The sequence below is a fragment of the Carettochelys insculpta genome, chromosome 15 (assembly GCF_033958435.1).
Source record: "Carettochelys insculpta isolate YL-2023 chromosome 15, ASM3395843v1, whole genome shotgun sequence".
NCBI lineage: Eukaryota > Metazoa > Chordata > Testudines > Carettochelyidae > Carettochelys > Carettochelys insculpta.
Window position 1 is genome coordinate 31,940,361 of NC_134151.1, and position 141,773 is coordinate 32,082,133.

General features: G+C 52.5%; 2 protein-coding genes across 4 annotated transcripts; one reads left to right on the top strand and one right to left on the bottom strand.

The window, feature by feature from the left end:
- Positions 1 to 10,319: 10,319 nt before the first annotated feature.
- Positions 10,320 to 76,318, bottom strand: PDGFRB (platelet derived growth factor receptor beta). 3 transcript variants are annotated; one of them, XM_075009344.1, is made up of 23 exons: positions 76,149 to 76,318; positions 50,545 to 50,618; positions 47,786 to 48,082; positions 47,016 to 47,282; positions 45,943 to 46,070; positions 44,377 to 44,551; positions 43,984 to 44,176; positions 43,569 to 43,684; positions 42,238 to 42,364; positions 37,083 to 37,294; positions 35,155 to 35,252; positions 34,713 to 34,845; positions 33,012 to 33,116; positions 32,388 to 32,498; positions 30,481 to 30,634; positions 27,871 to 28,037; positions 27,464 to 27,582; positions 26,214 to 26,336; positions 20,596 to 20,707; positions 20,154 to 20,253; positions 19,924 to 20,029; positions 17,306 to 17,529; positions 10,320 to 16,725 (listed from the first exon to the last, which is right to left on the bottom strand). In XM_075009344.1, exons 2-23 carry the CDS (start codon positions 50,615 to 50,617, stop codon positions 16,575 to 16,577), a joined length of 3,291 nt encoding a protein of 1,096 aa, XP_074865445.1. In that variant the 5' UTR covers position 50,618; positions 76,149 to 76,318; the 3' UTR covers positions 10,320 to 16,574. The 3 variants fall into 3 exon arrangements, with proteins under 3 accessions (XP_074865445.1, XP_074865442.1, XP_074865444.1); XM_075009341.1 differs by having other exon boundaries at positions 35,149 to 35,252; XM_075009343.1 differs by lacking the exon at positions 76,149 to 76,318 and adding an exon at positions 56,292 to 56,357 and having other exon boundaries at positions 35,149 to 35,252.
- A 22,418-nt stretch (positions 76,319 to 98,736) lies between these two features.
- Positions 98,737 to 127,177, top strand: CDX1 (caudal type homeobox 1). The gene is made up of 3 exons (XM_075009754.1): positions 98,737 to 99,163; positions 126,224 to 126,369; positions 126,974 to 127,177. The coding sequence occupies exons 1-3, from the start codon at positions 98,737 to 98,739 to the stop codon at positions 127,175 to 127,177; spliced, it is 777 nt and encodes a 258-aa protein (XP_074865855.1).
- The last annotated feature ends 14,596 nt before the right edge of the window (positions 127,178 to 141,773 follow it).

A 141,773-nucleotide genomic window follows, 5' to 3' on the forward strand; every position in this document is an offset into this window, starting at 1 on the left:
GGAGCTGGCACATAGAGTCAAACCCTCCGGGTCTTTATCTGTGCAGCCTAGTGAAATCAGAAGAAGTCAGATCCAAGCAAGGACCGAGCAAAGGCAAAAGTCTCAGAATGCGGTTAGTAGAAGCCAGGTTTTACCTGAGGTCGTTATTCCAGACGGGCATCTAATGGAGGGGAGGAGTGTTACTCCCTTGTTTTACATATGCACACGGTCCCCACTAGCGCCAGCAGTAGGACAGTGCAGTAAGCCACATGCAAAAAAATTACCCGCAAGCATTAGCAGAGCTGTGGCTACTTCTCACTCCACCGAGAGTGTTGTAAACAAGAGCCCAAGGCCATGTGTGCTAAAGCAGCAGTTCTGCGCTGAACCTTGGAGTGAGGCAGCTTTATGTGGCCACGTGCAGTCAGTGGGCCAGGGACTTGGTGTAAATCAGGGTTGTTGCAGCGAATGGGGGTCATGCCAGTTTACACCAGTGGGTGCCTGATGCATGGTACATTCTGCAGATAGCACCAGCTGCCTTCACTGTGTTTTTCCTTAGTGCTTTGCAGCTTGTAAATGCTAAAAGAAATCCTTGTGCTGGTGCTTCTGTAAATTGTCAGTGGGGCCTCAAAACAGCAACGCTCCTTGCATGCATCTATTTCCTCCCCAGGAGCTAGAACAGGCATGCTTGCAAAACTTCCATCAGTTACTTGGTGCCTTGATCCACCTAGCAGGGGAGACAGTTTACCTTAAACATTGAAATTGTCTCAGAGGGGCAGCTGTGTTAGTCTGTAGCTTAACAAAAAACAAGCAGTCCTGTAGCAGCTGAAAGACTAACACTTTTATTTATAAGGTAATGGGCTTTTGGAGGTTTTACCCACAAAAGCCCTTTTTACCTAACAAATAAAATTGTTAGTCTTTCAGCTGCTACAGGACTGCTTGCTTTTCATAAACATTGTGGTACTCTAGCCTCACTTCCGCAGCTCTGACCTTATTTTCTGGTATGGAAGCAGCTCAGGAAAGGAGTTAGGCTTTTCCCCATATATTTTTAGATGCTCTGAGGCAACTTTCTGAAAAAATACGTGGGCCTTCTTGCCATCTCTCTGAAAATAATGAGACATGCTCAGAGCAGGTGAATGGAACATGGAGTCAGGAATATTCTGCGTGAGCTGTACCACCAGATCCTCCCAGATCACTCTGTCAGCTGCCAGAATCCGGCAAATGGGTGTAGTTAAATGTCTCAGCCAGGCACCACGGCCAGTTACGTGATTGCAGCTCTCCTTCTCTGGTCAGGCCAAAGAATGGGGTGGGGTGGAGAAGTGTTAGACATGAGCTCAGTCCTTAGTGATTCATTATTTCCTCCATGCCTGCCTCTGACGCCCATGAGCAGCAATGGAGAATCCATGTGTGCTGGTGAGCTAGAACGTGCTTCTCCGTTCTGTGCAGGAAGCCTGGGCTCTACATTTCTTGAAGGGGCTTCAGTGCTTGTGGTGAGACAGGCCTGAAAGCTGATATCCTCTATTGCTGGAGTTGATGAAGCACAGAGAGTGGCAATGCCAGCTTTGCCCATCCTGCACTGCCAAGGTAGCATGTCATACTAGATCAGGTCCAGGGCCCAGTCTGCTCTGTGCTCCTGCGAGTGACCAGTGCCAGCAATCAAAGGAAGGCTCAAGAAAGTCTTTAGCAAGTAACTATGGACTAAGGTCCCCATAGGAAAAGATTCGCCTGACCCTGCTGTGCTTCAGCCGGGAACTGGAGATATCACTCTCATGAGTGGTCTGCGATGTGGCTCACACCTTGTTCAGTCCTTGGCCCCTTAGCTGATGCTGCCAAGAATGGAGTCAATGAAAGCTCAGGTTGATGTGGGAACTTGTCTACTGGGCACACAGCTGAGCCCACCTGATTGTTGCACACTGGCCATCACCGAGTGTCCAATATCTTTTATCATAACCAATCTGGGCTTGTCAGCGCAAACTTTATGGGTTCACCTGAATCTGTTGCCACTAAATGTTTACGCAAGCAGGAGACTCCAAGGAGTCTTTTCTCTCTGTGGTGTGCAACCTGTGCACATCCATCAATTGCTTCCTGTTATTTGTTGGATGAGCTCGTAGCTCTTGATCTCTTTGTGGAAGCGGTCCTCTTCTTACATAACAGTTGCCTTTCCAGACAAATAAAGTTCAAAGCCAGAAAAGAAAACTGAAAGCAATTAAAGCGAACATCTCAGTGCATTACATGAACATAGCAGGAAACATGCTGCATGCAAATACCAAAGCATAAAACCAAATGGAGGCTGATTGGACCTTGTCCATGGCTGAGGGAGAGGTTGATTTAAGTACAAGAACAAAGGTGAAGATTTATCTGCTCACTCAATGTGTGCGTCTGGCAGGGAAAAAACAGCAGGGGAGGGAAGACAAAACAGAAATGGCATAACTGTGGTCTGGCACTAAATCGTCAGACTTTCTAGCAAGGGCCCGGAGAAGGTGTGCCACAGAAATGCCATGCAGTAGCATAGATGTAATGTCTCTCTCAGGATCTGAGTGCGTTCCAAGATTTGGATCAGAATTGTCTAGCCGCAAAGGCTATGAAGAAAGTCCAGGCAGTTTTAAGGAAACAGCAACATTTGGAAGGAAACTCTTTCCTTTCAGCAGTTTTTCCTGGCTTAGTCACAGAAGGGAGAGATTCCACTAGGCTTTGCAGTGCAGGTCAGAGAGGAGGGTTCTGTCTCAAGTAACAGTTGTTTTCCAGAGCCGAGTGTTTGCTGGTTTGAAGCATGGTGCAGATTGGCTGCTTAAAAGTGCAGGAGACGTTTGGGCTAATTCTCTCTCTTTTTGCGTTTTAGGCCAGAGGGGATTTTTAAAGGCTGTTTCTCCCTCCTCTTTTTTTTTTCTCTTTTCCAGGAACAAAATGCCAACTCAGAGGGAACTGACTCAATCAGAAGGAACAAATGCTAAACCAGCCCAGCTTATTTGCAGAGACAAGGAACAAGTTCTCAAAGAGTTCACCCATTACTTCTTCCCCCTGGACAGTCCCATGGCAGAATGTGCAAAATGCCAGCAAAACCCAGCAGTGAAATCCACAGGTAACCAACCATAGCGCCACTGTGGCACTTGGGACTGCCTGAGATGTGATAGTCTAGAGGAGTGTATGATCACTCACAACGGGGATGGTGGGAGTGGAGGTGACCCTGTGGTAGCAAGAGAGGGAAAAGGAAAGGCTAGTGTAGATTCAGCTTCTGTCATAGGACCTGTGCTTTTGCTACTGCAGACCCCAGGTTCCTCCTCTCTGGTGACCTTTGTCCATGGTCTTGGGCTCTTTTGGGAAGAAGATGCTGAAGTTCAAACAGTAAATGCCAGAGCTCAGCTGCTTTATGAAGGCTGCAGAGGAAGCAGATGGCTGCAGCAAATCTCTGGCTCACGTGCGTGATTGGTCGTGGATCTTCTCTTAAGACAAGTGTTCATTCTCCTAAGACAAGATGGTTGATACTCCTTTCCCATAGCAATGCCAGGGCCCCCTCACCTCTACAAACCATATACAATACTGCAACAGAATTACCCAGCCTCAGCGCAGGCTGGCACCATGTGTCTGTTCATCTGAATCCCTCTTCACCAGATGCCAGGCCTTACTGCACAGGTGACTGACACCAAAGAGCCAGAGAGCAAAAGTGAGGCCAACAGATGTCATGAGGCTCCCTAAGCATCTCCAGTAAAGTACCCCTGCTGTCGCTCAGAAGAATAACATGATACAGCTACCAGGTTGAGGGGAGCTGAGAGCCAAGGTCCCTTGGGATATGTGCTCAGACACCATGGCAACACGGGCCAGGTAGGTACCTAGTCTGCAGTGTGAGGATGACTACTCAGCACATACTGGATCTTCCACATCCAATGCATTTTTACTGTGGGTACCAAATCCTGCTCAGTGTTCCTGGGAGCCAATTAAATATGTAGAGGCGTGATACTCCGACTACATCCCTTTACTGTATCCCCTTCTGACTCCTGGCAGCACATGACATTACAACACCGTGCCATTTAATTATTGGCCAAGCTAAGTTTGTAACCAATCAGGTTGCTTTTATGGTGTTATTAACCAGCGGAGAAGTTTGTTGTCAGCCCTTTTGCTGTGAGAATAATGCAACTACATGTAAAAATAGTCACTGAAACAATGAATTCACCCTGCTGTGGCGCTTTCCAGTAATGGTGACTGCTAATTTGGTTCCTGAACCACTATGCTGAGCGTCACAGTCCCCTGGCCTCTGCCCTTAGGCCATATTTGGCCATATTTGGTTGCGAATGATAACAGAAGGCCTGTGTTTTCTTCTGGTTGCCAACAGGGCTGTCTCTGCACAAGGGGCTTTAATTCCATCCAGGAAAAGCAAACAGACCCTTAGGTTTTCCTCAGTGAATCATGGAACATTAGCTCAGGTTGTGGGCCCCATGAAGAGGTTTTCTGAAGTGGGTCCCCTCCAGGTTCTTATGTATTCCTCAGCAGCAGCCTTCCCTGTAAGCTGAGTGCTTGGGCGGCTGCCCAGGAAGGATTCAAGTGCTGTCCAGCTGATTAGCAGAGCACCCACAGCCACCCGCAGCCAGCAGTATATATTTCTATTGGTGGTGCATGTCTGCACATGCCTGGGGGCACATAACCAAATTTAATCCATCCATGGATGGAAAATATTCGAGGGATCCATCATCTGGTGTGAAAAACAAAATCTGTGTGCACCATCTGATCAGCGGGTTCTTCTGTTTAGTAGCATCCATAGACAGAGCAGCCCTCTGCAAATATCTCAGTGCAGATGTACTGGCCCACAGAGAAAAACGAGAAGGAGAACTGGTACCTGGCCAGATTTTATTTCTAGGCCCATCATGAGCAGTGAGGCAGAGATGGCCCCTCTGCTGCCATCAGCAATGACTGAACTGGCCCTTCCTGCACTGCAGGAAGAGAGCAACTTTTCCCGACCATCCCACCGAGCAAAAGGTCCCATGCTAGTAGATCACACATCCCCCTTGATGGACGTTGGAGCCCCAGGGACTGATTTCCAGAGGTGCTGAGCACCTGCCATTCTCGCTGATTTCAAATAGCATGACGGGTGCGTAGCATTTCTGCAAATCAAACCCTTGACCAGGAAGGTGGCCATTGATCTCATCTCTGCAAGGCGTGCATAAGGGGACACTCCTCCATGGGCTGAATGTACCCAAGGGGCAAAGGCCATAAAAATCCATGTGAACTCAAAGGAGCCACTGCTGCATGTCCACAAGGAGAAGCCAGTGCTTCAGAGCTGCCTACAGACTCCGGAGGCAGCAGAGCATTTGAAAAGGAACCTTTTGTGCACTGAAACAACTGTCTGATTCACCTCCCAGAGGCAGAATGAACTCTGTCCTCCTGCTCCAGGCAGGCACAGATGGCTTGCAGGGCATTTCCACGAGCCCCAACTGGAAGGCCATGGCCATTGTCAATCACCTCCAGCTGCTCGCCAGAGATCATAGTGAAGCTGCACATTGAGAAATGCAGATGACATGGGTGTGGCTGCCCCACTTCAGAGCATCAGTGTCTGGAGAACATATGCCATTCTGTCACAGGAAACCACGTGGGCAAGGGCAGACGTGGGGCTGGAAGAACCACTCTACACTGAGAACTGAGAAGTTGGCTGCAGCCAGTAAGGTTTTAAAAATAAGTAAAAGCTCCTCAATTAGTGTCTCCCAAAGGAGGCGAGGCATGTGCAGTTTTCCTAGTGGTAATGCGCTGGAGGAAACCACATGTCCGCTAACTCTAAAGCTAAATTACTGGAGTCGGAGGGAAACGTGAAATCTTGGAACTTAATTTTACAATGCTGAGGGCAGGAAGACTAAGTCAGGTCACCTCCACAAGATTTAGGATGAACTGTTTGCTAGAAGAGGGCTGGGGAGACTCTTTGGAAAGCTGGTCTTCCATGCACACTGAAACACAGACGAGCAGCGCCAGAGGATTCACATCGTACACACTAGCTGCACTGTATTACACAGCAGAGCTGGGCTGACAGTATTAAAATGACTTAGCAAAGGAGCAAGTAGGACTAACAAACCACAGCTTAGGTCACAGCAGTAGCCAAACTGGTGTTACTTACCAGGCTCAGGATTAACACGTAACCTAGTTCCGAGGAAGGTTTTATACCTGTGCCGACTGGCTGCGCTGTTAGCTCACACACTCAGCGAACTCTCAAAGGCTCTGCCCTTTCCTAGTTGGAGGTAACCTTGGGCCCCAGCAAATCTCCAAGAGGATATCACGGAGGGTCTTTTACCAAGTAAACAGCTTTCAGTGTTGATGTCCTCATCAGGATGGACCCCAGGTCTGGAATCATGCCTGGCAGGAGTTTAGTGCCTCAAACAAAATCTCTGCAATCAAGAGTTTCACAGATTGCATCCAAGAAGGGACCCGGCCAGGTCAGCTCTTTTCACTGTCTATGCACGAATGACGGTAAGTGGTTTCCATAGTCCAATCCCTGTCTGAATCATGCTAAGAGGAAGAGGTGAATGAATCTGAGCTGTCACCTTAGTTACAGCTACTTGCCCTTTCTAGTGAATGGGATTTTTAAGGCAAAGACATTACAGATGAGGCCTTCTTGCAGCCAGTGCTTTGAGAGAACTGGAAAACACTTCAGATTTCACATTGTCCTCTGCTTCTAAGGTCCCCTCCCCTTTCAGCACCAGTCGTCAGGGGAGCCAGGTTAGGTGCCAGGGCTGGTGCAATTAGTGCCAGGGCTCAAACACTTCTTTTTTATCTTTATAACTAATGTGGTGAGCTGAGAGGTGTCACCAGGGCTATGAATGGCCAAACCTAGAGGGGCCAGGGCTCAGCCCTAGCAAACCCTGGCACAAATTGAGTACCATCTATCTCACAAAGACTCACCTGATGGAGACCTTTCCCCAGCACCAGCAGGCTCAATGGGGAGCTCCCAGCTGAGTCCTCTGCTACCATTGCAAGCATCCTCCAGGAAGCCTCTCTCGCTAATCAGAATAACACTCTCACAATGCCCCTGCTGGCCTATGCACAATCCTTCTCTCAGTGGATCATTGTTTCCCTTCCTGGTTTGGTCAAGGCCATGAAGGTTGCTGGGATGGCAGCAGGCCCAAGCACATCCAACAGGGAGAGCACGACTGTTACCACTAAACTGCGTTAGCGCCACTTTTATATCAATCACAAGAAGTCTCACACTTGAAGTGTAGACCTAGTAAAAACTGCAGATGGGCAGGATAATTAATGTGCAAACTAGTAACTTCAGATACCTAATTAATAATCAAATAGCCAGTCGGAACAGGAAAACAGCTTGCATTTGCCTTATTTTGAATAAATAATTATAGATGTTTTGCATAGACTGTAGACAGGAAATGCTGGGGGAGGAGGGCAGTTCCTGGTTATGCCCATGCTACTGGAGTAAGCTTCTGCTGAAATAATGAGAAGTGAGTAATGAACAATACGGACAATCACCCATCACTAGGCTTCAGCATTACTGCTCCATTAGAGTGATTGTTTCAGGTTCCCTCCAGACTAAGGAAGACACTCCATGGATTCACATTTGCAATGGGGCCTGGAGCCAAGTTCCAGCACCACTCGCTATGCTTCACTGCTGCCGCCACAGCACGGAGGGGGGAACCGGAGACGAGAATTCCTTCTCGCATCATGGTCAGGGGAAGCCTTACGCTAACAAGCCCCTAATCTGGCTCTCCTGATGACTGGTGCTTCTTTCCTTGGGCATAAGGGTGTTCACTGCAGTCCTAGCAGCTTCTCTTTAGTGCTTGTGGAAATGCAAAAGATCTGAAATCCAAGGAGGGGTACAGGAGTGAATGGACCTGGAGAGGAGGGGAAACAGGTTCCCACGCTACATCCCCCCTCCCTGTTTTCCATCTCTCTTCTCCCCAGGGGATTCAGGGCCTTGCTGCAGGCTTCACTGAGAAGGGGATTTTTTCCCCTCGCTGATTCAGCTCCCGCTGACGTGGTTTAGGGACAAAAGGTGCCCGCCTGCTAGTGACAGCTCAGCCTTGCCATGTGAATCAGAACAAACCCTCTGTCTTTGCTTTGGGAGAACCATCCTGAGCTACTCAGAAAATCCTCAGCCTCCTGTTCAGCAACCAACACTGCACGTCTAAGGCACGTATGTAGGACTAGCCAGCTAGCCAAGAGCAGGCACCTGCACTATAGCCTGCTGTAGTCTATGCCTGAGCTCTGGGCTCCATCAGTTTGGGCTAAACGAACAAGGTTCATTCGGAGCCTTCCTGTGTTCTGCTGTTCTCTGGTTCTAGGGGGCTGTAACATCCCTCCAGGGCCAGAGACGGAAAACCAGGATGGGATGGAAGGTGGTAGGGCACTTTAAGGGGGTTAGTATATAGGAATTAGGTAATGTCCCTTTAATAGGTTGGAAAACCTCCTGGAAAGGCATCTCAAGTGTCCTTCTTCTGGAGGGCTCCCAAACTACTTAAAGGGACACTACCTAATTGCTACATATTAAGGTGAGAACGATGGGTGAACCCAGGGGGGAGAGAGAGAGCTATCCAACCACACGCCGCGTAACCTCCACTCAGACACCCACACTAGTTCCCCTGCCTCCCACTCCTTTCCCCATGCTCACTCCTGTATTCCCCTGAGTGTGCTTTGCCTGGCCTCTCTGATATTACTCCTCGTATGTCAGGATTAAGAACATAAGAACATAAGAACGGCCATACTGGGTCAGACCAAAGGTCCATCAAGCCCAGCATCCCATCTGCCGACGGTGGCCAATGCCAGGTGCCCCAGAGAAGGAGAACAGAAGACAATGATCAAGTGATTTATCTCCTGCCATCCATCTCCTGCCCTTGTTCTGAAGGCTAGGGCACCATACTTTATCCCTGGCTAACAGCCATTTATGGACCTAACCTGCAAAAATTTATCAAGCTCTTTTTTAAACCCTAATAGAGTCCTGGCCTTCACAGCCTCCTCGGGCAAGGAGTTCCACAGGTTGACTGTGCGCTGTGTGAAGAAAAATTTCCTTTTATTAGTTTTGAACCTACTACCCATCAATTTCATTTGGTGTCCCCTAGTTCTTGTATTATGGGAAAAGGTAAATAATTTTTCTATATTCACTTTCTCCACACCATTCATGATTTTATATACCTCTATCATATCGCCCCTCAATCGCCTCTTTTCCAAACTGAAAAGTCCCAGTCTCTCTAGCCTCTCCCGGTATGGGACCCGTTCCAAGCCCCTAATCATCTTAGTCGCCCTTTTCTGAACCTTTTCTAATGCCAATATATCTTTTTTGAGGTGAGGAGACCACATCTGCACGCAGTACTCGAGATGTGGGCGTACCATAGTTTTATATAGGGGAAGTATGATATCTTTTGTCTTATTATCGATCCCTTTTTTAATAATTCCTAACATCCTATTTGCCTTACTAACTGCCGCTGCACACTGCATTAATGCCAGGCCTCAGGAGTTTGGGAGTAGGGTGAGGCATTAAGGGAGGGACGGGTTACTCCATATCGGCGACTGCTGGGTTCTTCCATCCAAAGCCCCTGGGCTGGAAGGAATCCCCAGTTCCTGGGTTCCTACTCTGACTCGGGGAGATCAGCTGTGACTGTGCTCCAGGACCCAAGAACCAGCACAACTCCCGGCCCAGGGCGTTGACTGCTGAGCCAATGCCCAGGGTGGGGATTTGGCTCTGCAGCCAATGAGGCAGCAGGCTTGTTTACATTCGTGCACCAGCTGGTTCATCCCTAGGCCAGTGCTGGGTGCCTCGCTTGCAGGCCACCCGGAGCTGGGAGTGCTGCAGAGACAATGTGCCCAGCCCTGGATGGGGTGGGCACAGAGCACCATCCCACTGCCCAAGAGCAGCTGGACTGTGCTGGGAAGGAGGCAGCCTCCATCAGGGGAACGAACGCTCTGTGTGACACGGCCTTTTGCAGGAAGGGAGGAGGTGGGTAGAGTCTTCAAGAGGGGCTCGTGGTCCACCCTGGGAGGTGTTACCAGAACCCGGCTCTTTGCACATCGCCCAGTACCAAATGTGTCATTCCAGTCACTCACCCGTTTCCATCCAACGCAATGCCTCCCCGTCTGTTCAATAGCTGAGGGGCTCAAAACAGCATGATCCACACCCGCAGCAGGTGCTTGGGCATAGTAGCTGGCTATATAGGCCATCTCTCCCTTCCTGGTACCATGGCTTAGCTTTTCCTAAGCCTGGAGAGTTATACACAGCATATTAACATTCTTCCCCCTTAACCGCCCCATGCTTAATCTGCATTCCCACTGAAACACAAATGCAACCAGACAAGAGATTATGGAAGAGAAACAGCCACCTCCTCCACAAAAGGCAAATAAATGAGGAACCCGAGAGAAACCAGTGGAAAAAGAAGAAACACCTTTAATTTTTAAAAAATCTTTCCTTAAAAACATGTATATAAAGTTTACAGCACAAAAATAATATCTCGCTGGTATAAATGTGGCTTAATAAGAACGCTACAAATACATTTGTAAACCTAGAGTAAGGTTAACTCTTTGGTACCGTGCCTTGCCCTCAGGATGGCTGAGAACAAGTTAATAGGCAAAATGCAAATGCAGCTGCTGCTTCTATTCTAAGATTCTAAACATGCTACAAAAAAGGTGCATTCTTAACAGTGTATCCATATTGTACCCTGGCAGTTGGGGGGCAGACACTGAAATCATCAAGCAAATTCATTATGCTTTGGAATGGATAGTGCAGACTCTAAAGGGGGCACCAGCAAACCCAAGGGTGAGACATAAATGCCCTCCCGCTGCTTAGCGCCTTAATTTAATTCATCCCCCAAGTCTAGAAGGAACAAGCCACATGTCTGGCCAAGCTCTTCTCAGGGTGAGCCTGGGTGAAATCTAGGACAGCTCCATGACTCTGCTGGGACACTCGAGATTCTCACTGGTGTGTCTGAGTGCATGGTTTGCCACTCCAAGGGAAACCAGGAATTCTGTTTAACTGGTCCAGTGGGGAGGTGCTGAGTCCTGGGTGCAGTTCCCTGCTCTGCCAGGGACTCCTTTTGTGACCTTGGACAAGTTACTTAGCCTCTCTGGGCATCAGTTCCATTCTGTACATTAGCTAGAGTAGCACTGCCCTGGCTCACAAGGTGCTAGGAGCACAAATACTGTCAGGAGTGCAGCTACTCCAGTAATGGGGCTCAGATAAGTACCAGAGCTAGAAATGTATAAGCTGGTCATCTGCTTGGCTGGCAGATCCCTCCCCAACAGCCCTTGTCTAGAAGGCATGGAGGTGACTGACTGTAAGGTTGTGCGTGGACATAAAGTTCATCTTTCAACCTGGCAATGCCAAGTGGCTCCAAGCGAAATATTTGAGACTCTTTCATTTAACTCTGCACCAGCCAACACAGCTCAGTATGACTTGCTTCCTAATCCACTGGTGCTTTGCTGCAGGGTGTTGTTGCCAGTGTTCCCTGTAAGCTGAGCGCTGGGGCAGCTGCTCATGAGAGATTCAGGTGCTGCCCAGCTAACCAGCAGAGCACCCACAACCAGCAGCCTGCATTTCTATTTGTGGTGCACATCTGCACACGCCTTGGTGCACATAACAACATTTATTTCACCTCTTGGATGTCAAAAATTGGAGGGAATGCTGGGTGTTCCCTTCTGTTCTTTCACTACCACTGGAAGCCCAGCACATGACCAACACTATCGCTATGGAGACAGCCTGTCTGAGGGCCTGCTTTGGTTCTGTGCCAGTACTTTACACTTTCGCCCCTACCTATTTACCTCTACCGCCTATCTTCAGGAACAAAGAAGGTCGAAACAAAAAAGTGAGAGGAACTCAAGATGCACTAGATGTGAAGTGGCTGCGAGCGGGAAGGAAACTACTGATTCTACAACGAGGCTGAAAGCGAGGGGAAGGAGCGACCAGGAGATGTGCTCCAGCGATGGGTGGCTCATTTCACCTCGGTCTGAGCTCACGGGGTAGAATTTCATTAACTTTCCTCTCCCAGTTTATTCCATTCCCAGCTACTGCAGTGTCACTGAGCCCAGCTGCCTTAGGCTTGTGTCAGTGGCCTGGCTGATGCAGTGCAGGTTTCTGATAGGCTTTACCTAACCAAATGGCCACACCGGTCTTGAAATCCAGGTGTGCAGCTGCTGGGTCCCATGGGCCATGTAGCAGTGTTGCCACCTGCAGCAATGTGATGTAAAAGCTGCAGGTCAGCTGCCCTTCTGCTGTCTGAATAGCAACACTGCAGACAAGCCCCCCCGTTGTACTTAGGGTTGCCAGCGCTCTAGGGCAGGGTCAGGAGCCAGCCCCTAAAGTGGGACAAGGAGAGCATTTCCCTAGTACTCTGCATATGTGGTGGGGGGGAGACGGGGGGCAGTTCTGTGAGCCTGGGCAGATGTTTTTAACTCCATTTGCAAACTTTCTGTAAGCTGTGCCAGGCAGCAAGCTTCCAAAGCTGGGACCTGTCTCAGTTGAGGTGGGGGAAGACAGGATGATGAAGGCTCTGTATCTTTAAGTTCTCTCCCCCTTTGTGGGTGGGGGAGGCAGGTGGCCGGTGACTCTTCGCTCCCCACCTGTTCTGGGACTGCCACCTGGGAGGTCTCTCACAGTGACAAAGGTCAAATTAAAACTAATCAGGAGCGGAAATCCTGTGGGGCACAAGCCTGTACTGCTTGGGAAGAGATGGACTAGAGGACATGTTAGCATAGGTGGAGGTTAGGTCCATCGAAGGCTATTAGCCAAGGGGTAGGAATGGTGCCCCGGCCTCTGTCAAAGGCTGGAGATGGATGGCAGGAGACAAGTCACTTGATCATTGTCTTTGGTCCACCTCCTCTGGGACACCTGGCACTGGCTCCTGTGCACAGACGGGATGCTGGACTAGATGGACCTTTGGTCTGACCCAGTAATGGCCGTTCTTATGTTCTTAGTTCTTTCTCTGATTTCTGTGCAGTGGACCAGGGAAGGGATCTTCTCATTTCCCATCACTTGAGTTGTGGTAACTGTCTCCCAAAAGGATACAGCTATGAGATGTCCCTTCCCTGCTTAGTCCAGTACTGTGTACTGACATGACATGGTACCAACTACCCTAAATATTTCCTGCCCACTGGAGCTGCTCCCCTAGCAAGTTGGCAATCCTAAGTCAGGTGGGTCCTTATTGCCAGTTTTGAACAACTCTCTCTCGCTTGCTCATTGTCGTTACACTTCTCACTCCCATCTCACTGCTCCAGCTCTGCCCAGGGCCTGCTGGTCCCCAAAGGAGTGAATAGAGGCAATTCAGTTACACGTGAAGTCCCCTGTCCTCTCGATTTTACAATGCAACAAAACCCACTGAACAAGACTCTTCTTACGTAAACAGAACCTGACAGAAAATGACAAATATTAACAAGTCATGTGTCAGTCTGAGAAGCACCTTAATCCCAGAGAGACACTGTAGTGTAGCAAGAGTCCCCTGGATACACATAGGCACCAAAGATATCACAACTGGCAGGAGGAACGTGCATATATTAGAGTGGAGAACTTTGTAATGACTGCAGCGTAACAAAGGAATTAAAATGCACCAAGGATGGGCCCAAACTGCAGATCTGGGTTTCCTTTGGGGGCGCTGGAAATCCCCACATATGGGATCCTTGGAAAAGGGGTTCATTTTGAACCCAACCCCCAACATTGAAAACAAAAATAGCAACATTATAAAATCAAAACCCCAGAGGACTCAGTTCCCTTCAGGAAATCACTGGACAAATTATGTCCACAAAATTGATGGCAATCGACGGTTTAAAACCCCCAGAAGTCTGATCCAGGCAGGAATTTTAGCAGCAGAGAGAGAGAGAGAGTGTGACCCTTAACTTCTGCCAAGCTTTGGCCAGGGAATTTCTTCAGACTACTGCAAGCGATAAGTGTACTTTGACCAATGAGCTACCACCATTGTATCCATTGGCTGGTGGGGAATTAAAAGGGTTTCCTTGCTTGGGGTTACCATGGCTACCCAGCTGGGCTCTTACCTTGCAGGAGGCTCACTTGGTCTGCACGGTCTGTCCTTATCCAAGTGTGTGTCTTGCTCAACACAAGGCAGCGAGTCACTGTGCCCTTGCACGAGGATGTGAAACCAAAAACACTCCAGCCCAGCGGAGTGGAAGGCAAATCAGACGGGACTAGCCATAGCCAGACAGTATTCACACTGGCTCACCTTTGCTAGGCGCCCCACTACCCCCAGATGCACAGGTCAGATTTGTAGTTACATTTTGCATAGGGCTGGATGCCGGCCTTAGCTAATGGGTTATTTAAATCACAGGCTCTATTGCAAGTACTATCATGGGGAATCTTAATAAAAGATATCTGCCATGGCAGCTAAAGGTTCTGACCATAGAGGGGATCTGTTCAATCCACTCATACTGAGAAGTCTGAGCCAGCTGGGACAAAAGCAGAACTCAAACTATTTGATAAGAGCAGTTTCCCTTCCAGGTGCGTTTTCAGCTGGCTGAACTTGCAGTGCATGTACTTTATAAAGAAGCTAAGAAAGCAAGGAAAGGTGGTGGCTAGCCCCGAAGATCTCATGTGTTCTTGCTTCCCTTTAGTTTGGGGCATTTCCTGAGTGTTGTCCATGGAACATGGATCTTCCACCAGAAACAGGGGAAAAGCATATAGGAAACTGGTTGCCATTCACAGAGTGCCTCCTGAGGATGACAGGTAGGAGACATCTGACCACACTTGCACGCCTGGCTGGCTACCACTAACAATAAACTACTTCTAGCTTTCACATGTTATGAAAAACATAACCCCCTACCCTGCCTTGTTTTCACTTTATAAATAAGTCATCACTAACCACGGGAGCTGGTTGGAAAACACACCAAGATTTTCACCATTTCACCATTCACCAGCAAACCTGGCCAGCAAACCACCACAAAGATCATCATTGAAACTTTGCACATTTCCAACCATCTCTGTTAATAATGGCACAGCCACTGTGTGAGAGTGAGTTAGGGAGGTGGATGAGCTCGAGGGAGCTGTGGGTGTGGAAAGGGGACCGTGCTTTTGGGTGCTATCCAAATGGGAGAAAAATGCTGCTTTTCAAGCTGAAAATGTGGCCATAACTTGGCAGGTTTTATGGCTTTTGAGCCACTGGGGTGGGGATTTCATGGTTTCCTCACCTTCCGACTGGTTTAACATTTCGAATGAGTGGCAACTCTGAGTGCTACAGGCCACAGCCCTGTCAATGGGGGTGGAGGAGGAGCTTGAAGCAAGATGAAGGTGACTCCAGCATTTCCGTCCTGCATCCCACTTTCTAAGAGAAAGTCCCTGTCTTGGGCCCGCTTCCCATCTGACAAGCTGATCCTTCCCCCTCTGCTTGGGTACCAAAACGTACCATCCTGCAAGGCTCCATGGATCCCGCCTGCATGAGAACGGCTGCTCTTGGCAAACACAGACATGGCTTGTTGTTTAAAACTGGCTTTGCCCAGGTATCTGTGCAGAGACTGTAAGTAGCAGGGCCATAAACCCCATGCAGTTCTCGATGACTTCACCACCTCTCTCTCTCTCTCTCCATGTCCCTGTACCTTCCCTGTGCTTGTGTTTATGCAGCCTGGTGACTCACTAGGGAAGGAGGGACCCAGACAACACTGAAAGGGAGACTCATATGAACCAAGTAACACCAACTTCATACCACTAAACACACACTCTGGAGCCAGCTATCCCAGCAGGTGACCTAGGTTCTATGGCCCTACAGGTTAATTAATAGCCATTTTTGTTCCTATACTGGCCCTGGCTAATGAATGAAGAGATATAATGTGTACCCTATAAATGTGCGATATGGAGACTATCTAGGTTTAGCATCCACGCAGAGGACGAAAACACTGGATTGCGCTGTGGCTGTCACAGCAGTCACTATCTGAGCCTCTCCAGTTCCTGGCTGGCCCTTAAGAGCCCAGGGCACTGCTGTGAGCAGACAGAGGGTTCAGCCTCTGGCATCTCCTGCTGGGAATACAGCATTGTAACCTAGTGCCACAGGTAACCTGTACCATAGTGCATATGGAGCCATGTCTGCCCCAGAACGCCAGAGAGGACAACAGGGAAGAAAGTCAGTGACTAAATGTCTCCATGGCTGGTTTCTCCTCAGCGGCCACAGTAGCTTTGCTGCGCTTGAGAGTGAATCCGCTCAGGATGATCCTGTTCTCTAGTGCCAGGGGCCTGGCTTACCAGCTCCCAGCACCCCGCCAGTGAGTGGCAGGGAACCTACATGTCCAGCCAGCCACCGATGGCAGCTGTACCCCAGCATGGCTGACACGCAGAACATCGAAGAGGCCAGACTGACCCAGGCAGACGCTGAATTTCAGGTGGGGTTGGAAAGAAACTGGAATCGCAACGAAGTGGCGTGAACAGCAGCATCTCCACAGGAGACCCACTGGGGTCCTGCCCCTCAGTCTGGGAGCACTGTGAAGAGACCCCTCCCCATCTCAGTAGTTTGACCAATGGGGTGGAGTGTGGCAGTAAGGCTGGGGGGCGGAGAAAGGTCCCTCTATAATCCATACTGTGCCGGGGATTAGACTGGAGGGTTGGATAAACAAGCACCCAATCCGGTTCTCCTCCAAGCGTGGTTGCCCCCCGAGCTGGCCTCACTGGTGGGCATGGGGTAGCATTGGCCCTGTCTCTTCTACAGAAAACTCTCTTCCGTGTCGTGGTGCCTCGGATTTGGCTCCTGGCTGCCTGACTTCAGTTCTGGTTCCTGTTCCCCTTCCGGCTGCAGGTCCAGGGGGCTGTCACAGGATACGGTGGATGCCGTGTTTGCTTCGTTCAGGGTAGAACTAAAGGGGGAGAAGAGAAAGGAGAGAAATGAATGTGCTGTCTGAAGTCTCTGGTGTCCCAAGCAAGGGCCTGCTTGCTAGGAAAGACATGGCTGGTTCTCTTGCGGCATGAAGCGTTACTACCTAGGCTCCAGAGTGGCCCAGTGACAACCTCCATCTTAAATAGGCTTCTACTGAGGCTACATCTCCCACAGAATGACTGACAAAATAGAACTTAAATTCATGCCCCTCATGTGCACACAGTGCAGCCGTCAATGCCCCATGGGGCTGTGCACACTGGAGGCGTTGTGTATCAATAACAACATGCTGTCCAGCCGCGCTCTGGGCCTAACCCAGCCTGGCGGGAGGACCCCAAATGCCAGCTGGCTGTGCAGACAGAAGCTGTGAAGGGAAAGGCCAGGCTGTGGGTAGGTTTCAGGATCCTGTGAGTGAAGGGAGCAGATCAGGGAGGTTGTTTTGCCACTCGTTGTCCCCCACCTTCTCCCTACGTTTTCTGGAGCATCTGTTGTTCAGATGCAGCAAGGTCAGTGGTGAGACAGATCAGGCTGAGGCAAAGCATGAAGAGGTCTGGGGATGCTACCTGGCGCGGCTGATGGAAGCCTCTTGAGGGGCGTCGTTGATTCCATCTGGCTTAGGATCAGGAAGGGGGATGATGTAATCATTGTCCCCCACATCTTGCTGCACATCTGTATAGAGGACACTTCCAGTGCCCGAGCTGGAGGCGACCCCTAGGAGCCTGGGCCGCGTGCGCAAAACAGCCGGGTGGTCACTCTTCAGGAATTCCTCCTCGACCTGCTTGTACCTCTGCTCCCGTGGGGCAGGTCACAAAAGAAATGAGTTAGGTAAGAATGGGTAGTGCTGGGGGGAGGGCGAGGGGGGTCAAGCCGACATCCTCAGGTGTACAGTGAGAAACTACAGAGCTTAGGCTGTGTTCCCACTGAGGCATGCCGCCTCGCACTGCTGAAGTGCCCCTTGTCACAGGATCACACAGTGCTTCCCAGGCAGGAGTTAAGGAAACCCTGCCGGCAGTGCTGGAGGAGGCTGATTTGCAAGCGTCCACCCAGTAGCTCAATTTTGGGGGGAGCTACTTGAGTTTGCACCATTTTGTGGAGTTACTCCCGCTTTATGGCCGTGTGAGTGAGAGATGAATCAGACCTTCTGCATCCAAAAATGGAGGCACATGCGCTGACTGCTAGAGCAAGTGGAATTTAGTGACCTAAGAACCATGGGGTTCTAAGAGTTAGAAGCAGAACTCAGATCGCCTGACTCCCATCTCTCTTGGGCCATCTCTTTTATGTGTTCAGGCTACTCTTGGTCTCACCAAACTGGCTGGCCAGCTGGGAAATGTCACTTTCCAAAAGGCGGCTGATTTTTTAAGCAATTTCAAGCTGATCTTTATAAACCATTGCTGGAAGCACTGCTGCTTTTAATTTGGTCTCTAAATGGACCAAGGAACACATTTCAAGCCGAGAGAATTTAACTGGAGCATTTCATCACTGCTGACCCTGATGGCCTCACACTGCTTTCCAAAACCACATGCAAGCACTACACAAGGAGCACTTTGCCTGCCACCAAAGTGCAGCCACCTCTGAGAAACGGCAACTGTTTAACGGCAGGCAGCAACGCTATGCAGCACTTGGGGCAGGAAGTGAAGAAGAATGCTGTGTCCAGTTTGACATGCAGGAGGGATTTAGGCAGCTAGAATGCAATTGCTTGAGTTGGAATAAGCCCTGGAGAATGGGATTTCTGTCCCTGTGCCTCCCCAAAGTACCTGGGGATGTTATAGATCAGGTATTGAATATTTTGGCTGTAAAATGGGGCTCATGTCTTAGGCAGACTATGTCTGCTTCATAGGTTGTATCTAATAGAGGCAAAGGAAGAAATGCCTGTGGTGTAGCTAAGGAGTGCACACTGCCACCATTACCATAGCATTAGAACACCTCAGTCTTTAATGTATTTATCCTCACAGCACTCCGACTTATAGGTGGGAAACTGAGGCATGGAGAGACTAATTGCCTAATGTCACACAAGAAGCCTTTCAGAGCAGGGACTTCCACCTCTCCCAAGCCTTAGGCCTCTATCCTAACCACTGGACCCACCTTCCTCTATAGCAAGGGTGGACAATAAAATGGTGGCAGTTTGCGGGCTGCTGCTGCTTTATTTACCTGAGCCTCTGCAGGTATGGATGATTCCAAAATACAAAATGGGAAGTGACTGTCTAGGAAGGAGTACTGTAGAAAAGGATCTAGGGGTCATAGTGGACCACAGGCTGCGTATAAGTCAATAGCATGAGGCTTGCCAAAAAAGCAAACATCACTCTGGGGTACATGAACAGGAGTGTTGTGAGCAAGATCTGAGAAGTGATCCTGCTCTACTCTGCACTGGTTAGGCCTCAGCTGGAGTACTGCATCCAGTTCTGGGCACCACGTTTTAGGAAGAATGTGGAGAAACTGGAGAGGGTCCAGAGAAGAGCAACTAAAATGATTAAAGGTCGAGAAAATATGACCTATGAGAGACAACTGAAAGGATTTGGGTTTCTTTTGTTTGGAAAAGCAAAGACTTAGAGGGGACATGATTGCAGCTTTCAAGTTCCTAAAAGGGTGTTACAAGGAGGAGAGAAAGAAACTTTCTCCTTGGCCTCTGAGGATAGGACAAGGAGCAATGAGCTTTACCTGCAGCAAGGGAAGTTTAGGCTGGATATTAGGAAACATTTCCTAACTCTCAGGGTGGTCAAACACTGGAGTAAGTTGCCTTGGGTGGCTGTAGAATCTACATCACTGAAGATATTTAAGAACAGGTTAGATAAATATCTAACAGGGATGGTCTAGACGGTGCTTGGTCCTGCTGTGAGGGCCAGGGACTGGACTCAACGACCTCTTGAGGTCCCTTCCAGTTTTACTGTTCTATGATTTCAGCTCCCATTGGCCGCAGATCACTCTTCCTGGCCAATGGGAGCTGAAGGAAGCTGCACAGACAGGGACAACACTTTCCGCAGCTCCCATTGGCTGATAACAGTGATCCACAGCCAACAGGAACTGCAAATGCCTGTACCTGTGGAGATGTAGGTAAATACAGCAGTGGCCCACCTGGGATTTACCCAGAGGAACTGGACCCAGCCTGTGGACTGGTATTTTCCTACCCTTGCTCTCTAGGGCAGCTTCTTCTCTGCACCCCTTACATAGCATTCCTGGCACATACCTTCTTGTATGCATCTGCCAGGAGGTTTCCCATCAGTACCACCAGCTGGGAGAAGGAAGGTCTTATCTCAAACTTCTCTTCCCAACATTTTTGCATGATGTCATAGCTGGGGAGACAAAGGAGAGCGGCGAAAACACCGCAAAGAATTAGATGGCGGAAGGGGTGACAGTGCAGGGATGCTTCTCTGGTTTGAGAGGTGGCCAGTGCAAACATGCATAGTGAACACTTACATCTCGTTGGAAGCATGGGTGGGCTTAGACATGCGGTAGCCACGTTTGATGGCATTGTAGAACTGTTCGTTCATGGGTAGCTCAGGGTACGGAGTCCCACCTAGGAGGAGAAAGAAGAGCTGAAAACCAGGCTAAAGAGGAGGCTCCACCGCTCTCACACTGCCAATGTTGTTACAAAACTAGCATCCCCCTCCCGTCTGTCCACCATTCGTACTCCACCTTCATCACCAGACCTCAGCAGGTCAGCACATGGTAGGACAAAGCTCTGCCACAGAGGCCTCTTCCTGGCATGGGGTGGGACTTGGCGAGACAGGCCCCGCCTAGTCTGGCCTGGAGAGAGATTCAGGGACAAGCCCAGCTGGACCTGCCTGGTGCAAAATGGAAGGAAACCTGGGAGGTGGGCTAAGTTCTGCTGACAGTGGGTGATTCTCAGGGCACTTACCCAGAGTGAATATCTCCCAGAGAAGGATCCCAAAAGACCACACGTCACTCAGCGTCGTGTAGAGATTGTTGAAGATGCTCTCGGGCGCCATCCATTTCAAAGGCAGGAAGGTCTGGAAGTAGGGGAGAGAACAGGGTTTTATGTGTGGCCTGTGAGGATTTTGTTTACTGTTGCCCAGGCACAAGGTGGCCAGATTCTGCTGGTTTCTCTCCTGGTCATTGTTTCCCTGCCGGTATCACTCAAGTGACACACACACCACATGAAGCAAGGACTTGTGAAGGGAGGTGTGTGCGGATTTCACACAACATTGGCTGTCAGAGCCGTGTGGTCCCTCTGCAGCCAATCAAGGTGCTGCTGTGGTTCATTCGGCACGCCTTGCAAATTCTAGGTGTGCGAGTGCACTGAGCCAAACTACCCTACCCTGGGGGGCCCTCTCGTGTACGACAATGTTGCGGCCCACTGAGACGGAGGAGGGCCACTCATGTGACCCACTCACTAGCCTAGGTTGCCCATCACTGGGGCAGGGCCAAGAGTCAGCCAACCCCCTGGGAACTGCTCAGCTCTGCACCATCAGGCAGGGGAGTTTGACACCTTCCCCGTGACTCTCCCTGGGGTCCAGTTTGCAAAGCTGAGGAGAGCCCCTCGGGGCGACTCTACCCCAGAGCACTCTGCATCAGCCCTTTCCCGTAGGGCCTTAACTCCCCTTGGCCAGAGCAGCTGCTACCCTGACCCTGGTCTGAGAGGACAGCAGAGCTGCCGCTCCCTTCCCAATGCCAGGCTGCACTGACACTTGCTGTCCACCTGCGGAGGCCTCCCCTCTCCCACCACCACAGAGCCACCTTCCTTCCAGAGCTGAGCTCTCCGGCCAGGCCATAGCCCTCGCCTGGCAAACAGCCTGTTGCCTTCTCAGACAGAGCTACTGCCACTGAACAGCATCAAAATGACAGCCCCTTGGCAGAACCGTCCCGTCCATGGGACGGCTCGGGGCGGTGGCCCTAGGTTTTGGGGGCTTTGCTGCAACTGCCCCGATCGTCCTGTGGACGGGACAGTCCCCCTGAGTGCATTTTGCCCACGGGGCCCAGGGCAGCAAGGATCCTCCCCCCACCCACTACACTTATCGTGGCAGCAGGAGCTGCAGGAAGTGGAGCGATGCGGCAGCATGCTCCCCTCTGCTACCTTCTCCCAGCTGGATCACTCTGTGGTGTCCTAGCGCAGGATTCGGAGCACACAGGCCCCAGCCCCTGTCTGCTCCCCTCCTCCAGGCAACACGGCTGGGGCTGGGGCACAGGAGGGCCACCCCCTGCTGCTGCCCAGAGCCAGGTCCCCCGGTAATCTCGTGGTCATGTCTCCTGAGGGAGGGGTGCAGTGGGGGTGGAGCTGAGACAAGAAGAGGCAGAGCTGGGCCTGGAACAGGGTGGGAGAGATGCCCCAGGTTCCACATCCCTCTAGGGCTGGCCCTGCCCCCAGGACAAGCACAGGACGGCGTAGCAGCAACACAGGCTCCCCTTGTTGGCTCTGGGACATGTCCCCTCTCCGGGCAGATGCTGCCTCCACAGGTCAGTCACCAGCTCAGCCTCTACATCCAGGCTCACCCCAGCCAACAAGCCAATGGGGGTGTGTGTGACATGGACGCCCAGCCTTTGACTGAGTCCACTGACTCATTCCGTCCAGGCCCCTGCAGTGCAGTCACTCGGTTCCTCTCCACCAAGCTCTGCCTCCGGCAGATGCCTGAAACCTGGCCAATGTGTGCACTATGAATGGCTCGGACAGAATGGGCCCTGACTGGAGATGTCAAAGAAGCCGGGAAGAGAGGACCAATATAGATATCCTAGTCCTCTTTCCGCCATGTTTCCTGTCTTGGGCCCAATCCAGAACAGCCTATGCAGCACCAAACCCTGCCTGGCTGCATCAGGTTGTGTGCGGCTTCGGGTGCACAGCACCCTGCACTGGATTCAGATTTCCTTGCGCAACTGGCGTCAAAAATATTCCCCAGGAAGGATTGCAAAGGGGCCTGGTTTCATTTCCTATTTTACCAGGAACAGCCACAGCAGCAAAGCTGGATTGGAAAGCCCCAGCACAGCTGCGGAGGGGGAAAGGGGGGAGGGGGGGGGTTGCCCCCTGCTCAGGAGCTGAGTGGCTGCTCACAGAATCACAGGGCTGGAAGGGACCTCAGGAGGTCATCTAGTCCAGCCCCCTGCTTCAAGCAGGATCAACCCCTACTAAGTCATCCCAGCCAGGACCTTGTCCAGCCGGGACTTCAAAACCTCAAGGGATGGAGAATCCACCAGCTCTCTAGGGCCATGTCTATACTAGCCAAAAACTTTGAAATGGCCATCTGCTCATAGGAATAAGGGGACTTCGAAGTAGGCAGGGTCCTTTCGAAAAGAAGCCCCATCTGGATGAGCTGCGTGGCGGCGAGCCATGTCAATTTCTAAGTGCCACAGCCGTCCGCATGCTAATGAGGCGCTGAATATGTATTTCAGTGCTTCATTAGTAAACTTCGAAATGGCCATTTGTATGGCTATTCCGCAGTTTTTGGCTAGTGTAGACACAGCCTAGGCAACGCATTCCAATGCTTCACCACCCGCCTGGTGAAGTAGTTTTTCCTAATATCTAACCTACACCTCTCCCTCTTCAACTTCAGGCCATTACTCCTTGTTCTACCATCTGACACCTCTGAGAACAGTTTCTCACCCTCCTTTTTAGAGCTCCCCTTTAGGAAGTTGAAAGCTGCTATTAAATCACCTCTAAGTCTTCTCTTCTGTAAACTAAACAAGCCCAAATCCCTCAGCCCATCCTCATAGGTCTTGTGCTCCAGACCCTTAATCATTTTTGTTGCCCTTTGCTGAACCTGCTCCAGCAAATCCACATCCTTTTTATACAGGGGGACCCAACACTGGACACAATATTCCAGATGTGGCCTCACCAGTGCCGAATAAAGAGGAATAACCACTTCTCTAGATCTGCTCGAAATGCTCCTCCTAATGCACCCCAGTATGCCGTTTGCCTTCTTGGCTACAAGGGCACACTGTTTACTCATATCCAGCCTTTCATCCACCATAATCCCTAGGTCCCTTTCCATCGTACTGCTGCTGAGCCAGTCGGTCCCCAGCCTGTAACAATGTTTGGGATTCTTCTGTCCCAGGTGGAGGACTCCACACTTCTCCTTATTGAACCACATCAGATTTCTTTTGGCTCAGTCCTCCAATTTATCCAGGTCCCTCTGGATTCTCTCTCTACCCTCCAACGTATCTACCTCTCCCCCAGTTTTGTGTCATCTGCAAACTTGCTGAGGGTGCAACCCAGTCCCTCATCCAGGTCATTAATAAAGATGTTGAATAACACCGGCCTCAGAACCGAGCCTTGCAGCACTCCACTTGAAACAGATCGCCATCCAGATATTGAGCCATTGACCACTACCTGTTGGGCCTGACCACCAAGCCAGCTTTCTATCCATCTTATAGTCCAAGGATCCAATCCATATTTCCTTAACTTATGGACAAGAATGTTGTGGCTCTTGTCTTGCAGTGGCTGCTTCTGGCTTCCAAGCGACTCATCTACAACCTGTCGAGCTCTCTGACTCCATCCTGCCTGCCCAGAAGTGATTCAGCAAGTGGAGCAGAAAGGAACAGACGACCCTGCCTCTATTCCAGTGTGATCTGGTAGCTCAACCCCTGCACAAACACGCAGGATCTAGTTTCTAGCCCCAGTTCTGCCACTGATCTGCTGGATGACCTTGGGCAAGTCCCTTTGTGTCTCTGTACCTATGTTTTCCTACCTGCAAGTGAGGTCACACCAATAATCTCCTTCCTAAAGCTTGCTGAGAGGTGCGGAGGTGAAGAGCTAGGGATTCTTGGTCTTTCCTCAACTCTGCCTGGCATATTGTAATTTAAAACAGAGAGCGCTTTGGAGGATGCTTGTTAGAACCAGGGGCACACTCCCACCTAGAAAGACCCAAATCGCTTTCCTTAAAAGCACTTGCACAGGAGCCTGCAGAAAAGCACTTCCTCTTTCAATGCGGTCTAGTGGTTAGAGCAGGGGCCCGGAAGTCGGAAGATCTGGATCTCATCACCAGCTGTGCAAGAGCCTCACAGTGACGCTCTGGTCACGCAGCTTGGCTTCTTTGAGTCCCAGCCTCTAAATCTGGAGGATGAGTCAGAGCTCCGAACTACACAGGCAGAGAGGGTGAGGTGGGACTGTGTCCCTGGGGTCCCAGATCAAACACCTCTGTCTTCGTGGGGAGCTATTAGTGCTGTTCTCTACGTCTCTGCAGAGGGCTCTAGAAAAAATGTTCATGTGGTTCCCCCAGATGTAAAGGCAGGAGCAAGTGTCACTAGGCCCTGAGCAATGTGTCTGGGGCATACAGCTATATACCCCCAGAAGGGGCAAGGCCTTGAGCAGAAGTGATGGTGCCTGGGGCAGCCACCCTGACTGCGCCACAAAGTTCTCTCTAGTTTTTTCAGTCCATGGGTAGAATCAATTTTGTTCTGTGCACTGAGGCCTGTGCTGAGGCGCACCACCATAGAAACACTGGCTGTGCTGTGCGTGCTCTGCCAATCAGCTGGGCAGCACCTGAATCTCTCCTGGGCGGCCGCGCAAGTGCTCAGCTTACTGGGAATACTGTGCCTGGGGCTCTGGTGGCAATTTAAGGGACCTGGAGCCCTAGATCCTTTAAAATTACCAGGTCCTGGGGCAACTGCCCCCTTTGTCCCTTGCACTGGCAGCCCTAGCCACGGTTTAAAGTAACGGGGAATAAGTGGGGGGGGGCAGAGAGATCTCCCCCTTGTCTCCCTGACTTGAGGGACCATTGCCACCACTTCTACCCCTCCTCCGCGGCTGGCAGAGAGAACTCCCCCCTTATCTAGTCTAACCACCGTGTAAAGCCATGAAGCAAAGCTCGCTGGGGTGTGGGCAGCAAACGGCACTAATAACCCCTAGTCCTGGTTTCCAGACAGGAGAACGTTTGTTGTCAGGCTAATGGACTCTCCACACTGTTGGCGGGATGTGAGGAACTGGGGGCGGGGAGTGGTCTTACTTCCCTGGTGAGGTTGCGTGTGTTTCCTAACGCCCTGCAGCAACCCAAGGTGTGTGCCTCAGTTTCCCTAGGCACAGCAGCAGGGAACAATTGGTGATGGGCGTTTCAGTGTGATGACTTCTCACGCGTAGGCCCGGCCCTTCCAGCTCTTTGTAACCTAGGCAACCAGAGGATACCTTTCTTCCATGGGAAACAAGACAGAGGAGGGGCCTGGCTGGCTGGAATTGGAGCTAGGCCGTCGAGAGGGGCAGTCTTGTCTGCCTGAAGGGGGAGGAAGGAGGGCCGGGACCCAGTGACCCCTCTGGGCCCCTCTCCCCAAGGTAGAGTGTGCTGACGGCTTCTGATTTCTGTGCTGACAAGTCTGTTCTACGCTGTGTCCCTGTTGCCTCATGAACCCTCTGTTCTCCCTGTCGAGTGACAGTGGCATCTGCCTGCGGCTGGGGTGCAGGGCCTGGGGACCCCACTCTCCGTGGCACGGGGTGCGAGGAATCAGGTAAGAGAGATCAGCACCCAGCAGAGTGAGAGGCGCATGCGCCTGGTGGAACAGGGCAGGAAAGGAAGGGGACCTGGGCCCCCGACTCACACTGCCTTTGGAGATGTAGTTGGAATCCCTCATGATATCTCTGGCCAGGCCGAAGTCACAGATCTTCACCAGCTTCCCCTCGCAGATGAGGACGTTCCTCGCTGCCAGGTCTCGGTGCACACACTAGGGGAGGGACAGGGAGACGTTACAAGGGGTGCCCGTCTCACCAGGGCACCATGGAGGTTGCTCTGGTACCTGCACAATGCCTCCCTCCCAGCAGCGAGACTCCGGCGGCTCCTCCGGCCGCACACCCTCACTGACACACGCAGTTGCTCTCTGCTTGAGAGCTGCTTGGCCAGGCTTGTCAAGAGGGCTGGGACATCTGCCTGTCTTGTGGGACCACCAGATATACCCTTTGGGGCTTCTCTCTGTGGCCACGCCCCAGGGATATATGGTTCCTAACCCCCCCTTAGCGCTTCGGTTACACTAACAAGTGGCCTGAGCCCAGCCAGTCGGACGACCCTCGCAGCCCCTGGGAGCTCTGCGTTCCTGGGCACTTCACTCCACGGAAGCATCTGTTTCCAGAGGCCCTAATGTTGCCCCATGAGCATGGCTGAAGCGAGCTCTGCCCCAGCCTAGGGAGAAAAGCGGCAAGTGTGCTCCTGTGGGTAGCTGGCCTGTTGGCACAGCGCTAGCCTGGGGTGAGCACCAGCGGGGATGACAGCCACTGCCAGCCCAGGGGCGAGGTGGGCCTGGCTTTGCGCCCCGCAGGGGGCAGGGCTTAGGACAGGCAGCCCTGCCCCCCGCCGCGCTCCCTCAGTGCCCCACATGGAGTGGGGACTCAGCAGTGCTGGGGCACTTCAGAGGGGCCCAGCTATTTTGGCAGTGACAGCTGACTGAGCTCTGGGCCCCTTTGAAATGCCAGGCTCTGGGGCAGCTGCCCTCTTTGCCCCCCACATCAGTGGGCCTGGCAAGGACACTCAGGCTGGCTCAGAGGAAAGGGCCCCAGGCAGCCCCAGGCCCACCAGGAGAGTGGTTTAAAGGGGCTGGCGGCTGGGATGGCTGTGCTTGGCCTGATCTGAGCCAGCCCTAGTTCAACCTGTCATATGGTCACACAGGCCTCAGGAGGCAGTGAGTAGCTATTCCCTGCACAGACCTGTTCTCTCAAGAGGGAGGCAGCACTGGAGCCTGACTGAAGGTTCAGCAAGTCAAGGGGCCAGGGGTTATGTTGCACACCAAGAAGGAACTTTGATTTCTTCCCCTCCAGAGCTGGCTCTCCTCAAACCCACCAGATGACCCGGCACACGTACGTTTTTGGATGCAAGGAACTCCATTCCATTGGCCACCTGGAAACTAAACCCAACCAGGTCTGTGTAGCTCAGGAGCGGGGACTCGTTTATCAGGGTCGTGCGGTCTGTCCTTTCCGGAGCTGGAGGGATGAAAAAGGCAGGACAGAGGGACACAAACAAGGGCTGTTACCAGGCTCCCACACAGATTTAAACAGGGGTTTGTGTTGGTGGCAACAGAAGTGGCATTTTTTCAGACTTCCACAAAACCTCAGTGAGGGAAAAACTGACAGTGCAGTTCTGGCTCAGCAAACCCTGCGAGGATCAGTTCCCTTCCCAGTCAGCTCCTCAAGCAACTGACACCAGTGACTCTGGCACAACCATCACCTCCCTCTCTTCCACTACGCTGCTGCTTCAGGAACTCCTGTTACCTGAGGGGGAATAGCTGTCCAGCTCATAGGCAGTGCCGTAGTTGGAGGACTCGATATCAGCATACTTGATCTCTCCCTTCATATCTGACATGGGAACATAATCCAGGGAGTCATCTTTGCTCATATCCATGTAACCCCCGTCGCTTTCGACAGAAAAGGAGGTGAGGCTGAAATGGAGAAGCAAAGAAACAGAGCGTGTAGGAGAAAAGTTGGCGTGGATTGCAGATTCAGAGAAGGGCGGCTTCTTCTCAGGGACTCCGGGGATAAAGGGCCAGACTTCCAATAGGCTGGGAGAACCGCACCTGTATCACTGCTCAGGCCTGAGCTGCAGGTGCAAATGCTGAGTCTGCCAGAAGCTCACCCTGACACTGGCATGGCCCCATGTGTCCCTTTTCCACATGCACCTTGGAAAGCTGTTGCTCATTTGAGGTGTGCATAATGGTAGGTACAAATCCGCACGTGCCAAAGGGCGGAAAGCTGACTGAATTTCTGTCTCTCTCTGCAGGAGAAGGGTCACCCCCCCGGGGAGCACTGGTGCATTGGGAAGCACCAGGAAGAGATGTTTCTGCAGACTGAGCTGCCCTCTTCTCTCAGAAGTGGCGGCAGGAGACACACTGAGTTTTTAAAAGCCTTGTCCTGTGATCCGTATGAAACAGTGTGCAAATTTGCCGGCTTACTCTTGTGTGCATGTGTGCAGGCAGGCAGCTGGGCTGTAGCAGAGCAGCCCTTGCCATGACTGCAGCTGCAGCCCACACACCTAGGGTGCTGCTCAGTGACCCATATGGCGGCATTTATACAACTTACAGAGAGACAGGCTGAGTCTTCTCCACAGCATTAGCTGAGTGTCTGCTGGCTTTTAGCTCAGACTCAAAAGGCTCATGCACTAAGCTCCTGAGGTTTCAGGTTTGAGTCCCCCTAGAGGTGGTTATGCAGCTTCAGTCTTTAAATGGTGAATACTAACCAAACTCAAGATTGTGCCTTCAAACCACTAACCATAAGAGATGACAGTTTAATTAGCATTTAATGGGAAGCCAAGCCATGAGCTGCCCTGCCCTATTATTCTGGGCTAGTAAAACCCTCCTCTTCTGTCCCTCTTTCACTCTGCACTACCCAGTACAGAAACAGGCAAGCCTTTTAAATTGGCCTGCTGGCTCCCTATTGGGTAATGTCTTCTCACAGCCCTTCTAGGCCTCTGGAGGACTAGTCTCCTTGATAGCCTGGCCCTGTGCAGGTTTTCCTTAAACAGAGGAGCCCAGAGCCTCAAAGAAATTTAGACTCCAAACTCCAGGGATTACCTTTGAAGACCTGGGCCAGCATGTCAGGAACCAGAGCCTCTAGCAGGTAGCAGAGCTGGCCTGACAGACCTCATCATAGTGTGTAAATACGGTGATGATGCAGATCTAATTAGCTGTTTGCATTTGCTCTAATGGTATCCTCAAACGCAAATAAAGGTGTACAACTGAATGCACAGAGACCTGAGATCTTCCTGTGGACCTACCTGTCTAAATAGTAACTCTCCATTTAGACAGCCCAAATGCAACCAGCATGCAGAACTCTGGGGTTTGGTGCCTGCCCCAACTCCCCTGCAAGAAGCTGTTGTATGCACAAAAGAGCCCACTGTGTTTTCAAAGCCAAGATTTGAAAACGGAGCCCAGATCACTGCTCTTTGTTCGACATTTATTATTGCCTCATCTGACTCGAAATGGAAACAGCAAGAACGTCTGTCAATGTACCGAACTCCTGTCTTGTTTCCCCATCGCTTCTGCATGCTGGGACAAAACACTACTTTGCAACGGCCCCCTGCGATGCCTCTCCCTGCATCTGCACAGACAGTCCCATGCCTCTTAGCAGCAACCAGGCCGTAAGAGGACTGTTTTCCAGCTGCGTTAAGTCTGCTCACTTCAACACAGAGTGCCGCAGCTCCTGCTTTGCAAATGCAGGGCCAAAAGCAGAACGTTCCCGCATCGGGCCCAAAGACCCAGATCCACAAAGGCATTTAGCTTCCTAACTTCCATTGAAAGCAAAGTACTGCAGCTCTGGCTCAGAGGTGAACCATCACCAGCCTTCCCCAGGGCGTGCAAGAGAACGTAATTTTGAGGGTTGTGTGCCGCAGAGAGGACTGGAACCTGCTGCGGCTGACTGGGGTGGCTGCATGTGTAAAGGGACTAGAAGGCAGGGGTGCCAGAAAGGGGGTGAGGGCAGAGACAGAAGGGGCTAGAGGGGGGGAGCGGGGGATGGGATTTTGGGGAGAAGCAGCTGCACAGGAATGGGGCCTTGCGGGGGAAGAGGCAGTGTAGAGGCAAAGCCAGTGTTCTCTGTAAGCTGAGCACTTGGGCGGCCGCCCAGAGAGATTCAGGTGCTGCCCAGCTGATTAGCAGAGTGCCCGCAGCTGGCAGCCTGCATTTCTATTGGTGGTGCACATCTGCACATGCTTCGGTGCACATAAAATTTATTCTACTCATGGATGGAAAAAATTAGAGGGAACCCTGAGCAGGGCCTTGAGGGAAGGGGCAGCAGTGGGGTGGGATGGTTTGAGCACAGTCCCCCCCGCCCCCCAACCCTTTTAGGGACCTTCCACCACTCTTGAGAGGAGTATTGCTTTCAAGGCACCTGTACACTTTGTCCTCTTCGGAAGCATTGCCGTACAGCTCCATCTCTCGCCTCGCCTTCTCCGTGTAGTACTGCAGGAAGGTGTGCTTGTTCCGGAGCAGATAGTCCACGAGGTCTCCGTAGCGGCAATACTCGGTTATGATGTAGATGGGGCCTGTGGGAGAGGTGAACATTTGATTCAGGTGCGGGCTTGGGGCAGCTTCACTGTTTCAAGGCCAGGCCTGCCCTTTTCTCAGCCACAACACCTGGCTGCCAAATGTGACGATTTTCAAGACAATGCAAACTCTTCCTGTCCTGAGTGAGGAAGAAAAGTCTAAAGCTTGAAAACGGTCAGGACCTGAAAGCCTCTCCAAAGTTTAGGTTCTGGGTCAGCTGAGACATTTCATTTCAATTTCAAGCATTTTTCTTTCTTTAATTGAAACCCTGTTTTGATTGACGACGCTGAGCTTAACTTTCAGGAAATCGGAATGTTTCACGGCGAAAATGGCAATAATTTCCACGCCGTTGGTTTCCTTAGCCTTCTTTTCAGTTGAAGACTTTGTCTGACTGGAATTCTTCCTGATAACAGGTTTGGTTTGACAGACTGGCATTCCTAGGACAACTCCTGACTGACTGGACTGCCAACCCCTTTGCTAAGAGGTCACTCGCTGCACGCTCCTACAACTGCTCGTAAGGGGACTCAGGAAGTCCCAGAGAGAGGCTTCTCTCTTCTGACTGTCCCAAGTCCGAGCAAAGCAGGAGAGCAGGCGGGAGCACTGGCTTTTGCATCTGGAGCTCTGCCTCAGCCTCTCTCTCCAGTCACACTACTGGAAGGTTATCAGCTGGTGATCATTTTCCTATGCCTGCTGCTGGAGCAGGGACAGACACACAAGGGGGCGGCGCGAATCTGGCAATTTGCACAGAGTTTTCTCCCATTTGGGCACCAGGTGACTGTATCCTGGCTAAACCCAACCTAGTGACAAGGCTAATGGTTGTGACCTCTAAGCAGGAGGTAATGTTGGGGGCAGCACGGGGAGGGGACAGATACGGTAAACCCTCGATTTAATGGACTAATGGGGGAAGAGGTGTCCGTTAGTGCTGCATGTCCATTAGATCCGAATGTCTATACTGTATGATGATGCACTGACCTTCCCAGCCCATCACTCACACCTGTCCTCTGCCCCGGCTCCTGCCCCATTCTTCCCCTCACAACCCCATCTCCCAATTACCAGGAGAGGAGCTGAGTGCCAGCCTGGCTCCTTCCACCTCCTGCAGCTCTCGGCGCTGCAGTTCCTCCAGCCCCCGGCTCCGAGCCACCCATGGGAAGTTAGAGCATGGCCATCCCCAGCCTGCCAGCGGGCAGCAGCCTCCGACACCATGGCTGCTGCTCAGCACTACTGCAGGCAGTGGTGGCTGGGTGCTGACATGCTCCATGCACATGGGGCTGGGGGAGGAGAGCTCCTGCACCCCGCTGCAGCCCCCACTCCCTCTGGTGTCTCTGGCCCCAGTGGCCCCAGCTGCTGCGGTGGCCCCTCCAGCCCTGGCAGTGCCAGCTGCTCCAGCCTCAGTGGTGATGGCTCTGGTGAGTCTCTGCCATTTATTTGGGGTGGGGAGGTGGCTGGCAGACAGCGTCCGTTATTTCCAAAGTCTGTTATTTCGGGGCCCGTTAAATCGAGGGTTTGCTTTATCAGCTGTGATGAAGGGGGATCATGCCCTGGGGAGGGGACCAGTGTTCCCAGTAAGCTAAGCACTTGGGCGGCCACCCAGGAGAGATTCAGGTGCCACCCGAGTGGTTAGCAGAGCGCCCACAGCCGGCAGCCTGTGTTTCTGCAGGTGGGGCGCACCAGCACATGCCTCGGTGCACACAACACAATTTATTCTGCACACAGATGTTAAAAATTAGAGGGAGGATTGGAGGGGACGGGTACCTCCTTTCGTGCAGGCTCCAAGCAAGTTGACAATGTTTAGGTGAGGCCCCAGGTGGCTCATGATCTTCAGCTCAGACATCAGGGCCTGCTTCTCACTGCTCCGGGCAGTAGCTGTGAAACAGACCCCTTAGTACATCGCAATAAGAACGCGGAGGCGTGAGAGAGGAGCGCACGACCCTGACACATCCCAGCTCTCAGAGAACTGGGGTAACTCAGAGCACCAGGCTGTTGGAGGGAAGTGTGCTCTGAGCATATGGCTGGGAGCTTGCAGCTCCACAGTTCTTATCCAGATGACAATACTGACATTAGTAACTGCCTCGATTTCTGCTTACCTAGTCCTCTGCCTTGTGGACAGACAGTGCTGCTCTGAAAGTAGATCTGTCTGTGCTGGGCAGGGGCCCCAGGGACCAACCCCTGCTAAAGTCCACTGGGAACAAGCAAACCTGAGCCCAGCCTGGGTCAGGCTTGGAGCGGGGAGACAGTGACTGTCCCAGCGGGGGTCTTTGCAGAGAGAGGGAATGTCTCCTGGCAAAGGGAATGAGCAAGGGGGTGAGGGCAGGAAACAGTGCAGGAGAGAATGACAGTGTGGCAGTGAGCGAAGGGGAGAGATGGCAGGAAACTCACACTTGAGCATTTTCACGGCTACTCTCATCATGGACTGCGAATGGCTCAGGCCGTGGGCCGTTGCCTCCACCACTCGGCCGAAGGCGCCAGAACCGAGAGTGCGACCTGCAGCGGAACATTGGGGAGATGCAGAGTTCAGCATCACAGCAGCCCTCCGAGGGCCAGGCAGGAGGAGCCCACGAGGCAGTGGCATGGAAAATGTGTGTCCCTGTGGTGCAAAAACAACAGCCCCCTATATCCCCATAGCAATCCCCTAGGGAAGGGAATGGCAGTAGCTGGTAGTTGTGATGTCTGGCCAGGCGCAGAGGGGCTCCCTTCCCAAGCAGAACTGCAGCTATCGCAGGGGTAGCACTGTTCGACAGCTCCATTCCCACAGAGGTATGTCCTCAGAGATGCTTTTTGCTGCTTGGTTTCCTCCTGACAGAGTTCACAATCATTTTCACAGAGGCCTGCACTCAACTGCCCTCAGACTTCTAATAGGCCCTAGCCCCAGCTCTCTGCTCTCCCAACCACCCCAGGACCTGGGCTACCAGCAGTTTGTGAGCCTGAGGCAAGTCCTGGGTGTTTCCACCCCACCTATGCCCCCTGTGCTCTGTCCCGGCCCTGCTCTCCCAGCTACCCAGGGCAGAGATTCCCGGTGAAGGGCTGGAAGACAATGGGGGATGCTCACATTGTTATTCCCGTAATGGAAGGGGTTCTTTGATACTCCCTGTCGGGTGAGTGCTCCCCGCCTCTGGGGCCCCCTTCTGTGCTGGGAACACTGCTCACATCACCTCCATGCTGCTGAGAGGCTTGTGCTGCAGTGAGGCCTCGGGGAGGAATTCCTGTCCCTGACCTGCACACCAGTGCCCAGGCACAGCGGGCATAGGAGCGTGGCCTGGAGGCAGGGCCACCAGATTGAACAGCCCTGTGGCATGTACCTCACAAGCCTCCCCCCTCACAAGCCACCCACTGAAATCCCCTGAGCGCTCCAAGAGGCACAGGCTCTGGGAGGGAGCTGGAGTTGCTTCCCATGTTGCATCTCTCAGGGCTAAGCATGGGGGTCTGAAACTCCTGGCCTGGGGCCCATCTGCAGCTGGAGCAATCTGGCCTGGGGATCCCAGCAGGACTGTCCGTTACCATTCCCCAAGCCACGCCCCTTCTCACCATTGCCCCTCCCTCTCCTCCCCAAGGTGCCCTGCCCCTGAGGATGTGGCTTCAGGGATTACTGGGGGCGGGGGGGCCCTGAGGTGGGTGGCAGCAGCGGTCGCCTCCCCGCACTTCCCATGGTGGCAGGAGCCGAGACCTCAGCAGGCACACTCGCTCCACCTCCCTGGGGCTCCTGCCACCACGGGAACTTGGGGGGCACTGCTGCACGACACTGCCCCTCCAGGGGTCCCTGAAGCTGTGTCCTGGGGACGTGGTGCCCTGGGGGGTGAGAAGGGGCAGGGCTTGGGGGACGGTAATGGACAGCCCCTCCTCCCAGCCCACTGAGACTCCCTGCCTGGATTGTGCAATTGCTCCAGCCAGCGACAGGCTAAGGGCCTCGCTGGCTGGTGACATACAGAGCCCATGAAAGCACATCTGTCACACACGTCTTGCATGGCTGTCCGGGCAGTCGGGTGCGTATGAGGCATGCGGGATTGGGCCCCATTCTTTCTACGCTTCCTGACCCATGGAGACTCCTGCTGAGCACACGGTTCCCCTGTCAGCTCCCCCTACCTAGCACCAGCTTGTCCCTGGAGAACTCCCAGCTGCAGTCATAGGGCAGCTGCATAGGATCCACGTAGATGTACTCGTGCCCGTCGGAGCTGACCGACTCGATCACCTTCCAGCGGATTTCGTAGCGCGGCTTCTGGAGAAGGGTGCGGAGGGGAGAAGAGAGATCTCAGAGCAGCCTGCAGAGACAGCTGAGCCAGGGACTGCGCTGGGAGCTGTCCCCTGCACCCTCTGCCTCCTACAGCCCTGCAGGGCGATGGCCCTGCTGTGCCTCACCCCGGGGAGGCTGGGTGGCTGTCTGAGCCCGCTGGGCTCCAGCGCAGCACAGCAGAGCTGGAAAAGGGGGAGCCCATGGCAGCACGGCCAGGCCCTTTCAGCACATGCAATCAAAGGAAGGAGACCGCCCCATCTCTGAGTCCCGGGGGGGTGTGGGGCTCACCCTGACCTTACGCCACATGACGATGAAGATCACCAGGACGATGACCATGAGCACCACCACCACAGCCAGGATGGCTAAGATGAGCACCACCTTAAAGGGCAAGGCTGCAACAAGAACCATGTGGGAAACAATCAGATCCCTCCAGCCCGACGCAGCCTGGGCAGCTCAGGGCACCCGCTCGGGGAAACTAGCCAAGACAGCCTGGTCTGAACCACCCCACGCCAAGAGCCCGCCCTGTCTGGTCCCATAAATACCGTCCTGCACGTCAGTTCTCATGGGCCTGGGGCACAGTTTGGTGCTTCTCATCCGGTCCTCAGAAACTGGCAGCAAACAACCCTCAGGCAGACCTGGATGGTGCCCCTGGCTGGCTTTACCAAACGTGTTCACTGACCCAGACCAGCCGGACTCTCCCTTCTCTGCTGGGCTCAGGGTAACCCTGGATGATGTTCCCAGCAGTGGAGCTGACAGCCACCATGGGCCTTGGAGCAAGAGGGGAGGGGACCCAGCACTGTGTCCTAGAAGGGGCGGGGCCAAGGGCAGAAGGACGGGGCCAAGGGCGGTCAGCCCTTAGTGTTGCTCACACCGGGGCGCTGTCCCGCCTCAGAGCCATGTGGAACAGCGGAGTACAGCTGCCACAGCATTTTAAGGAGCCCAGAGTGCCAGGCCCCCATGCAACTGCCCTGTGCCCCCCATCAGAGGGTCTGATTCTCAGAACCTAGAATCAATCCCCGAGGGGCGCGGGGGCAGGGAGGGCTCTCCATTGCACTGCGGGGGGGAAGGAATTAGTGGGGACACTCCAGCCCCTTTGCTGCAGGACAGGCTCCCTGGGGCCAGAGGCTTTTGGAGGCGATTTGACTCCTGGGTGAGAACAGAGCCGTGCGTAGTAGGAGACCATGAGCTCCCGCTCTGTGGGTGCTGGCCCAGCTGAGCCTTCAGCACAGGGTCTTCTGCAGTAGCCTAGGCTCAGCCCTGAGTGCGTGGCTCCCTCTAGTGCCTGCAGCCTGGATAACAAGGGCTAACATGAGTGCTGGGCAAATACACTAAGGGCAATTGTCTGCTTGTTATCTGCTCGCGCCCAACACCCTGCTCTCCTCTGCCCTGGATGCCAGGGGGTCTGGCGCTGGCATATCCACCCCCCACTCCCAGGTTCTACTGCTCAGTGTCGGGACAGAGGGTTGTGCGGAGCCAGGGGCATTTAAACTTTACCCTTCGGGGACAGACTCCAAAGCAGGAGGCAGGAGCCCCAGGAAGACCCGCCAGGAGAGGGAGGAACAGGGCTATTTTATCCAGACAGGCAAAGCATGTGCATACCAGACACTGAAGTTGCCTCATGCAGATGGCACAAGCTGTTGGCCACAGACAGGAACATCCTTAGGATTTCTGGGGCCCTATGCAGTATTATGAAACAGTGCCCCTCTGCCCAATGGCAGCCGGCAGAGGGGAGCAATTATTTTGAGATGAGCTTTTATAATCCTCAGGAACACATTAATGAAATATTTGAACATAAATTTTAAATGAAGCTCCTGTTGACTCACACAGTACATTCAGAAACCGGCAGTCTGTACCTGGGATCGGCAAATAAATGGCCTCGTTACTGCTTGAAGGAATGGTTCAATGTTCTGCTAACAACTCTGGCCGGCTTTTCCCACTCCTGACTAGCTCCTTCTCAAGGGAGCCAAGCCACAGAGCAGGGAGAAGGAAGAGGCAGGTGGGTGGACGTAAAGACCCAGCAGTGCCCCAGATTTTCCGGTGCTCTACGCAGCTGCGTATTCTGCATATGGATGAGGACGGTTTTGGTCACATCCAACGGGCACCAAAGGCTCCAGCTATGCTGCTCCAGCAGCAGAGGTGGAAGGCTGCAGACACCAGGGACAGCATAGTCCCCCAGCCTGGACTAAGCTTCCAGCACACAGCACTGAGACCTGCAGACTCACCATGCGGGACCAGGGTGATGTCCTGATAATTACTGCCCAGGAGGTTCTGCACGGAGCATCTGATGAGCTGCGGCTTGTCCACCTGGCGCAGCCGCAGCCTGCTGTTCACATGGTAAACCTTCAGCGTCTCGTGGTACAGGGTACTGGTCTGCAGGTCTATCTCCTCCGAGTCGTTCCCCAGCAGCTGGGTGGGCTGCTCTTGGGTGCCGCACCTTCCAGGTGGAAAAGCCAGATATGGGAGACAATCCTGGGTGCCCGACACTGCCGGATGCTGTATTTAGACCAGGGGCTAGAGGGGACTAGGGGAGCCACATTCTGTTTCTGCTCTCTGTGACCCTCCCAGTGCCCTGCACATGCTTGAGGGCAACAGCTCGTTCCCCAGTGAGCTTCCCAGCCCCTGACTTCCCTGTCGCTCTGTCCCTACTGAAACAGCCAGCGCAGACCCCTTGGTTTGTTAGAATCTCTTGAACCATCACTGATGAGCTGGGGGGATGCTAAGGGGGCTCAGGCAGGCCCCATCTCAGTTTCTGTTCCAAGGCAGCTATTCCAGCCCTTTGCCCGGTGAGCAGCAAGTGATACAAGCTAACTGCAAGGGCTGGTGGGAACAAACCGCCGGAGTCCACTTCCCACAGCACAGCTCCGAGCTCTGCTGCACCGTTAATGGAGCTTTAAAACAGGGCACGGCTGCAGCAAACACTGCTTTTTGTGGGTCCCAGGAGAAATAATAGAGGGCGTTGGAAAAGAAAAACGGGAGATTCAGCAGCATTCCTTGGAAGCTGGGCACCGGCACGGCCACTCAGGAGATCCCAATACCACTGCTCAGCGGCACATCCACAGCTAGGTTTGGCTGGTGGTGCGTATTCACACATGCCGGGCTGCACATAAAAATCAGTCCGCACTTGGATGGGAAAGACAGCAGCGGTTTCCAACCTTTTCCAGAGGGGGACCCACTTTGACAATTCAGGAAGACTTGGTGGCCCAAGACAATTCAAAACTGGCAGGTGGGTGGGGGGCAGAGCTGTAAGTGGCTAATTTTGTGCCTGAGGCAAGAATATAAAATTGTGCCCCCTCCTGTTTATATAGTCATAGTGGTTATTTCATAGAAAAGGAGAAATACATTACTATAATATCAGAGGGGTAGCCGTGTTAGTCTGGATCTGTAACAGCAACGAAGGGTCCTGTGGCACCTTACAGACTAACAGAAAAGTTTTGAGCATGAGCTTTTGTGAGCACAGACTCACTTCATCAGATGCTGGTCCAGCATCTGATGAAGTGAGTCTTTGCTCACAAAAACTCATGCTCAAAACTTCTCTGTTAGTCTATAAGGTGCCACAGGACCCATCGTTGCTACTACTATAATAGTAACGCTACATTTACTATAGTTAGAGTTGTGGTGGTGGAAAGACACTCATCCCCAGACTGCTCCCCCCAGCTCAAACCCCACAGTCAGGGGCTTGGGGAGTCACACGCAGAGGCTGAAGGGGGATAGGGGAGGCACAGGCACCCCCACGGCTAGAAGCTGGCTGGGGCATGGAGCTCCAGCTGGCATCACCAGCTGCCCAGATGTGGGGGGACCCCCGACTCCTGTAGCTGGAAGCTGGCTGGGGCGCTAAGCCCTGGGCAGGCAGTGCCAGCTGCAGAACCCCTAGCTGGGTGCAGGGAGGATCCCCAACCCCCACAGCTGGAAGCTGGCTGGGGTGCTGACTCCACTGGGTGCTGAGGGGACCCCTGGACCAGCAGCACCAGCCAGGGAACCCCAGCTGTGTGCAGGGGACTCCTGACTGGAAGCTGGTGGGAGTGCAGCCCAGACAGGCTCTCAACCCCTAGGCCCAGGCTTCAGCCTGCCAACCCCCTCCCTCCACCTACTTCACCTGAGTTGGGCACTGCTCCTTGGGCTCCTGAGCTCTCTGCCCTATACCTTTTTCACATGCAGGGGGTGAAGCACTGAAATGGTACTAATTTAACTGATTGGTTTAACTGCCAGACAGCTGTTAAACCAATTAAGAAGTTGAAGTACCATTTCAATGTGAACAGCTTCATAAGAGCCACCTGGGGAGCCGCCCAGCCTGGCCTGTGACCCTTTTTGCATGTAATGGCCATCTGTGTTTGGGAAACCCTGGATTGGAGGGAACTTTGTTGAGGACTGGTGAGACTGCGCTAGACCGTAGCCATATTAAACAGGCCCAAGATCAGCTCCTAAATGACTTGATTCATCTGTGCTATGACTGCTGCCTGTCTCATTGGCCAACAGCCTCGCAACATTTCCCCCATCTGCCTGCCCCTGTTCACCTGCTGTCTCTTGGCTTATACCTAAACTACTGGGAAGGGACTCCTCCGTGCTGTGTCTGTACCCCCTCTGCAAGGCGGATCCTTGTGGGGGCTGGTACTGCTAGGCACTATGGTCATATAAATGAAAAACCAGATGTCCATCTCCTAGCAGAGGTCTAAACTCCTTCAGGGCTGAGATCATGCAGCACTAAATAAACACACAGCTGCACCAATTATGCATAAGAACGTAAGAATGGCCATACTGGGTCAGACCAAAGGTCCATCTAGCCCAGTATCCTGTCTGCCGACAGTAGCCAATGCCAGGTGCCCCAGAGGAGGTGAACCGAAGACAATGACCAAGCAATTTGTCTCCTGCCATCCATCTCCCGCCTTCGACAAAAGGCTAGTCACCATACCTTACCCCTTGCTAATAGCCATCTATGGACCTAACCTCCAAATATTTATCGAGCTCTTTTTTTAAACTCTGTTAGTCCTGGCCTTCACAGAGTCCTCTGGTAAGGAGTTCCACAGGTTGACTGTGCGCTGCGTGAAGAAAAACTTTCTTTTATTTGTTTTGAAACTGCTACCCATTAATTTCATTTGCTGTCCTCTAGTTTTTATATTATAGGAACAAGCAAATAACTTTTCTGTATTCACTTTCTCCGTACCATTCATGATTTTATACACCTCTATCATATCGTCCCTCAGTCTCCTCTTTTCTAGACTGAAAAGTCCCAGTCTCTCTAGCCTCACCTCATATGGGACCCTTTCCAAACCCTTAATCATTTTAGTTGCCCTTTTCTGAACCTTTTCTAACGCCAATATATCTTTTTTGAGGTGAGGAGACCACATCTGCACGCAGTACTCAAGATGTGGGCGTACCATAGTTTTATATAGGGGAAGTAAGATATTCTTCATCTTATTTTCTATCCCTTTTTTAATTATTCCTAACATCCTATTTGCTTTACTGACTGCCACTGCACACTGTGTGGATGTTTTCAGAGAACTATCAACTACAATTCCAAAGATCCCTTTCCTGATCTGTTGTAGCTAAATTTGCCCCCATCATATTGTATGTATAATTGGAGTTATTTTTTCCAATGTGCATTACCTTACACTTACCCACATTAAATTTCATTTGCCATTTTGCCACCCAATCACTCAGTTTGCTGAGATCTTTTTGAAGTTCTTCACAGTCTGCTTTGGTTTTGACTATCCTGAACAGTTTGGTGTCATCTGCAAACTTTGCCACCTCACTGCTTACCCCTTTCTCTAGATCATTGACAAATAAGTTGAACAAGATTGATCCCAGGACTGATCCTTGGGGAACGCCACTAGTTACCCCCTTCCACTGTGAAAATTTACCATTTATTCCTACCCTTTGTTTCCTGTCTTTTAACCAGTTCTCAATCCATGAAAGGAGCTTTCCTCCTATCCCATGACCACCTAACTTACATAAGAGCCTTTGGTGAGGGACTGTGTCAAAGGCTTTCTGGAAATCTAAGTATACTATGTCTACTGGATCACCCCGTCCGCATGCTTGTTAACCCCTTCAAAGAACTCTAATGGATTAGTAAGCCACGACTTCCCTTTACAGAAACCATGTTGACTTTTGCTCAACAAATCATGTTCCTCTACGTGTCTGACAATTTTATTCTTTACTATTGTTTCTACTAATTTGCCCGGTACTGACGTTAGACTTATCGGTCTATAATTGCTAGGGTCTCCTTTAGAGCCCTTTTTAAATATTGGTGTTACATTAGCTGTCTTCCAATCATTGAGTACAGAAGCTGATTTAAAGGATAGGTTACAAACCACCGTTTATAGTTCCACAATTTCACATTTGAGTTCTTTCAGAACCCTTGGGTGAATACCATCCGGTCCCGGAGACTTGTGACTGTTTAGCTTATCAATTAGTTCCAAAACCTCCTCTAATGACACTTCAATCTGGGACAGTTCCTCAGATTTGTCACCTATAAAGGACGGCTCAGATTTGGGAATCTCTCTAACATCCTCAGCCATGAAGACTGAAGCAAAGAAATCATTTAGTTTTTCCGCAATGGCATTACTTTCCTTGATTGCTCCTTTTATGTCTCTATTGTCCAGGGGCCCCACTGCTTTTTTAGCAGGCTTCCTGCTTCTAATGTACTTAAAAAACATTTTACTATTGTTTTTTGAATTTATGACTAACTGTTCCTCAAAATCTTTTTTGGCTTTTCTTATTACATTTTTACATTTAATTTGGCAGTGTTTATGTTCCTTTCTATTTTGATCACTAGGATCTGACTTCCACTTTTTAAAAGATGCCTTTTTATCTCTCACTGCCTCTTTTACATAGTTGTTAAGCCATGGTGGCTCTTTTTTAGGCCTCTTACTGTGTTTTTTAATTTGGAGTATACATTTAAGTTGGGCCTCTAATATGGTATCTTTGAAAAGTTTCCACGCAGCTTGCAGGGATTTTACTCTAGTTACTCTACCTTTTAATTTCTGCTTAACTAACCTCCTTATTTTTGTGTAATTCCCCTTTTTGAAATTAAATACCACAGTCTAACACTCTGGTATTTAATTTCAAAAAGGGGAATTACACAAAAATGAGGAGGTTAGTTAAGCAGAAATTAAAAGGTAGAGTAACTAGAGTAAAATCCCTGCAAGCTGCATGGAAACTTTTCAAAGATGCAATAAAATTCAGTCCTGGTTTTTCCCAGCCAGATACAGGGTACGCGCTCTGAGCATGGGGCAGGCAATACCCCTCGATGTCCAGTTCCCCACTTCTCATAGCAGGGGGGCATGACAGGGCAGCTACGGGGAAGGGGACACCCAGCACCACTGTCAGTCGAGGCAGAGCTGGGAAGGGAAAGCACGCTGGGGGTCACCAGGCCCCACTCACCCTTTGATGTTGCTGCAGGTGAACCAGCTCAGCTGTGGCTCAGGCATCCCTTCCGTGAAGCACGTGACTGTCTGCTCCCCGCTGCTGACATTCCTGTTCTCCTTCAGCTGCAGCACGCTGGCCGGCACTGGGAAGGGAGAAGAGAGTCAGCCATTTGCTTTGCCCACAGGAGGGGAGCGACGGTCCTGCAATGGGGAGAGGGGGGCAGCTGGCCTGGCTGGAGGGCAGAATGCCCCGTGAGTGGAGCCACACGAGGTCTCACAGCACCAAGTGCACTTGGAGGGGTGGGGGAGGGACTGGTGGGAACAGTCCATGCTGGCAACCGGCATGAAGTGAGTAACCACCCTGCAGCGGGTGGAGGAGAGGCCTGGGCTGGTTGTATGCACAGCCACAGTGCTTTCAGCAACAGCCATGCAATTTTAGGGCCCCAGCTGGTGGCTGGAGGAGGAGCAGATCTCCTCCCTGAATTCCTCTGCTGGAGGCAGAACGTGAGGTGCCGCAGCGGGGCAGAGGGTAGGTCACCCTCCCACGCTGCCCTGGTAGCTGGTAGGGAACTGGCAGCCAACTCTCCTCTACCTCGGGTGGGCAGAGATTGAGCCAGTGTAAGTGAGGTCAGCTCCGCTCTGCTGGGTCTGCTAGGCCTGCATCCATGTCACTATGGGTTCACAAGCCACGGGGGGTACAAATGGCTGGGAGAGCGGGAGGGATGTTGAGATTTTTCCAGTGATTTTTAAAAGGCTTTTTGAGCAAAGTGAACATATGGTTTTGGAAAAGCATTTCTGGAATTCTGAAAGTTGGGAAAATTTGATTGAAAATAGTTATGAAAACGAACAATCTTTTGCGAGTCTGGTTTTTCATAGAAAATCTATAATAATTCCTGGGGAATTAAAAAATCCAAACCCCAAATCAGAAAAAAAAAAAACCTACAAATTTCCTCCCCCAAAATTTCCTGCAAAAAACAACAGGCATCTTCTGACCCATTTTAGGCGGGAAGACAGACAGGCGGCATAATGCTCACTGCCACCTGACGGACCACATGGGAAGCTTCCATCTGCCTTCAGTTGTTTGTTGTACGCACACAGCAATAGCATTGCTGTGTTTCAACAGACAACAGTGCCAATCCTTTTCCTAGTGCGGAGCCGTGGTCTGCTTCCTGCAGCATGTCGAGTGAGGGTGTTGTCTGTGTCCGTCTGTTCTTCTGAGAGCAATGACCCCATGGGGCAGCAGTCTGAGCTGCTGAGTCTTTGTGTCCCACTGTGAATTGCGGAGGGAGTTGCTAGAACCCTGTCTAACACCCGCTGTATCAAAGGCCAGTGGCGCTGCCTCCTCACCATTAATTTGCAGGTGGAAGGACAGCTCCTGAGTGTCATCCTCATGGAACGCCCGGACGGTGTAGAGTCCCCCTTCTTTCTGCTTCACCCGTACCAGGGTCAGAATGGTTTGATACCTGGAGGGAAAAGGATTCCACACAGTGAAGATGGGAAGATGCTCCCTGGTGCCCAAGAGGCGGAGTGGGGTGCTTCACTCCCAGGCAGCCGAGCCCTGAGGCTTGCACAGGAATCACACAGCAAATAATCGAGTCAGGGTTAGTGTGAAGAACGTCATGCTGCGTAGACTGCTAGTGCTGGTGGCACACTGAGAATTCCCATCCTGCTCCACTCCAAATGGGAGCGGCTCTCTCACTGGGCCCTAGCCACAGCTGTCTGCGGCCTGCGGGGCATGTCCCACCCACAGGAGCCTCCTCACCTGGTCTCTGACAAGATCCTGCTGGTGAGGGTGAATTCGCTGCTGTTCCCCACTGTCAGGGTTTTGTTGTCTTTCAGCCACACGATGGTTGGCAGTGGATAGGCCTCAATCTCCACCTGGAGGATGTGGCTCTTGTGCACCTCAGCCAGCTCGATGTCATTCAGACTGGTGTGGATCCTCACAAAGCCGTGCTCTGCAGAGGGTCAGAAGGGAGCAGGATCAGCACCTCCCTCTTGAGCGAAGAGGCCCAGCCCTCGAGCTGAGGCCTGTAGCACCCCTTCTCCCCCCGGAGAGGAGAAGGTCTGGGGTGGGGGAAAGGGTGATGCCAGACCTGGGTGGCACGGGCAGAGAAAGGAGACAGAGCTAGCTGACCCTGAGCATGTGACAACGCACCAATCACACTGATCTCAATGTCCTTCCTGTCCGTATTCTGGTGGTAGACCTCAGAGACGTGGCAGCTGTAGACGCCCGCGTCCTCCAGCTCTGCGTTCTGGATGGTTACGATGGAGCGGATGTCATGGCTGGATCCGGGCAAGAATTCTGTCACCGGCGTCATGGCCTTACCCGCCTGCGCAGGGGAGAGAGGAGACACCCCGGCCTGGGAGATCAGAGCTCTACAGGGATGAGATTGTGTGGCTCACACAGCCGAGGCAGTGCAGGCCCGTGGCCTTCTCCAGCTGCACAACTCACTACAGGGTCAGCCATGACTGGGGCTCTGGCCGTGCCTCAGGGCTGGGGCTCCAGGGGCTGGAACACCAGATGACACTCCCTTAGGATGTCACCAGCCCTGCTTCTTAGGCACCGACAGGGTTACTCTTCCCCCGGGGTGGGGAGCATCGTAAGGGCAGAACAGCTCTCCCACCAAGCCTGGGCTCCAGGGAGCAGCACCTCCCCGCTGCTCTCCCTCCTGTCTTTGTTGGCTTGACCTGAGCCCTGCATTGCTTCCACAGACACAGCAGCCCCAGCCAGCTGGGAGAAGGAGCAGCACAGCAGACCTAGGCCCCACAGAGGGAGGATGGTTTAGGGCACCAGCCTTGGACTTAGGACAACTGGGTTCAGCCCCCTGCTTGCCACATCAGTAGCCTTGCACAGGCCAGGTAGTCACTCCATGCCTCAGTTTCCCACCTGTCAAAAAGGAATCATGGCACTTCCTTACCTCCCAGGAGGGTTAACAACCGTGAGACCATCAGGTAAGTACGTGTCTCAGACAGAGGCTGTGACCTCACAAGTTGGAGGTACAATGGTCTTGCCGGGCCAGCTACACCCCACCTTCCAGGCAGCCAGGGCTGTGAGGTCACAGTCCCAGAGCTTCCTCTAATTTGTTCCCCTCTGTGGGTGGAATAAACGTTGCTTTTTGCACCAAGGCAGGTGCAGATGTGCACCGCCAATAGGAATGCAGGCAGGCAGCTGTGGGGGGCTGTGGGCGCTCTGCTGAGCGGAACTTGAATCTCTCCTGGGCAGCTGCCCAAGCGCTCAGCTTACAGGGAACACTGCTCCCAGCTGCTGTTGGGAACCCTGTGGGGTATCTCGTCCCTCTTGGGCTTGGTGATGGACGTGTGATGGCCTCATGCACCAGAGCCCGACAGCAATTCAAACCCTGAGAGCAGCTCTCTTGGCCAATGCGCCAAAGCCTGAACTGGTTGCATGAGTCACTTGAACTAAGGGGCCAAGGCCCTCGAGCTGAGGCCTGTAGGAGACAGGCAGTGAGGGAGACATGCAACATGCTGTGAGTGGCAGGTGGCCAGATGCCAGCTGGGCGCTGCCTGGGGGTGCCACGTCCCGGGGTACTGCCACGAAGCAGGCTGCCCTGTTGGACCCCACTGTGCGCCTCTGGGCCAGGATGCAGACATGGCTGGGAAGGGAACACACGCCGTGGGTCGCCAGGCCCCCCTCATCCTTTGACGTTGCTCGAGGGAAGGGGCTGCCAGTTGGCGACAGAGCATGTACCACGGCACTCACCTCCTGGCGAGGGTAAAACCAGCTGAAATCGACCACTTCGTTGCCGCTCACAGTGCACATCACGGTGATGTTTTCGCCTCGTTTCACCATGGTCTGCACTGCGCTGATGGAAACGTTCAGGGAGGAGACTAGAGAGGAGGGAGTGACACAGCCAGGGGTGAATCAGTGCTCGGGAGAGACAAACCCCAGGGACTGGTATGCTGGGATCCTGCCTACCCCACTGACTGCTGCCACCTTCTTGCTTCCTTGTGTTCCCCTGTCAGCCTGTTATCATCTACCTGGTGTCTCTTGTCTCTGCTGAGCCTATAGGCTCTCCAGGGCAGAGACAGCCCCTTTGGTCTAGGGCTGTGCAGTGCCCAATGATACAGGGCTCTGACCAGTAGACTTTACCGCAAATACAAACGAGCAGCCGAGTCCAATGGCAAAGCGTCCCATGCTGTGAGCTGCGCTCTGGAGTGGGGACGGCAACGTGATCGTAAAGCGATTCCGGGGAGCCCGACGGAATTCTGCGGGGAAGGGTGGAATCCACCATGGCTCCAACGTGCTCCCCCTGGGGCTCACTTCAGTGCCTGATCAGCTTCCCCAGGGGCTGGAGCTGCAGGCTGAGCAGGGACGGGTGCATGGGCCCAGATGGAACACTAGGTCCATCGTTTGAGCGGCTCTGTACAGGAAGGATGGGGGGTCTGCAGTCCCAAGGGGAGAGGAGAGACCTGACTGAGCCCGCGGATCTGGATTCTGCTCCTGGGCAAGCTCCTGATGGCAAGACAAATGGGGAGCCATTGGGGTAAGTGAGGGCAAAACGTAGCCCAGAGCAAGCAGTGCCCGAATCCTCTGTCACCCAAGAGAGTCGGGGTGTCCAGCAGGGCCACTCCCTAGCAGACCACCACCCTGGGAACTCCCCACAGCGCAGCACCAGCTTCACCCAGGGAGGAGCTGGATGCTTTCCGCCTTGGAGGCCACATGCTAGGATGAGGCAGGGAGTCTATTTCACCTGGACAGAGGTTGCAGCTTAGACAGACCTGCCCCAGCCCCTCTGAGCCACCCCACCAGGGCAGCTCCATAGGGTGGCTCACCCTGGATTCTGTAGATATAATACGGGTCGGAGTCCACCTCGTGCTCTCCCAGCGTTGCCCTGCAGATGTAGGTCTTGTCCTCGAAGAAACCCCTGAAACCTTGCTGCTGGTCATAGACTGCGGCAATGGGGATATTGACCTTCTTCTCGTAGAGAGTCACGTTGGCGTGGGGGTCGGTCACGCGGCACGGGATGGTGGCCTCGCTGGAGCTGCTGATGAAGATGAAAGAGTCCTCGGAGGTGGTGGGGAGGAAGACCAAGGAGGGGTCTGCAGAACAGACAGGAGGAAGGAGACAGACAGCAGAAGAATTGGCTTTGTAGCCCAGCTAGCCCCGGGAGGGAACAGCACCTCTGCTTGGAGACGCACACTCTGAGCTCCGGGGGCGTTTCCTCCACTTCTCCAGAAGCTGCCGGGGTTATAGCTAGGAACACGTGCAGCCAAGGCCGTGTGCTCGGTCAGGTGAGTTTCACTCACTTTTTCTTTCCCAGGATCCTCCCCCACCTGGGGCCCTTAACCTGGGCCACTGAATTTCTAACAGTCTGCACCATGCCCCCGTGCTGGGGGAAGAGGCTTTGGGGCATGTCCATACAGCCCTGTGACTCCAGACTCCCATGGGGGTCACTTACTTCCTGTCATTGCCCCAGGCCTACTGCTAGAGCACAGAAACCCCTCCCTTTATCACTGCCAGGGAGAGGGGCAATCAAATTCAGCCCCACCCTTCCACTGGCTTCCACCCACCCGAGATGGAGGGTGGGTGCTCTGTCCCCTACCCGGCACAAAGACATAGACAGCCTTCCTCTCCGCAGGCTTCTGGCTCTGGGAGTGGTTGTAGGTGCAGACGTACTCCCCCGTGTCGAGGCCTGTCACGTTCCAGAGCGTGAGCGTGCTGGTGAAGGCGCCGTCTCTCCACTCAGCTGACGTGGCTATGGGCTGCATCTCCCGTTCCCAGACCACCTCGGCCTCTCCCGAGCACATCAGGGAGAAGTTGCTCAAGAGACTGAGGGTGACTTCGGGGTCGCTGGGTGAAATGTGCAGCTTGCTGCTTCCGGATGTCGCGGCTGGCAGACCTAGGAGAGCAGGCGGGGTCAGTCGGGGGGCGGTCAACAGAGCCAGTGAGCTCAGAGGGGGCTGGATCAGGACCTAGCATGGCAGTGTCAGATTTGTCAGGTTAGGTAACCAGCTGTGGCTTTCAGGAATGAGCCCACTGAGCCTGGGAGTTGCACAGCAGCATGGGCACAGCCACCGCTGGCTTTGCAGCAACTGTGAAACATGCCCTCCTGCTGCCGCCACTCTCCCTGGGGCTTTCAGAACTGACCAGGGTTTTTAGACACACAACTCTCATTTGTCTGAGTGAGAGAAGCTGGCAAAAGCCTCCAGCTGGCTTTGGAATCCTCACCCTACCCATTCACATTCTGAATGGACCCCATGTGCCTGCATGCACAGGCCTGTCATCCGTCACAGCATCAGCATGAACACTCTCCTCATTACACTCTTCGGGGCAGTGGTTCCCAACCTTTTCACTAATGCAGACCCCCATCAAAGCCCCTTCTATTTTCTATGATCATTTTATTTATCATTTTTCATGGACCCCATGCAATACTGTCACAGATGGTTGGGAACCACTGCTTTAATGCATTCAGCCTCACAACGACACTAGGGGTGGGTAAATTTTATTACCTCCCATTTACAGATGGGTAAACTGAGGCTTAGCATAATTAAGAGATGGGGCAAAGTCACCACTGGTGTATGTGATTAAGCTAGGATCAGAACCCAGCTGCTGCTGATGCCTAGTTCGGTGTGATTTCTAAATGACCATCTTCCACACTTGCAAGGAAAGGGTGCATGGGGTTGTAGCGCTCAGTTTGCACATGCAAATTTAGGATGCAAAGGTACAGCCAGTGAGTGCGCCAACTGTCCAAGTCAGGGTGACATCAGCCTTTGAAAACTTGGCCACTAGAAGTTAGTGCCCTAAGCCAAGCTCGCCATCTTACGATGTGATGCCATTACACCTGCCCTGGGGATCTTGGAGGAGGGTCTTCTGAGGTGGAGAGTACTGTGAGAATCTGCCAGGTGGCAGTCTGAGGGTCCCTCGCCGATTGCTGATAATCATCCTCCCAGAAATGCTGAGTCCAAGAGCTGCATGTAGAGCCAACAGTGCACAAGGGTGTCACAGAAATGACCCCGGCTCTGCTGCAGTTTCTCTCCTCACTGGAGGTCTCCCATACACATTCTGAAGGCCTGGAAGGATGGTGCATTAGCGGTGACAGGTGGACTGCTAGGACACTCCCTCCCTGCTGGCTCAGTTCCCATGGAGGCGTGTGGGAAGACACATGGATGAGGGCAGACCACAATGGTTTTTAATTAAAAAGAAGCAAAAATAAACTTTCCAGGAAATCCTTCGGAAGCGATACGGAAGGCCACATCTTCCTGAATTGCTTCCTGTGTCATTTCCTGGCAGCTTTTCCTTGTGGCCGGCTTCCTCGCTGCACTCGCTGCTCAGACTTTCTGTACACGCGTGTGATGGGTGGAAGGAGCAGCCTGGAACTGGGGGGCACACGCAGTATTCCACTTGGCCCCTTGCCCCCCAGCTCGCACCAGCAGGAGGGGCACAGCTGAGGAGAGGTCCCTGGCTGAGCTACAAGCAACTCACCTGCCCAGGGCAGGGAAGGGAGAGAGCACCTTGGAAGCCAAGTTTTTGCACTATTGTGTGTGTGCCTGAACGGACCATCCAATGAGCCTGGGAAGCTGAAGCAGATGAATCTGGGGGCAACTGCTCCATCCCCTGTCTGCTCTGGCAGCAGAGTCCTGCCTCTGCTTCTCAGACTTATTCATCCTTAGCAGAACTGGCCTGGTGGGGCCTGGCCATTGGGGATGCCCCAAGGCAGTACACTGACAGTGGGGACCAGATGGTGGGCGGGACCCAAGACGTAAAACTGACAGCAAGGCCGGGCCGGTGGGCGGGGCCAAGGCATATCGCCAACAGCAGGGCCTGGCCTGTGGGCGGGGCCCAAGGGAGCACACTGACAGCAGAGCCCCGCAGGTGGATGCAGTCAATTGGAGCGTGGGGTCCTGAGGGCGCAGGGCCCAAGGTAACCACCTGGCTCATCTTGCCCAAAGGCCGGGCCTGCTACTTAGGCTGGCTGAGCACCTCAGCTGCACTGAGCGGCCCTCTCCCCAAAGACAAGTGACAGACACACACAGCCACTGGAATCCTCCTCTCCCACTTCTCCATGCATCAAAGCCCTGTAGGAAAAGGAACCTGGGCCCGGATTTGGACCAAGAATGTGTGGCACTAACCCTTTAAATAGGGATGCTGACATGGTTGCTTGCCTGTGGAGGGGTATGCATGGAGGTCTGTTCATTGGAATGAGGTGCACAACTGTGTGTGTGTTCATGTGTGTGGTCATCCCAGCCCTCCCGCCCGTCGCCCCATTCATTCTGTCCCCATGGATGGAGTGCAGTTTTTGCAATTCACACACGCCAGTGGAGAGTCATCCTCATGCCCAGCCACACCCAATCCCATGCTCACCTGCCAGGAGGAGGAGAAGCATCTTCAGCGATGGAAGCAGCATGGTGGTGTTACACTGCACTGCAGGCCACATCCTGTTCAAGATCACCCAGAATTAGTATTATGGTACCAAGAGCAGAAAGGACGCCTAGTTCACCCCCAACCTCCCGAGCTACACTCTTACCCACCAGTCCCAGAGCACCTCTGTTGAGCCCCAGGGTCTGGCAGGAGCATGACCCTTCTCTTGCACATTTCAAAGGCATTTGTGCTCCTTTGAGGCTGATGAAGTTCCCGGCTTGTGGTGTTTACTTCCCTTCTCAAACCTCCTGCAGTCCCCACTGCCCAGCACCCTAACCCCACTATCAGGCTGCAGGTGAATTCTCCAGGCAAAAGGACCCATCTTGTTATCTGGGCGTTCCTTTGGCTGATGGACCCTATCCATGGAGCAGGCTAGGTGACCCTTCCATTCCCAACACAGAGCTAGGGCCCTGACAGTAAAACCACCTAACTCCTTGGGAGCAAATTGGGCTGGGAATGTGTCAAGGCTTCTCTCACTCGCTGCCAGCATGCCAGGAATCTCCGGTTTCCTTCCAGCCTTCTGAGGCCACTACTCATCTGGGGCCATAGTGCAGTGCAACTTTCTCTGTGTCTCTCACTCTTAGCAGGCCTGCGTAGTTTCTCTTACTCTGGAGTCACTTAGAGGCCAATTCTAAAGCACCTCTTGTGACCAGGGATTTTGCTGAACATTTCACTGAAATGTGGCACATCTTGCTCATCCTTTTCTGGAAGTCTCCCTTCTTTGAACTAGCCCAGCCTTCAGAGCCCTGCTCTCTCTCCCTTCTGTCCATACTCTCTTCTTCCCTGGCTCAAGGGTTGGGGAGAAAAGAGGACCATTCTTCCTCCAGAAAAATCCAACTTTTTGTTGAAGAACTATTATATTTTGGGTGTTTGGGGTGGTTCTCTTGCAAACACTGCATGTTTCTGAGGAAAGCAGACCCCCATCACACATTTTCATTTAGTCCAAAACCTGATTTGCCCTCTTCTAGAAAAATTTCGACCAGGCCTAGCTCTTGGCTCACACATCCTTGTGCAGAACAGGTGATGGGACATACAATAGCAGGTGATTTCCACGTGCTGTGCCTTTTTTGCCCCTCAGCACAACCATCTGCCCATGTACAGCCGGGACAAATACTGAAAAAGGCAGAAGAAAAGATCAGAGGAAAGGAGCAGGGAGGAGCAGACGTTCCCACTGACCCTGGGGAAAGACAACAGCAAACAAAGTGCTTGGCCTGTGGGAAGACAAGTCAGAGAACAATTTGCTGGAAGCCATTTGGACTGGGACCCTGTTCAGCAGACAGTGCAAGCTGCAAATTCCCCTCTCGCCAGCAGTTGGCAGGAGTCTGGCTCATCAAACACTGACAGCAGGGATGGCTTGGCAGGAAGTTGGAGGGAAGAGGGAATCATAGAATCCTAGGGCTGGAAGGGACCTCAGGAGGTCATCTAGTCCAGCCCCCTGCTTCAAGCAGGATCAGCCCAAAGATGGACCATCTCTTGTCACTCTTTTGGCACTTGGGCTTTCCCTAGTATTTTCAAGGTGGGTATTGTCTGTCTCCCTCTGCTTTTGTGAGCTAGTGCTGTACTGTCTCCAGGGTGAGTCCCAGAGAGATGGACACAATGCCGTTGTCCAAAATATCCTGCTGATGAAACCCTTTCTCTGGCTCTCAGGTACAGCACAAGGTTCCCCATTAAAAACCCTGGCAGGAAAACGGTCCACAACTTTCTGTGCCAGGGAGGGGCCTAGAGCGATCACTTCACCCCACACAACCCACTGGATCCTAAGTGGGCAGTGACACAGAACAGCAGAGCATGGGACCTCATTCCTAACTGCAAGCCGCCTCCAAGGCACAGCTACCTGATGGACTAACGAGAGATGCACCTGAGCCCAAACCTGGGATCCAGCCCCTCTGGACTTTGAAAAAGCCCCACGCTGTTTAAATTGCATCCTGAGCCCTGGGCGGCACAGAAGGGCTGGCTAGGGAAGGCTAGCCCCCAGCCCCACCTCTTCCAACTGAGGCTCCATCCCTTCCATGGGCCTGGACCTGCCTCCCCCACCCCACCCACCCACACACACACCTCGCCCAGGGCCTGGTGAAGTCTGTCAGCCACCCTGGTGGGGAATGTTGGATCTGGAGCCAACGAAGAGACAAAGGCAGGGGCAGCTGCTTGTGATGTCATTAACAACGTGAACCTGATCAGGAGTCTCTCTGTCATGCGAGTATCTAACAAAATCATGTTGCACAGCACACAGAACGTTGCCAGCTCTGAGTGCTGCCTGCGACTGCACTGACATGTTGCATCTGGTCCATGTGGTTGTGCCTCTGTCTGCTGAGCCTTAGGAGAGGAATGGTTTTTACATGACATGCAGCCATCAGATGTTTTTGTTACCCTCTTGCTCTGGCCTGAAGAGCACAGATTTACCAGCAAGTCCTGCCAGGTCCCTGACTTATTAAGCAACTTTCTCCACAGCTTTGTTTTTCCTTCTTTCCCACTCACTCAGAGGTATGTTTCCCTGAGGGAGTCAGAGCACGTCTACCCAGCAAAGAAAACACAGTCCCTGGGCCATGTCAGCCAGCTAAGGCTCACAGAGCTCAGGTGGTTGAGGGTTGCAGGGGGCATGCTAGTTCATTGCTGTGTAGGAGACTTCCAGGCTCAGACCTTAGCTCAGGCTCTCGGACCCTGCAGGATGAACATAACAATGGCCACCCCGGGTCAGACCAAAGGTCAGTCTAGCCCAGTGTCCAGGCTTTCGACAGTGGCCAACGCCAGGTGCTCCAGAGAGAATGAACAGAACAGGCAATTGTCACGTCATCCCTCCCCACTTGCTCATTCCCAGCTTCTGACAAACACAGGCGAGGAACACCCTCCCTGCCACCCTGGCTAACAGCTGTTGATGGACCAGTCGTTAGTCCATGAACGTGTCTAGTTTTTTCATGCTCAGAACACCCCAGCCTGAAACTGATGCAGCAATAAGGCAGCCCCACCGCCCAAGCCTCGAGAGCTCACAGTGTCCGTCAGCCTTTGCTGAGCAGACACACCTCTGTGGGTATGAGGAGTGAGATGGTATTTAGGCTGCACACATACGTAACATCTCTACGGAAGTCCCCCTGCTGGAAGCCTGCAGCAGAGGAAGGACAGAGCTTGCTAGCTAACTGCCTTTCTATTTCATAACTGAGCGGTAAAAGCAAAACCGAAAAACCATTGGTTGTGTTCCACAACCCACCTTCCACTGGGGGTCTTACTCATAGATTTTAAGGCCAGAGGGGACCATTAGGATCACCTAGTCTGACCTCCTGTGTTACGCGGGTCACAGTCTCTGCGGCAAGCCCATGCCTTCTGTTTGAGCTAAGGCAGCTCTTTTAGAAGGACGTCCGGTCTTGATTTAAAGATGTTTTAAAGATCTATTAACCTCATCTGGACCCTGGTTTTGCCCCCATCACTCATGCTGAGTAGTACTCCACTCCAGGAGCAGTCCCGTTGATTGCAATGGGGTCACTGATAACATCAGATACTACCTGACATAGAATCGTGGACAAGTAGGTTTGGAAGGAGCTTGAGAGGTCATCTAGTCCAACCCTCAGTGCTGAGGCAGGAACAAGTAAACCTGGAGCACTTCTGAGCTGTATTTGTCTAACCTGGGCTGAAAAACTACTCATGACAGATTCCACAACCACCCTGGGTCACTTATTCCCAGATAGTTCCTAACTACCCTTTGAGGTAGAAAGCTTTTCCTGATATTTAAGCTAAATCTCCTTTGCTGGAAATAAAGCTCATTACTTCTTGTCCTGTCTTCACTGGGCTTTGAGAATGACGGCGAACTGTTCCCTTTATAACAGCCTCTACCATATATAAAGACTGCTACTAGGACCCCTCCACCCCTCGGTCTTTTGCTCAGGGCTGAACATGCCCAATTTTTACCTTTCCTCACAGGTCAAGTTTTCTCAGCCTTTTCTCATTTTTGTTGCTCTGCTCTGGCCTCGCTTTCTAATCCATCCACACCTTTCCACACGTGGCACCCAGAACTGGACACAATACTGCACCTGAGGCCTCCCCGGTGCTGAGCAGGATGGGACAATCACTTCCCACACCCTTCACACCATACTCCAGTTCAGACATTCCAGAATGATAGTCAACCTGCTTGGCATCACATCACTGGCTCGCATCCAGGTGGGGATCCACGATCAACCCAACCTCCTTTTCTGCAGTGCTACCCCCCGAGTCAGTTATTCTCCAGGTTGCAGTTGTGAGTTTGATGTTCCATCCCAATGCAGTCCTTTGTCTTTACTGAACGAACGTGGGTGATTTCAGAACAATGTATTAAGATCCTAATCCCCTCCTCTAAGAGCTGGTGTCGTCACACAGTTTAGATGCTTATGCTCCATCCCACGGCTGCCTGCCCGCCTCTGTTATCAGAGCTGGTTTTAACAAAGCTGCTTGTTGCAAGAGGGTATTTCCACCGGAGCTGCTTTCTGTACAGCACTTGAGGGTGGAGACATCTCACTGCCAGCATCGACCTCTCCTTTATTTATCTGCTCTGGCTGCATGCGAGGCGTACACTGTTTCTTCCTATCTTACAGGAAATGCTTAATCTCTTCTCCAGTGGCTTCCCTACACAGCTGGCACATTCTCCTTGGCCTCAAGGATGGAAAGAAGAGAGGAGGAGGCACTGTCACCGAGGGCGTGTGTTTGGGTTTTATTTACATGGTGCCTTTCTGGAGGACCAAGTGTGTTCTATTATTCACATTCATTGTGCTGTCACAAAGGTGGGACCCTCTCTTGGGCACGCACACACACTTTTTACTGCCCAGCCAAAAGCTCCATGACACATGGATCCCATCAAATGTTGGCAGGTTTGACCTCCTCAAACCTAAGCCAAATAATTAGCCCCAGAGTTTTGCATCTGGAGATAAGAAAGTCTTTCAGGAAGTGCGAATGGCAGGGGTGTGCGGCACAGCCCACGCTGGCAGTCATCCTACAACTCTTGTGAGACCTGCTGTTTTTCTCGTAGCACACCTCCTGAAACAAGGCGAGACTCTCAGCTTTCAGCAAAAGACTAACAACCCTGTAGCCCTCCTGGCTGCAGAGAAAAGCCTGTCCTCTGACTGGGGCACAACGGTTTAGAGAGAGAGAAAGAGAGAGGAGATCAGATGATGGTCTGGTGACCTCTTCTGACCTGTGACCTGCTGGCTACTTCCAGCTGGCCAGGTAAGCCTGAGTCCCAATGCCCAACCCTGAGCTCCCCCAGGTCCAGAACCACCTTCTGCACCCCAAAACCCCTCATCCACACCCCCACCCCAAAGCCCACATTGCCAGCCCAGAGCCTACACACCCTCCTGCAACCCAGCCCCCCTGCCCCAACTCACAGTCCTCTCCTGCTTTCCAAATCCCTTGCCCATCCCCCCACCTGGACCCCCTTCTGCACCCCAAACCCCTCATCCACACCAGAGACTGCAACCCGCAGACACAGCCCGCAGCCCCTCTTGCACCCTAACAAGCTGCCCCACCTCGGTGCCCCCTCCCACTTCCAGCCCCCTTATTTGGAGCCCAACCCAGTGAAAATGAGGGAGGGGGAATGTAACGAGGGGGATGAGCCTCGGGAAGGGGCCGGGGTAGGGTGTTCGGTTTTGTGGCCACCCTATTCCCTTAGCAGCGAGCAGCCTTCCCCACCCCCACTGCCTCTCCGCACCGAATGGCGACAGGGTGGGACTCACTCCAGTGCGACTGACCGACGTGTTCTAAATGCTGGCAGAGCCTCCCCTGCCCTCGCCCCAGGAGAGAGCTGCCGTTCCGGCCATGCCAGCGCTGCTTGTCCGGCCTGCCCAAAGTGCTGTGCAAAGGGAAATGGTTCACAGCCTGCCGGGGAGGTTTTCTGCGCTCGGCTGTTTATTATTCTAGAAGAGGAATTTGGCTGGGAGAGGAGACGGGAGGTCAATTGGCTCTGGGAGGCGGCCCAGGCTGGATGGGAAACGCAGGCCCTTTGCTCACTGAAAGGCACATTGTCAACTGCTGCTGCGCAGGGCTCTGTTGGCACTGGCTCCCCCAGGCAGCTGCAACAGCAGGAGCTTTCCATGGAGCTGCATTCAGCACTGTGCCCCACGCAGGCAGGGGGCCTGAGCCCTGAAAGCCTCTCAAAGCCTCCAGATTTGGTTCTTGTCTGGGTGCTCACTTCCAAAATGAGAGGCCTGGGTCAGGCCTTAACATGGGTCTCTAACCAGTGTTCCCTGTAAGATGAGCGCTTGGGCAGCTGCCCAGGAGAGATTTAGGTGCTGTCCAGATAATTAGCAGAGTGCCCACAGCCGGCAGCCTGTGTTTCTATTGTGGTGCACATTTGCACATGCCTCAGTGCATGCAACAAAATTTATTCTGCACATGGATGGAAAATAGAGGGAACATTGACAGAGACCCCTGAACTAAATCCCCAAGCAGTGGGGATGTAGATGGAATAGGAGGCAGATAACTAACCTTGTATGCATCTGTACCACAGCCCAATGGCTATACCTTGTCTCCTCTCTAATCCCCTCAGCCCGTCCCACTGGCTGCACGTACACGCGCCTGCAGTCAGAAAGCATGAGGCAGGAGTCATTCCTTCAGATCAGTGGGACTACTCTGCACAGCACGCCAGCTGGACTCACAGCAGTGGGAGGAGCTAGTGGACGGGGCAGTGCTGGGGCTTTGCAGTTTACAAGCCTATTACAAGGCTGATGGAAACATGGCCTGAGCGTCAAGCAGGGGCAGGAAGGCCTTGGGCAAACACACCACACTTGCTGAATGTTATCAGAGCCCTGGCCCTAGATTGCTGCTTTCCAGGGAACAACATACTGGGATAGAATAAAAAGAGCTCCTTTGACCACTCGTCCAACTGACTGTTAATATTACAGTCCCCAGCTGTGCTCGACTCTGCATGGACGGGGTCCGGGCTTTGAAGACCTAACAAGGCAAGGCAGCAGTCCAGGGGTGGGAGGGCAAACAGAGATGATGTGAGCTGCTCCAGGTCAATAACAAAGCTGGGAATAGACCAGTGCCGGGGCTTTGCAGTTTACAATTTATGTGAATCCCAGGCTCAGGTCCTATCTGCTAGAGCACTCCGTGGGCTGGTTTTCCCCTCACTTCCTGTCTGCAAAGGCTGGGTGCAGCTGTGGCTTCTCCACTGTCCTCTGCTAGAGGATGGTCAGCCCAAGTCACGTCTTGTACGGCAATGAACTTGCCTTGGGAGCTCTGCAACAGGAACAAGGTCACATCTAATTCTTTGCTCCATTTAAAGTTAGCAACGGGCACATCCTCTGTCTGGGGAAAACATCCTGCCCTTCCTTGGAGACGCACATGCCTGCGTGCTTCTCTGATCCCCCCGACCACGTGGCAACATCTCCCAGAGGTGCGTACTCAGGCAGCGTCAGGCTGCCGGATTGCACTGATTCCCCGCATTTCCCCCTTCTCTAGGCAGTGATCTGGCAGAGGGATGCTATTAGGCACAAGTCACCTCTGTGAACACTGCAGGTATGTCAGGAGCGTTAGGCAGGACAGTCACAGATGTTCTTTAATGGAACAAGAAACTGACCTGACCTCACAGCACGTAGTGCATCTGCTTGGACTGCAGGTCCATAGTGTTTGTGCAGCGCACCAACTACCAGGGAAGCATCTCACATACATGCCCTGGAGAGTCTGCAAAAGTTGAGAGCTGAGCATGGGCCTGATAGCATCTACCAGGGCCAGACCCCTTAGTTTGTTTCCTGGGAGCAGCAAAAGGCAGCAGCCCTCCACATACTCCATCCGCCTGCCTTCCAGACAGGGCAGGGTCATAGGAGAGACGCCATGGGTCCTGCATGGCTTGCGAAGGCACACAGCCTAGAGGCCTGTGGTTTGCAATGCACAGAGTACAGCCATATACCGAACGACACTTTGGCCCAACCAGGCTTCCAAGTCGGTCCTCTATTCAGCCAGCAGCCTGATCACACCTGCTCAGAGCTCACCAGGGCTGTGTGAAGAGCGGAGGCCTGCAAGAAGCTCCTCATGTGCTAGGAGAGCCCTCCGCGCCAGGCTGGCTCAGACACTAAGGCAGGAACTTGGACGCACCTGGTAGATAATCTCTCTCATTCACATCTGAGTGGCAGTATGATCCTTGGAGCTAAGTCACAGGGCCCCTCAGTCACCCCTTCTCCATCTTTGGGCCCTGCTAAATTAATGGTCTCAGAGAAGGGGGGGCATGCCTCCCCATTTAAAAGGTGGGGTGACTAAGGCCTTTTGGTTCCCTCCATCTTCAATACCCACAATCTCTTGCAAACATTCCACATTGCATGGCCCACTCCCAACATTTGCAAAACATGAGTCCACCCCCACCCCCCACCGTATCCAGAGATTTGCTTAAAATGCACGAGACGGAAAATAAATGTCAGGTTCCTGGGGGTTCAGTCTTCAGATTTCTAAGTCTTTAGGACAGGGCTGGTTGTGGGGTCCCGTCGCTGCGGAGTGAGTCTTCTGAGGCCCCTGAATGTCTCTGTTTAAAAAACAACCAAGAAAACCTCCAGCCTGGTGAGACATCTGGGAAATTTTGGGTTGTGAGACTTAAAAAGACAAACTTTGCCTGCTCGGTCAGGATTTGGCAGTGGCTTATAGTAAAGGGACAAGACTGCCCAGTCTGCTGCTGCTCAACACTGGATAACTTTAGACCTATTTTGGCCTTTCTGACAATAATTTGGGGCCTCATAAAGCCCATTTTGGGCTGAGGGAGCAAATACCCCCAACATCCCTCACTAGCACGAGGAAGGCTTGGCGTACGCTCAGGTCATCATGTCTTCCATCTTTTCACCACAGTCACGAGGCCACATGGGAACCCAGCTCAAGTCCCATGTTCACACTGCTGAGAAGGGAGTGTTCCTTCTTTTTTTCCCATCCACGTGCAGAATAAATTTTTATGTGCACTGAGACATATGCTATGTGCACCACCACTAGAACCACACACTGCCTACGGTGGGTGGCCAGAGGCGCTCTGCTAATCAGCTGGGTGGCATCTGAATCTCTCCGGGGCAGCTGCCCAAGAGCTCAGCTTACAGGGAATGCTGCTGGGGAGGGAGAGTTCTGGAAGCGGCACTTTTGGACTCTGGGGGGATGGGGTGGGGGAGTGAACCCCTGGGATTCTGGTGAAGCTTCCAGGAGCTCTAATCCAAAATAGGCTCTACTGTGTGTGGAGAGACAGTTTCGGAACAAGTTTTGCTTATTCCAGGGCTTCCCTGTAATGTAGATGTGTTATTCTCAAATATCTAATTTTGGAACAACAACTCCAGAATAATAACATTATAGTAACAATAACATAATAACAATAGTAACAGTTTTTGTTTTAACTCCAGAATAAGCTATTCCAGAATAATTTAGCCATGTAGACATACCCAAAACTGTCCCCTGCTTCCTTAGGCTAACCTGCTATTGGACTCAGTGGCAGGTAAAGGGGGAATTAATCGGGTGTGCTTTGCTGGAAAAAGGATCCCAGAACCAGGCCCCAAACCAGGGGGGATTTCGCTGTCTGCAGAACTAAGGCACAGACACAAGCCAAAAAGTGGGGAGATGCCAGGCCTCAGGCACTAAAGTGAAGCCACGTCTCTTCCTCTCCTTTTCTATTTCTAGCTCTCTTTTATAAGCTCTCAGCCATTCTGCGATTCCAGGATCTCCCACAATGCTTTGCTGGCCCCAAAATTCTGCCAAGCCGGCGACGTGCAGCTGTTGTAAATTAGCAGAAAGTCCAACAGGCTTCATTTTTGCTTTGTTAACCCATTTCTGAGTCATCAATGAGCTCATAGGTACCCACATGTCATGAAAAGCATCACATGGATCAGCATATCCAGGGCTCCATTCATGCCTCCTGGGGGCTCGACAGGTTCTCGCTTTTAGGGACCCCCGTTCTCCCTCAAACTGGGCCAGGTGAGTTCTAAAAACTTGAACTAATTCTAACCCAGGCTTCATCATAAATCTCATCTGCCTTGTCTTGTCCACACGGGCGCGCGCGTGCGCACATGCACACACACACGCCCTCTGTGGCGCCACTTCTTTCCCATCCTTCAGTCTCAATAAATCAGACTGGTTTTTGGCTGGAACTGTCCTCAGTTGCAACATCCCTCCTCTGGGGTCTGCAGGCTCCCATGACACGGCATTTATTCACAGGCCAGATTATCATCAGAGGGCCTTTTCCCAGCACATGGCTGGAATTAGGAGGCGCGCACATGTGGAGAGACGCTCTTTCCAAGCCCATGAACAACTGATGATAAAACACAGAGGTATGAAATCTGAAACCAAGACAGGGGGCTGAGGGGGAAGTCCCAAGAGAGGCCCGGTACATACACATACTCTGAAACGTTGTTTCCTGGCTCCAGTCTAAGCCATTTAGACTGGGGCTGATTCACTACTGCTTACAGCCTGCGTAGCCCTTCGCACCAGTGCAAATTGGCTATAGATTGCTGCCATTCTGGGCTCGCTTTGCACTGGTATGAATGATGAGAGTTGGGCCCTGTGCAGTTAGCTAACACTGTGCATGCCAATTTAGCGCTCTCCCTGTTGAAGTCAGCAGGATTTTGCAAGCCTCTCCCCTAACAGCCCTTCTAACTGAAAGCCTCACAGCTACTACAATAACACCCATCTCTTCAGCAAAGTTATTCTGGAATAGCTTATTCTGGCGTTATTATTCCAAAACAAGATCTTCCCGAATAACGCATCTACGTTACACGGAAGCCCCAGAATAAGCAAAACGTATTCCGAACTAGTGTGTCTGCCCATGATAGAGCCTATTTCAGATTACAGCCCCTGGAAGCACTGTTCTAATCCAAAATACCATGTCTACACAGCAGAATTATTCCAGAATAAGCTACTTTGGAACAGTTTATTTCAAAATAGCCCCTGTTCCCTGTCTACAAGGCCCCTATTCCAAAATATCGATTTCGCAGTAGGCGCTATTCCTCATACAACGAGGTTTACCAAATTCGAAATGAGCCGTCCGCTATTTTGAAATTACTTCAAAACAGCAGTTGTGTTGTGTAGACACTCGCAAAGTTATTTCGGAATAGAGGCTGTTACTCCAAAATAACTTTGCTGTGTAGACACACCCTTACAGTCAATAGATCTCAAAGTGCTTTACAAAGAAAGTCAGTAGATTTCACAGATGCAGCAAGGTCACCAGTGGTGCTGGGAAGTGAATGCAGCTCCACTGAGGCCCATGCTAGCCAGCAATTCGCTAGGCCAGTGGTTCTAAAACTTTTTTTGGTCTGAGGCCCACCTCTTCAATCCAAACCTTTCTGCGTATCACCAGCCAACCCCCATGATGACAAAATGCATTTGCTCAGCTCTAGCCATCTGATATAGTAAATTATTCATATTAGTCTATTGAAGCATAAAAACATAGATACACATCTGTAAAATAAGGGCTGGGCCCACAGGACTGGAGAGCCAGGGCGCACTCCCCACCTGCAGGGGTAGAGGCAAGTCCCGCCCACGGCCCACCTGCAAGACAGTCATGGACCGCAGTTTGAGAAGCACTGTGCTAGGCCATTCTGCCTCCTCTATATAAGGGGACGCAGATGGAGTCATCTCAGTGGGTTTTCCAATGAGCAGATGATTAAGCTCAGAGAAAAATTCATCCTACAACCAGGACACAGGAGCTTCTTCCAAACTCCCCTCTGTTTGTGCCCCACACAAATGCATGACACTTACAGCAGCACAGCACAGAGAGTAAATTTATAAAGCTTGCAGGTGATGCCACGCTGGCAGGGGTTGCAAGTGCTTTGGAGGACTGGGCCAGAATTCAAAATGATCCGGACCAGAGGTTAGCAACCTGTGGCTCTGGAGCCACATACGACTCTTTAAGGACTCTTTTGTGGCTCCCAATGCTAGAAGTGCAAAGTGTAAAAAAGACAACAAAAAAACCCACCTTCCTGATTATTTTCGATATTTTGGTGAATGTCTAAAAGCCTAACAATGAACAACTCCGATCTATATAGCAAACGATATACGATCTTGAAACGTTGGCTAACCCCCACTTAATATGTGCAGTGCATCATGGGATATGTGCATTCCCTGTTCTCAAAATAGGGGTAAAAATGTATAGTTTGGCCTTGTTTAATAAGGACTGTCGTATGCACATGCATTGCAGTTCTTGAATTAGTGAATTTTTTTTTACTAAATATGAAAAAAAATGGCTCTTCTTGCTCATTTGGATGCCGACCCCAGATCTGGACAAACAGTTCAATAAGGACAAATGCAAAGTACTTCTCTTAGGGAGGAACAATCAGTTTCACCCACGCAAAATGGGATGTGTCTCCCTAGGAAGGAGTACTGCAGAAAAGAATCTACGAGTCATAGTGGATCACAAAATAAACATGAGTCAACAGTGTGACACTGTCGCAGAAAGAGCAACCCTCACTCTGGGGTGCAGTAACAGGAGTATCATAAGCAAGATGTGAGAAATAATTCTGCTCTCCTCTGCACTGATTAGGACTCATCTGGAGTGTCCTGTCCAGTTCTGGGCATCGCATTTCAGGAAAGATGTGGAGAAAGTGGATAAAGTCCAGAGAAGAGCAACAAAAACGAAAGGTCTGCAAAACATGACCAGTGAGGGACGACTGAAAGAACTGGGGTTATTTAGCTTGGAAAAGTGAAGACTGAGAGGGCACATGACCGCAGCTTACAAGTTCCTAAAAGGGTGTTACAAGGAAAAGGGAGAAAAACTGTTCCCTCGGCCTCTGAAAATGAGGACAAGGAGCAATGGGCTTAAACTGCAGCCAGGGAGGTTTAGGTTGGACATTTGGAAAAACTTCCTAACCATCAGGGTGGTTAAACACTGGAATAAATTGCCATGGGAGGCTGTGGAATCTCTATTACTGGAGCTATTTAAGAGCAGGTTAGATAGACCTCTATCAGGGATGGTCTAGCTGGTGCTTGGTCCTGCCGTGAGGGCAGGGGACTGGACTTGATGACCTCTCAAAGTCCCTTCCAGTCTTATCATAAAGTTAGCATAAAACTGGTTAAACTTGAGGGCTGAAATTTTCACACTGCAGTGGCTAGAGTTTGTTAGATCCATATTGAGGCACCTAAAGGAGAGCTGCCTGTCTTCCAGAGTGCACTGCAATCCCGGGGTGCTGTAGGCTGAAAATCAGGTGCCTTTAATTTTGGAACCCAGAAATAGACGTTGGCGCCTGATACCAAAAATGAACATTTTCAGTAAGAATCCTAGTTGCCAAGTTTGGGTCGTCCTTGGAGTGACTCCGTGCTGGATGATGACATTATGCTACAGCTGTACCATGTACTATGTGCTCTGTGCTAATGTTGTAGTGGAATGATCTGCACTCTGGTCCTATAACTATTACCTGTAAGTAACCACCCACCAGCAGCTCCTCAGTCAATGTAAATATATGCAGCTCCATTGAAGACACTGGCTCTGTGTTGATTTGTCATGGAACTGACACCAGCTGAAAATCTGGCCCAGAATGTCACAGGCATGATAAAGACTAGGAGGGCAGATGAGCTAAGTGGCACATTGGCGGCAAAGACAGACTAGCCTTCCCCAGCTCACTCATGGCTTCAAGCCCTGGTGAAATGACTGCTCTGGCCTTGGACATCTAGGAGGGGGCTGGGGCAGAATGAGGCTGGGTAATCAGGAACGAGGCACAGCAGTGTGATGGAAGCTGGCACAGTGATTTCCAGCTCCACAGGTCAGGGACACTGGTCCTTTACTCTCCTGAATGCCGAATTCGTTTCTTTTTTATTAATGGATTTTACTGTGTTTTACTGGCTTATTGGACAGAGATTTCCCATCTGTTCTAAGCAGGTCAGGGAATTTTACAATCAATGCAAATGCAAAGGAAAATCCGTGGCAATTAGTCCAGGGAAAAATGAGCTGGTACTTAAAAGCTGAGCAGTTTCTCCACACCAACTTCAGGAGAGACACGGCTGGTAATGAGCAGCACAGGATGGAAGGGCTTTACACTGGCAACTGGCTAGGAAGCCAGTCCTAGAGGGCCCGATCTCAGGCCCATTGCAGTCTGTCGAGAGCATCCCATTGACTTCAACTACCTTTGGATCAGGCCCAGAGTTAGCCTGGCTCTAGTCCTGTTGCCATCACTTGGCTTTCATGAACACCAGAATATGCCACATCGACCCAGACGGGCCTTTCCCCCAGGACCCAGCTACCCAACCCCCTCAAGGACCTTTGCTTCTCAGAGCCACCATCAGGGAGAATAACTCTGGGAAGCAAAGGAAGCGACTGGGGTCAGGGTGGGAGTTGGAAGCTGAAGCCCACCAAGAGGTCAGGGCAGTGCTCCATTGCAGGATAACTTACACCTAAAGTCCATCCCTGCCCCCACCACTGCTCATCCTGCCTCATCACAGCTCTCCTGTGTTCAGTGCCCAAAGCTGGCACAGCCGCCTGATTGCCTCTGACAAAGGCCCAGGATGAGGGAGACAACACAGTATTAGACAGGGGAAGGAGATTTGAAAGGAGTCCAGGTTCCTCTCTGTGCCTTGTGCAACCTGGTTGTGTGACTCAGCGTTTCTGCTATCATCTCTTTGGAGTAACAGGAACCTAGCTGGCTCTCAAGCTGCCTGGGATCTTCCTATGATCTGGAGTGGCTGCATTTGGTGATGTATGTTGTGCGTGTGTGCAAACCACATCTGTGAGCGCGTGAGCATGCAAGCTGCATTTGCACACCTGCTGTGTGTGTGCGTGAGCAGATCCACCGGAGGTCAGGTCACACTCCTGGGCTGTTGCATGTCAACTCCTGGAAGCTCGTTGCATCACCTGTTCTGAGTTTGGGACCAGGCTGTGCCCTGCCCATTGCCCCACTCTCCAGCAGGCCCATGGGAGAAGTAGGAAAGGAATGGCCTGTTTTGGATAAATCCAGCATAAAAGGAAACATCTGTTTGGAGAGGAGCCAGGGTTATAAATAATCCCCCAGTCCCAGAGGGGCAACATTCATCACCCACTCAGCTGCGCATGCTTCCTCCGCCCCCGCCATCAAAAGAAAGACCAGGCTCCTGAATCTGCAAGGCTCTTCCCAAAGGCAAGGGAATGCGGAGCCGTCCGTGGGAAAAAGCATGTGCAGTGTCAGGCAGGAGGAGGGGCTGGGGATTCACTGGGGGACCAGGGCAGGGGGCGAGGAATGGGAACGGAGGTAGGGAATGAGCTGGAAAAGGAGCAGCTCACTGAGCAAACCTCGAGCTAAGCAGATGTGCCACACAGCTCTGCCATGGCAGATCGTCGGTGGCAAGGGAGGTTTAGGTTGGATATTAGGAAAAACTTCCTGTCCGGGTGGTTAAGCACAGGAAAAAATTGCCCAGGGAGGTTGTGGAATCTCCATCACTGGAGCTATTTAGCAGCCGGTTGGACAGACATGTGTCAGCGATGGTCTTGACAGGTCCTGCTGTGAGGACCTCTTGAGGTCCCTTCCGGTTGTATGATCACTGCTGACACGCTGCCTCCTCCGCTTGCTCTGGTCTGGCACCTCTGCGCAGTGATCCTGAGGAGCGCTCCAGTTTGGGCTGCAGTGTTTTGACCTGGGTGGATATCCACATGGGGACTTGAATAAGGCCATGAAATCCTGCTTCACAGGTGACCTCACAGAGGGTGAATAAGCAGAGCTCCATGGCCCGAGAGCTGTTCGCTAGTCACTGCCCATAGTCGGCTAGAAGAAATCAGGCCCTGGCTATTCTGGGTGTCACTCAGTTCCAGTACACAACCACCTGAGACTTCCAGCCCCTCCTGTTTTCAGCACACCTGAAGCACTTTGCGTGTGCACAAGGGGGGAGAAGAGGCCAATCAGGAACCATCCCACCCACTCCTTGTGTTCCTGCCTGGGGCCAGCCAGTGCACCCAGGCCAGCTGGGCTGAACCAGCAGGAGAGAGGTGGGCCAGAGGCTGCATGCAGCACTCTCGCAGGAGATCCTACTCGTGATGCTGTGCTGCACCTGAAGATTTACAGGAAACTTGGTCAGAGTTTGGCCAGGATTCTGTGCTGACCCTTCTGTTACTGCTGCTGGCTTAAAGCCACAATCAGACTGATGCTACAAGTATGTGCAGAGATATCCACGTCCGCACAATTGAACGGAGGAATAGCTCAAAAGTGCTGAACAAAGTATGGGACTGGGGTAAGCTAACCCTGGCTTTGACACTGAGTCTCTCTAGGGCCTTAGTCAAGTCACTCCATCTTTCTCCCACCAGTGTTCTCTCAGTGGGGATAAGAGCTCTTGTCTACCATCATCAGGACAGAGGGCCTTCAGTTGACCTGAGGACTAGCCAGCTCAGCCTCCAGGCAACTTAACAGATCAGCTGAGTTGCGGCCAGTGTGCCTGATTGGCTGAAGGGAGCAGGCAGGCCTGCTTTTAAGATCATCATCAGCTTATGCCTGCAGCTGTGACTGCTCCTGTCCCTGTCTTGTTCTCGGCCCAACTCCAGTTCTCCTTAAGTTCTGACTATGACCCTCAGCACTGCTCCTAGCCCCTGGCCACTGGTCTGACCACTGAGCATGGCCACCCATGCCTGGTCCTTACATCCTGTAGGGAGGCCTGTGCTTGTTTGCAAAACAAGAATTTTTAGAGATTCAGGTGCTGCCCTGCTGATTAGCAGAGCCCCCACGGTGGGCAGTGCATGTGTCCATTGGTGGTGCACATCAGCACACGACTGGGGGCGCATAAATTTTTTTCCACCCATGGATGTGAAAAAGGAGAGGGAAGGCTGGTCGGCAGGTCCCTGTAAGAAGCAACGTTGCAGGCCCAGCCCAACGTGCTAAGGCCAGCACTGAAGCTTCCCAACTAGGAGACGAGCCAGAGCGACCCACAAAGCCTTCGTGGCAGAGAAAATGCCGTCACCAGCGCTGGAAGCACCTGTGCTTTCCTCGCCTTGTGGTCTCCTCTCCCTGTCCCTAATCTATTGTCTTTAAGTGCAGTCTCCATCTTATAGCCATGCTTAGTCATAGAATCCTAGGGCTGGAAGACACCCTAGGGAGTCATTAAGTCCAGCCCCCTGCCCAAAGCAGGGCCAACCCTAACTAAATCATCCCAGCCAGGACCTTCTCTTGGGCAAAAGAGCTAGCAGATGCCAGGTATCAGGCTGATGTGTGAGCAGGGTTCCCTCCCATTTTTTCCCCATCCATGTGTGGAATAAACTTTGTTGCGTGCACCAAGGCATGTGAGGTTGTGCACCACCAGTAGAAACACACACTGCCCATTGTGGGTGCTCTGCTAATCAGGTGGGCTGCCCAAACACTCAGCTTACCAGGAACCTGGCTGATAAGGCTGGTGCAAGGGTGAGTACCATCTCTGTTACTCACGCTCTGCAGCTGGTTGCCTTCGGAGAAGCAGGCAGATGTTTTCTCCCTATCAATAACTCTGTGGCTTGCAGGGAGCTGTGATCTATCCTCCTTCGGTAATTAAAAGGAAGTGCTGTTCTAAGGAATACAAGAGGAAAGACACTCAGGCTCCTGGTGCGTAGGAGTCTTCTTCAGCTGCTGTCTTTTCAGCATGGCCTCTGTGGTGACATCTGAGCCACGGTGGTATCCGGAGAGCTACCCTAGTGCTGAGCGGCTGCAATGATTTACTAATTAGAAGCAGAGAGGGGCTGGGGATGGAGTGTGAGAGGAGGCGGGAGAGGAGAGGAAGAAATATTCGCCGTCCCCTTATGTTCCTCTTGGAATTTTCAACACCCCTGCTCCCCAAAATGGGGTCCAGTGCGGAACTCAAAGCCCAGGGACAGAGAAATTGGCAAGTCCCACAAGTGAAACCCACACAAGGGTGCGAGCAGCTGCCCAGGCATTGCCCCAGTATGGCAGAGGGACCCAAGCAAGCTGAATCAGCCTCTAACGTGAAACCCTCCCTGAGAGGCAGTCCCAGCCCGGCACGGAGATGAAACAGCTCAGAAGAAAGGCAGCTGATCTTCTCGTCTGTGCCATCTGTGAAGGACCAGGGCTTAACTGCTTAGTTACGGAGCTTCTTGTCCTGGTGCCTCGGATTAAGCTGCTCTCCAGAGTGAGGTTGGGGAGGAATCTCTTGGAAAGGGCTGCAGGGGCATTTTGCCTGTTTGGGGAGTGGTGATCGCGGCAGGTTCTTGTGACTGCTGAGGGGGTACCAGGAGACCCAGGTGCTGTTCCTGGCCTAGCCAGCGACCTTGGGTGAGCTTCTTCCCCTCTCTGTGCCTCTATTTCCCCTCCCACTTGAGGATTTGCATTGCTGTAGCACTTAGCAGCCCTGGGAACTAGCCGGGATCCCACGGTGCTCAGTGCTGTACGAACACAGACGAGTGGGCTGGGTGCTGGCCCAGTGTTCTGCCTCTCTTGTATGCTGTCCAGGGGCCAGGGCTGCGTCACGCTCTGTGTCTGCTCTGTGCTTGGTGCTGGGGCCAGGAGGTGCTACTGAAATACAAGCGACTGACAAAACTAATCAGACTCCACGTAGAGAAGTGGGTGGAGATGCTCAGGGGACATCACTGGGAGGCAATGCAGAGCCTGTGCTCGGGCCCAGCGGTGAGCAGCAGGCTGGAGGGAGACCAGGAAGGAGGGAGGGAGCGGAGCAGAGGGTGACTAGCTCTCCACCGGGTATGATGCTGACGGCCATACCGTGGAGCTGACACACTGTTCGGTGCAGCCCATAGACAGGCAAAGGGGGCAAGTGCATTGGGCCCGGTGGACTTCAGGGAGCCTGGGGTTGCCACTGCTGTAGTAATGTGGTAGGACCAAGGGGAGCCCTGGAGCTGGGATCTGCGGAGCTGCGGTCGGCGGGGGGGAGGTTGTAACTGCGTGAGTGGGCGGGGAGGGGAGAGCCAGGCTGGGACAGGAAGGAGGGAGCTGAGCCGGGCACGGCAGTGTACGGAGCCAGAGCCAAGTGGGGGGGGATCGGGCTGGGAAGGTAAAAGAACAGAGCTGGGGGCAGAGGTGGGCAGGGGCGTGTGTAGCAGAGGGGGAAGGGGCCAAACTGGGCACACTGTGGGGGCCAGAGCTGGGCAGGGAGTTGCTGGGGGACAGAAAGGGGAAGGCAGGTGGGAGGGGTACCTCCGGGGGTCCCCTGACTCAGCTTGGTGCTTGGGGTTTCCCCGGCCGGGGACAGGCCTGTGGCTCTGTCCGAGGGAGGGGCCAGGGGACCCAGTGAGTGTGCTGCGCTGGGGTCCAGAATTCCTGCCAGTGGGCCTGCCCCTGGGAAGTCATTACCCAGGCTAGGGCTTGCAGGGCCAAGTGCTGCAGGTGGTTAAAGCACTCAGCCTGGGATGCAGGAGAGCTGGCACTGGCCCTGCTCTGCCACTTACGGCCAGTGTGACCATGAGCAGGTGGCTTCTGCCCACCCTTCCATAAGCACAGTGTGAGGCAGGCGCGCACGCAGGAAGTCGGATTGGTGGTGCAGCTGCACAGGACCAGGCCACGCACACACCACTCACCCGGATAAGCGGGCAGGACATCCGGCACTCTGGGAAGCGAGGTGGGAACGTTGGGAGGCCTCCTCAGGAGCCTTTCAAGAACTTTGAGACCCCTCCTGGGAAGTGCCACGGACAAACCGCGTGATGCTGTTGGGGGCTCGTGTGCCTGGGAACATCCACCCGGAGGATGAGATTTCCTCACCAGCTTTCTGGGCTCTGAAAGCCACAGCTAGGAAAGGGGAAGGAGAGCCAAGGCCTCCTCCTCCCAGGCCTGGCGTTCTGACAGCCGCAGCCGCACGCAAAGATTCCTGCTCCTTGCAAAATGCCAAGCAGAAAACCTCCTGCCGGCTCAGCAGGAAGCTGAGGTCAAAGCCCTGCAATACAGCTGCTGAGGGTACCACCCCCCCGCTTACAATCCACACATGCTGAAGGGGCTTCGAAGGGGCAAACTGGAGAGCGAGTGCAGGCAGACTAAGCTGCAGAGAACGAGCCCAGTGCCTCAGCTAGCAGGATTACGCAGCAGAGGCCAGGCTGGACACCAGCTGCTTCACAGGTCCCTCTGCCTGGCTCTGACCACCTCTGCTTGCCATGGGCACCGTCCGGAAGGTCTCGGGGAAGGAATCAGAGATTCCTTGAGCTATGGGACCCCTCTCAGCCTGGAGGGTGGCAGCGAATGAGGATGTCTGAACATGAAAAATGACAGGTACAGGTTGAATCTCTCTAATCCAGAACGCTCTCATCTGGCAACAGCTGCAGTATGGCGTGATTTTAGTGAGCCGGATGACCACTTATCATGGGGGCGGCCAAGTTTCCTGTAGTCCCATAAAGTTTGTTTCCAGCCACCAGCCCTGGCTCTCAATGGTCTGTGCTGTTATTTAGCTGTAATTTACCCCTAAGTGTCTTCTCAGAGCCCAGTGAGCAGCAGAAGCGTTGGTGATGTGCTAGACAATATTGAAATCTCATCATCCTGCAAATTCTCTCACCCCGCACCGGGTGCCAGACGAGAGAGGTTCAACCTGTACTTCCACTAGGATCCCAGTACAGTGCCAGCCGGGGATGTCCCAGCACACCCCTTCTGGGCCGCCGGAGCAGGGAGCGCTCCAAGCAAAGCTCATGACCTGCTCTCCCCCAGCACAGCAGAGGGGCAGGGAGCCCCACCACTGGTATGTCCACCCGCGAGAACTTTAGATCTGCAGCTCCAGCTGAGGTGATGGAGACCTGTCAGTGGGGCTGCCACCCTCCATGGATGCAGGGCTGGAGATCCCGTCCTTTGTAACCGGGAAATTCTTCCTCTTCTTTTGGTGCCTCAGGATAGGGGCAAGAGAGGTGGACCCCTGGCATTCCAGTCGTCTCATCGCCATCACTCCAGAGCCCTGGGGCCCCTCTCAGGATCAGGATCATTGCACTGGGTGTAGCCAAGCAGGCTCTGCCCTCAACAGGTGGCAATCGTTCTGGGAGCAGACTAAACGCAGGTGGATTTCCACACATTCGTGCCAGCTCCCAGAATCTACCGTCCCTTCTCGGCCCTCTGGACGCAGCTTTGAGGCCGATCAATCCATGCGCCTAGGCTGGGAAGAATTCTCCTTCTTAAATAAAGCCACATCCATGGTCTCTTGAAAAGCTCCCGAGCTGGAGGAGAAAAGCTTGGCAGCTGTGTGCAAGGGGGGCAGGGGAGCTCTGAAGGGCAGTTGAAGCTCCCAACCCCTTCGACAATTGGTGCTTCTATTCTGCGACCCACTTCTAGGCACATAAATTGAAACTGAGGTGGCTTCCAATTCGCAAGGGGAGAATGCGCCTTCAGAGAAGGGGCCTGCCATGGTGTATTTCTCCTGGCCCTGGTTCAGACAAACCCACAAGCAAACATATTTTTGGTATAAATAAGACAGTGTGTCTCGCCAGTTAAAGCAATTCAAACATGAATGCAGCAATTTAATTGGTGCCAATTACTGTGTCTCGGTAACATTGAGATTTCAGTCACAGCTCCTTAAAGGGCTGGCCAGGCCAAAACCATGAAGGCAGAGAACCCAGCGCGCAGGGCACAGCAGCAGGAGAGAGGCCTGCAGAGTTGACCAGCTGACTCAAGTGGCCTGCCAGCTCTCTGGCTACCTAGTTTCTCTAGTAAAAGATAATGCCCAGTCTGGGCAGGGCAAATCCATCTGCTCCAGGAGGTGCTGGAATAATGGGAGGCTATTCCCCCTGCCCATCCACTTGCTCTCATCTTGCCCTGATTCCTTCGGTAAGGTGGACAGGAATGGAGTGTTCTCCTCTCCTGGTGGGCAAAGGTCCAAAGTTCCCTCAACTTCGGGAAATCTTGGGAACTGGGTTTTTGATCCACACCTCTCTTGGCTCTCCATATACAGGCACCAAGCCCCATAATGCCACCGCCTGACCCAATGCATGCCCCCCAGGCAGGGCTTTGCTCCTTTTCCCACCCCCAACCCCAGTCCAGATTTCTCTACTGGCACAACAATGGGTACTCTAGTGCCAGGGATGTAGGACAGCTGGTGTGTCAGGTGCAGGCCGGCGTAACGTTCCTTGGTACACTACAGTCATAGGAGCGCTAACACCATAGACAGGTGTAACGTTCATTCGCATCACCACAGAGTGAACATTAGTGTCCTGGATGCATTATTTCTTACGGGGGTTTCTCAGGCTTGTTTTCCGCTTGGGCCCTTTCAGTTGCCAGCTGCTGGCTCCTTAGGTAACAACCATCAGTGTTCCCTGTAAGCTGAGTGCTGGGCATTCAGGTGCTGCCCAGCTGATTAGCAGAGAGCTCACAGCCACTAGCAGTGGGCAGCATGTGTTTCCCTTGGCAGTGCACATCACACTTGCCTCAGTGTACATAACAAAATTTATTCTGCTCATGGATGTTAAAAATTAGAGGGAACGCTGGTAACCGTCCTCGTTCTCGCTGCTCTCTGACATTTGCAGCCCTTTTCCTGCCTCTGGGAGGGAGAGCGGGCTCCAGCCGTTGGGAAGCACTCTGCCCAGCAGTGGCTGTGTCTCCACTACCCTGCCCGCTCCCCTGTGGGCGACTATGCCTGCACTGTAGGGAGGGGCAATGGACCCGACAGCGTCTGTGCCTCTTTGAGAGGGTAAGCTCCACTTCTGACCCGAGCTCTTCCTCTCCCTCTCCCTCCACACCAGCCCTGCCTCCTCTACGAGTTACTGCCCCTTCCCCCAGCAGCGTTGCCTCTCAACACACATAAGGCAGCACGGCATGGCAAGGTGCAATCTGAGTCCCAGAAGAGAGCGGGGCTCAACTTCCACCTCTGCCAAAAGCCTCCTCTGCAACCTTAGGCAAGTCACTTACTCTCTGGGTTGCAGAGCCCCCTCTGTAAAATGGGGATATTTAAACCTTGGTCTGCTTAGGCTGGGAGCTCTTTGGGGTGGAGCTTGTCTCTTGCTGGGTTTATGGACCACCACCAGTACCATAGGACCTGGCTGTCATCAGAGGCTGCACAATGATACAACAATGCAAATAATAAAGATCCGTTTCAAAATGTGACACTGAAGCTCCAGGCCCAGGCAGTTCCTGGCTGGGGTGGGGGCAGAGAGCTGGAAGCTAAGGAGGCTGGAAGGATGCTTGATGCAGGGAGCTTAACTGGGCATTTTTGCGGGGGAGGGGAGGGAGGGTGAACCTCATTATGTCCTATTTGCCCAGCAGAGCAGAAGCTTTCAGGAGTAGTTCCAGCTCCTGGGGAACAATACCAGGTTTAGACACTCCCCTGGCAGATCCTCTTTGGGATTCTGTCCCCTTTGTTTGAACACAACAAACACCCCCCCACTTCCCGCTTTTGTTGACATAAGCTAACAAAGCCTGAACAATCCCAGCCTCCAGGCTGACTCTGGGCCACAGCTGGCTCAGTGGACTTGGTGACACAGACGTCAGGGGAGCCCCGACTTGGTCCCATCACAACTCACAGCAGCATCTTACCCCTCACTGCCATGGAGGGGTAGCCAAGGGCAGAGTGCAGCATGTGCTGCTCAATACAGCAGGTAAGACCACTGCTCCCACTCAATATTTCCATCCATGTGCAAAATAAACTTTGTTACGGGCACCAAAGCATGTGCAGATGTCCACCGCCAAGAGAAACACAGGCTGCCGGGTGTGAGGGCTCTGCTGATCAGCTGGGCGACACCTGAATCTCTCCTGGGCAGCTGCCCAACCACTCAGCTCACAGGGAACACTGGGTAAGAGCTGAACTTGGCCCCGATTCAAAGGCTGTGGGAAACCCATAGCCCCTAGGTTTTCCATGGAATTCAGCAGAGTTGCTGGGGCATGTAAGTCCCCTACATCTGAGGAAGGGCTGCAGGATTGGGCTCAAAGAAAATTCTCCCCTTTCTCCCCAGCACTCCCTCCTCCCTGCACTGTCACAGCCACAGCAGCTGTCCTGCCCAGGGATGCCTGCCCTGCACCAGGCACTACTTCTCTTGGCTAACAAGCTCAGGTTGTCATTCTCACAGTGGCCTGGACAATGGCCAGTTCCACCCTGGCCAGCTGCCTGAGCCCCTCGGAAAGTCCCAACCTGCATTAATAATCCCCACATGTGTGTCCCCCTCTTCCCATCAGCACCAATCCAGGAGTCCTTACTCATGCAGGAAGCCCTGCCTCCTTCACAGTCTCCCTTTCAGAATATCTCAGTCACCCTTCCTGGTCCTCTCTGGCTGAACATGCAGGTGGGCAGGGAGCTGGTGCTTCACAGCTCGCATGGGGAATTAAACTTGCCATTATCCCGGAAGGGTCCCATTCCATTGAGAGCTACTGAGACAAGCGGTGCTTTGCTGGGGAGTCAGACTAACTGACCTTGGTGGCTGCTGACCCGAGACCATGCGTCAAAGCCTAAGTTGGGCCTTGCGGTCCCGCTGCCAGCCCTGCTCCGGTGCAGGTGGAGTAGCAGCGTACTGCCCCTGGGGGCATGGCTTCCTGCCACCTGTGTAACCCATTCAGACCCTGCCTTTTCAGACTTCCAGCAAGCCTGTCGCTGGTGGTGGGTCTTTGGGTGACCTGAACACTGACCCCCAGGAAGACCTGGATTAAAGACCCCGGCTCAGATCCCAGCTAAACAGATGCCCTGCTGGAACGGATGCAAAATAAATACCCAGGAGGTGAAAGGTTCCCTATGTCCCTGTGCAGCTCTGCCACCCTGTCCCACTGCAGAAGCATTTCCCAGCACGGTGGTGGCCAAGTCCTGGAGAGGGCACTGCTCAGCCTCCAACCCTGCGACCCTCTGCAATTGCCCCCTCTGTGTTGGCTGCCACCCCCATCAAGAAGCCAGAGTGGGAGCCAGTAGATGGATGTGCCTTGGGGAAGGCTGACCTTGCTATATCCCCAGCCTGGCCGGGAGAGATCCCCAGCCCCAGGATCTGCTCTGTAGCTCATCCGACCTAAAGAGAGGGTTCTCCAGCATCCAGGCCCTGTCCTGCCCTAGACAGCAAAGGCCTCTGAGGGAGCAGGAGCAGAAGGATGCTAAGAGCAGGACACGGTAGGGGGCTGAGTGGGAATGAGAAGGACAGAGCAGCCATGCAGGTGCTCCCAGACCAGGGCAATTGGGGGAAGCCCCCTGGGCTCTGCCCGGCTTCAGACCCCTACAACAGCACCCCAGGAGGCTTGCCCAGTTCCCCCTAAGCTGAGAGCTTGGGCAGCGGCCCAGGAGAGACAGCCGCCGCCCAGCTGAGGAGCAGGGCGCCCCCCGCCGGCGGCGTGTCTCTGTGGGTGGTGCACACGCCACGGTGCACACAACACAATTTATTCCACGCCTGGACTGGAGACCTGAGCGGGAAGGCGCCTCCGCCCCCTTCGCTGAGCCGCCCGGCGCCGGGTGCTGCTGCTACAGCCGGGGGCACCAGCGGGCTCGCCCGGGCGGCTGCTTGGAGGGACGCCCCAGCGCTTCCAGCAGCCCGGAGAGCTGCTCCCCCCACAAGCCCCGCGCTCTGGGCGCCCCGCAGCCCCCGGCCGCATCTCCGGGGACCCGGCGCCGCGGCCATGTGCTGGCGGGGGTTCGCTCGCTCGCTCGCCGGCTGCGGGCAGCTGCCACCCGGCGGGGCCCCCTCGGCTCCTTCCCCGCCCGCCTCGACGTCCGCCGGAGCTCGGCGCCCGGCAAAGCGGCCGGGACCCCAGCCCCGCTGCCCGCCCCTCCCCGGCGGGGCTCGCCCCACGGGCTCGCCAGCCCCCAGGGGGCAGCGGAGCGCCACTCACCGTGCGCTGGGCGGGCTCGTCCCCTCTCCGCCGCCGGCCGCCAGGCTCCAGCCGCGGGCAGCACCTCTCCGGCCGCCGCCTCCGGGGCAGCGCCCCCTGGCAGCCGCAGGCGGGGCCCGGGGTGCCCTGGCTGTGCCGCTGGCGCCTCGCCCGCCGTGCGCCCGCCGCCCTGCCCGGCCCTGCCGCTCTGCGAAGACGCGGGGAAACACGACGGGGTGGGCAGAAGCCTCGGGGGGGGGCTGCGTCCAATCGGCACCGGGCTGCCGCCGGCCGCAGCTCTTCCCGCCCCGCCCCGCCCCTTCCCGCCCCGCCTCCCCAAAGTTGGGGTTCGGCGCGCGCCGCCGGGCCCCGAGTTTCCCTGCGAGCCGGGGGCGGGCGAGGGGCTGGCAGCGGAGCGCAGCAAAGGCCCAGCGCGGCCCCCCTGCCGCTGCCGCTGCCGCTGCCGCTCGGACTGAGGAAGCTCTGCCCGCCGGCTCCGTCTGCTTTCGGGTCCGGCCCTTCGCCCTCCTGGGCTCGCCCCCCACCCCCGCCTTTCCCATTGCCCCTTGCTCGGGACGGGGGGATGCTGAGCGAATCCACTGCCCAGGCCAGCAGCTGGTACCCGGGCTGTAGTACAGGGCTGGCGGGATGCCCTGGCCTGAACTGCCACAGCACCTCCTGCCCCGGGCCTGAGGGCTGGATTCAGCCGCTGACAGGAGGCCCCGTCTGTGAGGGCCACCACCCCATCGACATCCCTCCTACAGGCTGGGCCCGCCTGGGGCAGCTGGACCTCCACAGCCAGGCTGTGTTGTGTGCCAGGACGCTGCTCTGGTGGCTGCTTGTGCATTGGCAGTTCAGAGCCCCTGGGTGGCTCTGGACCAGTTCTCAGGGTGGGGGTGCTGAATTACAGCCACCCCCAGACCTGTTCGGGGCTGGCTGACAGTTGCCAGCTCTCCCAGACTGGAGCAACCGGATACCACTCACAGTAGTGGGGTGTGGTCCCTGTTGTCTGGGGGAGATGGCATCCCCAGCCCAGGGCCGACTGCTGAGCGCTGGGCTGAGGCGGAGAGCACAGTTCTGCACCCCGCTCGAGGACACGGGACAGCAACAGTTTCCAGGGCCAACAGCGTGGCCTCTGGGGCTGGCTGGCTGTGGAGCCCACAGGAGTGGGGCTAGTGGGTGACAGGATCCCAAGGGCCAGACGAGCCCAGTGAGCAGCAGGGATGCCAGTGAGGCTGGCAGGACCCTGTGGCAACTGTTTGGAGGCCAGGACCTGGAGCTGGCAAAACAGGTAGTTGGGTCGGCAATTGACCCAGCTCCCAGGCACAGGAAGGTGGGGTGCAAAATCTGAAATAGCCACCTCACTGCCTGCACCTCTTGTCTGTAGCCCCAGCACCTCTTGGCTTGCACCATCAGCCCCAGCTCCTCTGTCATTACAAATGAAGTCCAAGCTACAATCATGTAGTGTGGACACAGTTACACCTCTATGAAAGGTGCTGAGGCAGCCAGTAGAGTTCTAGTGTATACTACTTTCCCCAGTGGAACAGGCTTTACTGGAAATGTTTCACTGGTGTAACCTCATCGGTGTTGGAGCTTCTCTTGGCTTCTAGGTCTGTCTGCTGGTAAAACTTGCCATGGTAAATGAGATCTTGGGCACCTTTGTACTGGTATAATTTCATCTGTGCTAGGAGTTGTGTTGGTACAACATTCAGAGGCTGGTCTTTGGTAGAAAAACCTTGTCTTCACTTCACTCCGAGGAGAGATGCACCTTATTTGGAGATCCCTGCACAGATAAAAAATCGGTATCTGCCTCCTTAAAAATGATCCACAAATGCAGATATCTGTCCATATCCACAAGAATGATCCATGGATCTGCAGCCACCCATGGAAATAAAGCTGATATTTGCAGATTTGTGGGGCTTTGCTTATTCTGACAAAGGAGTTCTGGGGCCTGTATAGCCTGCAACAGCTCCCCAGGGCTGCGTCTACACGTGCACGCTACTTCGAAGTAGCGGCAGTAACTTCGAAATAGCGCCCATCACGTCTACACGTGTTGGGCGCTATTTCGAAGTTGAAATCGACGTTAGGCGGCGAGACGTCGAAGTCGCTAACCCCATGAGGGGATGGGAATAGCGCCCTACTTCGACGTTCAACATCGAAGTAGGGACGTGTAGACGATCCGCGTCCCGCAACATCGAAATAGCGGGGTCCTCCATGGCGGCCATCAGCTGGGGGGTTGAGAGATACTCTCTCTCCAGCCCTTGCGGGGCTCTGTGGTCACCGTGGGCAGCAGCCCTTAGCCGAGGGCTTCTGGCTGCTGCTGCTGCAGCTGGGGGTCCGTGCTGCATATACAGGGTCTGCAACTAGTTGTTGGCTCTGTGTATCTTGCACTGTTTAATGAAAGTGTGTCTGGGAGGGGCCCTTTAAGGGAGCGACTTGCTGTTGAGTCCGCCCCGTGACCCTGTCTGCAGCTGTGCCTGGCTCCCTTATTTCGATGTGTGCTACTTTGGCGTGTAGACGTTCCCTCGCTGTGCCTATTTCGATGTTGGGCTGAGCAACGTCGAAGTTGAACATCGACGTTGCCAGCCCTGGAGGACGTGTAGACGTTATTCATCGAAATAGCCTATTTCGAAGTTGGGTGCACGTGTAGACGTAGCCCAGGTGAAATAAACTGTATCGGCAGAAGGGCTCTTTTGCTGGCATAACTGTGCCTATATGGAGAGCTTATACAGATGTGTTGATAAGAAATATCATAACCCTAACAGACATGGTGCTGCTACTACAGGTTGAACCTCTCTAGTCTGGCACTCTCTCAGCCAGCAACATCTGTAATCTGGCATGTTTTTAGTTAGCCATATTTTTTGTAGCCAAGTTTCCCGTGGTTCCATAAAGTTTGTTTATAGCCACCAGTCCTGGCTCCCAGTGTTCTGTGCTGTTATTTAGCTGTAATCTATTCCTAAATGTGTTTTAAGAGCCCAAGGTCCTCTGTATTTATAATGTTGATCTGTATTGGAAATGAGATTAATCTGATGAAGTGGGTCTGTTCCACAAAAGCTCATCACCCAATAAATCATTTTGCTAGTCTTTAAAGTGCTTCATGTCTGCTGTTTTGTTTTGCTGGAGTACAGATTAACATGGTTACCTCTCTGTTACTATTCTAAGAGCCAGGTATGCAGTGGAAGTGGTGGTACTGCTGTCAGACAACATTGACCTTCCGTGGTCTGGCAAATTCTCTCATGCAGCACCAGTCAAGACCCAGGGACGCTGGACGAGAGAGGTTCTACCCATAGCAGTGTTGAGTTTAGACCAGGCCAAAGGAAAAACATGACTCCCAAAACCTGATAAAACCTGTAGTAGGGCCAGACCTAAGTGCAGAAGTGTTTACAAGAGCGAGTCATCATTTCCAACTTTGTTATGGAGGTGAGTTTACAACAGAGCTAGCTAATGATTCCTGACAGTTTAGAGGCTGGCCAAATTATCTCAGCAGTTCCTTGTCTTTCCATTGATGAAAATCTCAGTTCATACTGTTTATTCAGAGATCTCATCTGGCTGTTGAGTAGAGGGGCATTGAGGGTGTGAGCAGCCCCTGGGTGTTACCATACAATGGGGCTGCCTCTTGTATAGTATCTTGCATACAAGAGCTACTCTCATGTGATAGCTAGGTACAATAGCACCCAGAGGTGTAGGCAAGGGAGGAAAGATACGGGAGCAGCTGAGATCTGGAAAGCCGCTGAGGAGGGAGATGAGGGAAGAGGGACAAAGGGCGGCTCTCCAAGAAGGCAGGAGAAACAGAGGAGAAGGTTCGTGCATCAGCCTGCATAGAGACCTGCTGAGGAGGTGAGGGTGGCGTGAGCTGGTGGAAGAATGGTGTAGATTAGGGGAGTGAAACCACATGCTTCTCTCATGCCATTTTTGCAGCAACTCCATTTGAAAGGGAGCTTGATATATTCTAGCTGCTTGTTCCCTCTGAGTCCTGGCATGGAGGCACCAGGACATGGCTCTCCAGAGGGAAGTCACACACCCTGTGGGGTGATCTCCTCGTTTTATGGGGGACAGAGTTCCCATCCATACCTGAAGCTGTACATACTTGTGCTGAGGGAAAACAGGTTTGGCTGTTCTCCATGCTGCTAAACCTCCAGCACCTCCCCAAAGATGGAGAACCTGGAACACGGTGCTCTCTTGCCCCCTGGTGTCACCAGATGATGCTATGAGGGGAATGTCTGAGAGATCCCTTTCCAGCTGACCTGGCTCTTCGAGTTGGGCAGCCTCAAGAGCAGCCAGCTGGGCTGATGCTGTGGGTTCTGCTGGCAGCCATTTGCCCTAGAACAGACTGTGTGGAGAGACCCTGGTTTCCAGGTCAGGGTTTTGGCGCCATGGAGGTTTAGGCCTCAGCCTGCCCAAGGTTAGTTGTGCTGCTGGTGAGCTGGAGAGGAGCATGGGGTAGATTCAAGTCACAAACCTTTTGACTGGAGAACGTCTACTCCTGTGCTGCTGGCCCCCCAAATGGCTGACGTGTTCCTGGTGAATCCCCTCGCTTCTGCTCGCACCCAGAATGAACTCAGGGAGAGACTCTTCAATACCCTGCCCTGTGCTGGGCAGTGAAGGCTGGCTCCCAGCCCCCATGCCACTCTATGAGAGCAGCAGCCCGCACGGCCTACCTGGGGGAGAGAGATCAAACTGGGCTCAGGGCCATTGGCCTCAGGCCACAGAGGATCCCAGGCATGCCAGGAGCTTTGTTATGAGAACAGGGCCTTGTTGATGCGTCCAAATGTGTGCCGAAGGTTGCTTTGTTCAGATGCAAAAATTGTTTGGTCTGAAGAGGCTCCTGGGACAGGCTTGTTCTTTGGAAGGCTGAAAGCCAGAGGAACCCGAGTGTGGGGGAAAGTCAGCTCGTCTTGGCTCTTGATTGGGTTGGTTTTGCTCACTCTTTTTCCAGCCCTTTCTCATTGCCTGCCTGTGTTTTCCACTCCAGTCTGGCTTAGCAACTGTTCCTTAGGCTTGGCTTGCCTGCTGTGTGCCAGGCACTGGTGCTGTTGTAGGGAGCTCAGGCAGAGCTGTGAGCACCTGCCATTTGCAGCTGGGTGGCTTAATGCTGCTTGAAACCTAAGCCAGTTGCACCAAGCTTTGCCTGTCTACACTAGGGATTTGCACTAGCACCAGGGCTGAAATCAGAGTAGTGGCAAGGAGGCCAAAGACCCTTCTCGACTGGTGTTCCCCAGTTCCTGCCACCAGGAGAGAACAGTCCGACAGGGACCGCCACTTCCAGTCCCGCCTATGGGCAGGGATCCTGTCCCTCAGTGAAGGACCCACAAATTGGGCCTAACCCTGACAGCCCCTTTGCCTCCCTGGGAGGAGCAGCTCACTCTTGACTTCCCTCCTTCCTCCAGCCTTGGGTTTGTTGTGTGACTGGGGGGCTATGAGGACACAAGGTTGCTGGAATAGTAGGCAACAGAGGCCAGAAGTGAATTTAGATTGCTCCGTTAATGAGCCCAACATTTAAGCAAGCAAAGCCAGACCTGGGACTTGTCTGTTTCCCTGCTGATTTAAGTGAAGAAAAGGTGGGAATTTACACCTCAGACCAGCGAAATAAGCTGTAAAGTTGTGTCATTGGCCATGAAAGACACAGAATAACATCTGGTCAGCCCACAAACAGCACCCTGCTGGGTTCCGGGACCCAGCACCTGGGAGCTGGGTTGAAAAATAAACTCAACCAAGATTGTCCCTGGTCTTCTCAAGGACAATTGACAGCATTTGCTCATGAGTGGTGCTCCTTCTAAGTTGTGGACTTGTGCAGCTGCTCAGGAGAGATTCCAGTGTCACCCAGCTGATTAACAGAGTGACCCCAGCTGGGATTGTCTTTCTCCTGGTGGTGTACATTTACACATGCCTCGGTGCATGCAACCATATTTATTCCACACATGGGTGGAAAAATCTGCACATCGATAGAAGAAATTAGAGACAATATTGCTCACCAGTGCTTCTAGGGGCACTGATGCCAGGGTAGATGGGGCAGATTCCCAGGCTGTTTTGGCTGGGTGGAAATGGGTGCAATACAGTGCCCGGGTGAAAGAGTAAATGTCTTATTTTCTCTGCAGTGGTAGCAAGGAGTTTTGAAAGGCAGTCCAGGCAGGCAGGAAGCTCTGGACAGCTGTTGGGAGCAATGGCTCACATGGCCAACCACTAAAATTCCCTAAAACCCGTTTTGTATCCGTTGCTGTCTTGGGGCACAGTGAGGGTTCTGAGGATTCGCAGACTCATGTACAGGTTGAACCTCTCTAGCCCAGCATACTCAGGATCTGACCAATACTGGACGAGAAAATTTGCCAGACCAAGAGAGGTCAATATTGTCTAGCAGCACTATCAACACTTCCACTGCTTACTGAGCTCTTAGAAGACATCTAGGGGTAGATTACGGCTAAATAACAGCACAGAACACTGAGAGCCAGGCCTCGTGGCTGGAAACAAACTTTATGGAACTGTGGAGAACTTGGCCACACGCCTGGTAAATTGTCATCTGGCTCACTAAAATCATGCTGCATTACGCATGTTGCTGGATGAGAGTGTTCTGGATTAGAGAGGTTCAACATGTAGTAATTGAGAGCTGAATGCCAGTGACCCTGTGGGAGCTTCTCATTCTTATTTATGCCTTTGTGGGTCTGCGTATTGTCAGCTACTCAGTAAAAGTTAGGCTGCTCCTAAGTCACTGGCCCATCCTGCGGGTCTTTGGCCCAATAAGCAGGGCTGTTGGAGAGCTTTGGAATGCAGCATCACCACTCTGGGACATGGCCTTGACCTCCCCTAGTGGGGATGCAGTGGCAAGTCACAAAGACGCTAACACTAGGGTGCAGCATCACATTAGTCTGATGGGCTGTGCATCCCCATGGCCCCAGTGGGCCTCCCTATGTTCTACCCACCGTCAGGAACCTCCTGTTCATTTTGCCCCTGGATGGTCAGAGAGAAGCAGCCCTAGTGGGCAGCAGGGGGATCATTCTGGGCAAACTCATCCCAGCTTCTCTGCCGGGGAGAACTCTCAGCCCCAGCCCTTGCTGCTCCCTGAGCCCTCCTCACTCGGGAGATCTGGCTTGTACCGCAGTGGGCTCAGCCACGTTCTCAGAGGCAGCAGCAGCAGCAAACTCCAGTGGTGAATAATAATAGCAGCGCCTTCCGGTCACCCCAGACATTCCAACACATCTGGAGTCACTTACGTTCCGGAATATTTAACCCCTTGCTAGCTCAGCCACTGCAGTGCTGCCCGGCAAGCCAGAGGGGAGTAAAATCCAGGGCAGACACAGAGCCCTCTGCTCCCAGCCATTCCCATTCTGTGGGGCTGCGCCCCACACTGTTTCCTTCAGCCCCAGCCTCCCCAGTGTCTCCTCTTCACTGGCTCCAGGTCTCTGTTTTTGCAGAGGTCCTCCCTTCTTGCCTGTAGCCGGGCTTTAAAGGAGCCTTGCTTCCCTGGGCCTCTGCCTGCACCCCAATAATGGGGGCTGAAGAGCAATGCAGGTTCTGCCTCATGCCTGTGTAACCATCCCCAGGCAGACATGAACCAGGACCCCTGGAACTTAGGGCAGGAGCCTCTAGGATTTGAGCTAACAGCCAGCTGAGTGCAGTGAAGGCTACAGTAGAGACTCATTCTGTCTCTCTGTAAGTGGTGTCAGTGCCACTGCATGGGACAGTGACTCACACCCCTAGCTGTGCACTTCCAGATGCTCTTGATACTAAAGGGGACGGTCGGGACCCCTTGGCCTTCCTCCAGTCACATCCTCCCTTGGGAGACTTCTAGCAAAGGTGGCCTCTTCTCCCTGACCCTGAGTGAGCTCCATCGCTGAGCCTGCTGGGAGAGCCACAGAGCAGGGCCCAGACAGAGTCTGGCCAGTTCAACCCAGGTGTCCCTGCAGCTTTCCCTTGGCAGAGCAAAGAGCCAGGTGTCGGACAACCTGGAGAGAAAGGACAAAGAGCCACTGTTTGGTGCAGAGCTTTGTTCCCTGGTCCTTGACACAAAGCAGATCTAGGTACTGTCCAGCGTTCCCTGTAAGCTGAGCGCTTGGGTGGCTGCCCAGGAGAGATGCAGGTGCTGTCCAGATGATTAGCAGAGCACTCACAGCTGGCAGCCTGTGTCTCATGGTGGTGCACATCCACACATGCTTCAGTGCACATAACAAAATTTGTTCTGCACAGTGATGGGGAAAAATTACAGGGCACATTGGTCCTGTGTTCACTTTAGCTTTGTGCTCCTTGTTCTCCAGTGTTAGTGGCCAAGGTTCACCTCTGCCCTGCCCATCACAGCAGGGTCATTGTACAAAACAGTGATCAGTAGAGAAGGAGGGTTAAAGAGGGTTCATTTCCTAGCACATCCACATGGTCCCACCCAGTCTATTCCTTCCAGGACTCTGGAGCTGCTCTAAAGGGCTGGCTGGTCAGTATGAAATGAGCCCGGGTATGACATCAGTGGCTGGGCCTCAGCCCAGTGCCTGTGAAACATGTGTTTACATGACAAAAACTACAGCCACAGTAGGTATGTGCAGCGGGATCACAGACACTCCCCACCCTTGCTAACCGAGGGGGAGCGGGCAACCCACCTCATACCAGTCAGGGGGAAGAGACACTCCACAACCCTGCTAACCCAGCGAGAATAGGTACCCAGCCCCCATGCCAGCCAGGGGAAGAGACACCCCACACCCCTGCTAACCCAGCAAGAATGGGTACCCAGCCCCCATGCCAGCCAGGGAGAACAGACAACTCACACCTCTGCTAACCCAGCGGGAACAGGTACCCTGCTCCCATGCTAACCCAGTGAGCTGGCAGTTCTTTACACTCAGAGCCTTCATTGGTACAAACCAAAATCAACTGCAGAGGTAGATCCAAGGGCCCAGAGGCTCTTCCCTGCAGCCCTTGGGAACAGAACACTACTGCCATTTCTCTTCACCCACCTGTGAACCCCAGAATGTATGTCCAGGTGTTCACCACCCCTCTGCATGTCATTGTATCTTCCACCCCAACTGCCACCTCTGGTTCCATCCCTGTTGGCTGGGTCCCCTTCCTCTTTCTGACCAGAAGGTACGGTTTCCGTTCCTTCCTGGTGCTCACCTTGCCCCTTGTCGAATCTTACACGAGGGCGTTGGCAGGATCTCCAGCTGTGATGACAGCCCTGGAAGCAGTGGAGAAGGGCCTGGGGGCAGAAAAAGCCCCATCCTGGGGGAGAAGGAAGAGAAGGAACCCAACTTTCAGAAAGGAATCTCATGACTTTTAAGACAGTCTCCCAAATTCTGATGCCTGAGTCATGCTTGTGCAGCCTTGGGGAGATGGGTGCACTCTCAGCAGTCCCAGCAGATCCCTGGGGCATGTGACACTGAAACCTGCGTGGCCTGGTTGGGACCCCAGGAGGGCATCGGATATAGCGGTGTCAGGGATCAAAGAAGCAGCAGAATCCATCAAGGCAGGAGAGGGCCCTTAGAGGTTATGTGGCCGGAACCAGAAGGGGATGCTCTGCATGTCAGACAAGGAGAGGGAGGGGGCTGATCAGCCAAGCCAAGGGGGGGGATCCCCTTTAGTTTTTAGCAGGGTGGGGGACATACTTGTTTCCCACTCCCTGTTTCCCTAGTCCCTGTTTATTAACGGTCCCAGCGCTGCTCCCACATCCTCCCAGCATCTCTCCTTTCTCCTCCACTCCAGAAAGCTTGTGAGGGCTTGTGAGGGCATAAGAAAGCAGACCCCTCCCCCTTCAGGCAGCTGAGCCCATTGAAAGCAAAGACACGTGCGTGCCACGCTCTGCCCTCCTCTCCATCCCCATCCCTGGCAGGAAGGGCCTGAGCCATATGCCTCAGGAATGAGAACAATGTGCACCAAATGCTTGGCTGCAAGCGAGAGCGGGGGCTGGCTCAGAGGTCCTCCGTGTAGTAGGGACTCCGCGTTCTCATGCAGATGCTGGAATGTGTGCACCTTGGGCTGTGAGATTTCCTGCAGACTCTCCACAGCCTGGGGCTGGTAGGGAACTTTCCCCATGCCACAGGGGGAGCTGCTCTTAAGACACATACAGCTGCGGGGGGAGCTGATTACAGCCCCCAAACCACCAGTCTTTCTTTCTGTCTTGGGGAAGCTCCAGTGGTGGGTGAGTCTAGCCAGGCAGACTTATCATCCTTTAGGAGTTGCTCACAGGAATGGGGCAGTGAACCTGGTGGCCGCACTCCAGCCTGGGCAGTTAGATTCCCCCGCTGCGGTTCACATCGGCGTGCTAGTCTGTCTTCACTTCCAGCCTGGCCCTGTTGTGGAGTCTTCCGAGAGGCTGTTTATGGTGGTGCTCATTTTCCAGCTGGGCAAAATCATTCCTCTGCCTGCACAGGTGCCTGTGTCCCCCCAGAGATCACTGATGGTGGGTTTCTCGAGACCTGCTGCATTGTATCCTCTGCGGCAGGGTCAGCGAGAGGCTGTCTGGCGACGGGGCCAGCAGAGTGCCCATGCCAAGGAACTAAGGGCCCCGTGCGAGCAGCGTCCTTGGTTCTGTTCTGCTGCTGTCTGGTTCGGTACCAAGCTGCCAAGCCCTTTCCCAGCTGCCTACATTCTGGTGACCACACAGAGCAGCTCTGTCTTGTGCTGGTTTGGCTGAGTTACAACAAGCAACGTCCTTCCCTGATAGGAGTGTGTGGTGTTGGCCTTGAACCCCATCTTCCTGTCCATGGTCTTCCTCCTGATAGGAGATACTGCTTGGGAGCACAGGGAGTGGAAGGTGGTATCCCACTGGGAAAGCCTTGGCACCTCTTCCCCTGCTGCTAGCCCAGGCTCCATGTTTGGTCCTGAAGTCAGGCTGGGAATCTTGCAAGAACAGGCCTCCTGCTGAACCTGTTGGGAGCTCCCAGGTCCAGCTTGTTTCCAGCAGAGCTCAGAGCTCACCCGGCACCCATCAGACTGGACAATTTGGAAACTTGGCTCAAAATTTAGTACAGGTTGAACCTGTCTAATCCAGCCTCCTTGGGACCTGAACGGTGCTGGATGAGAGAATTTGCCAGACTGGGGGAGGGCAATATCATCTAGTAGCATCACTAACACTTCCACGGCTTACTGGGCTATTAGAAGACATTTAGGGTAAATTACAGCTAAATAACAGCGCAGAACACTGAGGGCCAGGACTGGTGGCTGGAAAAAAAACTTTATGGGACTGCAGGAAACTTGGTCACACCCATGATAAGTGGCTGTCCAGAGAACTAAAATCATGCTGGACCAAAGGATGTCACCGGACCAGAGGGTTCCAGATTTAGAGAGGTTCAATCTGTACCTGAAATAGTCCCAAGACCACTCTCTTGCTGAGCCACAGGGTCTCCACATCTGGTCCCAGCAGGCAGGGAGGGCAGGAAAGCGAGAACAATAACGCACTGCAGTGGTGAAGTGGAACAGCTCCGAGCCCAGAGGCAGGCCTGACTCAGATCACATTCACAGTCAGTTCTGGAGTCAATTCTTTTCTCTGGCTGGATTCGCACAGCAATTATCCCCCAGGGAGCCAAAGCTTCATGGCTTATCCCAAAGGCCCTGGGCTGTGACATACACCTCCAGGCTCTGGAACTAGGAGGTGGGGACTTTTTGTTTGCAGCTCAGCCAGGTCAGCGGTGCCCATCTAATGCTGGCTTATGGGGCTGCATTCAGCTCTTCGGGGCGGGCGACTGCATCCCTAAAAATACGATCAACTGGTATTTTTCTGACCAGCTCAGTCCAGAATGGGTCCTGATGCTCAAAGCTCCTGCCTGAGGGCTGTGTGGTGTGTGTACTGTAGCTACATTACTGTGACTGTTTTCCTTGTCCCATCCCCTTTACACCACCGGCTGGCAGCAGCTGCTACATTGCGTTCCATTTCAGAAGCAACCTGTAGTTCAGGACTCACACACTGTGCTGCATCAGAGAGACTTTATTTATGTTCTTTCTTTGGGCTGCTGGCTCTGAGTGCCCATTGTCTCCTGAAATGTAGTGTGAGGGTAGGAGATAAAACAGGAAAAGCACAGTGAAGGGGGGACAGAGTTGTGGCAGGGCTCTGAGTTGGTAAGCCAGCCATGGGACGATGAACGTGGGCATTGCTTGGTAGATGTGGCACCTACCTGGCATTTTTAAACACTGATGCAAGGGAACTATGAGTAAAATCTAAGACAAGTCAGTGAAGGACCTGTGCCATGACAGCATGGACTTGTGCCCGCTACAGAGAAAGGGTGCATCAACTTTTAAATACACACACTGTAATGCTCTGTACAGAGACATAGCCATGTTAGTCAATTGTAATGCTCTGTGTGTGCATGCAAAGCTGCCCTCTGCTGGCTGCAGTCAGAAAATCAGTGATGTGTCCTAGGCCCTATACATCCATCTGTTGATAGAGAAGATTCAGAGTTCAACAGCTGGGGCTCTGAGTTCCCTACCAGCTGCCACCGTGACGTTCTGGAAGTGGTATAGTGCAATTCTGACGTCCTCATGGAGTTGTTATGATATTTAACCCTTCGCCGTCCCCCATCAGTCTGCCACGTGCTTTTCCTCTCCCATCGGCGCTGACTCCTGTGAAGTTTTGGGGGTTGGTCTCAGCCACGCCTCACTTCTAATAGCATGCGACCCGTACTCGTGTGTCACAATCCAGCCCCAGAGGAGGCTTTGCTACCTTTTTTCTGCCCTGGTTTCCTGGTTTGTTGGCACCAAGACTCTGGCTCCACAAGGTGGTGCCACGAGATCACAGATCAAGCCAAGTAAAACCCAGCCCAGGCCCTGGGTGTAGGACCTGTGCTTGCTGTGGAATCCTCACTGGCATTGAATTTGCTTGGCCTCCCTCCGCCCCGGGAATAGCGTTGTGTCTGCTGTCCGACTGACCAAGCATGAGTTTGGAGCACAGGCAGAGCTGGAGGAATGGCGCCTGCCAAACCTTGGGGTCATCCAACAATCACAGCTTCTGTTCTAGTCCCTGAAATGAATCTTCCCTCCCTGTTCATTCCTTGGTCTGTACACTCCTGGCTGTCCCCCTCCTGCTCTTCACTGTCGCATCTGGTTTGCTCTTGCCTCATATCCCGCTGGGACCCTGCCTCAGTCCACCCCCATTGGGCCCTGACAGACTAGGGAGAAGTCTACACAGCCAAGTTATCTCAAAATAACAGCAGTTATTTCGAAATAACTTGGGCAGCATCTAAGTGACGCACAGGCTATTTCAAAATAGATGAGAAACAGTGGGTGCGTTATTTCGATTTCGGTAAACCTCATTCCCTGAGGAATAAGGTCTATTTTGGAATGGGCCATACTGGGCTTCAATGGGACGACTTGGAAATAGCGCTACGGAACCAAACAACAGGCCATTCTGGGCATCCCAGGGCCAAACCTGTCTCTCCCGGGAATCCCGGCAGTTCAAATTGGAGGCGATTTGCTGTAAAGCAGGACCCTGCCCGTGGCTGGAGAAGGGAGCAGGGAGAGAGCAGGAATTTACAGTCCCCGCCACCCCCGGGCACACTCACATTTACCATACCTCTGAGCAGCTGGGCTCACCCTTGGCTCCTCTTCAGCAGCCCCTGGAGGAGCGGAGGGCCCCAAGCCCCCCCAGCCCCACAGGGATGGGCTAGTGGTAACCAGAGAAGAACCCCCCCGAGGCAGTGGAAAGTCACCCATTCCCCTCCCATTGCTGCACCACCAAACAAAAGGGGGGCAGGTCTTAGACAGTGGTCACCAGTCGGTAGACTGGGATCTACTGGGAAATCCGGGAGACTCTGACAGGTGATCCCAGCTGGTCTGGCCAGGAGGCTATCAAGGGCTGGCATTTCCATTGTCCCTCCCACTGCTGCCGAGCTGCTCCTGCCCTCTGCCTTGGAGCAGCCTCCCACGCCCTACCCCAGAGCCTCCTGCTGGCTATGCAGGTGGAGAAGGCAGAAGAGGGGGGCACTGATGTCACGGTGTCCCCCTCCACCTGGGCCTGGGAGAAGGGGGGAAGGAGGTGGGGCAAGGGTATTTAGGTGTGAGGTAGATCCTGGGTTGCACTGAAATTCCAAAAATGGTCTTGTGCTTAAATAGGCGGGAGACCACCGGCCTCAGACGTCCCCTGTCCAACAGGCACACATCCCTGCTGGTTTGAAGCCTGCATAAATGTGCAAGGAGCGGGCAGCTCCTGGAGGCTGGCTGTGAGCGCTGAAGCAGGCTCCCTGCACGGCTACCTCCGCACTCTGTCCCTCTGGTCTGTAGTTTGTTGGTGTTTTGGCCTGTCAGACCCTGGAAAGGAGCTGCTGTTGCACGGGGAATCTGCTCCCACTCATGCCGCACCAAGACTGAGTCTGGGATTGGGGTTCTTTGTGCAGCTCACCTGCTGGATCCCACCAGAGCCAGGCGTGGGCAGAGCCGGGGGGTGCTATGCGGAGTGATCTCAAGCTGTGAGTGAGGTGCCCAGAGGCCAGGGCAGTGGGCATCATTGCAGTAGTTATGCTCTACCTGCAGCATGTCAGCCCGCTGGCTGTTCTGGGGTTATGTCCATGGCGAGAGAGGAAGCCAAGCTAGGCCAGTGGGATCTGGCTGTACCTGGGGCCAGGGAGATGCAGGGGGAAGGTTATGGTTGGGTCCCGTTCAGTTTTGGCCTCAGGATTCTAGCTTGGAGCTTTCTATCCTAAGCGCCAGAGCACCAGGCCAGCTCCACCCTCTAGGCACTGCTGCCCTGACACAAAGGAGAGCAGAGCTGGCTTATCCAGCTGGCGAGGGATGTCCTTGGCCTAGGAAAACCCCCAGGCAAGGTAAAGCAGGTGTGGCTGCCTTTGGAAGCCCTAATTGCCAGCGAGTTGAGAAGTCCAGAGTCTGTGCTAAGCTGTGCCAGACACTGCTTCCCACAGGATGGGGTGATGGGGGCAGAAAGGGCCCCTCCCAGACTAACACACCCTCTAAGTTGTCAGCACTCACATCAAAGCTGCTTCTCTCCCTCCCCTCCCCACCCCGGGAGCTGCTGCTGTGCGGACCAGTGGGAGAAGGGCTTCCTGGGGGCTGGGTGACCGTTACTCACCTCCTTCTCCCCCAAGCGCAGACTGCGCCCCAGGCCTCTCTCAGCCCCACACCGGGCCTGCTGCTTGTCATGAATGGGCTTTTCCAAACACAACCCTGCCTGGCAATAAAATGGAAGGAAAAGAGACATTATCACCCCAGTTTTATGGCACCATTGTCTTGGCACCATTGTCTTCTTCCATGTTTCTCCCTGCCCCCCACTCCCCCAAAGGGAACTCCCAGCAGAGGAACTCACAGGGAGGGCTTGTTACCAAGAACCTGGCTTCCACCTGCCTCTCCCCAGCTGTGTGGGGGAGCAGGAGCCTGTGAGACACTGACCACCTTCAATGCCAAGCTGAGAGCTTGGGTCCTCACAGCCTCCGATGGCCCCTGGAGTCTGCCAGGAAGGTTTTCCTGAGGCCCCTGACTGTTGCTGGGGGCTGCCCCTGCTTCCCAGCCCTTCACACCCCCCACCTTCTCTCCCTGGTATGGTTGTAAGCCAGGAGCTCTGCAGCCTGGACTAGTGGCTTCATGAGGGCAAAACCCCCCTGATTTCTGTGGGGGCTTTGCCTACTTCCCAGGGGGAGGATCACGGTGTCTGGGTGCCTTGGCAATGGGAGCAACACCATGGAAAGAAGTGGCTTTATTTCCTTTTTCTTCCTGTGACCAATGTTCTCTCTAACTTTTCCATCCATGGGCAGAATAATTTTTTTGTGCACCAAGGCAAGCGTGGACGTGCACCAGTGGTAGAAGCACATGCTGTGGGCGCTCTCCTCATCAGCTGGACGCCAGCTCAGTCTCTCCTGGGCGGCTGCCCCAGCACTCAGCATACAGGGAACCCTGGCTGTGACCCAAAGCCAGTTCTTGGGAAGAAATGGGAAAAAACAACAGGCACTGCCAAAGGAAGGAAAGACAGTGGGAGGACAGGACAGAGAGCTCAGTGAGGTTTGCCACATCCCTGTAGAGCTACCTGCATTGAACTACATACCACAGCCCCCCGCCCCCCAAGGTGCTTCCTGCAGCACCCAGCTGGGACAAAATTGCAAGACAGGGGACTCTGGGCCAGGTCTGTGACTTAAACAAGCCCCTGGGCTGCTCTAACTCTCACCGGGGGCTGACACATACCAGTCTTCAGGAACAGGGAGCCAAAACCCGCTCATTGAACCATTCCTGCTCCCCCATCAGTCCCTTGCACTGCGTGGGGTTTACTCACAGAAGAGAATCTAGTCCTATCTCGGCACCATGTCACCTATGGCTGGAATGCAGCTACCTCTGGGGAGGAACACGGTGATTGTGTAACAAGGTCTAGAGTTCCCTTACTGCTCTCCCTTTTCTTTCAGCTGGTGTTTTCTTTCCTTTTTCACTCTGTCCAACCTGGCCATTCATCTCAGGCAAAGGAGCAGGAGCTGAAGGCTTCTTTGCATGAAAGACAGGAGGTGGAAGAGGGCCCAGGCTCCTGGGTTTCAGGGGAGCTCTTCACAAGCTGAGACTCTGGGATGTATGGAATTGTCTTGCTCACCCATCGATCGACTAGCCAGTGAGTACAAGACAGAGCAGACATGAGCGCATGAGTTTGGATGGTCACGGGTGTTACAGACTGGATGGAGCCTGGGAGCGTAGACAGGGTGGCCAAGCGCCGGCGAGGCCAGTGTGGCAGTCCACACCAGGGTGCATTCTGTGTGTGATGAGGTTCTCAGACCTGTGCTATGGATCTAATGGTCCCTCTTGGCCATCAACTCTATGGAGATGTGAATCTGACCCCCACCCCCGCCCCAGACAAAGAACTCTTTGAAGAAGGTTTTACATGTTGTAAACCGGGACCCTTTGTCATACCCTCCACTGTTGTCAGCATCTTTTCCTTACCAGGCTCTGACTCCTCCCCGACTCGCAGGTCCATGCCTGGAGAGCTCCTAACTTGCCCAGATCCTCTGACACCTGCACAGAGGAGGGCTCGGTCATGTCTGCACCACAGCCCTTCACCTTACCGTGGCTGCCCTCCCTGTCTGGAGAGTCTGTGCTGCAGGCAGCATTGCTGGGCATGGGGAGGAGTGGGTGAGTGTGCCTGGGGAGGCTTTGGAGGGGATGGAGTGGGTGTGTATTATACCACTCTGCCATGAGGAGAATCCCCAGTGGTACAAACTAGGGCTCCATCTGGTCCTCTACAGAGATCCATCTTGGGGCTCCAGGGATAGCTGTGGCTGGGGTGTACCTAACTGGATCTGCTGACACATCTTTTCTACAGGTTGAACCTCTCCAGTCCAGTACCCTCGAGACCCGACTGGTGCTGGAGGAGAGAATTGGCCATGCTACAGGAAGTCAATGTTGTCTAGCCCATTACCAATGTTTCCACTGCTTACTGGGGTCTTAGAGGACACCTAAGGGTAGATTACGGCTAAACAACAGCACAGAACACTGGCAGCCAGGTCTGTCAGCTGGGAACAAACTTTATGAGGCTGCGGGAAACTTGGCCTCACTCACGATAAGTGGTCATCTGGTTAATAAAAATCATACTGGATTATGGATGTTGCTGGACAAGAGAGTTTCAGATTAGAGAGGTTCAACCTATAGTTGTGTTTCGGGCGGATCTGTGCTGAGGACAATCTCGTCCTCAGTTACACTGAAATCAAAGGAGCTGCACAGCTCTGCCAGGGCAGGGTTCGACCCTCTGTGTTGAAGGTAGGTGTCACAGAATGTGCTTTTAGCCTCTGAGAGCCAGGAGCTCATTCCCAGCGGCTGTAGCTTCAGCTTCTCCTGCAAGTCAGAGAGCTGCTGAGTTCCTCTGGCAGGCCCAGCCTGTATGTTGCCCTCAGATTCTCTTTAATCTCTGTCTGGACTTTTCACCCTTTTGCAGGGTGTGCATTCGGCAACTGCAGCTTCCCAGGAAGAGAAGATCAAAACAGGCGTCCAAGCACATGAAAAATTTCTGCCTGATCTCCGACTGAATCAGGGCTGAGAAAAAGGAATTAAAAAACAACCCCAACCAGGATCTGACAGGCTGGGACTGCATCGGCAATGCGTGTCTGGCGTTGGGTCCCACTGGGGTAGCTTTTGCATGGAGTTGCGCTAAGTTTAGTAGCAGGATGGGATTTTCGAAGGCTTCAGCCTGACTCGGTGCGGAGACAGCCGAGGTCGGCTAATGCTGAATTCCACCATGAGCAAATATATAACTGCATTTTGCAGCATCTCTGGGCTGCTCAAAGCCCTGTGCAAACATCATGAGATCAGCCTCCGGATGGCTTTGAGGGGCACTGTTTTTCCACAAGGGAGGGGAAAGAGGCAGCAGCACAGCGGACTATTAGTGAGGAGAGCAGGGGTTTGTCTCCGCTTGCCATTGATTCACTGCACGGCTCTGGGCAAGTCACTGACCACTTCTGTGCCTCAGTTTCCCCACCTGGAAAATGGAGGTAATATTTTGGAAAATATTTTGAGATACTCAGATAAAATGGCATCTAAACATTACTCTTACATTGTTGTTGTTATCCTTCCAATACCCCTACAGACCTTATGCTCCTGTCCTGTACCTGCAAAAAAAATTCCAAGTTTACCATTATGCTTAGGAAAAAGCTTGTGTACCTATTACATCCAGCCAGGACTTTTTTATCGCCCTCTGCCCTGTTCCTACCCTACAGGCGGGAACTTCAGACCACCAAATAACATTCCGAAAGTGCAGATGAAGGGGTGAGAAACAACTCTGTGTCCTTTGCTGCTCCTTTATCTGTGTGTAAATATGCTGAACAGGGCTTGACTTCTATTTTCCATTTTTGGAGGAGCATCTTGCAGTGTTTCCTGTAAGCTGAGTGCTTGGGTAGCCCAGGAGAGATTCAAATGCCACCCAGCTGATTAGCCGAGAACCCACAGCCAGCAGTGTGTATTCCTATTGGTGGTAAACATCTGCACACGCCTCGGTGCATGTACAAATTTATTCTGCATATGGATGGAAAAAAATTGGAGGAAACCCTGGTGTCTCGTGTCTTTCTTTTAGAGTCAAATGCCAGGTCTGGTCCACTGAGCAGGGCCATTAGCAGTGTTCCCTGTAAGCTGAGTGCTTTAGGCAGCTGCCCAGGAGAGATTCAGGTGCTGCCCAGATGACTGGCAGAATGCCCACAGCCGGCAGCCTGTGTTTCTGCTGGTGGTGCACATCTGCCCATGCCTCGGTGCACATAACAAAATTTATTCTGCCCAAAGATGGAAAAAATTAGAGGGAACCCTGGGAGAACTGGAAGTGTTATGACATTGCTGACATCAGGGATGGTGCAGGAAGTGGGGGAAAGGGAACAGCTTTTGCACACTGCACTGCAGCAGAGGTGTGGCCGCTCCAGAGCCTGTTCCCATGCTGGAAGTGATCACTGATGCGGTGGCTGTTGAAGAGCACAGCAGAGTGTTCGTCCTGTGTATCCACAGGTGGGATCAGAACCGTCATGGGTTTAGTGTTCACTGAGAGGTCACATTCCCATTCCAGGATTACAAACCCTCTCCAGACTTCCATGTGCTCACTTTACCTCCATTGCTTCTATCGGTATGAATGGCCCTGCCTGTCCATTCTGGGTGCAAGAATGTTTTCTTAGCATTTAGTATTAGATAGCACTTAGGAGCCCCAGTACCCCAGTGCACTGCTCGGAGCTGTAAAGTCAGTCTCTGCCCCAAGAAGCTTCATGTCAAAACCCACGTCTGTGCCGGCTGCAATAAATAGGCACTTCAGTAAGTGCAGGTGCAGGCTCAGTGCAGCAGACGGCAAGCTCTTGCTTCTCGCCTGTAGGAGTGGATTTTAAAAAAGCATTCCAGGACTTGATGAAGACTGTCATTTACTGCCTGTGATGGCAACGGTCAGAAATGGAAGCTAGACAAAAACCAGACTGGAAATGAGGTGCAGATTTTTAACAGGAAGGATAATTAACCATTGGTGCAATTTGCCTAAGGATATCGGGATCAGCCGTCTCAGGCAGTCTTTACATCAAGATGTCTTTCAGCAAGATTTGCTGGTGCTCATTCACAAGCAGTGGGCTACATGCAGGAATCACTGGGTGAGGGTCTTCGGCCTGAGTCCTGCTGGAGACCAGTTTAGATGGTCATAATGGTTGGTCCCTAAGGCCAGCATTCCACACTGTCTGTGCTGACATGACAATGCCCCTGTGTCTTTGTTTCTCCAGTGTGGGTAAGAATTAACAACAGGCTGCGCTGGGCTGAGCTGGGAACAAGCTGCCCCCACAAAGCAATATTCCAGAGTGAAATCATTTTACAGATGGTGGGGTGTTACAAGAGAGAATTCCACACAGATTCAGTGCTCGTGTAATTAGAAATGTATGGATTGTTTGTAACTTAATAACCTATTATATATTTTAGAGGGTATGCGTCTGTTCGTCCATCCGTCTGCCTGTCTGTGTGTCCGTTTGTTCAAGAACTCCTCCTAAACAATAAGAGCTAGGACCACCAAATTTGGTATGCAGCTCCCGCTTATTATAACTTGAAGCAAGGTCATGGTTGGTTGTGCCAGAACAATGGGATGTGTGTGGAATGTGATTGTTTTGCATCAAATGGAAAGAGAGGGGTGTGATAGGAGGGACTGTTATACTCATGAATAACCACAAGGAGGTATCAAACACCCCAGCCCCAGCAGCAGCCACCACAGCCCTCACCACCCTGGCCTGCACTGCGGGATGCTACACAGCCCCCACCACCCCAGGCCACCCCCTGGGCCACTGTGTTGTGCAGCCCCCGCTGTTCAAGATTGCTGCTGGGGAGCAGCTGCTGACCAGGACATGCAGCTCTGCTGCCCTGCGCCAGCCCCCTGGAGAAGCCAGTAGGTGGCCTGTGGGGCCCCTCCCAACCCTGTGGAAAAGCCTTCAGGCAGGACACACAGCCCGCACCATGCTGGGCTCGCCCTGGACCAAAGTAAAGCTGGGTAAGTATATAATAGAATGTAATATAGTGGCTATTTTCTTTTTCATTTGCTTTTAGAAAGCAATACAAACTTTTTAAATTGAAAAATCAAAGGCCAAGAAAACATTTCTTCCTCACCTGGGTAGAAAAGAAGTCCTTCCAACATGCACAAGTTAGTGAGCGTCACATTCCACCTGCGAAGGCATGTTTAAAAAACGGTAGGGCCAGGTACTAACCAAGAGTTTAATGTGGACATTGTCTTTATGCTTAAAGGCTGAGGGGTTAAATCCCAGTGCTTCTCTTCTGCAGTTCAGGGCACCTCTGGATGTTGATGCCCTTAGTTAAACCGTTATCTGCTCCCTTGGTTCGTCTGATCCAGATTTGGACCTCAGTAAGTCTAAATGCACAGGCCTGCTCGGAAAGGAAATCCCATTCTCCGCACTAGTATGAAATGGACCCCCTCCCTATGGGCAGACACCTCCTGCGGGGCAGGTGCTGGGAGTTACCAGTCTGGGCTCCCATGGCCAGTTAACTTTGGGCCCAGACTATCGCAACCTGCCGCCACTTCCAACTTGTCGCAGGCACCAGACACGGAACTTTCCTTCCCCTCCCTCCCTCCCTCTGTTCACACCAGCTTCATGGCATTCCCAGTCAAGCCAGCAAATCCCACAAGGCCTTGCCTTCCTGGATGGAGCAGCTTTGCGTTGGGAAGGCAAAGGCCCTTATGAGCACATACACACACAGCCATTGTGCATTGGGGAGGTAACCACGGCCTAAGCCAGGCCTGTTGCTCCAACAAAGCCAAGCTCTCTGTGGGCTCCTTTAGCTGCCTCCCTTAGGACCGTTGGAGATTTCTCCCCCCCACGCCTGATGTTTTGTGTGCAAACAAAACTCCCCGTTAGCCTCCCGGTATTTGGCCTGAGTCAGGCTCAAAGGAGAACAGGCCAGAAATGGGGAGATTTTTGTGGGTGAAATTAAATTGGGATCCTAACTTTGATTAGATCCAGGAGGTTTGTAACAGGTGGGTTTAAAATGGTGACAGGTTGGTCCTTTGGGAGCACCAAAGTCTGGAATTTTACTCTCAGGGTTGACACAGAATGGTTGATCTTCTGCACAACCGGCATGTTGGGGTCCCGGTCAGACCCTGAAAACCGGTCCCAGCCAGTCTAGGGGGAAATGAGACTCCTGATGGAGGTACAGTTACAGGCTCCCAGTCAGTGCCTGGTCGTTCACAAGGCAAAGGAGCCCAGATCTGGGCACGTGTATGCCATAATATCTCCCCACAGCAGGTGGGTATTAAGGGCCAGATCAAAGCCTGGAGTCAATAGGTATAATGGGGAAGCTGGCAGGGGCTGAGGAAACTTTCAACGTTCTCTGACCTACAGCATTCACTTCCTTGCCCAGGCCATTGGTGCCTGGAGGTGGGTGCCTCTCTGTGTCCTGGAGCCGCTGGGCCTTTCCCCCCTGTCTCCAAGGCACCAGGGTTCTGGGCCGTTTCTTTTCCCTCTCCCGGGCCAGCAATATGCACCGTTTGCATTGCCCCACTGCCTGCCCCTTTGGTTCCTGCCCTTTGAAATGCAAACCTGCCTTTCAATGCAAATGCTCCCAGAGGTTGGCCCAATAAAAGCCTCTCCTCGGGGAGGTGCCTTCGCCCAGTGGGGGGAAGCCGCCCAAGGAGTCCAGGTGAGCGGCTCACCAGGAAGGAGTGGGAGCCGAGGGGCAGGGAGGTGGCTGCAGAAGCGCATTATGCGCGCAGGGCCAGCCGGGGAGGATGTACGTGGGCTACCTCTTGGAGAAGGACACTAACATGTACCCGAACCCGGTCAGGCACCCCAGCCTGAACCTCAGCCCCCAGAACTACGTGCCCGCGCCCCCTCAGTATCCGGACTTTGCCAGCTACCACCACGTGCCAGGGATTAACAGCGACCCCCACCATGGGCAGCCTGCAGGGGCCTGGGGCGCGCCCTACACTCCCGCCAAGGACGACTGGCACTCCTACGGGCCAGGCGCGGCGCCCTCCGCCGCTAACCCGGGCCAGCTGGGCTTCAGCCCCACTGATTTTAACCCGATTCAGCCTCCCGGCTCCGGACTCCTGCCTCCGACCATCGGCGGCGCTGGGCCCCAGCTGTCCCCCAACGCGCAGAGGCGCACCCCGTACGAGTGGATGAGGCGTGCGGTGCCAACCAGCAGCAACAGCGGTAAGGGACCCCCCACGCCTCTGGGGGTGTGTGTCTTGGCTCGGGCCGCAGCTGGGGCCATGCCAGTGACCTCGGGGAGGGGGAGGGAGGCATTTGGCCTGGCGCCTTGCAAAGTCCCCGAAGGGAGCTGCGCTTCCCGCCCGAGCGCCCTGCAGCCCTAGTGCCGGGCCTAGGAGGGCGCAGGGCTGCTCCTGGCGGCGCGGAGGCTTTGCACAGCCTCCAGCTGGCCGGGGGACCGCCGGGAGGTGGCGGGCAGCGCCCGGGTGTCTGCCCCGGCTCCGGGAGCGGTTCCCTGCCCGGGGGCCGAGCAGACGGGCCTCGCGCTGGCTCCGGGCTAGGGGCGGCGCCAACGGGGCGAGGCTGCCATCCGCCGCGGGGCAGCCGCGGGGACCCCACTGCTCGGGTGTCTCGCGTCCGCCCCCGCCCGCAGCCGGAGCTCCCAGCCAAGCTGCGGGGACCCCAGGCGGGCCCCGTGTCCGAGGGGCTGGGGGCTTCCCCCGCTCGCGGCGAACGGCAGGGCCGTGCCGGGGTGCGCGGGTGATGCGGGGTCGGGCCAAAGGCGTCCACCCCCCCCACCCCAGTCTTTGGGAGCTGCCCGGCGCGGCCCTGGGAATAGGAGAGCTGGTGTGTGTGTGTGTGTGTGTGTGTGTGTGTGTGTGTGTGTGTGTGTGTGTGTGTGTGTGTGTGTGTGTGTGTGTGTGTGTGTGTGTGTGTGAGAGAGAGAGAGAGAAGGGGTGTGTAGAGGGGGCTCTGTGTGTGTGTGTGTCCGTCCGGGAGAAGGGGTGCGTAGAGGGGGCTGGGTGTGTGTGGGTGTGTCCGTCCGGGAGAAGGGGGGTGTAGAGGGGTGTGTGTGTGTGTGTGTGTGTGTGTGTGTGTGTGTCCGGGAGAAGGGGGGTGTAGATGGGTGTGTGTGTGTGTGTGTCCGGGAGAAGGGGGGTGTAGATGGGTGTGTGTGTGTGTCCGTCCGGGAGAAGGGGGGTGTAGATGGGTGTGTGTGTGTGTGTCCGTCCGGGAGAAGGGGGGTGTAGAGGGGTGTGTGTGTGTGTGTCCGTCCGGGAGAAGGGGGGTGTAGAGGGGTGTGTGTGTGTGTGTGCGTCCGGGAGAAGGGGGGTGTAGAGGGGTGTGTGTGTGTGTGTGCGTCCGGGAGAAGGGGGGTGTAGAGGGGTGTGTGTGTGTGTGTGTGTCCGGGAGAAGGGGGGTGTAGAGGGGTGTGTGTGTGTGTGTGTGTCCGGGAGAAGGGGGGTGTAGAGGGGAGCGGGGGCGCAGAAGGGGGCAGGGGGTGGGCATTTGTGCTGCCAGAGGAGGTGTGTGCGCGGGGGTCTGGGTGTGGCTGAGGGCGGCAGGGGCGGGGGGGTTGTGTGTGTGGTTGTGGGGGGTTGCCGGGCTTGGGCGAGCTGTGCAGGGACGCCTGTGTGGCTGCCCAGCTGGGGACCGCGGGTTCGCGGCTGCCCCCCGAACCCGGCCGGGGCGTCTCTCCCCGGGCACACGCAAAGGAACACGCTCCGCGCCCGCCCGGCGGCCCAGTTCAAAGGCAGCGCGGCGGCCTCGGGCCCGGGCAGCCCAGGTTACAAGCGCGGCCCTTTGTCATGCAGATCCGGAGTGACCCCGCCGGGCGCTTTGATGTGCGGGGCCGGGCCTGGCCCCGGAGACCGCCCCGTGGCCGGGCTTGCGGGGGCAGCCGGCTGCTGCAGGTCCGCAGCCGCAGGAGCCTTCCCGGGGCGCCCGGCTCTGTGGGCAAGCGCGGCTGGAAAGGGGCTTGGACCCGGCTGGCTGTCCTCCATCTCCTGCCCCAAAGCCCCCAGCCTGGGTGGGCTTTATCCTCCTCCGCTGCTTTCCCTCCGGGCCTTGCCTTTGGGTCACACCCGGCCCCCGAGGCCCCAGCAGGCGTGGGGAGAGCCAGATTTGGCCTGGAAAGCCACCAGGTGCATGGCCCTGGTCAGCCCCACTGCGGGTGAGCGCCAGGCTGACGAGCCCAGCACCTGAAGGACCTAACAGTTCGACTGAGGAGGGACTTTGGCTGAAAAGTGGCCATGGGAGGAGCAGGAGCCTCCTGTGTTGGCTTTGCATGCGACAGGCATCTGCCCCAGTGAGCTGGGCCCAGACCTGGGGGTGTTTGCCCATTTAGAACATCCCACCACATAAGTTCCCCTTAGAAGGTGTCCAGTTCCTCCTTCCTCCTTTCCCAAAGCTGCTGTTGAGCAGCGGCCGCCCACCACTTCCCCTGATGCACATCAGGAGTGGCAGAATTTGCAGTAATGCCTTATTCATATTAATAAATGGGGCAGGAGGTGGTGACCGGTTCACTGAAGTGCCCTGGGAGGCTTTCATTTTCCATTGGTCATTGGATGTCTGCCTTTACCCAGGCTAGTTTGGGTTTGGTTCAGTGTTGACCAAGATGACTACGGAAGGTTAAACCCCGGATGCTTTGAGTGTTGCCTTGAGTAGTCATCCAGCTGGGCAGCATTGTGGGCTTTCAGATTCTCCAGGAACTCCTAAGGAATGTTCTCGCTTGTTTTTTCCACCCATGTGTGAAATAAGTTTTGTGTGTGCGTGGAAACTTTTGGATGTGCACCACCGGGAAGAACACAAACCGAGCTGGGGCGCTCCACTAATCAGCTATGTGGCATTGGAATTTCTCCCCCACAGCCACATGAGCATGCAACTCATAGGGAACGTGGCTCATAGCTATGGAATGTCTGCTTAACATTGGACCAAATTGTGTGTGTATTCCCACTAGACCCACAATCAGCAAAAGTGGTCCATGGGTTTGAAGCAGATTTGCAGGGCACTGCAGACTGGGGCCAGAACAGTTTGTGGCTTGATCCTGCTTGACTGGAATCAGTAGGAATCCTGCAGTTGATTTCAGTGGGAGATGAATCAAGCAGTATATACATTCTGCCTCTCCGAGGACAGTATTTTTAGGGTAACCCCCTAGCACTGGGTCTCAGTAATATTAAAAATCTTCATTTACGTACAAATTATATAATATTCATCTATTTGGCCAGAGCTGGGGCCAAACAAATGTGTCACTGGAATGATTCCCCCACTGGCCTTTGTAAAAGCTTTGCTAGGACCAGATGGGTAATACAGAAGCTGAGGCAGCAGGAAATGCCAGACAAATTGCAAATTAACTTAAAAACAGACAAAAAAATTAGAGCTCTTTGCAAACACTGGGTTGAGACAGAAATGGTGTCTCCCCCTGAATACGATGCAGTTCAGTGCCATGCCGTGCTAATAGGACACTGTACTGCTCAGTATGGAACAAATACCTTCTTAGCAAGGGAAGAGTCTGAATCAGAAGCTGCTCTGGATAATGGATTTTGATGGGGGTCCATGAACGGCCTGGGGAGGGTGATTGGGGGTCAGCACTAGTGATAAGGTGGGAAACTACTGCACTAAGCTGTGAGCTTGGGCAGCCACCCAGAAGAGATTCAGATGATGCCCAGCTGATTAGCAGAGTGCCCACAGCTGGTCACATGTGTTCCTATTGGTGGTGCCCCTCCGCACATGCCTCAGTGCCCATAACCCAATTTATCCTGCCCGTGGAGGGAGACAATTAGAGGGAACACCACCTCTGACTATGTCCCGGCTAGAATGCGATCCACCAGCACTGAAGATCTTTTCTGTTCATCTAGCCAGATGCCAGGTGGGCGAGGGTGGTATAAGAACTTAAATAAAACAAAATAGAAGCCAAAATGAGGCACGCTCCAGAGCTCACTTAGGCTGTGATCTAAATATTGCACTTCCTTTTCCGAGCAGCTTTTCAAAATTTTGACAACAACTCCCAGAGACACGTTGAGTGATGTGGCGAGAGTCCTGATCTAGTGGCGAGCTCTGAGCATCTGGACAGAGTAATGATCTTGGGGACGGTTCTGCATTGTCATGCAGGAAACCTGAAGTCAAGGGAAATGGGGCTGTCGTAAGTCTCCACTGGCATGAAGGGTGGGCAGATGCAGCAGTGGTGGGATCCCATCTGCTAGGAAGGTCTGGTGTTGGAGCGGTGCTGTCGTCTCTTGCTGCTATCCATGCGCAAAACCTGTACTGCTTTAACCATAGTGGCATAATCCCAACAGAGCCAGGCATCTAGTGTGGATGCAGTTACACTGATATAAAAGGGCTCATACTCCCATAGCTATTCTCATAAAGAAGGGGCATCGACTCTGCTGGTAGAAGGCATTTTGTATTGTTATATCTGCATCCACACTGGGGTTGCTCCGGTGTCATAGTGTCAGTAAAAAGTCACATCCCTCGCTAAAGTAGTTATGCCAATTAAAAACACTACATGTAGACCAGGTCAGATGTTCTCACCTGATTCAGCAGGCTTGGTGCAGACATACGGTTGTCAATGAGATGGAAGAAGCATTAGCCCAGGATATGATGCTTTTTCCTCCCTTGGTGTATGGTTCCCTGCCTTCCAGGGTTTCCACTTGTGGTGGCGTGCCCCTGCTGTAGGTGATGGGGTGCGGTGAGTAGGATGCATAGAAGACCTCTCTCTGCTCAGTGGGGACTCTAAAGATCTGATGGCATTTTTCACGGGGAACACCTTTTGCCCAGGTATCTTTGGCCAAAAATGCCCCATCCCCAGAGCATTGTTGTACTGTGCAAGAGTTGCTTGTTGCATTTCTGCCCAAAAAGTGGTCATAATTCAATGCTTCTGTACGTACAGAAGCGACCCTTTGAAATGAACAGCATCACACCAACAAATGATTACCTAATGGGCATCCTAGTTGAGTTAATTGCATGTACATGTGAATTCTTCATATGATTCTTTGCCTGGTTTTGAAGGATGTTGCCTTCCATTGGACTCTGCATAAGCAGGTTCAGCAAATTGTAATACATCATGATTCACTCATGATCTGTCCTCTCTAAGGCTTCAGTTCTGCTATGGGTGTGGATGACTCCAGAGCCCCAATTACCAGGACAAGAATTGATTCCCATTCTGATTAGTATACACTGAGATCCTGGAATTATCAAAATTCCGTTATCCTCCTTCATCAAAAGAGGAGTCAGCTGCACTTTAGTAATTTTGGGCCCTCAGCTCAGCCCTTGGAAGAGAAACTTGGGAGGGGACAGATGTTTGAAGCAACTGATAAAGGGAGAAGAGAAATCAACAAACATCTTCTCTGGGCAAACCTTGTTTAATAATTTTACACCCAGGAGTGGAATTAAGATAAAAGTGGGGCTTGAAAGCACCTCTGATTGAGTTAAACGATAATTGAATTGATTGAATTGTGAAAAATATCATTAGTTGTTCAGTTCATATCTCTTAGATTAAATACACACCGAAGGCCAAATAAAGTAGCCATTGTCTCCTTCAATGCCTATTAGGAAATACCCCTCCCCAGCTCCCAGCCTATGTCTAGCATCAGGAGGACTTAAAACAAGGATTGCATCTGCCTGGTGTATGGTTGGCTTCTAATGACAAGCCTACTCTTGCATTCCTTATCCAGGGAAGTTGGTCAAACCTACAGGCCTCACTCAACATATTCCCAGCAAAGTCAAAGGGCATTTCTCTTCCCCACCCTCCCAAGAGCTGCTGAAACTGACCGGCTCATGTTCTTCCACAATTGGCTTTGAATTCCTGTCCCTCTCCTCCGTGCACCAGCAGTTCCCACATGGGATTTTTTGCCTGAATGAGGACAGCAGGATTTTTTGTAAGAACCTGTGGTTTCGTCCTGCAGGGACATCTTGGGTGAAATTCTCACCCCCGCCAAAACCAATAGCAAAACTTTCATTGACTTTGGTGGGTTAAAACCACACCCGTTAGATTTTGTTTATATACCTGAGTCCTCCATGGGGTATGTGTATGGAGAGCCTTTGCAGAATCAGGTCTGTTATACTGAAAGAAATAAAATCTCGAGGCCTTTCCTGGGATATTCTTAGCTGAAAGATGCAACTGCCTCAAAAACTTTCTTTAGCCCAAAATTAACCAACCAAGAAAACAGAGGCAGGTTTGGCACAGATAAGGGAGAAATCCTTCAATGAACTGCTTTATTGCAACCAATAAACTGGCCATTAATCAGCCTGGATTGATTAACTACCCACCTTGCTGCAAAAGAAATAGGAAATTGATAACACGGCGTTTTGGCTATAAATATCAACAGTTTCATTATGAGGGCTGTAAATCATAATACTTCAGAAGGCTATAAATTACACTTTCGTCTCTGTCACTCCTTGAATAAACAGCTGCTAGGCTGTAGTTTGAAAGCTGCTGGGAACAAGTTTCTCCTCGGTAATAAGATATTGTAAAAAGATCAGAGTTTATATGTGAGAAAATGGGGCACGTCTAATAGGGAGGTCCGAAGCCAATGGAAGGTCTGTAGTTGAATCAGTCAGCTTTCAAGGAGTCTTGCAAGAGGGAACTTTTTTTTTATAGCTATTGCTAAATATTTACTTATTCTTCTCCAGTTGAACTATCAACTGATGGGTGGGTGGAAATGGAAGAAAGGTCCCAGCTGTCAGTACAGTACAAGAGATCTGACAGCCTCCAGGGAAAGATTGGTGGGAAATGGTTGTATTTCGGTGAGAAACCACACAGAAATGCCTAATGAGTTATTTGTTGAAAGTCTCTCCTCTTTTCTGTTCATAAAACGTTCACAAGCAGAGTGTGAAAGTCTCACGCTTGCTCCTGGCTCACAATTATTGGCAAACTTCCTTGTGAATTTCACCTCCCTATAGAAATAGCTCAGGGAGGGCTTGCAGAAAATGTTGTGGATCTGACCTTTGAAATTCACTGGGTGCTGGTTAGTTACGTAAATTGCAGGGTCTGGATTTTGCACTGTGATTTGTGTAACTCATGGCCATGGTGTGAATTTCAAATGCTGCAGCTGAATGTACAATTAAAACTTCGCTTTTTGATGGCATCTAATTAACATCTCACTTTCTGGTGGAAAAAAGTGCACTTTTTGCAAACGCTCATGTTAGTGAAGCTTAAGCACTTGAATGCTGGGGGAAAGCAAATATTAACATGCTGCAAGTGTGGTCAAATCAAAAAGTATCTAGCACTCATACTAGTTTTTCTCAGACCTTTCCCTGTGCAATTTGCTCAGCTCTTAAACCCCAAAATCTTGAGGGGGGAAAAATCCTAATGGGTGAGAGGTGGTAGAAAATTTTGCTCTGGAAATGCATGTATTGGGGATGACGTTTTGCAGGCATTCCCTATATCTTCTTTAATAGGAGGGATTTTTTTAATTCCTTTGGAGGAGATCAGTGTATTTCTCTTAGCTTCCTAAATGGGTGAGTGTGCATGGGAGGGATTTCAGAAAATGATGCACCATTGTTAAAGTCTTTAACACTATGAAGTCCCCCACTCCTCCTGCTATATATACACACACCCTGGCACGTACGCACCCAAACCTCCGCCCGACTCCCACCCTTAAATTATTAACCCAGGGATTTGTTGAGCACCTATTGCCTGTCCAAGGTACAGACTTTTCAAACTTTCTTAGAATTGACTTTCCTTGAACAAAAAAACATGTCCCTTGAACATTAAAGATTCCTACGGGACAGGCCAAGCCAGATAATACCCTGAGATTAGGGAAGGGGCACTTAAAAGCCTCTGGCCAATGGAGGAGATTTCTGATGGAGAGAACCTTCAAGGATGCTCACCATCACGCTCGCTCAACACCGTGCATTCCTGGTGATAAACGGGAGCCCAATTCTGCTCTCACTCCTGTTTTACACAGGGTCGCTCCATGTCAGTGGAGTTGCTGCAGATCGGTGGCACTATAAGTGCAAAGCACAGGGATCCCCACCCTGACACATGCCACCCTGTTTAATAGCAGCTGCACTGAAAATGGCCCAGATTGACTGTGGTGCAGAGGCCGGGGGCTGAAAAGAGGCTGAGGAAGGAGTGGACAGCTCTGTCAAGATGGGCTAGTATCTTCAGGGACTGTGCACAGGTGATTTTTAGGAAGGCTTGGTACCAACACAGCTCCTTTTGACACAGGGCAAAATCCTGAGATGGGGGGAGCAAACTTTTTATTTCAGGCCCCACTTTTTGTCCCTGCAATTAGCAGAGCCCCCCCCCCAACCTGTGTAACATCATCCAAACTGATGGAAATTTTGGTTGTGTTCATATGTAAATAAATAAATACCGCCCCCCCCATCACATGTAAGAAAATAAGTCTGTGGAACATAGAGACTTCATCAATCGGGATGTCGGTGTGAATACGCAGACATAAAAACAGTCACATAGTTCGGCATTTTGAATGAGATGGATGAGCCTGAGACTCAGCAGCCAGTCCCACTTATGAAATTTCATGCCCCCAAAAGGGCCTGCCCCCGCTTTACACACCCCTGCCCTGACAGATGCCAAATTACAGTAGGTTGGGACTGTAGCTCCCTCCTTCAGGAGCTAGGATGTAGTGAACTATGTGAAATTGACAGACAGTACACCCACCCACCAGCTGATCTGTTTATTGCATCAACTCTGACATGACCCAGCAGGTACAGTTGATGAGAAGTTTAGTAGCATATTAACAGGAAGCCTGGCAAGCCATCGAAAGAATCTGCCAGGTGCAAAAACGAATGCTGCATTCCAAGGCCGGGTCTCACGAGACCTTAAAGTTGATTGCAGAGACACAATTCCAGGTAGGGCAATTGTGCAGCTGGAATCGACTTATCTACAATCAACTTATTTGGCCGTTCCCCCTTACTCCTCGTGATAATGAGGCATAGAAGGGTCAACTGTCAACCCTTGATAGTTTGATTTCACACATCCCCACTAGGTGCGTGAAATTGAACCCCGAAAGATCGATCCTGATGGGGTCGATCTTTTGGGTAGTGAGGATCTACCCTGAGGAACTGGAGGAGGGAAGAGGAGTCTGCCTTTAATACATGCCTAGGTGTACTTGCACCTATATAGTCCAATACTAATGGTGAGTCCACCTGTATTTACAAGGGAGAGCCATTTTCAGTGCACTGGCCATTAAACAGGGCCATGTGTGCCAAGGTGAGTGGTGAAAGTTAAGAAAAGGTGACATTATAAGCCCCTTCATTTTTAAATTTAAACCAATTTTTACTATAAACATCCTAGTTTTTACAAAAAGTTATTCCATTTTTTTATTTTTCACCCTACTTTGTATCATTCAACTATATAAAAATAACTTGTTTTATTAAGAAATACAATATGCTGCATGAGATGTGTTCTGATAACATATTGGTCTGTGTGTCTATGCAAAGCTGTGGGTTGATGGGTTTGTTTAGAAGATGCACACAATTAGCATACAGGCACACAGGCTAGCTCAGAAGAGTATACACCTCTGAGTGTCCCTCGTCTTTCTGTTCATCAAATAAACTCCAATATTTACCCAGAAAAAATATTGTTACAGTTTGAACCTCTCTAATACGGAACTTTCTCCGCCAGCAAACTCCATAATCTGGCATGATTTTAGTTAACCAAATGACCGCGTATCGTGAGTGTGGGCAAGTTTCCTGCAGTCCCATAAAGTTTGTTTCCAGCCACCAGTCCTGGCATTCAGTGTTCTGTGCTGTTATTTAGCTGTAATCTATTCATAAATATCTTCTAGGAGCCCGGTAAGCAGTGGGAGTGTTGGTAATGTGCTCGAAAATATTGACCTTCTGTTATCTGGGAAATTCTCTTGTGGCGCTGGTCAGGTCCTGGCTAACTAAAATTATGATGGATTATGGATGTTGCTGGGCTGGGGAGTGCCAGATTAGAAAGCTTTAACCTGTATATGAAGTGAAAGTTTGTTTGCAGTGAAACCTCTCACATGTGATGCTGAAATTTTCCTGTTCAGGGGACACAAAGTCCTGCTGGACCAAGTAAATCTGCTTCCTCTCAGAAAGTTAAACTACACTTGTGGAGCAAAGGTCCCACTAATCTTTTCCATCCATGTGTGGAATAAAATTTTATGTGCACCACCAGTAGAAACAGGAAAGCTAGCTGTGGGCACTCTTCTAATGAGCTGGGCTGCATCCGAATCCCTCCCAAGTATCTGCACAAGTTCATGGCTTACCAGGAACACTGCGTGGAGTTTCATCCACCAGCAACGTTCCTGCTAATTTTTTCCATCCATGTGCAGAATAAATTTTGTTCCGTGCACTAAGGCAGGTGCAGATGTGCACTGCCAGTGGAAACATCCTGCCAGCTGTGGGCACTGTGAGTGCTCTGTTCATGAATTGGGCAGCATTTGACTCTCTCCTGCGTCGCTGCTCAAATGCTCAGCTTACAGGGGTACTTCCACCAGCTATATTTCCACTGTTCCACTTCCTCTGATGAGAGGCTGAGAAAGGGGTACAAGAGGGCTTGTGACATTCTGGCCTGTTGATTTGCAGCCAGGTCAGTGTCCTTCAACCATTGTGTTTGACTGTCTTCCTCTCCACCCTGCAGGAGCTACTGCGTGAGCTATTTTTTGCAGTCAAGGGAATACAAGGGTGAGACAGGCATGTGCTTTAGAGTGGGTAGAAGCAGGGAAGGCAGGTGCTACAGGGTACACAGATGTTCAGGTGGAGTTCGTTGTGTCAGTCTTTTTCCTCCTTAAGGAAAAATGGCTTTAATGACTGTGGAACGTGATGGTTTCACTGTCCTGAAGAGTGAGGTCCATTCCTTAGATAGGGAACTCTTAGCTTCCCTGTGCCACCTCATCTGCAAATTCAATAGTGTGCACCAAGGGTGTCCAGTTTAATGGGAAGCTCTGGGTCAGTGCTCAGCGTTATGATCCTTGTGCTTCAGGAGTGACACGTAGCCCGGACTTCATGTCCTCCTGCTCAGTTCCTGGTGTCCTCGATGATTCCATGAACGAGGTGGCCATTCCATTTCTGTGTGTGATGGGAGATCTTCTTCAGTGAAGAAGTGAACTGAGACCATCAGTCACTTTGGTTACCGAGCAGATGTCAGTTCTAACAGCTGGTGTTTTCTATTGGCCTGACCCAGGCTGGAATAACTGGCTGAGAAGTGAAATTCTCCATATCTCATTATCAGCCCTTTGAGCGCTCCAGCTTAGGGTTACCATATTGGACCTTTCAAGGAAGAGGACACCCCTGAGAGTGAGTGTATCTGTATCAGTATCTACCAACTCATGTTGAATTAATGCACTATGTATATTATAACACATTAATACAACATGAGTTGGGAGATACTGATACAGGTCCACTCTGTCTCAAGGTGTCCTTTTTTAAAGGGTAACCCTATGCCAGCCCCCAACCATCTCAGTAATAAAATAACTCCTCTCCATGGGTAGTTTAGAGACTTTAATGTGAAACCACCTCTTCATTGGCACGTTCTGCTTCTCTCTTGAGACATTCATGGACATAACCTTTAGGATACCGATTAAAAGTTACTTGTGGACAATGCCCCTGCCCCACTGCATTCTGTTGTAAGGGACGGCTCTCATAGGCCTGAAAGGATTTGAAGAGAGCTGTGGGGTAAGCTAAGAGCAACAGACTCTGTATACTTTGAGGATCTATGGGGCTGGTGGAAGAGGCTGGAGCAAGTTTTGAAGGGTACAGGCTCAGTATGACAGCCAGTGTTGAACTGCAAGGCTACTTGGTCTCTTCCGGTTTACATTGTTGTGTGAAAATATTCAGAATTGGTCCCACTCTTGGCCAACAGCTTTCATATTTGGTTTCTAACACTGTTTATTCAAAATTGCCAAATCACACTGTTTGTAGTTATTTGGTTCATGGTGTGCATACAACATGCTGTGGTCTCTACATTAGCTGTTACCATTCCAAAAACAGATCCTGGAGTCAGCGTGGACAGTTCTCTGAAAACCTCTGCTCATTGTCCATGTATGACTAGAACAGCCCTTGGCTAACACACCTCCCTTCTGGCAGTAGCCACAGCAACAAGAAGAAACCAAAAATACATGACACTACTATCAGCCATGATACCCCTTCCTAAGAGAATCACAGAGAAGCAACGGGCTGCAGGGGCAGTTACTCTACTCTAACAATGGAGTAAATAACACAGAAACTATCATGACACTATATCAATCCCTGGTATAGCTACGTGGTGAGCACTGTGTGCAGCTTTGGTCACTGTTGCAGGAAATATTTATGAGTACTGAGAAAAAGGACAGAGAAGAACAACAAAAAAGATCAGGGGTCTGGAACAGCTTCTGTGTGAGGAAGCAGTAAAAAGACTGGGACTTAGGAAAGTGAGAAATTCATGAATGGAGTGGAGAATGTGAACAAGGAATTATTATTGACCCCTTCATGTAAAATAAGAACAAGGGTCTACAGGTTGGGGATCAAAGGGCTAAGCAGCAGTTCTGCAGAAAAGGACCTGGGCATTACAATGGATGAGAAGCTGGACACGAGTCAACAGTGTGCCCTTGCATCCAAGAAGGCTAACGGCACATTGGGCTGCATGAGTAGGAGCATTGTCAGGAGATCTAGGGAAGTGACTGTTCCCTTTTATATGGCACTGGTGAGGTCACATCTGGAGCACTGCATCCAATCTGGGCCCCCCATTGCAAAAAGCATGTGGACACACTGGAGAGTCCAGTGGAGGGCAACCAAAATAGGAGGGGCTGGAGCACATGACTTATGAGGAGAGGCTGAGGGATGTGTGCTTATTTAGTCTATAGAAGACAAGAGTGGAGGAGGGGGTTTGATAGGAGATACTTGAAGGGGGTTCTAAAGAGGACAGAGAGAGGCTGTTCTCAGTGGTGACAGATGGCAGAACAAGGAGCAATGGCCTCCTTGCCTCAGTTTCCCCATCCATAAAACCAGGAGGATAACAGGTATTTAGCTACTTCACAGGGTGGTGTGGAGTTATTGGTGCCCTGACTGTATTTGGACATACGCTGGTTGTCCTAATTAAAACAACAATGGCGGCTAGATATCGTGGAAAGAGAGAGGGGATCCTTACAGACAGACAGACAGATGACTCACTGTGTCTCTGCGGCTGGCTCCATTGCTAGTGCAGGGTGGGGGGAAGAGAAGGCAGCACAAGGAAGGGATGGACACAGACCCACCATGCCCCACACACGTCAAATACAGGCTGCAATTGGCTTTGCAGAGAGGACAGCCCTGCTCAGCCGGCCACCGGCTTGTGCGCACTCGGTGCAGGCTCTGCCGGCCGAGTGCGGGTGGTTCTGACTCTCAGGGACTGGTCTATTGTTGAGATGTACATCCGGTTCATGGAGACCTGCAGCCTTCCTTTGAGTTTTCACTGTGGATGAGTGAAGCCACGTGTAAAGAGTGGTGCAACAGTCCTGTACGCTGAGCCATGCACCGTTGGACTGTGCTCTTGGCTGCATCCACCTGCTGGCCATTCTTTAGCTCTCGCTTCTTCTTGGGAATTTCCACCATTAATTAGTTTGGTTTAATAACAGCCAACCTCTCCCCAGGGAAAAGGTCCCCACTGGGAGCTGTCTGTGAGCATACGAGCCTGAACCTTCAGAACCAGAGACACCGGCCTCCACCGTGTGAGCTAAAGGAGTGACTGCACGAGCTGGCAGCAGTAGTAGGTTCTTGTTCTCTATGCGGAGCAGCCACTAGAGAGGGACACACCACTACCTGCTCCCATCTGGGTCTCTCGCGATCACTGTTCCCTAGAGCCCATCTCCATGGTAAAATCGTGCTGTTCTCCCGTCCTCTCTGAAATGCACTTGTGCTGCTCCTGTGGTGTACGCTGAATGCCTGTTAGCCGCCAGCCCACACAGTGGAGCCCACCTCCTAACCACGCCCATTTGCTACGCTACCTGTGCCCCGATCACCCGGGGTGGCTGGATGTCTGGTCCCTGAAGGAAATGGACCTCCCTGATTATTAAATAACAAGTCATGCCCCTCTTCTGCTTTCTGCCTGCTCCTCTGATGCGACTTCTGCCTTCAGACTCTTGCCTGTCACTAATGCAATTTTTTCCCTTCCAAATTAGCACATTCTTAAATATTTCCCGACCCTCCAGTTCTCAGTGTCATCCCAGCCTGAATATCAATATACAGGCTGAACCCCTCTGGACTGGCAACCTTCACGGTTCAGCATGATTTTAGTTAACCAGATGTCAACTTTTCATGGTGCGACCAAACTTCCCACTGCTCCATAAAGTTGGTTTACAGCCCCCAGGGCTGGTTCTCGGTGTTCTGTGCTGTTATTTTTCTGTAATTTAACCCCAAATATCTTCTAAGAGCCCAGTAAGCAGTGGCGTGTTGGTAATGCTGCTAGACAATACTGACCTCCTGAGATTGGGCAAATTCTATGGTTTGGCACGGGTCAGGTCCCGAGGGTGCTGGCTTAGAGAAGTTCAACCTGTATTTCCCCATTCCTCTGAGCTTAGACCTAATGCCTTGAACCATTCTGCTCTTTGCTCAATCAATTCAATGACAACTTTGGGTGCTTAGTCTCAGGGCTCCTTGCTGAGGATTTTGTCCAGAGGCAGGAAGATGAGCCAGGCCTGGGGGGGAAGCGCTTGAATAGTGCTGTCACTCTGGGCAAGAGCTCCATTCACCTGGACCTCAGTGGAGGCCAAACTCTGCCCAACAGCGACTTCTGAGTTCCTCGTTTATTTACTGGCCTCCTGCAGCTGCTCTAATCCAGAGCAGAGAATAGAGGAAGCAGGAAGCTTTTATTTCCCCTTTCTTCCCTCGCTGTAGTTGGAGGGAATGACAAAGCACACCTCGTCTGGGGCTGCGTGAGCCACAGCAAGGGTGACCGTATCTCCTGATCCCAAATATGGGACAGGGAGCTAGGGTGGGGAAGGGGGGCTTTTCCTGGCTCCCCCAAGGCACAGGGAGCTGGGAACCAAGTGGCACCCTGCAAATACAGGGCAATTAGCTCCATTTTGAAAATAAATCAGGATGCCTTCGTGGTGCCCGAAATATCGGACTGTCCTGCCAGAAACGGGATGGATGCTCGCCATATCCACAGCAGATGGATGCAGACCCAGCACCTAAACCCAGCTGCAGCCGGTTCCAGTAGGGTGGGAGATGGCAAGAGACAGGAGTTCTGCCAAGATGTGGTCTAAAGCGGCATGATATGTGGGAGGCTGGAGCCCGCTTCCTTGTCTCTGAGAGCCAGTGATCTCGGGCAGAGCCCACCAGGCCGTATCGGGGAAAGGCCTTGCAGCAGGTGAAGGCTGGGTGCAGCTCAGAATCTGGGCCCTTGTGGGCGTGTGGCACATGCTCAGAAGTGGGTCCCTTTGGGTTTGCACAGCACAGTAAAGCCGCTCCCTTATCTCATCCAGGCTAAGGTGAGGGCTATTAGAGTTATACATTAACAAAGCAATGATACCCTCTCCCCACACAGCCATTGGCCCTTTCTTGATCCCACTGCCATAATGGTTCCCACTGACCTCCCAAAGGGCTCCTTGCAGCTGCTCAGACAAGTTATTCACTGTCCTGATTGGGACAGGCCAGAGAAAGATTAAAACCAAGTTTGTCTGAGTTGGCTGGGGGTTGTCACAGGAGCTGGTGGCTGGGCTGGCAGGAGAGGCTGGTTTCCTCCATGAAGAACGGGGCAGACTGGAAAGCAAGAAGGAGCGGGAGCGGGAGTGAGTTGGTGCTAACACCAAGGCTGGAGCTGGTGGGGCACGACTGGCCCCGCGGGAGGCCAGTGCTAGACAATGTACAGCTCTCAAATGGCTCAGCCTCCTGTGTGTGGGCCTTAGAGGTCCCCTCAGGCCACAGGGAGATGCGACATGTGGCTCTTAGCAACGCTGCGCGTGGCTCTGCAAACTTCCTGAGCTGGCACAGGCTCACTGAATAATGGCCCCACGGAAAGTACTCATGGAGACCTCGGCTGTGGCTTCTAGGCTCTTTGTTAAAGCCCATCCTGCCAGCTGCTGTGGCTCCCGAGGGGCCTGAGGCCTGGAGTACTGGCCCCTACATGGACCTTCCTCTGGAAAGTGAGGGCACCATGCAGGTCAGGTTAAACGCATTGCTGCTGGGGGGGTTGGGTTTTAACTTACGATTCCATGTTGGGAGGGCGTGTGCCATGCACAAGCCGCCTGGGCTTGCACTGTGTGTGCATGAGTCGTGCACTGAGCCTGCTCTGGCCTGGTGAAGTGGGCTTGGGCAAGTTCACGGAAGCTCTGCCTTCCGACCCAGCCTTTGTAATGCTGTTCACGGCCTGCACGCTTGGCTGCCAGCTGGGGAGCTGCGTGCACTGTTGGGAGAGGAAGGAGGCCACCGGCTGTGGAGTCCATCTGCAGCTGCAGCTGGAACACATATCCTCTAGTGCAGCTTGTGCCGTGAATCCTCCACCTCCAGCTCACTACTGTGCCCTGCAGGGCAGTGGGCTCTGCAGCGCTTGGTTCTCTAGGTAGGGAAGTACATCCTTTCTATATCCCTGGCCCACCTCTGGAGCACCGCGAGGGAATGCCGGCCAGAAGAGCCTCTGCAGCTATGAAGGAGGAGCCTGAATTTGTGCCCCCTACCCACCAGTTTTAAATGAAGTTTGCACCACGTGGAAGGAGGGAGCTCTGCTTAGGCGTGGGGAGCCACAATTTAAGAGGGACACAGATGAAGGCCGATGGAGAGGTGTTTTGCTATTAAATCATGTGCACCCCTGCAGGGCACGCATTATGTCTCCCTTCTTCTAAGGTTACCATAGATGAACTTTCAAAAGAGAGGACAGCCCTGAGGGGGAGCGTATCCGTAGCAGTATCTACCAAACTCACGAAAGCTCGTGACCTAATAAACAAAATTGTTAGTCTTTAAGGTGCTACAGGACTGCTTGTTTTGTTTGGTGAGGCTACAGACTAACATGGCTACTCTTCTGAGACCATTGCATTAATGTATTATAGTATGGATAGTACACTAATACAGCATGATACAGATACCCTCTCTCTCTCAAGGGTGTCCTCTCTTTTGAAAGGTCCAGTATGGTAACCCTGCCATTTTCACTGCTTTGAGCTTGGGCTGGAAACAAAGGCCTGGTTTTGTGGTCTTTCCAGATGGAGCAAAACTGTCCTGAGGCGACGTCTCTGGTGGCTTAAGATTTTTGCACAGCGAGAGTTTTTCTGTCCCAGCCACCAATGATTTCATTAGGTATAACGCAACTGAAAGTAGCAAGTGCCCCATTCCTCTCTGACATGTTGCCTTCTGTTGTGAATAAGAGCTTGACACCAGAAATGCCTGGCTGAAGTCCTCTGTGTCTTCACTTCCACCACTGTGGTATCTCAAGACACATTCACACTGTGTTTCGCCAAACAGGCCATGCAGCCATTTGGCTTCAGGCCACGAGGTGGGTTCAACAGCCATGTCTGCACTGCTGTTATGGACAAGTCCAATAAGGACAGAGCTGAGCTTGCAACTCTGCATGTGTACTCAAAGGTGGATGAATTATTCATTAAAATCAAGAAGTCCCATGGCACCTTGTAGACTAGATTTACTGGGGCATAAGCTGTCGAGGGCAAAAACCTACTTCGTCAGGTGCTGGCATCTAACAAAATGGGTCTTTGCTCACGAAAGCTTATGCCCCAATAAATCTGTTAGCCTATAAGGTGCCACAGGACTTCTGGTTGTTTTTGCAGATGCAGCCTAACACTGCTGTCCCTCTGATATTTGTCACCATGCAAGGCACTGAATTATTCAGTGTCAGAGACTATTTTAGTCTCTTCTGCCTCTAAATCTGCCACAATCCACTTCGGAGCACAGCAGATGTCTTTGTGTTTGGCCGTCAGCTGGGATGAACTGCTGTGTGTCTTAGGGACAGATGTACAACCTTTGCTACTTTAGTCCATGTCTACCTGACCTGGCAGATCGACCTGCCCAGGGTCAATCTTGCAGGGTTCAATTTTGCACACCTGGTAGAGAGGCACAAAATTGACCTATTGGGGTTGGCAGTTGACGCCTGTACTCCTCGTTATCATGAGGAATAATGGACGTCAACAGAAGAAACTCTCCCGTCAACCTCCCTCTGTGTGGGCGGCCTGGTAAGTTGAATGCAGGTAAGTTGTTTCTAGCTATGCAAGTGCCATAGCTACAATTGCTTATCTGCAATCGACTTACCTGCCTAGTGTAGACCAAGCCTTATTCAGGTTGTTAGCACTTCATGGGAGGACCTGTCTACTCTGCACATGCCATATCAGTGGTGGTGGTGGGAGGGATAGCTCAGTGATTGGCACCTTGGCCTTGTAAACTGAGGGTTGTGAGCTCAGGCCTTGAGGGGGTTGGTCAGTGTTCTGGGGCAGGTTAGATTTAAAAAAACAAACAAACCAATCTCTGAGTGATGGTGATAGGTCCTGCTGTGATTGTAGGGGGGTGGACCTGAGGTCCCTTCCAGCTCTATAAGACATCTAAATCTCTGTTTCAGTTACCTCACTGAGTCCATGCCCCTTGGTTGGCTCCTAGGGCTTTAACACAACAAGTAAAGCTAATAATAACATTTGTGGTGAGTGATTGGTCATTCAAGTCACATGGTATTGTTTCATTGGCCTGATTAGACAGGACTGAAACATTTGAAACCAAGAGAATTAATGAGTGAGACCTGGTGAACAGCAAATAACAGTGAAAGACAAATTTCCAGAAGGGATGTTCAGTTGACTAATACTTCTTCCGAAAATTCATGGAACATTTAGGATTCACCATCTCACTTCTTTACTTTCAAACATGTATTTTTAATCTTAACTCCTCTCTTCCCAGCATTCACCCCACCTACACATAACCTCATGCTCATAGTGGTGTTTTAAATAAATAGGTATCTGACATGTTCCTTGAAAACCAAAATGATGCTTTTGAGGGGCTTTTTAAACAACTCAAAAATTAATGACATTTTCAAACAAAAAACTCGATGTGAGAGATCTTGTTTGAATTGTTACAGTTTGAGCAAAGAGAGTCAGAAGTCAGATTCCCAGTGAGCTTCTATAAGCTTTGCATGAATAGAAGCCATGCATTTCGCCTCACTGATCATGTGGAGTTCATAACTTCTTCAGGACTCCTTGTGTTTATAAATTCCTGGGCTTGTAAGCCTGGCAGTGCTTATAAACTCAGAAAGAGTCCTTCCATGATTTAACTCTGCAACAATCCCTGCAGAGTTGGTAAAGTATGTAAAGAATTAATGAATGATGTTTATAAATGTCAGGACCTGTTATACCTGGCACAGATTGTGACAAATATCAGGCTGGGCCTGCAGAGTTTGCAAGTTTTTGAGACTTGGAGACATAAGGATCACTTTGTCACCAGGGCTACGTCTACACTAGCCCAAAACTTCGAAATGGCCATGCAAATGGCCATTTCGAAGATTACTAATAAAGCGCTGAAATACATATTCAGCACCTCATTAGCATGCGGGCGGCCACGGCACTTCGAAATTGCTGCAGCTTGCTGCCGCGCGGCTCGTCCAGATGGGGGTCCTTTTTGAAAGGACCCCGGCTACTTTGAAATCCCCTTATTCCTATCAACAGTTGTTGCTGTTGCAGAGAATATCTGGGACAGTGGAGAGTCCATTTTCTTGACATGTAGAGAATGGCTGTTCAGTAATCCACCGGGCACAGTATAATATGCATATGTGTGCTGGTTCTCGTGGGCATCTAGTGTCGGCAACATTTGAGTTCTTAGCTGAGAATGTTTATCGGTAAGTTTTTGAAGCTGCATGTTGCGGATGCAGCTGGAGCGATTCCCCCCTCACATTCGCAAGGAACCTTGCCAAAAATGCCCATTGGCAAGAGCAGAAGGTGGGTGCAAATCTCGGATGGAAAGGACCTCTATTCTGTGGATGTCAGGGAGGGAAATGAGATTTATATTTCAAATTGTTTTACAAAAGAAAACATGGATTTTCTGGGGGGCGGGGGGGATCTGTAACATAAAGAGGACCTGCTCTTCACCTCTGTGTTTGTTTCTGTCTGTATTTGCACCTGTGCTGCACACACAAACATAAATCTGTTTTGCACAACTACTCCTATTTACTTACACACTGAATCACAGGTGTGCACCGAGTGTTCAGTCTTACTACCTATGAAGGAATATGGAGACAGGACACTGAAACCAGCGTGGTGACTTGGTGTAGTAACAGCAGCTAAGTGCTTAGTTTCCATCACGTGCACCATTCAGAGATTTATTCAGTGGTGTTCAGCACCCTCACTATGAAAGTCATCCCTGCACCCAATCGAGGTGCTCAGTTCTGAGCAGAAAGGACATGAGCCAGTCGTTTTGCTTTCCTGGCTAGCAAAGGATGAATGGGATGCCCAGATGAGGTCTGTGTCCCTCTATGTGATTTAGTGGACAAAGCCCAGTTGGAAGAGATTTGAGTCCTCATCCTGGCAATGTTACCCACTTGATGTGCTCTTACCCACCTCTCCGAGTTGTTGAAAGACTTCACTGCTGCTTCTCAATTGTTTTGAGGCCCTCTAATGAAAATCTGCATAGATGCACCCATGATTGTTATTTAGATGGAGACATGCTGTGAAATCCCACTCTTCTGGGCCCACATAGGTGCTCATACAAAACTCTGCTCCCCCCGCACATGGATGTGTACACACGTGCTCTGAATGCACATGGACCCAGGGAGGATGAGCAGCCATCGCTGCAGGGACCAGGGCGTGCTCCACCTGTTTTCTGATCACAAGCACTTCAATGGCCTCCTTGGCCAGAGGCCTAGAGGGAGGACACAAAAGCCCTCGTGAGGGATACAAGGATGGAAATCCTGCTCCCACCTGAAAAGGCAAGCAGCTGCCTTTGTAGCCTGAGGTCCTCAGGTCACGTCCCAGCAGGATCAGCTGTCTCCTGCCACATCCATGCACATATTCGGGCTCACGCACACATATGCACATATTGACACATGCTCACACTCACGCATTTGGCTGGGTGGTAAACGGCTGGCAGGAAGTGGAGGGCCTGGGCTTGGTTACTCATTAGAAAAGCAGCTGCTTTTTGCCTGAGCGCTCATTCACCACCTGTTGTGGTGGTTGCTGGTTCCCCCTCTTATCACCAGTGGGCTGGTCCCTCGTAAATCACTCCAGGGTGACCCCTGCAGCAGCCCTCCAGCATACCCTTTCCCCTTGGGTCCTGCACCCTGGTGAAGGGCTAACCACAGGCCACGGCAGAGACACCCTTCCACGAGACTTGCCCATGTTTCCTCTCCTCTTCCCAGGAAAGAAACGGTTCTAAACAATCCCCACCTCACTGATATGGGGAAGGGAGGGCGGAGCCATGCTCTGCAAGCAGCAGGAAGGTACACCCAGCGGCTGAATGAGGCATTGCAGTGCTACGCCAGAGGTTCCTTCTCTGCTCAACTCTGCAGAGAACTCAGGCCTTGCCTTCCCCTCCCAACCCTCCTTTGGTCGGTAATGGATGGGGAAGTGGCTGAAAGGGGCAGCTTGGTGGGGAAGGTATTTTGAGGGCACAGAGGGTATGTCCACACAGCAAAGTTACTCTGGAATAAATTATTCTGGAGTTATTACTACAACATACGCTGTTCCAGAATAATGCGCCTACACTACAGAGAAGCCCCAGAATAGAAAAACCTTTGTTTGTCTACACACAATAGAGCCTACTTCGGATTAGAGCCCCAGAAGCACTGCGTCCGATGGCACTAATCTGAGATACTATGTCTACACAGCAGAATTATTTTGGAATAAGCTATTCCAGAATATGTTCTTTCGAAATAACCCCTGTTCCCTGTCTACTCATTTCCTATTGTGGAATAGCTATTTTGGAATCAGGGCTGTTTCTCATGCAGCCAGGTTCACCACATTCAAAATAAGCCGTAATGTGTAGACACTCAGAGTTATTTCGAAATAACTTTCCTGTGTAGACATTGCAGCCAAGCAGGCTGTAGGTTTGTGACACCCTCTGAGCAGAACTAGAAATACAGTCTCGGCAAATACCCAAATACCAGGTCCCTGCAGAGTCAGGGGCGGTGAACTGGGCACAGGAAGGTGAAGAGCAGGACCTAGTCAGGTGGCGCAAGGACTGAAGGCTCACACCTTCGGAAGTGCTCTATGGAACAGGCACAGCAGCAGTGCAAGCTTCTCTGTTGCTCCCCGCCAAAGGAGCCCAGTCCTCTCCTGGAGCAGCCGCCCTGGAGTGAGCGGACAGGACAGTCTCCAGGCCCGGTCTGCCCATGAGAACACCAGGCTCACCGTGCTTTCTGGTGCCAGGCCTCCCTGTCCCACAGCCACCATTTATTTCACCGAGAAGAGTTGTTGAAAGAGGTTAGAATGCCTGTGAAGCAGTGATCTCCAGACTCAGAAGTGGCTCTGTAATGCATCTCCTGCAGCTGTTTGTGTAGCCCACACTCCTAGAGGGTTTGCGGACTCAGGTAGTGGCACCTGGGCCACTTACAGGGAGAAAGACTGAGTGTCCTCTATAGCCTTAGCTGAGAGCCAGCTGCCTGTTAGCTCAAACTGTAGAGATTCCTGCACTAAGCTCCAGAGATCCCAGGTTTGAGTCCACCTGTTGGGGGTTGCATTTGTACCACACAGTATTAAAAGAGCGTGTCATTCAATTACTAGCCAGTCTAAGTTATTAATCTATCAGGGTGCTTTGGCTATGTTATTAACTAACTGTAGTTGACAACATAATAGTGCTGAGCCAGTCATTTTGCTGTGAGACTAAGGTGTGTGTGTGTGTGTGTGTGTATGTGTATGTGTATGTATATGTATATGTATATGCATTGCTTATGTATAAATCTACAGTACTGTAGTAAATGAAACAGTGAATTCATCCTGCTGTGGCACTTCTGGGTGATGGTGATCACTGACTGGGTTCCTGAACCACTGAGGTCTCCTTGTTTCCTCTTCTCTTTCCATGACAGGAGCAGTTTTTAAGAATTGCTCTTTTGGCTGGCTTTATTGATTTATGGAAATAATCGCTAATTGGGCTCCTGAACCACTGAGGTCTGAGGATCATACTCTAGAGCAGTGGTTCTTAACCTGCGGTGCACGCGCCCCCTGAGGGTGCATGATGCCCTTTCTGGAGGTGCCAGACATGCCAGATTTTTTTAGAAGGCAAGTAATTGGAAACACAAATTAAGCACAGGCACGTTGGTACAAGTGCTTTGTTTCATCAAACCTGTGTATTTACTAACATTATACATTTACATATATTTAATATGCATTTAAAAGTGTATAGGGCCCCATCTCCATTTTTGAAAAGGGGTGCGAGGACATATTTTGAGAACCAAAAGGGTGCAGGCTGCGGTAAAGGTTCAGAACCACTCCTCTAGAGCAAGGCAACTTTAATGGCTTGGGCCAGGTGTGAACGCAAAAGCTTGAAATGAAAGGCCTTGTATCATGTTACCTCATCCTGCTGTGTAAATATGGATGGTGGTACCCACAGCAGAGTTGCACACAGGTCCCCTATGCCTTCTTCACTATGTCAGTTTTTGCCTTGCATGACTGGTGACCATCACCCCCTGGAGACAAAAGCCAAACAAGAATCTTGCAGTAGTAGCAGGAGAAAGGACAAACACATGGGTTTTTTTTGTTTGTTATTGTTTTTTAATTAAGGATTAAACACAAACAACTACAGTGCTCCTGCACTTTGGGGGAAGGGGAAGGCCCTGTAGAAAGATTCCAGTGAGTTTCTCACATCTTTTTCATGCCCTTTTGCCCCGAGTGGGATCCCCCTGCCGAGTATAGGGTGCTACAGAGCACTAAACTTTCTCTGTGCCCCTCTCACATTCCCCTTGCCCAGAGCGGTTCTTCAGACAGGCAGTATCCACCAGGTCTCCCAAGGCTTTGTGCCATGCCGGGGTGCCAAGCGACACAAGAATCAGGCCCTTGGTATAAGGCTGTCCTGATTAAACTGACCCAAGAAAAGTATATGGCAGCTGTTTATGGATGAGTGGCTCTGGCTGGGATCATTTATGTAATCTCGTCTTGATAATGTTCTCCAGGTACATCTACATTTACTGGGAGATTGACCCTGACAGATCCTGACCCTTCGGGGGTTTGATTTTGCACACCTAGGGTGGACTCGGACTCACAAAATCAAACTATCTGGGCTTGACACTCAACCCCTGTACGCCTCAATATCACAAAGAGTAAGGGAGGTCAACGAGAGAGTTTCTTCCATCAACCTCCCTCCATGAGGACGGTCAGATAAGTTGATCGTAGATAGGTCGATTCCAGCTGCACAATTGCCATAGCTGGAATTGGGTATTGAGGGTCAACTTTTGGCTCTAGTGTAGACCTGCCTTTAGTGTAATACTGTAGCAGTGAAAGGAAACATGAAGCCTTTCTAAGCAGACACGCTGATCACATTTTGAATGCACTCACGTGCTTTTCCAATTAAAAAAGCGGGAGGTGAGAATGTTCTGGCCTGTGAACAGCAAAGGCTCACCACCAATCACAGCACAGCATGCGTTGTCTTGAACAATCCTCCCCTCTCTTACTCCAGATTAACCCATGTCACCTCATGAATTTCTGTGGGCTGATTCCAGATTTACACCCGTGCAACTAAGAGCAGAGTTTGGCCTTTTTGAGTGTTGGCAATCTCTTCGTTATTGCTGAGTTGAGCTCTGGAGAACCGCTGCAGCTCAAACGGCAGTTGGCCAAAGCCTGTGTTTCAGCAATGCTGATGTATATCCCAAAGAACTCCATTGAAATTCATGGAGCTGGTCTGGATTCGCACCCACAGTTCCCTGGGAGGGCTCCAGTCTCTTTGGCAAAAGTTAGGAACAGCCAGGCCTCAACATCTGTTGTCTTGTGTTTTCCAAGAGTACAAATGGACTGATTCTGAAGCAGCAGGATGTTGACTGTGCAGCTGAGAACACCATCATGTCCCTCCTGCCGCTTTGGAACAGAATTTATTTATTTCTGGAAATGAAACAAATTTTTCTGGCTGTGTGTGTTGCCCTCATGCTTGCATATTTGATAGCAAAAATCATAAAATTCTTATTGGTAAACTTGCTGATGTGAATTTATCCAGCTCTTCCTTAAAATGTCTTTCAAGAAAAGCCTATGTACACTCATCCAGGGATGTAATAAGTACGATGATGGGATGATCAGAGACCCGTCCTGTATCTATTTGCTCTGTTTCTGAGTCACTGCTTGTCTGTACACAAGGCCGTTGTTGTGCATGACTCATTTGTCTACGAGTAGCCTTGTGGTATTGTAGAGCCTGTTAGGTTATAATTAGACTTCCATGTGGTACCGATGTGGATTACTCAATGGAACTTTGTATTTAATGTTAACAAAGCCAATAGGCAACATTTTCCACCACTACATTTGTCTGACAAATCCAATGTGGCTAAGCAAAATGGATGACTGACCTCTGGGCTTTAAGGCATACATCCCAAATCACTGCTGTGTGGGTAGAATTAGATCTTACTTGGCAAAATCACACAGGCTCTCCCATACACGGCCTTCTGTCTGACTCTATATTTTCATTAACCCTTTATCTTTTGGTTTGCATATTGCCCCTAAATATTTGTCAAACCAATGAATGAGCTAATGTAGATGACCCATGTATGTGCTTCAACTTTTTATTTTTCCATAAAATAGTTACACAGAGGAGAAAATAGTAATATAGAGCAATGAAATTGCTTATGGATGGACTGGGAAACAATTGTTGGGGTCCAGTTGCGGAGTTTGGGGAAGGGAGCTGGGCTCCATCTCTGCTTTGTCTTTTCTTCTTCTTCATCATCATCATCTCCTCTAGTACAGTGTATAGGATACGGGTATTCTATTCTATTCTGTTCCTACCTCGCAGCCATCTGTAAAGACAATCAATTTTCACATAACATGTGCTTCCCATGTGATGGGTCTGAAGTACAGTCCAGGCTCCTTTCCAGTGTGGCATGTGAAATGCATCAAATCATTTAAATCAAATCCACTGCATGCAAAGAGCCTCATTGAACTCCTCATTGAAATTAATGGGCCTGAAGGCGTAACAGGCCCAATGTTTGCGAACAGTGTTTCAGTGCAGAAATGCTGAGAGTCACGGTAAATATCCCCAAAGAACATATTTAACGTACTCAACAAACAAACACATCGCTTCCCCTAGGCTTTGTCTATAACTAGGGACTACAGGTTGAATCTCTCTGTAGTCTGGCATTCTCTCGGCTGGCAACATCCATAATCCAGCATGATTTTAGTTAGCGGGACGACCACTTATCATGAGTGTGACCAAGTTTCCTGTGGTCCCATAAAGTTTGTTTCCAGCCACCAGCCCTGGCTCTCAGTGTTCTGTGCTGTTATTTAGCTGTAATTTACCCCTCAATGTCTTCTAAGAGACCAGGAAGCAGTGGAAGTGTTGATAATGTGCTAGACAATATTGACTTCCCGGGGTCTGGCAAATTCTCTCATTCAGCACCGGTTAGGTCCTGATGGTGCCAAATGAGAGAGGATCAACCTGCAGTTAAAGGCGGACAGCTAAGCAGCACCTGCAAAATATGCCTTTGCATCTGTTTTGGGTGGGTTCCAGGGTGCTGTTTGGGCACAGAGTGACAAACAGTTTTGGCTCTGAAGCTCTTACCATCTCTTTAGACAGGACTGACAAATGGTTGGAGGGTAAACTGAGGCCTGAGGCAGGGAAAGACAACTTGCCCAGGGACATCCAGCAGGCCAGTGGAAGAGAGAACAAGAGAACACAGGGCTCCTGACTCCCCGTCCAGTGCCTCACTCGACTCCACTTCGATTTCCGTCCCTGGCTTATGCATCTTAAAACAATCAAACATGATGTTCTTCCAAGAGGTTGGGTTTGGAGTGCTATTGCGGAGGGCCTCAGGTTTCCTCTGTGTTCTCAGGTATCGCATAAAACCCCAGTTCAGTCTCTATTTCCTAGACCATGTTTATCTTTCCCTTTCAACGCCACATTTGGGAGCTCTGTCTTTGTTGTGTCTCATATCTTCCTGGTATGCAGTTAGCTACAGCACAACTTTCTCCTCCCTCGATGGTGTCATTCTCCCTTGAATGCCCCCTGCCCAGACAGCCCTCTTCTTCCAGAGTCTGTTTGCCAGCAGGTAAAACTTGGGCAAATGCTGAGTTGACCATTTCAGTGTCCCTTCTGATGTCTTCCCTACCTTCTGGTTATCAGGCCATTGCCATATTCCTCAGTTGTCCATGCCATTGCATTGTAGCTGCAAACCTGGCAGATCCTAGGGACTTCACTGGCTGTTTGCCCTCACCCTCATCCCTCACCGTTCGGAACGCCGAGACCTCCCCACCACCAGTCAGTGGGCATTGTCCTCCTCTCTGTTTCCATTAGGCAAGACCAGAACAAAAGACAAGTATCGGGTGGTGTACACGGACCACCAGCGCCTGGAGCTGGAGAAGGAGTTCCATTACAGCCGCTACATCACCATCCGGCGGAAAGCGGAGCTCGCGGCGATGCTGGGGCTCACCGAGCGGCAGGTCAGTGTGGAGCTGTTCATGTGGCGTGTGCTGAGGCAGACAGCCGGGACGTGTGGCCTGACTGCCACCATGCAAGTCAGGGGTAAAACTCCTTGGAGCATGCTGAGAGGTTCTGAAAACCCCACGCTCCAGGTGATCTTAGACACCAGCAGAGAGAGCGCCCCCTAGGGGAGATGGGGACATGACACAGGTAAGGGGAAGTAGGGTTTGGAGGCAGGAGCTCTCAGAGTGGGGGATGGCTCGTGTTCTTGCCCAGGCTAAAGCAGTGACACTGCTCCTAAAGGTTTCCCTGGCAACCCCCGTACCAAGTCTCCTCATTCCTTCCTATCCCTGGCACCCCCTGCGGGAGAGTCTCTCTACCCTGTGCGTGCCAGAGGAACCAGGGTGATGACAGAACATCAAATCCAGCAAAGCCCTGACTCCCTCCAACCCTCTCCTCCCTGTCACCTCACACGCCCTGTCCTGCTCAAATGTGCTCTCTGGCCCTGGCCTATCTCACACTGCCTGCTTCTCTCCTGCTGTTCCCTTCGTTCTTTCCCCCTCTCCTTTTCTGTCCCCTCCTCTCCTGCTCCCTTGTCCGTCTCTCTCATCGTGACTCTTGCAGGTGAAAATCTGGTTCCAGAACCGGAGAGCCAAGGAGAGGAAGGTGAACAAGAAGAAGATGCAGCAGCAGACGCAACCCACAAGCACCACCACTCCCACTCCGCCAGCCGTTGGCACCCCGGGGCCCATTGGTGGCATCTGTAGCAGCACCACCAACCTGGTGTCCTCCTCCCCAATGACTATCAAAGAAGAATTCCTGTCATAAGGGCGGCAAATAGCAATATGCAGCTAGGTGTGGCGTGCAACAGAGTGGAACCAGCTGGAGAGCTCTGGAGACTGACCATCCTTCACGAAAGACATGAGGCTGCAATGGCTGAGCCCATGTAGCCACTTCCTCTTTGTCCAGAGGAAGAATAAGCTGGCATGTTTGGTGGGAGATGACCCCTCTGTGGAGGAGTCATGGACTCAGTTCTATGTATAAAAATAATCGGTTAGTTACTGTTACTCTGTGGTAGGAAAGAAACCCTGATCTGGCCTCAAATATTTATAATCAAGTGCAAGACGGAGCATTTGGGGGAATGAGGGAGAAAATGAGGCCTAAGTAACTTATGGCATAAGCAGGAGGAGAATATGTTGGGATCCTGGCTGGGGAGGTTGACCAGGAATGGCTTCCCCTCAGCACAGCAGGCAGAATGCATAGGAGGCACCTTGCCCACCCTCGTCGGGACTATTCGGACAAGACGGATGAAAACACAAGACAGATGCACTGCGGGGAACAAGCTTCCGTCGAGCATTCCTCACATTCATAGTTCTGGGGCCAGGGGAGGAGAAGATGAAAGCCCTTTTGTAGAGAGTCTTGTGAGGTGCACACAGGAGACAGGCCTGAAGGATTAGCAGGTAAAGGACAATCTGCTGGTGCCTGGAGGGAGAACGGAAGTAGGGAAAAGAAAGGGGGACAAGCTAGGTAGATTCTCCGCAGCAAGTGCGTTTTTGTCCTCATCCCTTTGTCCTCATTTGTGGCATCCCCTGTTGATTTACTCCCAGGCTCCCCACACACAGCTCTGCCAGTGCTGTTCCAGTCCTGCATTTCTCCTGAACCGCCCACAGGTGCACTGTGATTGCTTTGTAAAGTGAACAAATGTTCAGAAGGAGCCAGGCTGAGACCATCCCGCCGCCTTCACCCAAATTTATTTTATTTATGCTCCGAGCCAGAATTTGAAGCTCAGGTCCAGAGGGGAAAGTTCAGCTCCTAAATCCACTAGGCAACAGAGTCACCCTCACCTTCCCAAGAGCATCAAGAATAATTCACCCTGTGGAACGTGAGTGGCAGGAAAGAGCCTGGTTTTTGCAGGGAGAGAGGAAAGGTGATGGCAGGAACTGCCCGAACTAGCACCTCCTTGTTGTAAGAGGATGTTCTATGCAAAGAGATTCCCATTTCTAGTCTGCAGCTCTGTCTTCCTGTAGGAGCAGCCTAAACTGTTGGGGTGAACAAATTGTGCATGGGCGTACTGTAGGCATGGGATAGGCACAACCTATTGGATGTCTGTGTATGGAGTGGTGGGGGGATGTTGAAAGTCATATGGGCTATTTGTCTGACCAAGCCAATTCAGAATGGGGCTTTTACAGAGGGGATGCAATGGACTCTAATGGCCATGTGTAGTGTAATTAGATGCGCCACAGTAGCCTGTGAGGGTTTGTCTACATAGCAAAGTTATGTCGGAATAACGGCCGCTATTCCAAAGTAACTTTGCCTGCGTCTGCACAGCAAAGCCGCTTTTGCGAAACAATTTCAAAATAGCAGATAGCTTATTTCTAAATCGGCAAACCTCATGCTGTGAGGAATAGCTTATTTTGCAGTAGCTATTGCGGAATAGGGGCTGTGTAGACAGGTAGTAGGGGCTATTTTGGAATAAGCTGTTCCGGAAGAGCTTATTCTGAAATAATTCTGCTGTGTAGACGTAGTATTTCAGGTCAGAGCTCCTGGAAGCCCTGCTTGCAGAGGCTCTAACCCGAAGTGGCTCTGTTGGGTGTGGACACACCATTTGGGTACACATTTTGCTTATTCCATGGTTTCCCTGTAGCGTAGGCACATTATTCTGGAATAGTTTATTTTGGAATAACAACTCCGGAATAACTTTGCTGTGTAGACATACCTGCAATTTCTTGCTGATTCCATTGGGCACCTCACTGGCCTAGTCTCAGCGCATGCTCGGCTGGAAGCGTCAGAGGCTACCGGTACTACTACTTCTACAACAAGTGGCATGAGCCAATAGGTAGAACAGGAAAAAGGGTGCCAAGGGAAGGGGTGTTTGGAGTGGGAGCTGCCACTGGCACATTGGCACAGAACGGAGAATGGAACTGGTCAGCAACAGAGAAAGCAGCTGCTGTGGCATTGAGTTTGTACACGACCTGCCTGCTAACTGAGGTGGGAGTTCACCCCATGGGTCCGAGGGGGACAGCCCAAGCAGCGGCGTCAGCCTGAGTGGGGAGAGGCAGGCTGCGTGCAGATGCTGTACAGGTAGCCTGCCATGATTGTTTCCTATTTCTGCCCTAAGTGGAGTCCTGCACACTGCAGGGTCTGGTGCGTTTATCACCTGTTCTCCTTACCATCCCTTTCACCCTTTCTTACTGCAAAGCCCCTTGCTCCTGGCACTCAGCTAAAGTGCCTTCCAGATGCCTGGGAAATGGTGCTGGCACAACCAGCCAGAGGAGGATCACCAGGAGAATTCTCGGGTGTGCACAGCTGGTGTCATACATTCTACACCCCCCTGCTTCCAGGTGGCTGCAGAGGTGCAAGGCTAGGCTGGCCCATCTTCCCCCGGCCTCCTCTTTTAAGGCCATGGGCAGTCACCATCACTCGCATCAGTCCATACGATGCTGAGGGCTTGTCTCCCTGGTGCTGGAGTCCGGATGATGTGGGTGTGAAATGTAGAGCCCTGATAAGGCACTGAGCTGTAGCTGCTCCGTGGAGACCCTACTGGCATGAACTCTAGTCCCTCATTCACATTATCATAGCCCTGTGAACTAGGTACTGTGATGCCCGCAGAGTCTACGCAGGGCAGTTTGAGTGCAGCAGGTTGAGCTCTCCGTAGTTCACACCCTGTAGTCTGGATGGTGGCACTGTGTAGACGAACACTGTTAAACCAAGGAGCAGCTTCTGTACCCACCTGCCTTATGCAGGGGGGCGCTGTGTCCGGCTTTGCAACCCCTTCCGTGAACTGAGCTGGGCACTGTTCCCTGTAAGCTGAGTCCCTGGGCAGCTGCCCCGCAGAGATTCAGGTGCCACCCAGTTAATTAGCAGAGCGCCCACAGCCACCATCGCTGGCAGCATGTGTTTCTATTAGTGGTGTACATCTGCACGTGCCTTGGTGCACATAACAAAACTTGTTCCACCCATGGATGGAAAAAAATAGAGGGAATATTGGTGTCAGGCACTCCTTAATTATAGACCAGGGCCTGAGCGTCAATGCTAAGGCAAAGACCTATCCATGTGCTGGAACATCTGCAGCTCTGCTACCACCAAACATGGAGCAAACAGGTCCCATCCTGCCACATTAGGCTTTGTATAAAACCTGGGGTGGTGGTTTCTGGGGCTGTCTCTTGGGTTGGTGCAGAGATCAGTGTGGATAATAATAAACCAATACAAGCTCTGGATGAGACTCACTGGCTACGTCTACACGTGAAGCCAACATCGAAATAGCTTATTTTGATGTAGCAATAACGTCTACACGTCCTCCAGGGCTGGCAACGTCTACGTTCAACTTCGACGTTGCGCGGCACCACATCGAAATAGGCGCTGCGAGGGAACGTCTACATGCCAAAGTAGCACACATCGAAATAAGGGTGCCAGGCACAGCTGCAGACAGGGTCACAGGGCGGACTCAACAGCCAGCCACTCCCTTAAAGGGCCCCTCCCAGACACAGTTGCACTAAACAACACAAGATACACAGAGCTGACAACTGGTTGCAGACCCTGTGCCTGCAGCATGAATCCCCAGCTGCCGCAGAAGCAGCCAGAAGCCCTGGGCTAAGGGCTGCTGCCCACGGTGACCATAGAGCCCCGCAGGGGCTGGAGAGAGAGCGTCTCTCAACCCCCCAGCTGATGGCCACCATGGCGGACCCAGCAATTTCGACGTTGCGGGACGCGGATCGTCTACACAGTCCCTACTTCGACGTTGAACGTCGAAGTAGGGCGCTATTCGTATCTCCTCATGAGGTTAGCGACTTCGACGTCTCGCCGCCTAACGTCGAAGTTAACTTCGAAATAGCGCCCGATGCGTGTAGCCGCGACGGGCGCTATTTCGAAGTTGGTGCCGCTACTTCGAAGCCGCGTGCACGTGTAGACACAGCTCCTGTGTGTCATCTCCAGCATTGCTCAAGTCCATCAGTAGCTGGGAGTTGCAGGCAGTGTTCTCTCTCTCTCGTTGTCCATCCATGGACAGAGCAAATCAACCAAGGCCTGTGTTGATGTGCACCACCAAAAGAAGGACATGCTGCCCACCATGGATGCTTTGCTAATCCGCCGGCCAGCCCTTGAATCTCTCCTGGACGGCCGTCCAAGAGCTCAGCTGAGAGGGCATGCTGGTTTCAGCGAGTCCTGCGCATTCCTTTCCCAAAACCCACAGGGGCCAACGTTAACGCCCCAGGGGTACCACGAGAACCTTCCAGCCTAGTGAGCCAGAGATCCAGCAGGGGAAAGAAATGAAGGTCTCAGTGATGGCACAGAGGGTCCTGGACATTTCACCGGGCCAGCCCTGCTGCTGCAGCCAACCTCTGGTGCAGCTTTAGCTCTGCCCCTCTCACGCCTGAGCACTGTCCTCTGGCCAGCCCACCAGCTGCTCTTAGTGCTCCGGACATTGCTGTGTATATGGGTTCAGGACTGCGGCTCAGGTTTTGTATATAAGGTGAAACCCTTTTTTTAAACAAAACAGCTTTAAAAATAAAAATTAGCAAGGACTTGGCCCACTGTGAATTTGTTGCCAGCCAGTTTCCTCCCACGTCGTCTCAGTAGCCAGTACAGGCTTGCACAATGCTTCATCCCAGATTCACGCACCACGAGCTAAACTAATGAGTATTTTCCAGTTAGCAAAGCAAGACCCCCCCAGCCCGGATTGCTGCCCAGCTGCCGACAGGACACAGCCCCTCTCAGCACAGCTCTGGGCTGTCCAGCTGTAGGCTTTGGGCAGGCACCGCGTCGTGCTGCGTTTGATGAAGGCTTGGGAAAAACCAACACTCCTAGCTCAGTTACTCCACCAATCAGCTGCTGCCGGTGGTGAGCCTGGTGGCTGGGGCTCTCTTGTGTCTGGCTGATCAGCTCAGGGGCCCCTCTCCTGCTTATGGGTTTCTGTGTCACATTAATACAGGGGTCTATGTTTTTTAGTGTGATCGTCGGCCAGGCCCTCATACCAATGGTATGACAGCGTGTGCTGTACCCCCAGCCTGTGTGGGCACATCACCAGTGCCTGGTGCCTCTGGGCCACACAAGGACATCCTGGTACCCAGGGCCCCTGGCCCATGAGACACACTTTGGGTTTGGTGCACAGGGTTTGAGCTCTTCTCAGAGCTAGTAAGAACCAGGTGGCTGCAGCAGTGTCCTGAGAACATCTGCCAGCTGGTGTTCTGTCTCTCCTTCCAGGGGCCAGTTTCCTGTGCCCGGGGACCCTCCCTGGATGCTGCAATCCCCTAACGCCTGGAGCAGTCGCAGGAGGGGGCCAAGGGGAAAGAACAAAGACCAAGGCCAGCCGCCCCAATAGGCAGCAGCATCTGACAGGCAGCTCCTTGCCTCTAATCTCTCTTTATGGCGGCTGACAAGCCGAACACCCTCCGCAGTTGAGAACAGCAAACACAGCGCGAAGCCACAAGATAGCACATGGAACAGCTGGCAGTGGTGCCCTGCTGTGCAGAGAAGGGACGGAACAGGGGAACGGATGGGCAGCGTCTGGCTCTGAGACCACATCCGGGTCCAATTCCCAGGCCCTGTGCTGCCCTTCCTCCACAGTCACACTGTCCCTCATCCTCCCAGCCCCACGCAACGCCTCTGCTGCTCTCTTGGTAATTCAGCTCACTTAGCTCCAGAGAGCTGCTGGCGTAACCTGGGGAGAGAGAGGGTGGGGGCAGGGTGCAAGTTAGTCTGAATCCATATTAACCTAGTGCCTTGTGGGGGCGTGCCCCTGGAGAGGGAGGTCCTGATGGTTTCATACTAGGGCGGTGACTGTAGGATTCAGCATGGGACCTAGCTCTGCCAATGGCAAAGGTAGGAGCGGGTTGAGTTCCTTTCAACCCCACCAGATCAGGGCTGTGGGTAACTTGGTGCCTTCCCTGAGAGGGCCGGCAAGAGGTGGGAACTAGTACACAGTTTGGGGAAGCTGCAACGGCACAACTGTTTTCCAGCCATGGTGGGTCTGGCAGGTCGGGTTGGGGCAGCCTGGGGGATGTTGGAGGGAACTGGCTTCCGGCCTAGAGAAGTGGCATGAAGTTAATACAGACCAGAGTGAGTCACTGCAGCATAGGGAGGGGGACATGATTTGGAGGGTGGGAATAGATGGTGACCAGCCAGTCTGACCTGCCTAACAAGGCCCTAGCACTTCCCTAGGGGAATCTCTGGCTGGCCTAGAGCAGCTCTTTTAACTTCAAAGTGTGCAGTGATGGAGAACTCACCACCCCCTCCCAGTGAATCATCCCCTGGTTAATCACCCCACTGTTAACACTGTGCACCAGATTTCTAATCTGAATTTAATAATATTTAGAGATACACCTCTCTTAGAACTGGAAAGGACCTTGGGAGGTCACTGAATCCAGTCCCCTGCCCTCATGGCAGGAGCAAGCACCATCCCCGGCAGATTTTTTTTTAAACCTATTTGCGCTAGCTCCCAAACTGGCCTCCTCAAGGATTGAGCTCACAACCCTGGGTTTAGCAGGCCAATGTGCAAACCTCTGTCTAGCTTCAATCTCCCGCCATAGAATAGATGTATGCCCTGATTAACAGCTTGCCAAGTGAGACACGGACACAGGGGGGGGGGGGCTGGCTACAGGGGGCATTGACGAGGAAGCTAGTGTGAACGAGCAAACACTGGGGGAGCTGCAGGAAGGAGAGATGCCGGTCTCCCAAGGAGACAGAGCGGGGAGGAAGGGTCTGGGAAGGGATGGCCCCCTGGGAGGGAAAGAAGGCAGGTTGGCAGGTTGTTCCTGCATGATGTTGTCAAGATGAAATTCCACCTGATACTGTCAGGTGCCTGCCTGTTTGCACAGCAGGGTAAAAGTCCATGGAGCTGCAGGCTGTACCCTCAGGCTCCTGCCGGCCCGGTGTGCACAGGGAACAGGCACCTTCGTGAGGCAGCAATAAACGTACCCTCGCCGCCAGCACACACCTTGTCCTTGCCATGCATTTGGCTGGGTCCCACGGGCTTGCCTCCCCCTCGGTTTCTGAGGCACTGGGCTACTCTCCTGCACCCTGAACAGGTCAATGGCTGTAAGTGGGAGGAGAAGTGGAAACTGACTGTTAGTCACAGAGCCGGTTCCTGCCCTCCCCCCTGCAACAGCCATGCACACACAAACTCCCCCCAGGTCCCACGTGTCACTGTGACGGGCAGGCCAGCAGCAGGTGGAAGGCACGCCCTGTCCCCGCCTTCCCTGCTGCCCCGGCACAGCTCTGGCGGAGACAGGGCTGCTGGCACTTCATGGGAGTGCTAAGGCCAAGCTGCCAGGATCACAGCCGCCCCATGGGCATGTTGCATGGGTGGGTCTGTATTGCATGGACTCGACGCCATTGCCTTGTCCCATGCTACCGGGGGAAATCATTGCTTGGAAACACTTTCTTTACAAAATAAACCAACAATATAATTAACCCAACACGCAGCCACCCGGCCAGCAGGCACCAAACAGACTCATCACTAACCAGTGACTGACTAGTGCCTGGGCACGTCTGAATTCTTACGTCTTGCAGAGCAGGGCCAGAATGGTGGCTTCCACCCCATGGCCCACAATCAGAGACTCTCTGCCAGCTTGCAGGATGGCTGGGGCTTGACAGCCGACCAGTGAGATCAGTTTGCTCAGGATGAAGTGGTTTCCAAGTGCTTTGGGTCAGAGAATCGGAAAGTTCTCTGCCGGTACAAATGACACTGGCCGCTACCGTGCCAATGGAATTTTGCCTCTTCTCACCAGCAGAGAACTGATCGTTTCACCTCATACATGGCTGTAAAGCACTGGTCATGCTGCTGGCGTGATGAAAATAATCACCATAGCCCCTGGCTGCCCAGGGTCTGAATCGGCTGGGATCAGGGTCCAGAACAGAGGCTGGTGTGTTTGCCCTACTTCCCAGCCGTGTTCCCAGCAAGCTGAGCGCTACGGCAGCCACTCCAGAGAGATGCAGATGCTGCCCAGCTGATTAGCAGAGGGCCCATGGCCTCCTACAGCCGGCAGCGTGGGTTTCAACTCGCGGTGTACATCCGCACATGCCTCAGTGCTCAGAACAGTCTCTGTCAGACCCTTCAGGTTCTGCTGCACAATAATATGTAAGGGGGGCGAACGGCAGTGGGGCCGGGCCACTGCTCGACTGCAGGAAAGAGCAGCCTCCCCACCCGGTGGACAGCAGCGGCAAGGAGGCGTTGAGCAGTGGCTGCACCCGTTGGGTGCTGCTAGCCCGGCACGGCCTTGTGCACTATGCAAACACACTTGGCCTGTGTGTGTGTGTGCTGTGCGGGAGGGGGGACGGGAATCGCACGCTGCCTCCTTGCACCCTCTGCCACCCGCCGCGCCCTCTCCTGGCCCTTCGTTGCTATTCGCACCTCGCAAAGCTGCCAGGCCAGGCCAGGCCATGCCAGGTTAGGGCATGGTGATAAAAAAACACCTGTTTCCTTATTAGTCTGAGCAACTGTAATGCCCTGTGTCTCCCGAGGCCCTTAGGGAGCTGTGCGGAAAGAAGGAGCGTTGGGGGCAGACCGGGCACAGGCAGAGACTTTACGGAACAGATGGGCAGCAGCATTTGCAGGGCCCGAGCTGGGGGCTGCGCCAGCATCTTCTCCTGGCTTAATAAGCTGGCCGTGAAAATCTGCTGGGGGGCTGAGAGCTGACGGGCAACCAGGCTGCCTGGCTGGGGAGTTACGCAGGTGGGAAAGCAGCACAAGGCAGCTGTGATGGGGTGGGCTAAGCCCTGCTGCCCCCTACAGGAGGCCAGAGGCCTTGCCACATTCTAGCCCAGCGAGAGGAGCAGAGTAGAGGTCCTCCAGGCAGTATAGAGTGGCTGTCTGGGTGTCAGCCAATAAGGACTCAGCAGGTCTGTATAAAAGAAGTTGCCGGGCTAGGACCTGGCAGTTCCTTACAGCAGCTTGGTCTCGGTATGTCTATACACTGACTGGGAGACCAGCAGCATGATGGACAGATCTGAACGTGGGCTGAACTCAGACCTAGGTGAGGCCCAGGTCCAGCACCTGAAGGCTGCGCACAAGCCTAGCATAAAAACCTGGCAGCCCAGTGCGTGGGACAAGTCAGATCTCAGCCCCAGAACCTTGAGGATGACCAGACAAGGTAGCATCAGGGGGAAGTGACCCCTGGAACCAAGAATGTGCTGGATGACTAGGGAGAGACTGCACGTGGCACCCCTTTGCCACAGAGGTGTGCTCACAAGGGGGGCGGACCCCCTTTACAGCAGCATGTTGGAGAGATCTGCCCAGGATATCACAGCAGTTTTAACAAAGAATGGGATGCTTCTGGGCCCCTCTGCCTCTGGACTGACTCCAGTTCTACTTTTGGGACTTGATCCTGTCACTAAATCCCAGCATTCCAACCTTCAGGTCCCTCCCGACCTGTCTCTGCTGTAGGACTGTGAACACTTCCTCTGGGTTCAGCAGCCTTGGAGGAAGCCAGTGAATTGCAATAGAGGTGCTGACACCTGCACCAAGTTTAGCTTATTTCCTTGTGTTCATCTTAATAGCATTGGACTTGCCAGTCCCAATTGGCTCAGATCCCTGGCGATTCTCCTCCTGAATGTGACCAACTGCCTCACAGCCCCAGCTGGCTGTTGTGACCGTCCATCCCGCTCCCGGGGCTGGGCCAATTCAGCAGCATGTTGTATACAGGTCTGCACCAAAGTGAACTTGTCAGTCTTACTCACACCCATTTTGGACCAAATTCTCGGCTGGAGCAAATGGGCCCACTTCCGTTGACTCCATTAGTTTCACCCCCAGGCTGTGGCAGGTGCTTTATTTTCACTTTTCCATGATTATGCATGCAGTTGGGTTTCACTGGCATATACGTTCCAGGGACGCTCAAAGATGTACGCACAAAGGATGGAGGAAATGAAGTTCTGCTGACTTACAGTGTAAGCCAGAAGTGAGACCTCTGGAAATGGATTCTTCATGTTAAGAGACAAAAGGTCTGATGAAAATCCAGGGGGTGAATGTTGAAGCTAGCAGAATTCAGACTGGAAATGAGGCGTACAATTGAAGGACTCAGGGTAATTAATTTCGCTGACACCAGCCCAAGAGCTGAGGTGGAATCTTTGGCACTGAAAGTTTTCAATCTAGACTGAATGTGTTTTTCTAAAAGATCGGCGGTTGTTCAGAGAGGAATTAATTCGGGGAAGTTTGTGGGCATGAGGTCAGATTGAAGGCTCACAGGGGTCCCTTCTGGCTTTACAGCCTTTGAATGCAGGTTGCCGTGGCACCCCAGCAGGGGGGAACTGAACCTGAAACCGCAACCCATGAGCCTCTAACACATGAGCAAGAAGACAGTTACTTGGTCGCTAAAGCTGTAGAGCAGATTCCTTATTCCAGGCGTGGCCAACTAGAGCCAAAGAGCCAAAATAGCCGTGGAAAGTGCAAAGAGCCATGTGTTATATATTTATGTACATATAGAAAATATACATTGATGTATAATACATGGCTCAATACCCTCCCACAGAGCCCAACCCCAGCTCTAAATGAATGCCCTCCCTCTCCCCCAGAGCTTGGCACTCCCAGCCTTCCCCTGTCTAAATGAATGTCCTCCTCTCCCCAGTATTCCAGTTCCCTGCCGGCAACTCGATGGCGTCACTGCTGCTGCCATGTGCTTCTCCCAACCAAGCGTTGAGGCGCACGTGTGGGGCAGGTAGACGGCACGCCTAGCATGCAGGTCCGAGGAGGAGCCATGTTTAAAGGCTCAAAGAGCCGTGGGTTGACCACCCCTGCGTTATTTTTGTCGGAAGTGAAAGAAAGAAGGTGGGCCGCACGCTCAGATGATCAGGGAAACAACAGCTTGGGACTTCTTGACTACTCACTAGACAGGAATGTAGCTCAACATGTGAATTTCTGCAAAGAGCTATTGCTAGGTCATGAGCAATCCATGAAGTTAACAAAACTTGGACAGGGGTGGGCGGAGTGGGGCAATCACTGGGTCTTTCCAAACCAGGACTGCATCTGAGAAAAGCCGGCTCTGGCCTGGTGCTCGTTCTATCAGCAGTCTGAGAGGGGAAACTCACTGGGTATGTTTTTCACTCCACTCCACCCACTTCCTCAGGGAAATTCAGACACTACATTTTAGACTCAAAGTGGTAAAGCAGGCAAACCTCAAGGCACTACATCATCCTTTTGCTCTTGTAGCTATGTCACTATGGCTACGTCTACACGTGAAGCCAGTAGCAACATCGAAATAGGCTATTTCGATGAATAACGTCTACACGTCCTCCAGGGCTGGCAACGTCGATGTTCAACTTCGACGTTGCGCGGCACCACATCGAAATAGGCGCTGCGAGGGTACGTCTACACGCCAAAGTAGCACACATCGAAATAAGGGTGCCAGGCACAGCTGCAGACAGGGTCACAGGGCGGACTCAACAGCCAGCCGCTCCCTTAAAGGGCCCCTCCCAGACACAGTTGCACTAAACAACACAAGATACACAGAGCTGACAACTGGTTGCAGACCCTGTGCCTGCAGCATAGATCCCCAGCTGCTGCAGAAGCAGCCAGAAGCCCTGGGCTAAGGGCTGCTGCCCACGGTGACCATAGAGCCCCGCAGGGGCTGGAGAGAGAGCATCTCTCAACCCCCCAGCTGATGGCCGCCATGGAGGACCCAGCACTTTCGACGTTGCGGGACGCGGATCATCTACACAGTCCCTACTTCGACGTTGAACGTCGAAGTAGGGCGCTATTCCGATCCCCTCATGAGGTTAGCGACTTCGACGTCTCGCCGCCTAAATTCGAAGTTAACTTCGAAATAGCGCCCGACGCGTGTAGCCGCGACGGGCGCTATTTCGAAGTTGGTGCCACTACTTCGAAGTAGCGTGCACGTGTAGACACAGCTTATGTGTATAGGCTGCTTTTGCTTTTAGGGATAGGGTTTCATAATTGCTTAAAGGGATTTAGGAGCACAAATCCCCCTGGAAACCCATGAGGTTTGCTCCTAAATCCAAGGGCGCTTTGCAAATCTCCCTCTCTTTTAATCCAATATTTTCCCCAATAGGCACAGATTCTGCACTCCTTCATCCTCAGACATTCTCTGTAAGCTGAGTGCTTGGGCCCCGCCCAGGAGAGATACAAGTGCCATCCAGAGATTAGCAAAACCTCCCACATCCAGCAGCGTGTTTCTATGGGTGGTGCACATTACAAAATTTATTCTGCCCACAGATAGAAAATATTAGCGGGACCTAAGCCTGCAGGTTGAAGGATTCAGGAGAAAGCTCACATGTTCCCAAGGTTGAGCAGGACACCCCATCTCCACCCTCACCCATCACCCAGCTATGATACACTGCAAAGCACAAAACCAGTCCAGCCAGTGAAAAGTTTTATCCAACTGCCAGACAACAGAGCGAGGCTGTTGGTCCCTGAATGCAGTTCACTGGCATCTTGCGCTGCTACAGCAGAGTAGGAATTCCAACCTGGGCACCCCGCACAGGGTGTCTAGGGCTGCTGAGCGGCAGACAGCAGAGGGGTTGCTGGGAACACTGTGTCACTTTCACTTACTGCTACAGCCATGTGTGATCTCTGGCAGCCTCGTTAGCGCCGGTGAAAACACGGTCACCAGCGCAGCCGTGGAGAAAGGGAGCAGCAGTGAGCTCCCTTCAAGGTGACGTACGCTGCTCGCCTGACCCACTTGGCTTCTTCGTGCTCATCGGCTTAGAAATAGCAAGTCGGCTGTGGCACCGCAGCCGGGTGCCATGTCCTTGCTCGTAGGCAGTGGCTTCCCAGTGAGTTTTAACAGGCTCACTGGGTCAGACTCCAGGTAGACAGTCCCTGCAGTGTTCCTCTTGCAACCCTGGACCCCTGTTCCCTTGGGCTGCAAGGGCTGAGAGCTCCTGGACGTGCAGGCACCTTGCTGCTCTCTGCATGCAGCCCTTCCCCAGCTCTGGGGTCACCAGCTGTCCCCGAGACGCTGCTTCTTCTCTAGGGGCTGCTGCTCCTTTCCTGAGGGAGTGCCTGTAGCTGCTTCCCCTCCATAGGAACCTCTTTGTGGCCCAGATTAGAGCCAGGGACTGAGCATCAGGACTCTTTAAGATCCTACCTCTGATTTGGCCATTGACTGCTGTCACATCACTGCTGGCTGCCTCATTTTCCCCATCTGTAAGATGGGGATAATTACAGACATGCAGGGCAAGAGGTTGTCTAACCCATTGGCTGGGGCTGAATTAAGTGTACCAAGAGTCCTAGACCAGGTTGTGACCCCCTGGCCACATAGTTTAGCTAATGGGTGTTCACAACACGCTGACATCTGTGGATGTCATGTGTGAAGCGTGCTCAGATGGGTCCTCAAAGTTCATTCCCACAGGGGCTGGCACACTGTCGGTGTAACCACCCAGAGGGGGCGCAAACCTGGGACCTGTGGAGCTTAGAGTAGGAGCCTCTACAGTATGAACTCCAAGCCAGCTAGGACTGTAGAGGAGAGTCGTTCTTTCTGTCTGTTGGTCTCGGTACCACCACAGGGGACAGTGAACCACACCCTTTGGTGTGCGGGTGACAGGGATTTCTCAGCTGCTGCATCCTGGCCTGCGACACTTCCCGGATGGTGGAGGTGGGGAAGGACGGAGGGCACACCTAGAGCGTAGCTCTGGGGCAAGGGAGGGAAGACACAGCAGAGAACCAAGGTCAGCTTTGTTGTGCCTCAGGGACATGACACTTACTTCCCTCTCACAGGGCAAACCAGACAGCTGTCCTGGCAGAGCGGGAGGATGGTGCAATGGGGATAGGCCTGGGGGCCATCAGGGGGGTTGGGACAGGGAAGGGGACCCGATTCTTTCTGTCCTTGGTCAAGCAACTGTCCATCTCAGCCTCATGTAGTGCAGTAGTACAGGAGGAGAACAGGGACATCCCTGCGGTTCTGGGAGACCGTCTCACTATGTAGCCAGCAAAGGTTTCCAAGTACCTAGGGAGGTTAATTGTGCTTTGCCTGTGGCCAATGACAGCCCAAGCAGCCTCCCCGTGGTGTCTGCTCCCCCTAGCCCCATGAAACATGGCTGAAGAGAAGACCAGGAAGGGGAGACCCACAGGCCCCGGCCCTCTGGCTTAGTCCCTGCTTCGCTCACCACCAGACCTCCTGCTGCAGTACTGCACCGCAGTGTTCCCTGTAAGCTGAGCACTTGGGCAGCTGCCCAGAGTGATTCAGGAGCCACCCAGCTGATTAGCAGAGCACCCACAGCAGGTATCCTGCATTCCTTTTGGTGGTGCACATCTGCACAGGCCTCAGTGCACATAAACTTTATTCTGCACAGGGATGGGAAAAATTAGAGGGAATTCTGCTGCACAGGGGTCTCGGCTGAGGCTTGACTGGCAGCTACCTACTTCCTGTTCTCTCCCAGCCCTTTCAGAAGCCAGTCGCAGGACTGGGAGAGGGAGCCGTACCCTCGGGCTTGGCCAGAACATCCCCTGCGTGTTAGCAGTCAGTCAGGACTTTAGGGC

Coding starts and splice junctions, on each gene's coding strand:
- PDGFRB (XM_075009341.1), bottom strand. CDS start 50,617: ATGTGGCCTGCAGTGCAGTGTAACACCACCATGCTGCTTCCATCGCTG. Junction 47,283..47,785: donor TGTCTATGTCTTTGTGCCGG/GTAGGGGACAGA, acceptor TCTGTTCTGCAG/ACCCCTCCTTGGTCTTCCTC. Junction 17,530..19,923: donor TGGCAGATGCATACAAGAAG/GTATGTGCCAGG, acceptor CCACGGGAGCAG/AGGTACAAGCAGGTCGAGGA.
- CDX1 (XM_075009754.1), top strand. CDS start 98,737: ATGTACGTGGGCTACCTCTTGGAGAAGGACACTAACATGTACCCGAAC. Junction 99,164..126,223: donor GCCAACCAGCAGCAACAGCG/GTAAGGGACCCC, acceptor TGTTTCCATTAG/GCAAGACCAGAACAAAAGAC. Junction 126,370..126,973: donor TGGGGCTCACCGAGCGGCAG/GTCAGTGTGGAG, acceptor TGACTCTTGCAG/GTGAAAATCTGGTTCCAGAA.